The sequence below is a fragment of the Apteryx mantelli genome, chromosome 26, assembly GCF_036417845.1.
Source record: "Apteryx mantelli isolate bAptMan1 chromosome 26, bAptMan1.hap1, whole genome shotgun sequence".
Taxonomy (NCBI): domain Eukaryota; kingdom Metazoa; phylum Chordata; class Aves; order Apterygiformes; family Apterygidae; genus Apteryx; species Apteryx mantelli.
Genome location: NC_090003.1, coordinates 8,636,267 through 8,776,878, shown reverse-complemented (window position 1 = coordinate 8,776,878; position 140,612 = coordinate 8,636,267). Strand labels below are relative to the sequence as shown.

The window sequence follows — 140,612 nt, the reverse complement described above, 5'->3', positions numbered from 1 at the left end:
CATCTGATGTGGGTGCTTCCTGACATGTCAAAAATGTGTCTTCTGGGTGACTCAGTGCTGTCTCTGTCCCGTAATTAATCATCATGCAGCAGCCAAGGTCGGATGTCTGTTATTAGTTGTCTTTGCCTGCTGGTCCTCCTAGGATTTACAGCTTGGGGAAAATACGTGAATCTTACCATGTCGCTTGTAAGTCAGTGAATTAGGACTGTGGTGTGCTCAGAAAGGAAGTGCTGAAGACCCCCCGAAACTTTCACAGCTCTGGTGTCCCTGCTCATCTTAGCTGTGTTGTGGGGGGAAGCTTAACTGGTCCCAAATCATTTAGTGCTTTATAGGTCAAAACCAGCACCTCAAATTCTCTTCTGCTTTTGATAGTCTGAACAGATCCTCCTGCACTGGCGCCCCACCTGCCCTTTTAGAAACTTAGCTGCTGAATTCAGCATTAACTCTGCTTTCTGGATACAAACGAAAGTGTGGCATTGTGGTACCTGATCTGAAGAGTATTCGCACCTCTTTGAGCCCAAAGTTAGGAGACATGTCAGGGAGTCTCTTCTTTCCTTTTCACAATTTCTGGGACTTAGTATTCCTTCCCAAGCTTTTTCTCAAGTGTTTCTGTTTGGACAGTATCTAGACTCTTCAGCTCCAGTGGGGTAACTTGCTGAATTTTGAGAACATGACTTCGGAGTGGGGCTCGTTCTTGCTGTAACCACTTAATTGCGGCATAGTAAATTAGTAGGAGGTGTAAACTGGAAAGTAATGTTAGCTTATTGTTTGTTTCCATCTTGCTACTCGCTGAGCAAAGTGCTAATGGGATCCTTTGTTTCTTCTCTAGCTGGTTCTTGTGAAAACAGCGTGGACCCCAGAGCAAGCCGAGGCCGACAGACTGTAGGAGCCATGGAGCTTCCCAGTTACAGCAAGCAGTTGCTGCAGCAGCTGTACGCTCTCTGCAAAGAGCAGCAGTTTTGTGATTGCACCATCTTCATTGGGACTGTGCATTTTAGAGCGCACAAGGTTGTTCTGGCTGCTGCCAGTCTGCTTTTTAAATCCTTGTTGGATAGCACAGACACCATCTCCATAGATGCTTCGGTGGTGACCCCGGAGGAGTTTGCGCTCTTGCTGGAGATGATGTACACTGGTAAACTCCCGTTGGGGAAACACAACTTCACCAAAGTCATCTCTGTGGCAGATAGTCTGCAAATGTTTGATGTGGCTGTTAGTTGCAAAAAACTCCTCAGAGACCTCATCAGTTGTTCGACTCAGGATCAGGTAGTGAGAGATGTCTCCAGCCAGGCAGCAGACTCATCTGCAAACGATGATAAAGCTAATAATCCACCCCAAGCTGAGAAACCTCCTTCTGAAGTAAAAACAGATACCTTACTCCCTCAGAAAGCTTCCTCTTCTCCTGGCCCTGCAGAGGCAGAAATGGAAGCAGATGTTTCTGGCCAGGAACTTACCACGAATCACACTTTGGTTCATCAGGACATAATGCCAAGTGACTCCAAATCCTTCAGGGAAGAGTCAAGCTCTCATTCAGATCACCATTCCCATGCAGAGCGGGATGGCTGTGTGGAAGAGGAAGTTGCTGAGCCTCTGGAGAAGAGGGGGAGAATTGGTGATTTAGGTGAGGGATTAAAGGTCTGGACACAGCATTGCCTCATAGCGATTTGCAACTGTGTTGACTCTTATTTTCCCGTTTTGGGAGATCTTTTTATGTGGTGTGTGGGTTTTTTTGTTTGTTTTGGGGTGTGTTTATTTTTTTCAAGTCTGTCCTGGGTTGTGAGCAGCACTGAAATCTACTGCTTTTCTGTAAGGGCTTCTTCCCTTGGCACTGTGCGATATCCTCCTTTGGCATTTGGGGTTGTTTCACTCATACCGTTTTACCATACTTTTCTCACCTGTGGATGTGCTTGCATCTGACATACCGTGGAGTCTGCGTTCAGTGCAGAACATGAGGCGAATAAGACTATCTGTATAATAAGTGAACAGAGATGCCTACTAGTGCTACCTTATCCTTTAAACTCCTGTTCAGCATGGGAGGAAAACAGAGGCTGTATTGGGTTTAAAATAAATGTTCCATATATAACTAGTGTTAAAGAAACTGTTGGTTTTCCCTCCAGGCTGCACGATATCTTTAGAAGGGATTTATGAGTCACAGTTTTGCTATTATAGCCAATACACTGGTTACAAACTGATGCCTTTCAATCACATGATGCTTTCTGCGAATCCCTTCAATTAGCGGATAACTCATCTTGTTTCTCTCTCACAGCAGCAGAGAGCAAAAGCTGTAAACTGGATTTCTTTCTTCGGTATGAAAGTGTCTTCTCTGAGGCCCTTTCTGATGTCCAGACTGTGCTGAAAAGACTAGAAGAGTACCAAGAAATTGATGCCTCTCAAAGGGAGGTAGGTGTGTTTACTGGATAAATGATACACCTTTGTGGTTTGGTTTTTTTTTGGTCCACCCTGCTGAGGGCTAGAATAGTTTAGGCCCTGTTTAGAAAATCTTTTTGGGGAAACAGGTGCTCTGGTGCCATCTTTGAAGGGCAACATGTGCTCCCCTGAACAACACCCCAGAGAGAAACATCTGTAAGAGCAAGCTGCTTGTGCGTGTAGGTAAAGAAATGTATGCACATGCGCTGCCCTGAAGACATCTTCATTGCGTTCTAGGGGAGCTTCCACATTGCTTTCTCTCCTCCTGTTTATGGCAAATACTTTAGGAACTGTATCAATTTATAAATGACTGACACATGAGATCCCAAAATAGACTTCCTGAGCCCTCAGCGAAGGCTTGCCGTGGAGCATCTGCTCTGTTCTGCGTATCGCAGACCTCTCCTAAGGAGCATTGGAAGGGGTTGCAGATGCGCGGCGTGCTGGCCCGTCATCCCATGGCGCTTCTTGTGGCAACGTGCCATTTTAAAAGCAGTTGTTGCTGACAAATGCTGCTCAAGTTAATGTTGAGGGATATTTGAAATGGGTGCTTGGTTATTACTGCAGGATATTCTGGGCTTTGAACGATAGTAGCCAGATGCCAGCCATTGTGTCGGCTCAAAGCCACCAAAAAAAACGGTGAGTTACTTCCACAGCAGCACTACTGTCATTACTGGATTTGCATAACGACTGTGCAGTGGCATGAGGAGCCTGAAAATGATTATAGCAGTCCGCAGGTGGACACTTACACTGGCAGCCCTCTGCTTCTTGAACACAGTATCTGGGGAAAGAGCTGTGGCCATTATATGAGCGAATATCGTACCATGATATATATATATAAAAATTTGTTTAACTCATACAGGCTTTGTTTTTAATGGAGCTGCTCTTAGGTCAGACTGTCCAATTGCACGAATTGCCCCATTTACCTTTTCTGCATGTATAAAAACAAAAGCGTGACTATTTTGTTACACTTCAGCAGCTTCACGGTTAGCCGACCTTTCAAACCCTGGAAATCCTGTTTCTTGGGACGCTGGGCTGAAAAGATCTCTCTGTCTCAAAGGCTTGTTGGATGGAAAGCCATGTGGATTTGTCAGCTGGGTGCTATAGTACCAGTTTGACTGTGCAACATGGGTTGTTTTGGTCATGACAACTTTCTGCTTTTGAAAACCCAAGCCAACATCTTTATTAGAAAAAAATATATTACAGTGACAGCAGGGAGGAGAATTCCCTTAAGTTGGGAAATGCAAATTTCTTTTCTGATGAACCTTTGAATGTTTGTGCGAGAGAAGTCCTTGTTCCCTTAACTGCTGTGACCTTCACAAGACTTGTTTGATGGTGCTGAACTTGAAACCCCTGGGGTTCTAGGAAGAAGTAGGTCCTAATTCGTGTTTGCAGTAGAAAGCCCAAGCCTGGCTGGGCTGACAGGCACCTCTGAGTGTTTTTTTCTCAGAATCCACACGTACCCTACAGAAGGATTAGATTTTTGTTTGCTCTCTCATCTTCCTAATTAAAAACTAAGCCAGTTTTAAGGTTTTACCTATTCTGCACCTTGGCAATTGGTCCTGCGACTGGAACAGAGCCTAACAGAGGGTGTTGTGTTAGTGTGATGTGTATGGATGCTGTGCCAGGAGGGATCTGGCAGCTCTACCACACCATGCTGTATACATAACCCATGTGTGCACGCTCTCCTCGCTTGCTTATGTTGCCTCCCACTGTTGCAGGACAGAACAACACATGCAAAATGACAGGCCCTGTGTACCAGGGAGATACACGGGCTTCCTTCTGCTGTGGCTTAATAACTCCATTTTCTTTAATTTTTGTAGTAACGGTTATGTTTCTTGTTTCTTCAACGCCACTAAAGCCCTGGTCCTGCAGATGAGGTTCGTGGGCCAGGCCCTGCCCTTCTGGCTCCCAAACGAGTTGTGGTGGCGGGATCCAAACGGGAAGTTTTAGAGCTCAGAGATAGTTTGGGTATCTGACCGCAGAATGGCACCTGGACAATTTTTCTGTAGCTATAAATAAATGCTGAATAAATGAGAAATGGATTTTCTTTAAGCCTTCCAGAAAAATCACTTCTCGGTTGCGACAAGCATGAAAAGTGTCAGCCCCGAAGGTAATGGGGAGAGGAGGGGGGACTGCAGCCTATTGTAAGCAAGGGCTTAGACGGAAACTCTCAGCTCAGCCAGACCTATCACTTTTTGGGCTCCCCGCTGGGATAAGCAGGATCTGTAGGCACCATCACCAAATCCAGGCTCTGTTTCCAGCAGAGGGAGTAGCTTTTTTCCCCACAGAGGCCTGGAGTTTTCTTTGGGGGAAATGCAGTGGCGCGTTTTCAAGTCGCGCTTAAAGTGCAAGTTCAGCTCGAAAGCCCCCAGCTCGAGATCTGTAATTAAGGCTGAAATTGTGTCAGTGGAAGGAGTCAATGAATTCTTCCCCCCCCCGCCCCCTTTTTTTTCCTCTCCTATTGTATTATTTTACCAGTCATTTGCTTGAAGTCTCTTGGCTGCCTCAGGGCACGTAAAAGTCGGTTTTGAAGCTGGGGAGATGGCCGTAATGAAACCGCGAGCTGCCTTTGTTTCGGAGTAAGTAATTTGGCAGGTAGCGCTTGCCTTGCGGCCGAGGAGAGAGTTCCCATCCCTCGCGCACGTCCTCCTCCTGCTCACGAGGCTTTTGTGGGTAGATTTTTCCGTCCAGGCGAGCGGTATTGTATTTTTGACGACAAAGCCTGGGCAAGGCACGGGACTGCGGCTTGTGGGTGTTTGTGGGGATTTTGCCTGTTAAAGCAGAGGCTGTTCTGGCTTTTGGCCTCCTCGGATTTCAGCGGGAGTTTGCCTTGGACGTAACCCTCCCGTATTCCTATTCCTTTGCTCGTTAGCTTTTTGTGACTTTTCCCCGTCCATGAATAGGTGCCTTGTTCCTTACCGCGGGCGCATGGCCTTGCCGAGGAAGGGCTTATGCTATGCTCCTGTTTTCTCCCCTTGGGCAGTGCTTCCTTATTTCCTGGTACATCCGGCTGAGATTTGTTAGGTCACGGGTTTTTCCCCCGAGGAAAAACGGTGCAGGTTGGCTTTTCTGAAAACCCTTACTTTTCTCTAGGTTTGCTCCTACTTTCTGTTCCCTGGGCTGAAAAATGCAGACGTACCCTTGACGAGTTGGTTTTCTATTTAGGGAGATGTGATTTTTGGAGGGGGGGGGGCTGTTTTTTGCTTAGAATCTTTCTGTGTATCTCACATAAACTATTCCTATCTAATTTGGTTTTGGCCTGGTTGAAACCTGCTTGGAATTGAGAACGAGCCTGAAATTGCAGTAATTTGGGGAAGCATAGAAGAGCTTTGCCTGTGTCAAGTCTTATCTTCCTGGGCTCTCTTAAGAGAAACTCAATTCAAATTATTGCACAGCTCATTTGTTCCCTCCACTACTGGGTTCAGATGAAGTGGAGGAGTGTTGATTCTCCCCTGTAAAATAGATGTCACTGTGCTTGTGGATCATTTCCATTGTATACAGGCCTGTCCAATTATTGTCATCCTTTGTTTGCAGCTGCAGGAATTTCGGGATGCGGCATAAGAAATGAGCCTCCTGTATCTTCTGCATCTTGATTAGGAGCGATAGCTTGCGGGTTTGCTCTTTTTCGTCGTGGCAAAGCTTGGGAGCTTTTCTTCCCCTGTTCAACCAAAACTTCCACGCAAGTATCCTAGGACTTTTGTTCTTGCTGTGCAGAGCAAACCGATGCTTGGAGGCTCCTATCAGTCGTGTACAAATGCAAGTTTGAAAAACCAAAAGGGCTTTCAGGTGTCTGAATGGCAAATGGGAGCATAGTTTTTTTTCCTCTGTGATCACTGTGTGCACAGTGATGCTTGATTAACTTCATGGTTTGGTTATAGCCTAGCAGTTTCTGTGGTCTAGATATGTTGAACCAGTCCCTGTGCTGTCTGGGCCGTGTGGGTAATGGCTCTGCCTGCGCTGGGATGCAAGGCTGTGATGGCTCTTCTACGTGTGCTTCATCTTGTGCACTTCAAAAATGACTCAAGGAAAAAAACAAAAAAACAAACAAAAAACCCAACAACTTCCATTCGCAGCAAACTGATCGTGATGTCTCTGAAACTTTCCTGATGGAGTCGTCCCCTTTATAAACCTCAGGCCTCATGCAATAGCAGACTTCGCTGCTCGCAGAATGGTACGTGCAGCTTTTCTCTGAGAGCTTGTAAATAGGGTTGAATTATTGAAGCAGAATTTCCCTTGTTCAAGGGTGAGTTGTTGTTGTTAACTGAACATGCCTTGGCTTGTGAGAGTGAGGGAAGGGTTTGAGGGGAAACTAGCTTCTGCTTTGACCCTGAATCTTGTGCCTTTCCAGCCTGTACTTTGCAGATCTCTCCCACCAGCCTTTAGGTGTTTGCATTAGCTCTAAAGCTGCTGTTTAAGGGAGATCATGCAATAATAGTTATAAAAGTGGCTTTTTGCTGAGATCTGCTTCTGAGCCAGCAGTTCTCAGACTTGAGACGTGCTCTCACAGTGTGAGCGGGTTTATCGGTGAGACATGAAAAGCCCCAAGATAATTCTGTGCTCATCCGTGTACAGGGAAGACGCAGTGGCTGTTTGGGCTGGTAACCCCACAGACCCAGCTCTGCCCTCCCCTCTCTCCCCTCATCTCTGGAGAAGCTTGTAGATAAATGTGAGATTCAGATCCATGGGAATTCAGTGGCTCAACGCAACACGGTGGGATAATGCAAATCATCTTTGAAGAGTGCAAGTTGCAGGATCATATTCTGGTTGCGGGTTGACCTTGCATGAAAAATGCATGTGATGTTTGATCACAGGACTTGGTCTAAATTTAAAGAACTGCATTAACAATGACATATGCTGTTCCAGTAATGCTTTCAGGAGAGTTTTTACAAACTCTGGGGTGTTTCTTGCGGAAATTCCTGTTGAGAGCTTGCCTCAAGGCTGCAGTGGAAATAGGGAAGTTTGAGATGAACTGGTGCTGAGAGGACTTTCTCGTGGGGTGTGATCGTTGCGATACTGAGCGCGTTTGTGAGCTGTTAGGAGCATCGTGGACACCAGAACTGACACCCTCAGTTAGGACTAGATTTCCCAATGGATGCTGAACACAGCTCAAGTTTAAGCCAGCCCTTGGTGCCTTGGTTTTCCCCCCCGAAAAGCCTGTCACTTGCCTGGAAGCTGAGAGCGTGCTGATGGGTAGGCAGGTTGGGTGAACGCTAGGCTTGAGCAGGATGACTGAGCTGATATGGTGGTATGAACACAGCCAACGGGAGCTGCTGGGTGCCAAATAGTTGCGTGGATTTGTCCGTGAAGGATTTTGCAAGTGCCCCAGCCAGCGAAAGCCTAATGGATCAGGTTGTAATGCTTGTGCAGTGTGGGCCTTAGCTCTTCAAGCCTTTTGCATTGAGAAGGATTCACAACCTTAATTCCAAGTGAAAGGAAGCTGGGATTCCAGCTAACGCCAGTCTTTTTCCCGTTCTTCCAGGATCTTGGGGAATTGTCAGTGGTTCGAAGCAACTCTGAAATGCACCATGCTAAAAGGCTGTTGTTCCCATTGAGCAATGTGTCTGAGGAAAGGTCTTCAGAAAGAGACTATAAATAGCGGAGCCTTTCAGCTTCTGAAAACTCATTTCCATTAACTGAAAGCAGGCACTAAGGAAGGGCTGTTATCTGGAGTTCTGGGTAGCAATGCTGTGCTGCCTTTTTTTTTTCTTTTAATTAAAACAAGATTGCAAAAGTGCAAGTTACGTTTCATCCATATGCGGGAGGGGGGAACCCTATATTTGGCAAGGTGCTGTGAACACCTTTGGGAAGATGAGTCAAAGCATTTTGCGTTTTACAGGATCAGCCCCATCTGGAAGGGGCCAGGCCTGCAAACCTTGAACAAACACGGTCTGGTTATCAAGTCTCATTACAAACTGATGTTTGCATTAAAAAAAAAAAAAAAAACCCTTAAAGTTTGTTCTTCAGCATGTCTGCTGCATCTCTTTTAGTCCTTTATAACGGAGTCCTTCATGTCCGTGTCTCTCTGTTCAGCAGGAAAAACGCCGTTAGCAGGTAAAAGCTGGGACTCCTGCAGCTCTCCCTCTGTGGATACTCTTTGCAATAGGTCATCGTGCTGTCACAGCCCTAATATATGAGCGTTTACACCAGCTAGGAAGAGCAAGTCCACCATCCCCCTGGTGCGGCCTCAAGCAGTTACATTCAGCCTTTTTATCATAGAAATAAAAATGACAATGACAGCAGAAAATGGCCGTTCTCTCTGGAGCTGGGCTAAGCTCTCTACTTCAAAGGTACTTTTATAGCATCCCTGGAGTCTCCAATAAAGGACGCCTGCTCTGAAAGGCTGGCTTCTCTCCTTGAGAGCTAGGGAGCGTGTGTCTTAAGGGGTAATATTTACAGCATTAAAGGGCTCCAGGGAAATGGGAGTAAGAGTTCCAGCTTACTTCTTTTCCTTTTATTTCTCGAACCATGCAGGCATGTTTGCCTCTGGTTGCCATTTTGGGTCACAGGAGTGGATTTTAGCGCTCTTGGCTTGATTGCCAGGCGTGCCAAGAGCTCATGACACCCGGCATTTGTGTGCATCATCTCCAAAGCTTGAGCCGAAAGCTTTCGCTGGGAGGTACGACTCTGTTGCGACTTGAGGACAGACTTTCCTAGATGACACCTATTTAAAATGCTCCACTTCCTATGCAAGTGATTTTTTTTTTGGCAGTATAATCTAATATTCCTTGTCCTAGCCATAGACTTCCAAAATAGCAGCGTTTTAAACATGTTTTATTAGGTCCCTTAAAATTATTGGCACTTGACTCTTGAAGAAGGTCCTGTCTCAAGAGATCTGTTTGGTGCTGGAATAGGGCCATTCACCAGCTGCAGTTTCTCTGACTCACTGTGAAGATAAAAGCTGGCAAATGGGACTCGCTACCATCTTTCCTCGGACGGATGGCTGCAAAACGGAGCGTTTCCTGTGGCTGAGTTCAATGCAAGGTGCCTTGTCTGCCAGTGAGCTTAGTTTCTACACCCACTGCCCCCGAACTAAAAAGCTGAGATTGTGCTTTTAGTGTAAATCTGTACGGTTGACTCTGTTAAACCTTCCCTGCATTTACCCCTTCTCCTGTAGGCACTGGTGGCCTGTTTGGAAGAGGTGGAAGAAGAATCGGTGTTCAAGAAACTGCTGGGCAAAGTGAAGGACGAGCAGAGTCTGGATGCTCAAACCCTTGTGTCTTTCTTGAAGCTGTTTCAAGACACGAATCCCAGGCTAAAAGCAGCGCTCTTGGAGAGGGACCTGGATGGTGGAGAAGCCCTGCAGCACACAGGTAGAGAAGTGGGTACAGCCTCTGGCAAAGCGGGTGTGTAAATGCGTAGGCAAAGCAGGTCTTCCAAAACCTGTTCTTGTCCCCCTGGCAGGCTGCAGTGCTTTAGCGTTTTGTTCAGGCCCTGTATCCTCGTGATATGTAGTAGGCTTATTGCGTGCTTGCCAAGATCCTGGAGCATTTCCATCCCACGGCAGTGGGGTTGTGGGAAGCACGGGGCTCCTGGGAGTGTTCTCTAGCCATCGCTACCAGATCGATGGCTGTGCAGCTGGTGTGGGTCAGAGCGCAGCTGTGCCTCAGGATTGAAAGCTCCTTTCTTGCTCAAGTCTGACACAAAGCAGTGGCCTTGCAAACCTGGTGTTAACCTCCAGCTTGCTTTATGGCTTTGTGCTCTGTTAGATAAATGAGACGTTTTTCTTTCATAGAGTTTAAAGAGAATAGTAAAGTGTTTTTTTTCTCTGCTGCTTGTGCTTGGGATGAGCTTCGCTATTCACTTAGATCTTTCACAAAGTCTCACTCGCTTCAGGAGCCTGTCAGTTCCTTCAAACTGACTTGTTTCTTCTTGTGTTTCTGAATCTTTTTTTCCCCCCAGAGAGCGCACAAGAGAAAAAGACCCTGGCTGCTCTTCTACTGGATTGCAGGGAAGAGCTTATCCAGAGCGTAACACAGCTGAGCCCCATTGTAGAGTTCCTGGAAACAGCAGAAGAGGGATTCCTGACTGCCTTGGAGAAACGGGTAACAAATCTGAAATAAGGAAAGCTCTGTATGTGTGAGGGGTGTGAGTGTGTGTCTGCAAGGCACCTTTTCACCACGTGGTTTGCCAAGCGATGTGCTAGCCTCGCCTGGTGATTGCCTTCTGCCCTTTGCACAGCCCAGACTGCACATGTTAGTTGTTTCGGGTCCTTCTCTTTTGGACTGCGGGAATATTGAAAGCCGAACTGCAAAGGTAACCTCGAGATCAGGATGAGCACCGCCTAGCGTTGTGCCAAATGCTCCTGCTAGCTGAGCCTGGGGCAGAGGAGACGCCTAGCATTCCTTGTAGGATCTGAAAACTGTATTTTTGCGAGTGTCGAGAAGGCGTGGGGCTCTGTGTTACAGCTTAGTTTCCACAGAGCCATTAAAACCTCTGTGCAGCCTGCTGCCTGCCAGGTAGATGGTACAAGCTCAGTCATCGTCTTACCTTTCAGATAACTCTCCGAGGATTTCTTTTCTTTAACTCTGGGCACACGGTTGCCTATAAGCGTACCACATCCACTGACGCTTTTTTTTTTGATGTGTCGAATGCAGCGCTTGGCGGGGGGAACTAATGCTTTCCTGTAAGCAATTGTGTTAGGTATGCTGATTTTTCAGAAGGCATAGAGGACAAAATATTGTGTATCATCCGCTTTCTTTTGTGTTCTGGGGGGGGCTGCCTATGCTGCTGATACTTGCAAGGTGCCCTGGCCTGCTGCTTTCGGTACACAGCTTGCAGACCTTCTGTCCTACTTTGTCATGTCACTTTTTTCCACTGTCCCACCCCCCCCAGCACAAGATTATAGCAAGTGGAAAGTACTGTTGTGCTCAGTGGCATGAATGATGTCTGCTTTCTGTCTGAGTGAGTCTGACTGGAAGCCACGATAGGAGGGCTAAAAAACTCTGCCCTTCTTAGGGCCCTCCTACAATGACAAAGCTTCCAACGTGGAGCAGCTCCGAGTCTGAAAGCAGCTCGTTGTAGGACCCGAGAAGGTGCCACCAGCAGAAGCATCCACCTTGCCCTTATGGGCTGAAGGTGTGACTAGTGTTTGATAAATTTTTTCCCTCTGAAAGAAGAATGACTGAGCCTGGAATGGGAATGTGCGAGGAAAGAGAAGTGTGAATGCAGCAAAGGATTCAGCATCTACTGGGGATATTGCGGCTGTCAGCAGAGATCCATTAGGGGGGTGCCTGGAGCCGAGCTCTTAGCCATGAAAATTGCATCAGCAGTGGAAAGATTAAAATTTTTCATATATGCCTGTTCATGTCGCCGCATGGCCTTTGCTTTTAAAAGCTGAACATTTTCCCTAAACTGTCTTTTTTGTCTTTGTGAAATTAGATATTTAAAATACAGGCCTGTTCTGTCTCCCTTTCTTTTGGAAAAAGGAAAAACAAACAAAACCCTTCTGCCACCATAATTCTGCCTCTTGGGCATAGGATCCAGCCTTTAATTACATGATCATACACTACTGTGTTCATGGGACTCCTGCCTTGTTTGGTAAAGGGGTAGTTATTCAGTATTTCTTTTTATCCTCGTCGGTCGGTGTACGCTCCCGAACTGCGTTTGCTGCAGAGCCTCCAAACCCTGCTCTGAATACAAAATCCTTCTGCTCTCTATGGATTCCCTTCGTGCTCTTTGTCTTAGCACACAGGTACCAGACAAATAAATGAACGTACCTTGGGAACGCTCGGATGAGGCACAGCTCTTCCTCTGCTGTGCACAGGGAGGTGAGGCACAGGAAATTAAGGCTGAAATTGCCAAGAGTAGACTGACCTTGAGCTGCCTTTTTTTTTTTTTTTAAGATTTGGCTTATTTCCCCCACTGATAAGTGGAAAAGTGCTTAATTATTTCAAAGGAGTTAAGCTGATTGAAACGGTGGGCCTGTGGCATACGTGCAGTTGAGATCTTGCTGTCTCGGGTGGAGTGCCAGGAAAATGTACATGGAATTAGCAGCCACTTCTGAAGGTTTCATCTTACCTCATTCATCCAGCATCGCATAAGAATGCTGGGCCAGCAAAGATAGCATCTAGTTCTCCAAGGTTTCTCAAATATGAGACTTTCCTTTTTCTTTTTGTATTCACAGCCTCATTAGCTACATATTTATTCAGCAAGAGAAGCGTGAGTCTTGCAAGTAACAGCCTTTTTTCTAGGCAACTAGAATTTTTCCTGTGCCTGGTCCAAGCTGTGCATGGAGCAAATCTGTTTTTCTGTGGGTGAAAAACAGTATGTGGTGTGTTGTGAAGCCCCTTTGTAAATCTGCGGCTTTGTGGGGGACTCTAATACCTGGAATTCATACGTTTTGGGTGCTTAACTTGGAGGCTTTACTAGTGTTTTTTTAATGTAGAGAGATAGGGTAGAGAATTTGGGGTTGGCTTGGTTTTTTTTTTTCTTCCCCTTAAGTAAGAACTTGCAATCTTGCATAAAATAGAAGAGCATTTGACACCCTCGTGCAGGGTGACCCATGGCTTAGGTCTTTGGCAGAGCTTGGAGCTACCAGGCCACAGTATGTCCCTGGACCCGGAGCTGACAGAGTAGCTGATAAGAACCGCTGACCTTTTCTTCTCTTCAGACCCTCTTCCAGAGGGGGCTTTTTGCCTGACCGCTGGCTGGCTGAGCTATATGCTGACATCTTGGGGCTTTAGAGCATTGGGACTCAGCGATGAACGCTGTTTGAAGTAAGGCAGTGCTCTTAAGTGACTACAGACCTTTCCGCTCTGGTTTCCCAGCCTGTCTCACCCCACCTTTCTATTCCTGCTTTGCAAGGGTAGTTCCCACTTCTCTCTCATGCCCGTCCCTCTATTTCCATGCTTCTGTCCAACTTGCATGCCCCAACTCCTGTTATCTTTCCCTCTTTGCTTTCGTTCCTTTGTCTCCTTCTCCCGGGCTGCCCTCCCCATGTTTTGGCTCCAGTGCCTAGGTGGTTTGATGCTCACATTAAACTGCCTCAGAGGTAGGAAACAGGTTAATGACAGCATGAGCAACACTATCTGCTGTTGCAGGAGGAGCCTGAACCGTACATGCTGGGGGGATGGAGAAGCCCTGCTGCGTGCGGAAGGGGAGATTTTTCCTGATCGTCTCTCCTGGGTGTTGTCAAAATGGCAGTGCTGTATTCCCCCACTGCCTCGCTGCCAGGGCTATCGTTTCTGTGCTTGTCAAAGTGTAGCGCAGAAACTTGCCTGGGAACATTAATAGGTTATATTATAAATTCTCCAGGAGGATGCGGTTCTTGTTGCCCTTTTGTGATATCTTGAAAGGTGACTTCAGATGGAGTGATCAAGAGTCAGTTCAGTGTGAATTAAATGGAAGGATATGCAAACAAGTTCACTAACACAGTTTTGCCTATAAAAGGACAGTTTTAGAAATGAGAGGAACTAATTAATGAGATCAGCTGCTCTGAAGAGCTCAGGAGGAGCTGCTGGATTTTTCTTTTATGTTAAAGGTAGGAGAACTATCTGAAGTTTGCATCCTCAACAAGAGGGGAGAATTTGTAGGAAAGGGTTACCAACTGGAGTGAATGAATAGCTCAAAGAGGAGTATTAGGAATCTATTAGAGAACCTGCAAGGAAAGGATGAAGCGGCTGACGGACAAAGAAACGTATTTCAGAGGTTCAAAAATGCAGGGATGAAGTGAGACTTGCCGCAGGTCAAGCTGTTAGGCAACACAAAATGTATTAAGACACGTAACAAACGCTTATTTGATCAGGTAAAGAAAAAGGGTAATGAAAGAAGAGGACCCACAAACTCAACCAGGGCCTTTTGAGAAGGATGATTGTACAGAGCCCAGGGACAAATCCAGGAGAGCTCTGGCACTGCGACAAGGAAATGGAAATTTGCTGCAGTTGAAGTGAGACCACAACTCAAAAGTGCGAAGGGGGCACTCGCTAATCTCTACCCAGCAAACTGGAAGAGCTGATGCATGTGCTTATGAGACAAACGGCGAGGTTTATTACTGTATTTTTTCAAACTGGGGGCAGCCCCTGCAGTTGGTGAGCAGGGCACATACAGGAAAGGGAAGCGGTGGTCCGGGCAGCTGGGGCTAGGGGTGCACTAGAATATGCTTTGGAACAAGCTGGAAGGTGCATATATTTGAAGCACTGCATGTAAACAAGAAATGGGATAAAATGTAACAAGGGTGTTCAAGCAGATTGTTTCTGCCTGACCTGGTATCTCTATTTGATGAGATAAAAATGGGATTTAGTGCCTCAATCTAGACTTGAGCGAAGCATTTGAATTTCATGTGGGGAAATTGTTAAACTAGAGGAAGCGGTGGTATTAAAAAAAGGTTGTAGCTAATGGGGAGATAACGACAGGTTGTGTTGAAAGCAGGTCTATCAAGTTGGAACAAGGTTGGTAGGGGGATTCACAGTTCTTTGCACTTGTTTAATGTTATCATTAATGTTATTGCCACAGAAATATCAAAACATGCTAGCAAAATTTGCTGAGGAGCAAAACCGGGAGCAATTGTTCACATGGAGGAGGATCTGCTAATGGAAGAAGAATTATATAACTGGACAACTAAAATAGTGAGAACTGAATGATATGGTAGTATAAAGTGAAGGGCATGCATTTAGATACAGTGACAAGAACTAAGAATAAGACTTCATCTGAAATACTGTATTCATTCTAGCCTTGTTCAGAAAAGATGAATTCATACTGAAGTAGAGACAGATTTGCAATAGTAAGATCAGGAGAATGGAGAAACTATTTTACAAGAAAAGCTGCCTTATTTAGACAAGTAAAATGAAGACTGAGAGGGAATATGATCACTCTCTTGTAAAGAAATTGGAGAAGAAGGGTGGGATAAACACCTCAGAGAGTTTAGAAGAGCTTTTTAAGCTGAAAGATAATGTTGGCATAAGAACAAATGGGTATACGCTGGCCATGAATAAATTTAAACTGGAAATTAGAAGAATCAACAGGGGAATGAGACAGTGGAAGAGCTTGCCAATCAGAGGAAAGGGAGCAAAAATGTAACTAGTTTTAGGACAGATCTTAATAATTTTATTAGTGGGATTGTATAGTGTAGTGCCTATGACAGCAGGGAACTGCACCGCCGACCTACAGAGTTTCTGCCAGTCCTACATTTTAAATGCTTGGGAACGCAGTTTTTGCAGAGAGCAGGTCAACCCCTATTTGTGAACTTGTAGGAGCTTCCTGTTTATGTAGGTTTGTTGTTTTGTTTCTGTGGGTTTTTTTGTTTATTTTTAGATGCGCTTTTTTTTTAAATACACTTGAGTGTCTACTTCTGTGACCCCCCCCCCCCCTTAGTCCCTGTGAAGGCTGGATCTCTTTACTGGCTGTGCTGGGGAGGTTTCAAACTGGCATACTAGAGCTTTTCCAACCTACGGTGATTGCATCTCGCATATGAAATGTCTTCTATGTCCAAGTCATAGAAATAATAACTCAATAGGGTGCTCATTTAAATAACAAGATTTTTTTTTCTTTCCACTCCTCTCTTTCTATGACAAGCAGAAAAATGGGGGAGAGGAAGGGAAGAGACTGCCAATTGAAAAGAGTTTATTAAAAATATTAAATGAAAAATTGTTCTGAACCTTGTCTTTAAGTCTTTTTTTGCTTCCTTTGAAAAAAATGTTTTCTGTTTGTCAACTAAGAGGTTGACTTGATGGAAGAACTCGCTAGGGTAGTTTTCAGGGGGACTGATGTCAGATGTATCTGGGACGTGTTTAGATGTTCTAGTAACTAGCACCCCGTAACACCTCCCAGTTTAAATTAATGGAAGCAGTGGGTATGGGTTTACTGCAGTATTGTGCAATATAATACTGTTCCTGTTTCTCTGGGGTAATTCAGGTCTAGGAGTTTGTAGGAAGTTTTCACAGACAGTTTCTTGGCTGTTTCTCTGTGTTGCAGATAGTTCTGGATTGCTGTGAAGGCAGCTCTCACAGGGAAGCCATGGAGAATCTGCTCAAGAAGGTGGATGAAGAGAAAACCCTGAAAGCTGAAAGTTTGGTCAAACTCCTTGGGGCTGTGAAAGGATCATTTCCTGGTCTCCACCTTCTGCTAGACAACTTGGTGGCAAGAGCAACTGTCTCTGATGGCAAAGGTATCTATACACTAAACTCTGGAGATCTAGGGCACTCGGCTCAGAGAATTGCCAGGAAGTTTGGATGCTTGTCCAGATTGCAGTGTGCTCTTGCAATCTTGCTTTCATATAGGGGAATGGGACAGCCATTTTATGCAAACAAAAATGTTCTGGGATCAATGGGATAAGAGAATGCGCCAGCAAGAAGGCCCCTGCTTTGTAATGAAACATGGTGTTGGATGGAAGCCTGTTGGGCTCCTTAATTGAACTGAAACTGATAGTATAGAAACTAGGATGTCCCATGTGGAAAATGGGAGAACTGTTCCCTCCCATGTCAAAGTGCAAGTAGCTGTTCAGTTTTGAGTCCCTTACAAACACACATACTGCTGTGTTTGATAAATAGAACAGGTTTTGCATAATAAACTCTTTACAGGTGAAAACATCTTTCTGAACTTCATTTGATGCATTGGTGATATTAACTCATGGTAGAGATGCTTCCTGGCTTAGGAAACAAATACCTAATACTTCCCAAACTCCCAAATGTCTTGACATTGAATACAGGCATGCCATGCCTCGCTGCTGTCCTTGTGAGTTCCTTTTCGTGACTAAGGGAGATGAAGTGTCTCCCAAGCTTAGCTATATCTTATGAAGATGATTTCTGAGGGCACTTCATCACCATTTTGGCCTCCTATGGGAATTACTAGTGAGGTGAGGAACTCCTTTTTTTCCATTAGCCCCTTGCCCTGTAGTTTCCATTAATGTTAAGTGGTGGGATGTTACCCAGGTGGCTCAGTGGCTTTAATCTGTTCGGTGCCAAGATGATGTCTGGACTGTGCTCTTCTCCTGGATCCAGGCAGCGTTTGTCTGCATCGTGATCTGTTGAGGCTGTTGGTCTCCCCTGTGGACCAGGGTGTGCTGATAGGAGTCCCACACTTAGTGTCCCCTTTAGACATCCTTATCTTGGACAGGTAGTTCACCCCTTATTTCTGGTGGGGTTTTATTGCTTGTTCCCTGCCTCTGATGGCTCAGAGGCTCTGAGTCCCCATCTCTCAATTACGGGACACCATTGCAAGTTTTGGGTGGGCTTAGGCACGCCTCTGAGCAATTCAGGTAGTGGCAATTTTCACCGGCTCTGAAGTTGCTTAAAAATTAAAAACTGGATTAACATGCAGTGAAATGTAAATGAGTGTTTAATAGAAAGCAAAACTGTGCTCATAATGCTGATAACTTCCTCTGTAGCCAACATTCCCGACAGGCAGTTTGCTTTGTCATTTGTTAAGCACGATTGCTTTCTTGAAACACCAGGCTCCCAACATGGTTAATTATCTAGTGGTAATACCCATTCCAAGGAGGAGCATTCCTTAATTACACAGAATTGAATCTCCTTGAATTGAAGCTTGAGTAAACAGAAGCACAAATATTTCTTATCAAAGAAATGAAGAGGGAGGTTAAGATTTGGGCCCCTGACAGCAGCCTCTGCCAGCTGAAGGGCTCTGCCTGTGCCGTAGTGCTAACGGAGAGGAGCGCATCTTGTGCAACAGTGGCGGGCTACGCTGTGGTTGTTGGGCTCACCTTGGTAGGACAGCCATTATAAGAGTGCATTTGTAACAACTGAAATTTGTGCAATGAAATTGGAAATGTTCAAATGGGAAAAGGGGAAAAATATATTCATTTGTAAACTGTCCCCCTGATCTGCGTGGGGCTCATCCAAATCATAGTCTAAACTCTACAGAGCTAAACTGCTTAATGGGGCTCCCTTAATTTCTCCCAGGGACTAGACCCATGTGTCCTCACGAAGTATTTGTCCAGGGAATTTCTTTCATATTTGCTCAAAATCTTCCTTTGATTATTTCATGGACTGCCGTTTACCTCCTTCGCCACCTTGGAGAGCTTTCTCTTATTTGGCACCGTGTGTATTCTAGGTCCCAGGGACTTTATTTTCCTTTAACCAAGCTGTGTGTTTAGCTGCTTTCCTCCTAAGTAGTGCTGTGCGAATAATTGATCTTTCTGTTTGGTGCTGAACCAAAATGATTCAAAGACCTAAGCACACAAATGAAAAATGCACACAGATGTCTTAGATGAACAACAGTTTTGTATTTTGGTTTCTTCTACAAAAGCAAAAAACATAACCTCCCATCTTCTCTTCCAATTTTGTAACTCCAACCCTGAAAAAATATTATTTTTAGATTTGTTTGGCAATTTCCAATTTTATTTATCAACTAATTTGGGGATAAGCAAAATCATATATATTTTTGCTACACAGTGTATTTTCCCAAGTCTCTTCAACACCCTGAATAACACTATTGCTCCTTCTTGAATTAGTCACGCTTCTCATTGTGTTCTGATACTGTGGTGTCTAAAAAGGATTGTGGTGTGACTTTGGATTCATTCTTTCTCAGTTCCACTAGGGCAGACCCAGCTTAGAATTAAATTTGGGAGGGAGGAATGAGGTTAAAGTTGCTGCTTTTCTCTGTGTGAGGGAAAGAAGGTGTTAGTGCCACTTTGCAATCAAAAGTCTGGTTTGTGTTGCCTTAACGTTTTCACAGAAGACAACTCAGCCCCCTCAATTCTTGATTATCTTGGACCATCTGGGTGTTTGTCAAATGTTAGTGCATTTGATAATTATACACTGCTGAGGAAGTGTGTGTTGCAGAGCTCCTTCATAGAGTGTATCAAAGACTCTACCTTATTGACCACGGTCTCTTTTGATGAAACTACAATTTGTAGTCAGTAACAGGGTTTCTTTGCTGCCAGGACGTCAAAAGAGGCTGAAGAACCTCTCAGGGTGCTGTCGTCACAGACAAGACCACACATTTACCTGCCGTCCTTGGCTAAAACCTGAGACTTTCTCCTCCTGGGCTCAGGCTTGGACTGAGACTTTGAAGATATTTGGATTCTCTGAAGGAAGCAAGAGATGTATTTCTGTGGAGACGGAGGATATTCTGTATTGTCTTTATTTGATTAGAATAAGTTTTGAATGAGTGATATTCCTTGGCTCAAAGAGTCTGAAGTGCCTGTGGCACCGTTCTGACTTTGTTACGCAGCCAACCCAGTGCAATACCCACTGTTTCATTCTCCGGGCTCTGCCAACAAAATGCCTTGCCTGACTCCCTATTCTCAGCACAACATTAGTGAGACATCTCACACTTGGTCTGCAGCCTTCTTGCAGCCTCCTCCTCTGAGAAGGCTCTTGTTTGCCTCAGTCTGCAGTAGTTTCATGATCTAGACCAGTGCTGACAAGAACTGGAAAGTATTTGTTGTGCTTACCTGTGCCTGAATGTGAAACCAGGTGTCCTGAGTGTAAGGCTATTTTAGTGAGAACTGGCTGTCATGGCATTTTCAGTTCCCCCTTAGCTCTGAGCAGCAGGAGCCCTTTGGGAAGACATCGCATGTTGAGTTCTTATATTCATTTGCTTTCATTAAGCCAAATGGAGCCTGGAGGATTATGGGGCCAAACTGTTGAGACGATATCAAGAAAACTTTGCCGCGCTTCTCACAGATACTCAGACGCTGCTGCAAGGGATCTCTGCTGCACAGAACCTAGCTCCTGGTGAGAGAGAGGTAAGCAGGGGTGTGTGTGTGTGTGTGTGTGTGTGTGTGTGTTAAAATACTGAGCTCTTATCCCTGATCTGTGAGCACGATGTCCTAGGGACTTGATTTACTAGCTGTCGTGGCAGGGTTTTGGGGCAGTTCTCTCCCACAGGACTCAGGTTAATGACTCCTTAGCATCCTGCAGCAGGAGTAAAGCAAAATAAAGTAACATGCATGAAGCCAAAAATCAGCAAGTAAGAATGGCTGATTTCAGGACGGAGAGAGATCTTCACGTTCTGGAGTGAGCCAAAGAGGTGGCCGATGCATCTCTACAAAGGGCTAGACTTTGAAGTGGTCATCGCTTGAATCATATCGTGAGCTAGGCCTTCGGTGGGGCCAGGAGTTGGGAGAGGTTGGGTCTGAGGTGAGCCAAGGGGTCTTGGCTGGCGTATGGCTGGGCAGATGGATGGAGGTCCCTCATTAGTGCCTTGCTGCTGGTCTTTTGAAGGTAATGGAACAGATTGTGAAGTGCGAGACTGGCTCAGGTGGTTTCGTCTCGCTGGCGTCTGCGGCGCTTGACGAACAGTCTCTGTCAGTGTCTGCCATTTGGCAGCTGCTCTTGGCTGTGCGAGAGGCTGAATTTCCACTGAACGTACTCATGGAGGAGATCCAGAAAGAACCGGGCGCAGACTTTTTCTTCCAAGCAGGTAACTATCTCAGCCTCTGGGCCAGACTGTTTTTGTCCTTGGCGATCTCCCTTCCTGAGCCATCTCCCTTCTCCAAGTGCCATCAAAAGGGTGCTCGCTCATACCTCTTCCTTTCAGCTGTAGATCTTGCAGATCCTTTCATGCTCTCTTCTTTGGCTGCTGGAAATGCTTTCCCCACAGACCCCACCTGGCACTCGTTTCATACTTTATTTTTTCCCCAGTGTATCTCAAAACCTGCATTCCCTGTGAAATGAACAGTTGATCAGACACTGGATAAACACCTTCATCTACAAACGTGGCTGCTTTTTTGAGAGCTCTTTTTGGGGCCCTGTGTTTTACAGGGGTTCTTAAGGTTTTATAATGAGCAAATCTTTTGAGAGCTGGGAGGACACCTGGCTGCTCCTGAACTTTTTTCCTCTGTAGCTGCCATCCTGTTTTTTCTGTGCTAAAATCCAGCTTGAGAGAGTTCTTGAGGCTGAAGACCCATCAGACTGAAAACATGGCTTAAATGGGAGGTCTGTGTGTGCAGCTTTTACCCTGCCGTCCTCAGAGCCTTGACCGGTGGCTGAGTTTCCCTGCCAGCTTTGAGCATTTATAATCACATTTTCCTATTTTGAAACCTAAACTGTCCTTTTCCCTCCCATAATTGTAGAAATCTCACCAAAGAGGGATGCTTGCATTGATGGGCCCTATAGTAAAAGGGATGGAGGCTGTGCAGAAGTCTGTTATACATGTGCTAATCCTGTTGTCTCTGTGTGCTGGGATGCAAAGCTGGGATGCACCTGATTATGTTCAAATACCTGTGGCATAGCTGTCTCTATCCAAATTCTTCTTCTCCATCCTCTCTAGTCAATGCAGGAAAATCACTTCCAGCACACAGTTCATTTGACTGGTGGTTTTTTTATATGGCTGTTGTAGCATGAGGTGAATTGTGCCTAGAAGTGCCTGTTTCTCTGCACATGACTAAGTCAAAATGAGATGTCTGAAGTTGGGGGAGAGAAGAAATCCTGCCCCGGAGGAGTGGGATGGGTCCTGGGAGAATCATACCTGCTTTCTGAAATTGTTAGTGTCTCTTTCAGTAATGTCCTCTGGCAAACCTGATCTTCCCACCCAAAACTGGACAAATATTGCAAAGAGGTCTGCTAGATTTTTACCTGATTTTATGCTGGATGATGTCAGTGCTGCAATTAGTGTAACCAAAACTTGCCCTCAGTTGTCCATCTTTTCCTGTTCCCCAGAGAAGGCACTTCTGTTCAGCTTCAGGAGTGAGCAGACAGAGTAACAAAACTAAGGTCTTTAGGCTTTCCTTGGCTTTTGTGTTTTTTAAATGCCTTTTCTTTTTTTTCCTCCCCTCATTAGTGGCCACCAGTGAAAGCACAGCTATTGAGATCATACTGCGTCACAGCAAGCTGATCTCAGAGGCCATCAAGCAGCGAGCAGACCTGGAAGGCTTGGCTCCAGGGGAAGCAGGACTCACAGAAGCAGTAAAGGAGGTATGAGGGGATGACGCAGTGCATACCCTCAGCTGCCCTCGGGTCTGGTGTGGACTTTCTGTAACTTTTTAAATCCTGAAATACTCTCAGTTCATGCAGTTATAAACTAGCATGTATGTGAATGGAAGGGCATGGACCTGTATAGAATAGGATTTCTTCTCTGGTTTCTCAAAGCAGGTTCCCAGACCTTCCCTACTCTTCAGAGCCCAAGTCCTCTATCATGTGACGCTCTCTTCTTTTTACTTCTCTAGCTGCTGAGTATTTCTGCTCAAAAAGAGAGCTCAGAAGCCTCCTTGAAAGCGGCTCTGAGTACAGTGCAAGAGAAGTCCGTTCCAGCCATCAAGATCTGTCAGCTGCTATGCAACGTTCATGAGTCTTTCCCGGATCTACAGCCAGTGATGCAGGAGCTAGGGCATGTGGGTAAGAAATGCACAGACTTTGATCCTTGCATAAGCTTTTAAATTCGTTTATGGGAGTCTTGGGCAATTTGAGTTGTAGAGGAACTCGGTGTCCTGGAGGTCTGAGATAATCTCACAGAACTGCTCCCTTGCCAGGTGTTTGGGTTGTACTTATGAGAGGATTCACAAGGGTGATCTCTGGGTCCAAGCATTGGATGCTTTTTCTGCTGCTACAATGCACCAGATACAGGTTTGTACATTACAAAGGTCATAGAGACCAAAAATGACCACATACTGGTATTCTTTAACTGTTTTCACGATTCTCCAGCCCAGACTTTGCTCTGGAGATATTTTAACAGCTTAGTCACATAATTTGTATGAATGTTGTCTTATTTTTCAGAATTTAGATCCTTAACATGAGGGGTTTCTTTGTCTCCTCTTGTTTGCATACTTTTGAATCTGCATCAATTTGTACTCATATTATAATCTGACCATATCTATGTGTGTGTGGATACTTCACAGTCTGATTGCAGAAAGCTTACATCTGAGCACGCTTCTCTTGTGGAAAGGTGACAGTCCTGTAGCACAGTGACAGTGCTCTTTGAAGTCCCAGACTATGTTTTGAGTCAACTTTCTCACTGTGCCTTAATTTGGCCTTGCTATATATACACTTTGCAGGGCAAATGGTTCCCTCTGAGGGTCCCACAGCTGTGGGGGAATGTTACATACTGTACCAGTTTGGCAAAGGTATGAGCGAAACAAATGCGGATAGCAATTTGGTGAACTCTAGAAACAAATGCATAGCAATAACCATGTGTGAGACACTGCCCTGAGCTGTGGGATGCTTTCCAGCTGAGCTAAATTGTAGCTCTGCATTTGTCATTTGAAGGAAAGATGCTTAATAGAATTTGGTACTTTAATGAAAAAGATAACGGGGAGCCGGGAAACTATTGGAGGGTTTGCATCCTTTTAAAAAAAGATGCCCACATACACTTGCCCACATACATTTTCATGGCATCCTGTTTCCCAGTATACTCAGGTACAGATTCTTTGGACTGCAGAGTCCACTGGGATGTATGCAGTCGTCTTTTTTTTCCATCAAAGAACAGATACTGGTTCAGCTCAATCCATTCCTATTTGCTCATGGTGCCAAAGCTGCTTAGCTCATGGCAGAGTATGGAAATACTAGCAGATTTTTAGGTAGTCTGAGTAAGCAGCTTGTTATTAATGTCTTGTCTTTTTTTTGAGGGGGTAGGAAGCTTACGTGTTTTGTCCAAAAACTTGGGCCTGGACTATGATCAGTTTTCGTAAATGAGCATAAGCCTTCTGGCTTTGAAACTTGCTGTCATTTCATGTCCTTCAGTTGACAAGCTAAGGAGATATTCCCTGTGTCCTGGGAAGGGACAGAGGGAGTTACTGTTCATTAGTTTGCCTTCATCCTTGAGCAACTGGGAAACAGGTTGGTAGAAGTGATCAGGTTATTCAGAACAACGCATGTTCAGAGGAAACTAAGGATCGGGCTTGTTATTCTAGTTGTAGAGCTTCAAGGGAATAGCACATGCTCTCCTCACCTTTCTTTGACTTTATACATATTATATGGCCTTAATAGTCTCCCTGAGAGATCTTCTATGCTGTAGAGCCAGTATTCACATCCAGTTCAGATCTAGATCCCCTCTTCTAACTGGAGAAGAGGTGCCACCCATCCAAATGGCTCCTTTGGCTGGCCATGGCTCTAATGAGGGTATTCAGACAAAAGGTGATTTCTTCCTTTCTACTATTTCTTCTCTGTCCCCTGGTGAAGCTGCAGTTACCTGCATTTCTTCCCTTGACCCTGTCTGACCATGAGATGTGCCAGAGCTTGTAACACAGAATGGCTGATGCCCTGGGGACTCCAGTGGAAGCAAGGCAGCAAAAATTGTATGGGTTCATGAATGTGTTGCACACCTTAGTTCCTGGACACCTTGCAAGGCTTACCAGCAAGGCACCTGGGGAGTCAGCTAAACTGCTCTGGCAGATGCCTGCTTCTCTGGCACCAATATCAAAGAGAGCAGACTGCTGTTACTAAGTGTCTTTGCAGGGCTTCAAGCCAAAGAGGTGTTGAGACAAAATCAAGCAAGAAACAACATCAAAACCAAGAGCCCTGGAAAACTGTATTTACCTGGCCAAAACATATATTTTGTATGAAGTATATAGAGGAGGGTTGCCAGTGACCAACCCTTTTTTGGCATCCTACAGAGCTTTAAATCAAGCTTCCATATCTTAATTTCTAGGCTAGCCTCAGCTCTGAAATTGCTGCTTACCAGCCCTGAATGTTGCAGGTCGCTTCATGGATCAACAGTCGTGTGGCTCTTGGCGTGAGATATGAATAATAACTGAGGGTCTTTTGAAGAATGTGAGCTTCCCCTTTAAACAGATGAACGCTTGTATTTCTGAAGGATGTATGTGCAACATGGAGGTTCATACTGTTTGCATTTCCAGTGTTTTACATCTCTACAACAGCTAAATAAATAATTATCCAATACCTAATGCAGGTGATCTGAATCACTCAGAAAGCACCAGAACTCCTCATGGAGGAAACTGTCTGCATCTACCCCCACCCATGGTCAGCATCATCAAAGTGATGGGTTGGTTTCTTTGGTGGAAGGTACAAAACCATGTTGATTGGCTCTTCCTCATGTCACTTCTGTAGTTGGAGCACTTTCATTGTTGGCAGCAAGTGTGTGCAATGATGAGGTTTGGCGATTTCCACTATTTCCGCAGCCTCGTCACTAACCGGCTGCTTTCAAAGTCTCTGTAAGGTCTAAGCGCACATGTTGTAGCTAGTTAGGTTCATGAGTCCCTGAAATTGTTAAATTGAAGGGTCTGTAAGCAAAATGCCATCCTTCCCTATGAAGAAGTTTAGTCACAGATGCCTCCACACAGGTTGGCAACTATTTGAATGACCTTCAACACAAGGTAGATGCAAAGGGGTAGCTGGAATTTTCTTCCAGCTTAGAAGCTGAAAAAGTGGGAAACAAGATGGTCATACCTCAAGAGATGTTATGCTGATGGAGTCTAGTATCTACCATGCTTTTCAGTGAGAGTAGGGCAGCCACCAGGATTACAGACTCTGTAGACAGAAGAAAAAGCTCAGTAATATGCCCCATAATTAACAGCAGACTCCCCCCCCCCCCCCCCCCAGTGCTGGATGTCTTTGCCACTAGAGAGCACAAAGTGAAACGGAGTGCCAGAGTCTCAGAGGATCCCATAATCAGGAATTCCCATCTGATGTGTTTCTGGTGTATGTTTACCCTCAGGCTCCATGTGCTCTCAGGAGGCTCAGCCAGGGGCACAGCCAAGGCAGTTCTGTTTCTGTCAGGCTAAGTTCCTGTCTCAAACTTCATGTGCAATCACCTCTTCAGTCAGGTATTATTTCTCTCATGAACACTCAGATCCACCTCCAAGCTTCCTGCATCTCTGAGTACAGGAGCTTACTGGATAAGGTCCCTTGCTAGATGCTGCTCTAACAAGGTACAAAATGTGGTCTTCCCCATAGGAGGAGTTCTGCTTTTCCCAGAGCCATATATTCCAACAAAGCTTTCTCGATTAATTCTTAAAGTATTCTTGATGCGTTTACGGTGTGCTTAAACTGCTGGTAACTGACAGGCAGAGAGGAGGTTGTAGCCTTTTCAACAATGAGATTGTCTTTCTCAGAAACTGGGTTTCTGGACTGGGAAAGAGGCTCTGGGTGCTATGGTTCCTAGTCCTTTAAGCCATGGCTTGAAGGCACATGCGCACTTGGGTCCTATGCATCCTTGCCTTGACAAATAACACTGCAAAAACATTTCCACGTGATTGTTCTGCGCATGTATCCATCGAAGATGGAAGATATCTTGAAGATCCATTTGACTCTAAAGTCACTGTTCTTGTGGTGCTTCAAGCAGCTTTACCCAGCTGTATATTTCTTGTGTTTCTGAACAGTGCTATCGCAGGTGTAAGAGCATGAGGACTGTGTGCGAACTCTTGGCCCGTTGGAGTCCGTGGCAAAACTCCTTTTCACTTCAGCGTGACTCAGATTCTACCCATGTTGCCATGGCAGTTCTTCTGGGCATTTCCTTTCCCAGTTTCCTTGGTGTTCATATCTTCATCCACGTTCATTCCGCCAAGCAAGATGAGTCTTTTCAGAGTTCAACATTTCTGGGAGGTGGTCTTTGTTTAGATCAGAAAAACTTGCAGTGTTGGTTATAGGGATGTGGAGGTGAAAGATGTGAATTAGTATCTCGACAGAGGGCAAACAGGAAAGTAGTCTTTATTACTGTCTATCTTTTCTCCCTTGACATGTTCTGCGGTTGGTGTGTCACCACTTGATATCATAAGGTTTCAAAGTCAGCAGTCTGTTAAAACATGGCAACTGGTTTCTAGTTGTTTGGAAATTCAGAGCAATATCACTCTGCAGGAGGGAGGGCACTTTACTGAGCTCTTCCCAGAGCTAAGAAAGGAGAAATGAAGTTTTGCAAGCACAGGCTGAATTTCCTGTGCCTTGGCAAAAATGAGAAGTCTGCACTGGTTTCCATGGCCACACAATTGCATGGTTCTCATTATAGCAAAGAAGCCAAATATATCTGTTTGTATTTTGATTTCTTCCATACGTGCATTCCCTGTGGGTCTCTTCTGTAGACTGAGCTCCTAGGTGAATTTTCCAGCTTGTGCGTTTTGAGATGATGGCGTTACAGGGACTCAGAAAAGCATTAGACTTTGTAAGAAGTGAAGGTAATGAGCAATTTAAAATACCTCAGGGCCCTAACCAGAAGACTCAAAAGGGTCGTAGCAAGATTATGTGTTCTCTTTGAAAGAGTTTGCGTTTGAAAAGCGTTCCTAAGATTTCTTGTAATTAATGGATGGATATCCACTCTCAGTGGCAGGCTTAGTGAGACTATCATACCTGAGGCCCAGATCTTCAAACATTTAAGCATGGCCATAACTTCACGTGTCTGAGCAGGAGGCAGACACTTGAAAGCGACAGTTCCTTTCATTGCCTAGGTGAGGAGTGAGTTCTCATTGCCTAGGTGCGTTCTTTGGAAGATCTGGCCCTGGCTCTTGTCATATAATCCAGCCCCTGATGCACGTGGGTGCTTTTGATGGAAAAAATTCAAGGCTCACTTTTCCACGCCTTGTACCATGTGTTTCTGTGGCCACTTCCGCACCGTGAGAGCAATGTGCTGCCATTCTGGTGGGACAGTGTGCCCGATGCGTGTCCATCCTCGTGGTGCCGGTAGTGCAATGGGAGGGCTCCCTGTGTAGGAGCATTCAGGAGTTAGGAGACCAGGGAGGCTGGTGACCGATATTCCTGTTCAGCACTGAAAAAGGAGGTCCTTTTTACACAGGGCTCCTGACTGAGGGAAGCGGGGAGAAACCTGGGATCAGGAAGTGGAAGGTGAACAGTGAATCCCAGGTGGAAGCTCTGGACAAAGAGGAGGACAAGGCAGGAGGTGCTGGGGCCAAGGCAGTGAAAGAACCCCAAGAGAAAGCTGCTTCCAAGAAGAGTTTTGTCTGCAAAGCCTGTGATAAGAGCTTCCACTTCTACTGCCGCCTAAAGGTGCACATGAAACGTTGTCGGGTGGCCAGAGGAAAGCAAATCCAGTGTAAAGAGTGCAATGAAGTCAAAACAACAAAGAAGGAGCTCGAGAAGCATCAGCTGGAGGCCCATGGGGCAGTGGGGGCAGCCAAGAAGAAGAAGAAGCGGCTCCCCGTGACATGTGACATCTGTGGCCGAGAGTTTGCTCATGCCTCAGGTAGGGTTAGTGATAGCAGGCTGGGAGCGGGAATGTTTGCTCTAGGATCCTATGGACTTGTGTGTGCGTGTGGGGGGGGGCAGCCAGGACAGTTTATAACATGATGGTCTGAAATCTTGCCCTCCTCCCCGCAGCTCTGTGAGTGCCGTGCATGGGAGAAACACAGCTCAGCTCATTTCTCCTGCCCCACTGAGCACAACCGCTTTCTGATTAGTTCTTCCATAATTGGTTTTCCACATGGCTCATCAAGGAAAAGTGGGGCTACTGGCAAATTTAAAAGCCTCCAAAAATAATCATGCTGCTCCAGTTCTTCTGCTGATTTAGCAGTACCCGTAACAAGAGTCCAGGCCTTCCACCCTATGGCTGGCTCACAGTGCCATAGTGCAGCGCTGCCTAAGGGGGCTCTGGGCTTTCCCTGCTGGGTAAATCTGTCCCCTCTCAACAGGAGGTGCTTTTCTAGCAGGGTCAGGCAGGGCTGGGACTGTGTCCCTGTGCAGGGCATTAATGCCGCGTTGGTGTCCTGCCCGCTCCTCCTCCAGGAATGCAGTACCACAAGCTGACGGAGCACTTCGATGAGAAGCCTTTCTCCTGCGAAGAGTGCGGGGCCAAGTTTGCAGCCAACTCCACGCTGAAGAACCACCTCCGGCTCCACACCGGCGACCGTCCCTTCATGTGCAAGCACTGTCTCATGACCTTCATGCAAGCCTCGGCCCTCGCCTACCACACCAAGAAGAAGCACTCTGAGGGTGAGCCTTCCCTGTGGGCCGGTGGAGCCTGGTGCCGTGGCTAGACAACAGGGCATGGCTTGCTCTGTCCACCCCTTCCTACCCTGCTTTTTTCATCTGTTTCTCTGGCAGCTGACTGCTTTGTCAGCCTTCCCCATCCTTTGCGGGAGCCCTTGGCAGCAGTCTGCTCACAGATTGTCTTAACTTGTATGTTTTCAGCTGCTCTCCTAGCTCATTCCCTGCTCTGCCTCTCCCCCATCCTGCTGCTCCCCCATCCCACCTTTCCAGGTTCTCCCATTAGCCACCCAGTTAGCTTTTTGCTCCCAGTTAAGTGGATCTGCCCCTTTCTCTGCCTTCCTTGTTTGCTTCTTGACTAGCTCCACTCTGTCCCCTCACCTCTAAGCTCTTGCTCTGTGAACAAAGTGCTGCTTCTTTCTTTGGTCAACCTGCTTTCTGATCTCTCCCTCTTGTGGAAACTCTTCTACCTGCCTGGCTGGTCCTTTGCCTACCTTAGTGCTGCTAAGCAGTTTTCACACCAGCCTGCTATTCCCCTGCTCAAGTGCACTGGAGAGCCTGCCTTCCGCTTCCTTAGGAGAAATGCCAAGGGCTTGTTTGTGTGGCAGTGCTCTGCAGCCTGTTCTGCATTTCCCTCTTGCTCTCTGCCCTTCCCCATCCCTGCATTGCCTCTTCTCTGCTGTTGGCACTGTCCCATCAAATGTGCTGCTTTTCACACCTGGAACCACTCTTGCCCATCTGATGCTTATTCTGCCCCAACCTGCTGAAATTAATCTTGATTTTAATGTTGGGAACAATGAAGTGAACTTTTTTATGCCTTTTTCTTTTATTTGAAACCAGTTGTCAGAATTCAGTGTATTTTGCAAAATATGAAATGTGTGATTGATCTACCTATGGGCATCTGAATTGCATGTAGCTTTTCACGTCAGTGCTTCTCTTCGTGTCTCTGCAGTCCTCTCCGTCTGCAGCCAGGGCTTAGGCATGTTTCTTCTGGCTCATGGGAGCAGAGGATGCATCACTATGTTTGTAATAAATACACTGAGGCATGATGGCATTGCGCAGGTGTGATGCAGTAGGAAAACTCGTTTTAACCAGCATTGTAGTACCTCCATATATTTGAGCTCTGTATGCTCCCTGTGCTGGCAAGGTTTTCTCCATCACCTTTAAGACCTTTTTGACCCTGTGTTGACATGATTTCGCTATCCCAGGAAAGCCTGTGCAGTTTGCAGTCTCTACCCGCTCTCCCCAAAACTGGGCTTAGTCCAGCCAGAGCTCCTGTCCCCTGTGTTTGGCGCAGGCTCTCACCTTGGGTGTTGCTGCAGGGAAGATGTACGCCTGTCAGTACTGCGACGCGGTGTTTGCCCAGTCCATCGAGCTGTCACGCCATGTCCGGACTCACACGGGGGACAAGCCGTACGTCTGCAGGGAGTGTGGAAAAGGCTTTCGCCAGGCCAACGGGCTCTCCATCCACCTCCGAACCTTTCACAGTGAGTGTGACCGGCTGCCTACCCTAGCTCTGACAGCCCAGCCTGCAAAGCACGGCTTCTGCAGGGTCGTGGCAGCTCTGCCCATGCCAGAGGGGGGCCTGCGCAGGAGTCACTGGTGCCCATAGACTGGGTGTTTCTGGTGGAATCTTTCCCTCCCCCCCCAAAAATGAGACTGTTTCATGAGTTGGTCCTGTGGGTGGGATTATCCTAAAGATACAGCCAAAGTTGCTTCCAGATGGAGTGTGGGCTGCTGGGAATCCACCACTAGAAGCTATAGGCAAGCAGCAATAAGAACAGCTGTGTGCAAAGCTGAAACTTAAGTGCTAGTTTTTGCCTGAAAAGTAACACTTCTCTCCCCCTTTATCTCCTCCCTCTGTGAAATGTCCTCTTAATTCTTTTCCTTCTTGATTTCTTTGTTCCCCGTTTTTATTATGTCTCTGGGGTCAGATATCGAAGATCCCTATGACTGCAAGAAGTGTCGGATGAGCTTTGCCACCCTGCAGGAGCACCGCAAGCACGTCCACGAAGCGCATTCCCGGGAGTACCACCCCTGCCCGACCTGTGCTAAAGTCTTCAGTGCCCCATCTCTCCTGGAGCGTCACATGGTGACCCATGTCGGAGGAAAGCCTTTTAGCTGTGAGATCTGTGACAAAGCTTACCAGGTGAGCGGGTGCAGCAAGGAATTACTCCCATGTGCCAGAGATTGCTGTTGCCTGCTAATATGCCAGGACATCCACTCCTGGCCTTGCACACTGAGCACAGCAGCATGGTAGTTTGATCGTCAGAGGGAAAAATTGTTCAGGGGAGGCAGAGTTCTGGGGCCTGTAAGGAGAAGGCAGCTCCACTGAGAGAAATGGACCCTGATTGCAAAGGGTTACGTTACCTGCCTTTCTGGACCCCCAGGAATCTCTTTCACATAAGTTTCTGGCTGCCAAGAACTACAGAAATAAAAATATTCACGTTGCAAATGGCACTCCTCAGCAGGAGTGTGTTTGGGAACAAATTCCCCAAGGGAACGGAAATTAAGGCCGAAAGGGGACCAGTGGTGAGTGAGATAAGGATGAGGGACTTAGCAGTGTTGAACTCTTCAGGGATAATGGAATAAATTTCTTTTGCATCTCTGCAGACCTCATCTAAAGTGCTGAGTTTCTGATATAAATGAATTATAAAAACATAAGTGAGGTGTTGGCTGTTGTCCTGTGGGAGGATGAGCTGGTCTGGCTGGGGTTGGCTGGTGTCTCATACCTGCTGAGCACAGCCCCACCATTCCCCCTGCTTTCCATGCACAGCTTCTTGCTGTCATAATGCCTCTGGAATAGCTTTGGATTGTAACCATGCTTTGATCCTTATCATTACAGCAGTTGTCAGGGTTATGGTATCACAACCGGACCCACCATCCTGATGTCTTTGCAGCTCAGAATCACCGTTCCTCCAAGTTCTCCTCCCTGCAATGCAGCTCCTGTGACAAAACCTTCTCTAGCACTACTGCTCACCGAAAACATGTCAAGGAAGAGCACACAGGTAACAGCGCATTCGTTAACAATGAAAACACATGGCAAGTGCTGGGAGACACATAGCAATGACTCTGACAGGACTAGGCTGTGCATCCTGTTTACTTGTGAGCAGAGTAAATTCTATGTATCCTTGTCACACAGTTTCTTTTGGCAAGTCTTATCTCAGTGTCTTGCAGCTGACTCATTGGTGGCCTCTCCTTTTGCTGCCTCACCTTCAAAGGTGCTCCCAGAGGCAGATGTGGTGGTGCTGAATTACTGACAGAGCTGATCCAGAAGTGCTGTCTCTTGTGAAAGGCCTTGGGTACGCACCTTTCTCTCTGTGGTCTTGTTTGCAGATGTGAAGTTCCACGAATGTGAGACGTGCAAGGAGCTCTTCCCCACACTGGCTCTCCTGCAGGTCCACGTGAAGTGCAGGCACTCAGGTCTGTTTAATTTGCTGTTATTCACTTTGCCCCATGGCCCAGGAGTACCCAGCTATGCTCTGCACTGTACAGAGCAAAGACTGCTCCTATCAATGAGCAGATGTCCAAGCTGAAAGCAGTTCAGTGAAGGTGGGTGCAGCAAGGAGGAGACATGAACACAGAGGAACTAGGAACTCCTTGCTGGGAAGATGAGAGAGGGCAGCCAACAGCAGCCTGGAGAGTGAGGAGGGAGAAAACATAGATACAGCTGTGTCCTAAAGGATAGGGACCCTGGGATGGGTAATGGGTTGGCAATGCCTGAAGCAGGGGTGGCAGAAGCCAGACCAGCAAGGAATGGTGATGGAGGGAGCGAGGGAACAGGGGAAAAGCCTCTGCAAGAAGGGTCAGCTTTAGCTAAGGTCAGATACACAAACCTGGTCTCTGAACACCTGAACTGGAAGGACCGAGAGCTGAAAAAGGCCTGAACAGCCATGAGCTGCCTAGTGTGTTTGACAGAGAATGGTGTAGCAGGGAGAAGGGAGATCATCACACATCTGGTCCTGAGTCCTTGGCGGGCTTCAGGCCTGCACACAGTGCACATCCTGGCCATTTTCACCTCTCTGTCCTTCCGTACCTTTTCTCAGCCCTCTTGGGTTGCTCTTGGGCTGTCCTCGCTCTTTCCCAGCCCTGGCCTTCTGTGCTCCAGGCTCAGAGCAGTGCTGTCTCCCCCAGGCTCCCAGCCATTTCGCTGCTTGTACTGCTCAGCCTCCTTCCGCTTCCCAGGGGCCCTGCAGCAGCACGTCACCACGGAGCACTTCAAGCAAACAGAGAGCACCTTCACCTGCGGGCTCTGCGGGGAGCTCTTCACCTCTCAGGGCGAGCTGGAGGGTCACTACAGCGCCGAGCATCCCAAGGTGGTTTTCACGGAAGCCCAAGCCACCACAGCCCAGATTGTGCAGGTAAAGACTGCTCCAGCTGGCACTGCTCACAGGGCTGGCCTGCAGCCCCCAGACTCTTGGAAGAAGGCCCTGGCACTCGGGTATTCATCCATCCTCCCTCTTCCAACCCTCTTGTTCTTCCTCAAATGCACCCTGTGGCTCCTACCACCACTTCTACCCCCGACATTGCCTCTTTGGGCCCTCTGAACCTGGAGTGCTCTGGGATGTGTGTGCTCCCTCTGCAAGTGAGATTGGCTTGCAGGAGGGGAAGCAGCTTGATGCAGATGCTGTAGCACTCAAAGTCTGAGTAGGGTAAGGCAGGGACTCCAGCCCAACTGCATCCATGTCGCTAACATCCCTTCCTTTACTGTTGTACTTTCTTCACAGATGGTGATTCCCATTCACAAACTGGTTGTCAGGAGCTGAGGGGGAGGGACTGACAGTGTTTGCAGAGGTGCCTGCTTATTCAGAAGCTATTAAGACCCCGATGACATCCCCCATGAGATGATAACTATTTTGTCAGAGGCCAAAAGCTAGGCCTGAAGCCCCAGAACTTCTCTTTAATTTCTCAGCCATCAGTGGAGAATAGCTTTTTAGATAAGCCAAGACTCCCTGGGCTGGCATTCCACTAGTGTGTAATCATAGAGTCTTTATTGTCTGCGACTGCTTATGGAGCTAAATTATAGCAATTTTGTGGGGAGAAGTATTTAAATTGCTCTCCTGTCTTCTCTTTTGCATCATCGGAGTGTGTGTGGGGCTTGGAGTTTCCCACTAGGCTCATGCTTATTGTAATTGCCGGCCCCCAGTGTGAAGCTAAATGTTATTACTGGAGCTTGGGCAAGGAAAGATGTGGACAGCAAAGCGATTGCGGGGAAAGCAATGCTATAAGCCTCTGCTTGATTCTCAGGTTGTCTTCCACGCAGGTGATTCAGACGTCGGAGCATGGAGCAGCAGAGCACATCATCTCCTTCGATGAGGCCCAACTTGCTGGCTCCCAAGTCTTTGTGACGTTGCCTGATTCACAAGTAAGCCAAGCTGGCTCGGAGCTGGTGGCAGTGACTATGGAAGACTTGTTTGATGACAAGGTCACTCTAATTTGTGAAGAAACCAAATGAGAGTGAGGAGCAGGTGCCTGTGCGTGGCCTCAGGAATCCATTGGACTGGTACAGGATCTGTACCTGGCCATGCTGCTTCAGCAGTGAGATTCAGGGTTTCCTTGGAAAAGCAATCCCAGATGTGCGACACTGGGAAAAGAAATGACATGCAGCAAACAGCATGGCCAAGGACAGGAGAGGTTTGTAAGCATTCACATTGGCCGGGAAAATCTTCCTTCCCCTGCAGTCAGCAGCTGCTGACTCCGGTGAGCTGGACCAGTCAGCCCTCGCAGCTCAAGAAAAATAAAAAGCAGGAGGAAAGACAGAAGATGGAGTGTGTTGTTGTGTGGCCCTCTGCTACCATGAGTAGAGTGGAAGGGGAGGAGACTAATGCAACCTGGGGCAAAGTTGGGGTGATATGGGGTGGGCAGACAAAATAGCCTTTGAAACCAAAGAAAAAGTTGCCCAGAGAGTTTGGGGTGGATGAGGAGGGGGAGGTGGAGATCTCTGTGGCTGAATCAGCAATGTTCTCGCAGATATCTGCCACTCTGCAGCTTCTGTCAGGACTGCTTTGTTTCTCCTGTTGCTTTCCCTTGTACTGTAGTGCTGCTTGTTGGTCCAGCTTAAAGTCTCCCTGAGCAGAGCCATCGTTTGGACCTCTACTCAAGCAGAGACTTCATGGGAGTTGTGTTAAATGGCTCTGCTAGCCTGACAAAAGGAAACAAGGTTTAGCAGAGGCATAGAGATGAGGTGGTGAGCTGCCGGTATCTATAAACCAAGCAGGTAGAACCAGTCCTTGTTCATGGTGACAGGGTATTGAGTCATCTCGTTTCGCAGATGTATGCTGGCTGTCTTGGGTGTTCAGGAAAATGCCTGCTATGCCATCCTTCTGTCAGGGCTGATACAGGCTCTACTTTAGTCTCTTTTGCTTCCCATCTGTGCTGTACCCAGATCACTGATTGAGAGTTAAATCAAGCTGCCAATATCGACCAGCCCCTTGTGCGTACAGCTGCCTCTGTTACCTGTCTCCTCAGAAGCATGGCAGTACGCTGTGTAGCGCAGGTTTAATACCATCCACATTTGTGCTGTGGCTGTCAGCATAACTGTCCATTGAGAAGAAGGGTCAGAGCGAAGGCAGGACAACCATGTCCTCTTTGTGAGCAGACAACAGCCCCGAGACCTCCTGGCCCTTCGTCTGATGCACCCAGATGCCAAAACTCCCGCATCTGAGGAGAGAGAAACGGCTATTTCTGCATGCCAGGGTCCCTCGTTGCTTGTGTGTTTAATACTGTTATCGATGGATTGGCACTAATGAAGGTATTTCTGTCTGAGCACATAATGACTGCCATGATTGCGCATAGCCGTTCCCTGTGGCAAACAATACATCGCTTTGTAAAGCGCATTCAGATACCTAGTGTAAAGCTCGTTTCCCTGGTGCCAGCACGATGCAACAACTTCATTGCAGCACAATGGCCCCTTTAAGACTAAATTTCATAAAGCATTTTTATCTACAGCTTCCTAAAATATAATCTGATAATTAATGGTTTGCTGAATCCATTATGAAGTGCAATTAGATAGATGCAGGGTTCCTGTGGCTCAGAGCGGACTGGTAGCATTTATCTTCCTTTCCCTCATGCCAAAAGGTTGAACTCTGCCACTGCAATATTTACATACTGAGCAGTGATGCTCTCACCGTATCTCGCAGACCGAGACCCTGTGGTTAGCGGTGCCTGTTTTATCACGCTGCCCAGAGCCACAGGAGTGCAGAAGATGAACAGATTGGAGTTTTGCAGCAGCACCTTCTCCTGACTGTTCACAACCACAAGACAGAGATGGCTGCATATAAATGGACCAAGGTTTTTTGTGCCAGTGAGATAGTTTGTCACTCCTATTACAACTTGGAGAATAGAAACAGTCAAGAGTGCTCCTGCAGTGGGGACGGAGGCTTGGCACATCTAATATTCTGCATGGTATGAATTTTTAGGTGGTGGTGAGTGTATGGCCCTACTGAAATGTTGCACGTGTAGCAAAGTGCTTCCACCTTTCTCTCCCTCAGTTGTAGTTGCGGTTTGTCCCCAAGGCTTTATGGCCACAGCGAAATGGAGGAAGTTTGAGGTTAAATTGCCACTGAATCTAGGAATGACCAGGAGATGGTGCTCAAGGTCTTGAGGATTAGTGTTAATGGCCAGGTGCCTCTACAACTTTGCTGAAGCTCTTAGCCTTCTTCCCCAGCTCTTGGGCTGGCAGGTGTGGAAAGCTCTTGAGCTATTATGAAGCTGAACCAGAAATCCAAGCCTTGGACACTGCTGCTTAAAGAAGAGCCAGAAACTGGGCCATGCCCACCTTTGGAGAGGGTAAAAATACAGCTGTTATTGTGAAGCAGTGCAAAAGCCCAGGACCCCCCTCAGCCAGGAGAAGAGCAGAGAGGGAAATATTGGAGACGGTGTATTTATGCCTTTCTGGATGCAAGGGGGGTGGGAAAAGCTGTGCGCAGTGTTCAGACCAAAGGTAGGGATAATGACTGAACAAATTAACATGTTTTAATGGTCTTAAGGTATAGGTGTGTTGGGAGGTAAGCCTTGGATCTCATCCTGTGGTACAGATTGGGAGAGTTGGAAGGCTGTTCCCTCTTTTCTACAGCAACTCCCAGCCTCCACAGATGCAGAAGTCCTACAAAGGCTCTGTGGAGCAGGGGATGAATTCTCCAGGCTATAACTCATAGCACTGAGCTCCAGTGTCCAGTCCTTCACACTTTTCTCATCTGCCTCCCTTTGCCCATGGTCCCCTCATACAGCTGAGGGTCCCTTGCCAGGCCACCCCATCCAGCAGAGACTCCTTCCGTTTTAGTGTTTGCTGTCTGTGCTGTCCTGCTTCACTGCAGTGCCCTACTTTCCCTTGAGCCTTTGCTCATGCTCAGCATATTTGGTGTGACAATTTTGATGCTGAATCTTCAAAACTGTGATATACTTCATTCCTTCCCAGATATTGGAAAAGCCCTATGGGTGAGAACCTGCTGGAGGGTATAAACTTTGTAGATGTCCTAGCCATCGTTTGGGAGCCAACATTTTCATGGAGCATTAGGAGAAGCTGATCTCCTTTTGTGGCTGAAAAGCTCTGGAGGAAGAGTAAAGGTTTAACAGGGTTTGGTAAGAAGAGTTACCTTATTTTATAGCCCTCTTGTAAAGCAGAAGGAGCTTTGCTTGGGAAGAACACCCGAGTGATGCATTTTGGTTTTGATCCGTTTGGTCCCTGTTGACCAAGTATTGTCACAGTGAAATGGGACAGTATAAATCATGCATGAGGCAAAGTTCAGGCCTCATGTCTCCCGTTTATGGCTGTCTCTCCTGCCTTGTGCCCCAGACTTGAGGACTTTTGTGACCTGATCTCTGGGAACCAGGTACCTGCAGGTGACCTGGTGTTAAATGCAAGCAGAAGCTGAGGTGCAGTACAGGTCTGATGCACCCACAGGGCTTCCAGTTAACTCTGAACACTGTCATAATGTGTGTATCTCTCCCTGCAAGAGCCGGGCTGGATGTATCCTCAGCAGAGTCATACCAGCTGTGCATGCTGAGTGAGTGCTCTGCAACTGTAAAGAGATCATCAAGCATCTCCTGTACCATTTTTAGGAGATGATAACTCGGATCCCTGTTCAAGTTCCTTTTTGACTGATGAAATATGCATGTCAGAGCAAATTGCTGCAATAAGAACACCTATGTCCTACCCAGAAGGAAGATGTGTTTTCCAGGGCACATCCTAGTGTGGTGTAAACAACATGGAAGATACTGGTTACTAGCATTTTCTTATTGTGTTGCATATATTTTTTTCTCTATAAAATAAAACATGGAGAATGAGCTATGTTGCCACACAGTATCATGTGAAACAGGTGATTGAAAGGAAAATCCGTATTTCTCAAAATGTGATTTTTTGAAGGTCTTCCCCCAGGTATTGGGTGACCCATTGGCTTACGGATTCTGTGGTCCTGTGCATCTCTCATCCATGCTGCCGTTCCCTGTAAGTAAGGGAAGAAGCTATTGCCAGGTCAGACTGGAGCATGAGAACATCCTGCCCTTTGCTGTGTCCTCCTGTTGCAGGTACCAGATACTTTTGAAAAAGGACAAAATGTCTGTAACAGAAACCTGCAGAGTAACTTGCCCATAGAAGAAGCTTGCTCTTGAACATGATCCATTAATGATTGGTGTATGCTTGGAATAGGCGGGTTTATAGACTTTCATACATTAATTTGTGCATTTAGGGTGCAGCGTTAAGCTTGTGACTGTTAGGAAATGTCCACTCTCTGTACAATTTCCATTCTCACCTGGCATCTGTTCTGATCACTGAAGGATCTTTTGGAAAATAGTGTGCCACTGTACTGTAACTTGTGTGAGCAACCCTCTCCTGGCGTTTCCCAATGTGAAGTGCAATTTTGCAGCCTCAGGGTGTTGTTTCAACACTGTATGTGCAAATTCTGTCTCCTGGAATTTTTTTGTTTTGTTTTTAAATCCAACCCATCTGCGATTAGGTGCAAAGATATCACTGCCCCGCTTAGTGTGGGATAGAGGTGGTAGGACTACGGAGCAGGTCCTGCGCTTGCAGGGAGCCTGCTCTGACGTTGCTGACACATCTCCATCCTCAGGCACTCTCCCTGGGGAAGAGGAGAAGGGAAGGGGCACCAGCGGTTTGAGAAACCTCGCTGCGACTTGCCTCTCCTGTGGCTGACCCCGCTTGGCTGGCAGGCCCTGGTAGTCCCTGCGCAGCAGCTGATGCTGATGTTTTGGCAGATTTCATTATCGGTCTGGCAGGCTGCCAGCTCATCCCTGATGAATTCAGATCTGAAAAGGGAAACAGCATTTTTAACGGCTTCCAGCTCAGCAAATGCTGAGCAGCATTTCACAGGGCAAAGACAAGACACTTCAATAGCCAGAGGGAATTCCCTCTCCTGAATATCAGCGGTTTGCTGCAAACAATAAGGGCTGAAGAGCTTCCCCAGGAGATGGGCTCAGTAACCTTTTATAATGGAAAGGGTTAGACTGACTAATACAGAGGGCTCCACTGCCTTTCTCATCAGCACGGATATCTCCAGCATCCAGTTAATGCCTCTAATCCCCCAACGCAGTCAGCTGCATGGTGCCTTCTTGCAGTAAGTTACGACGACTCCCAATTTCCTGTGTTAAAACAGTAATTCCTTTTATCAGTTCTCGTAGCCAATCTTTAACATGTGACGAGGAAGCGCAAATAGAAGCGTTCACTTTGCCTTCTCTACGCCATTTATGATTACACAAAGCAGGAAGTCTGTCCAGATTTCTAATCATATTTAAACAAACCTGATTAAAAGTGAGCTAGCTCTTAATCCATTTAATATGAGCTGCATAGATGTTCTGTAGTGCCCGCTGTTAAGTTGCTATATATAACTCTCAGCAATGAATGGGAGTGGGGCTGGGAAACACTCCGAGTCAGATCTTAGCGCCCGCTTCTGTCTGTGACCTGCAAGAAAATACAAAGTCCTTGCCAACAAAGTGCACAGATGACACGGAGGTTGGACGAGCAGTAAAGAGCAGTGGGGGTCCAAATTGCCTAGCATGCAGGCACAGTCGAACTATGTGCATCTTAACATAGCTAAATGTCAGGCTGTGCGTCTTGGAAGAGAAGATGCCTGCCATGTGGAGAGGGCAGGAGATTGCAGTCGGGAAAGAGATGTCTGAAAGCATCCTGAGGACTGTGGTAGTAACTGGATGACAGTGGAACTGTGACAGACATTCGGGGACTTTAGCAGCTGCTTTTGGCAGAAGTCAGGAGGTTTTTACTACTGCCCCCTGCTCTGATCGTCGCTGCAACTAGAGGTCATTCCTATATCCAGCCACTTGCCCACTGCAACACATGACAAGTAGATGACAAACTGGAGACAGTGCAGATGATGATTATCAGCACAAATCAAGGGCTGGAAAATCTGTCTTATTGCATGAAGGAGCTCTAATCGCTCAGCGTGGCTAAGGGGCAATATGGTAGCAACCTTCACCCTGCTATGCTGGGGGAATGTGTCTGTAACCTAGTGGAGGCAAAAGCTCTGAAAGGCACCAGCAGTAGCAAGGATCCCATCTGTTCAGAGCACAAGTGCATGGATATGTATAACTTGCCGCCTTCTCTTGAGCATCCTTGAGATGCCCAGCACTGAGGGCAATCCAGAGAGTGACCTTTTCATTTCTAATGCTAACAGTTGGTCCCTATCTTGTTCTTGGGGACCTTGGGTCAAGATTGCTGGCTTGTTTCCTTCATTTCTTGAATCAAGGATACATAGAGCCCTGGAACACATGGCCAGACATGCGGCTGCTCACCATCTGGGCAGGCTGTCTGCTTGTGTCATTCTTCTCTTTGCTTCCCAGCTCTCCCACCAATCCCAGGCCCTCTTGCAGATGGGGAGGCCTGACTAAGATGTGTCTGTTGGACACAGCCTCACTCAGAGCACAGAGTAGCTGTCAACAAATTGATTTGTACAAATAGATTAGATTTAGTTTGGTGCTGTGTAAAATCCCTCTTAGCCCACAGGTTTTCCAGCCACTGGAGGCTTCCTGCCAGAGATGAAGTTGGGTGTCCTCTTGGCTGTCATAAGGTGAGCAGAGCCCTGTCTCAGTTTCTAAACTGTCTGCGATCAATCCATGTCCTCTCCAGCAGTGTTGAACTTGCCAGTGGGCCTGATGATGCCTTTCCGTGACATGTGAAACCTGGCTTTCTCTGTCCAAAGAGGCAAAACCCATATGCTAGCTATTCCATGGTGTTGGCCTTGGCCAGCATTTTGGTAGGGAAGGGTTGTGCTCCGGACCCTTCCAGCCAGCCACCCTCACCCCTCTGGTCCACTCTGTTTTTTCTGGACAGATTCTCACAACAGATTCACTCCAGCCCTCCACCCGGCTTCACCTGAGCTGTTGTCACTTGAAGGTGAACCACTGTGCATCAAAACTAATGCTGTTTCCTTGTGCTGATTGTCTCTGGGCATTTAATAGCTGTTGTTATTGAGCTGTCCACAGTGATGCACAGGACTGTTTCTGGCTTGGTTGCAGATCATAGTGAATATTTGGCAATATGCAGGAGTAGGTCAAATGATCCCTATGGCGTGCATGAACTTGCATTTATCAACACTACATTTCCCTTGCAGTGACGCTGGTTTCTGTGTTAGCAGTGAAATCCCTCTGCAACTCCTCCCAGCCTCTCTCACTGACTAACCCAGATGTGGCAGATAGCAGAAAATTATCTTGGTAGATCTATTAAACATACACAAGTTCTGGTGCCCTTGTTCATAACTAGGGTAGGCTGCAAGCTTTTCTTAAATCCTCCCAGTGCAAGACACTGTCAAAGATTTCTTTGAAAAGTCCAGATAAGTGAAATCAGTTTTACTCATCCAATTCTCACTTGTAGGAGAGGCCTTTTCTCTTTTTGGAAGTGAGGCAGTGCTGTTCATGTGATACGCTGGTTTGGATTATTGTATCAGCCAGCCGACATGGCAGAAAAAAATGTCTGGCTCTTACTTGGTAGAGCTGACAAATACTAGATATAGCTGGCCAGGAGTTGGTGCAGCTGATGGGACCCTGAGGTCGGTGGTGGGATCTAGCATGCTAGGGGCTTTGTGGTATTGGGGTCGGGTCAGCTTCAGCCCTAGAAAAGGGTGAGGATGAGGAGGACTTGCTTGATGGGTTTGCGGTGACTTACCTTTCACGTTGAAGAAACTAAACTCTCTTTACCTGTATACCCCTGGGATGCACGTGAGCGATGGCTTGCCCACACTGAGCCTAGCAGCCTGGGAGGGAGGGGGAGAGGAATGCGATAGCTGAAAATGCGGGCAGTCACAGGATATGGAGGATGACGGGGCTCACGTTTCTGCCTCCTGCTGACAGTGAGGTGCTCTCTCTTTGACTCTCAGCGATCGGAGCAGCGGGTTGCTGTAGGGGAGGAGAAGGGGATGTGTTAGGCAGCAAAGTGCGTTGCCCACCCCTAAGAGCCAAGATGACTTGTGAGGAGGGCTCCCAACTGGAGTCTGACCCGCTTGGGTGCAGAGATTTCATTCCTCCCCGGCTTACAGGCTGTGTCTTAGGAGGAACGACAGAGCAGACAGCAGCCCAAGAGCCCTGCTGCCAGTATTTCTCATTTCTTGTGTGCCTGTACCTGTCTCCCCCCCACCCCGCTGCCTGTTTCTTGCTGCAAAAGGCTCTACTGCTCCTGCATGCCTAATGCAAACATTGCAGAAGGATGATTCAGCACTTGGCAGAGAAATGCAAACACCCGGGAGATTATTTTGAGCTTCTTGGAGCTGCTCCGGGAAGCGACAGGGAGATCAGGGTCCCTGTGCTCCTCCATGTGTGGGTTGTGTCCCCACGCAGCTGCATGCCCGAGCGGATGCGGTATGTGGCCCTGGGACAACTCAGCTTCCCTGCTGCACTGCCGAATGCTGCTTTTCTGCATTTGCGGCTTGTTTGGCTATTTTTTCCCCCCTACCACCACTCTGTGGTGAGTGTGAGAGGCTTAGCTGCTCCAAGCAGAGATGAGAGCCTCCCCTTTCACCTCCAGGGAGCTCGGAGCTCACCTTGCCAAAGCGATCGAATGCAATTTCCTTTCCTATGTAATGAGCCTGTTCCTGTGGGTCTGTTCACACCAGGTGCTTGCAGGTAGGGGCTGGTAGAGCCTGATTAGACCTATCAGGTCAATCTAGTACCAGGGAGCAATCACTTCCCTGGGGTGGAGGGGGATTGCTCAGACCTGTAATTCGGAAGGGCTAATCGGCATCGGTTTAGATGCAAAAGCAGCCTAGCTCTTGCCTCGATGGGAAGCAGAAAGAATCGGAAAGCAGCAGGGAGCAAAAGCTGCTGGTCATGGGGATGAATGCGGCCCCTTGCCCCCTCCCAGCCTACTTGGTGATGGGCTTCAGCAGGGGCTGTAGGACCTGCCTGGTCCCTTAGGGCTTGGACATCAGCCTCTCCAGCACCCCCCCAGTCTCTGGGAGCCTCTACACTTCATCCAGAGCCTGTCTGTTGACCTGGCCTTGGCTCTTGCTGAGCACATCTTGATACCGATGGACCCTTTTTTTAAAACAGGAAAAGCACCGTTCGTGCTCTGATCTCACATAAGCCTTTTTGGGGGCTGGAGCCTAGCAGCTTAACCTGCAGAAACTGTTTTGCTCGGGAGCAGCATGTTCACCGCTCACTGAGGTTTCCCTCCCTGCGCTGAGGACGTGCATTGCAGGTAGTCCTCCCAATCCTCTCCCTTCAGTTGAGGGACAGGCCCTGATTAGGATGGGCATGCATGGGTGCCTTGATCCAGCCATCTGGTGCTCACACAAGGCTGCCTGGGCTCCCTGGTCTTGTAGGAGGAGCGGTAGCAGTATGGAGCAGTTGTTGCTGGGCAGGATGATGGGAGAAGCGGATTATGACAAACAATTGCCAGGGAGTGCTTTCCGCCTACCTTTTTTTTTTTTTTCTTTTAAGCTCAGATAATGCAGAACACGGCTGCAGAGATTTCATCTCAATTTTGCCCAAAAAACTTTGGTCTGTCATGAAGCCCGAGACACCTCCAGCACAAAGAATTCTTTCTCTCTCTCTTTTTTTGAGTTGTTAACGTCTGAAAAGAGGAGTTTAGGAGAGAATGACCTTCGGTGTCGGTTATAATCTCACTGCACGAGTCTCTAATATCCCTTGCTCACACAAATTCATACGCTGAGCTTCATCCAGAGCATCCCTTTGAGAAAATCAATGAGGAAACAGGATTTGCTATGCCAGAACAAATCACTGGTCCAGTTCACTCAGGGTCTTCTCTTCTGCAATGACTGAAGTCTTGTGCTCCAAAGGTGAAAATCCTCTGCCACCCACACGAATACTTCTGCAATAGCCCAACCGGGAAAGAAATCCCTCCTGGGCACTGCACGTCCTTCCACTTTTAAGTAAATGCTTTGGTTATCCCTGTTGGAGGGCCAAAGCATGACCCTGTTACACTGCTGCAAATCCTATGAATGTTCTCCAGTTTGAAATGAATTTAGCTTCTGGCTGGCAGAACTGGTTCATCTGAAGTCCTAACAGACTGCAAGGTCACCCTGTGTTGAGGGCAGGCCCTGTCAATGCAGAGAGCTGGCCATCCTCGGGGGCCATGCGGGGAGGTGTTGGGGGACACAGTCCTCCAGCTCTGCCCAATGATCGGTTAAACCTGAGCTACTGAGCAGCAGTTCTAAGAAAATGAGATGGAATGGGCACAAACAGCCCAACCTGACTGCATAGACTTCATGGGAGCTGACTCCTGGGAACCTGGAGCTGTAACCTCACAGCCTGACCCCTCATGTATGGTGAAGACCAGGGGACCAGCTCTGGGACATATATTCCGTGGGATACTCTACCTGGGAAATCCCAGCCTGAAACGCAGCTTGAAATGCTAGAGTGCTTTATGCACTTTTTCCAAGTGCTTTATGATGTTGGAAGAAAATAGGCAGGGCAAGGATTTGAGCAGGAGGGTTGGACTAGATGATTTCCAGAGGTCCCTCCCAACCTCAGCTATTCTGTGATTGCAGTTCATTGCAGATCTCTAATTTTCCCCCCCCAAGGATGGAGTGTCTGGCATTGGCAGGGCTTCCTTACTGCAGTGCACAGCTGTGTCAGGTAAACCTCCAACTCAAACCCTGCTTTCTGCTAGAGAGAAAGTGGACCAAACCCGGGAGACCTTCAGTGTGGGCTTAGTGTGATCCTAGTGCTGTGACAGGATGGAGCAGGACAACTCAGGGATGGAAAACTTGTCTCGCCTGACTCTTGGGGGAAGAATATCTGGCTCCCAGATATACCAGGGGATCCAGAAAGACTGGTGTGCAGCATTTTCACCTGCTCTTTCCAGAGCCTGGGGAGTTTTCAGTGGTTCAGGTGCCCATCTGGCAGCTCTGTGCCCACTGCAATAGCCCTAGGGCAGCACTGTTACCACTGCTCCTACCTTTGTGAAGAAATGAAGGGACAGCTTTTGACTTTCTCTATTTCGCATAGGTCTCACCAGCTAAATCTTAGTGTAAATGTAATTCAGACCCAGCTCTGGAGGTACCAAAATGACTGCTCGCTCCGTCCTGGACCACACTGCTCTCTCATCCCGATGATGCTGATCTGACTTTGCAGTTCCCGTGAATACCTGGACATCTGGCTGGAGGGCAGCCTCATCCTGCCAGTATTGCAGTTTTGGGGCATTGGGCTTGCCATCATGGTGCAAGACATTGCAAGGTAACTCTTGTAAGCGGTGGGGCCGTGCACCTGAGCATCGTGCCACTGGTGACCAGCCTAACTTGGGTGGATCTGCAGCAGATAGACATATATCAGTACCTCTCTCTTTGTGTCTAGTCTCCATGCTGGCTGTGGTTATGTTTGCCAGCCTGATGCTGCCCTTCCAGGGGTTTCCTTTCCTTGAGGAAGCTGTTTTTATTCTGTAATGCTTGCTGTCTGTTCCCCTGCCCCCTGGCAGGGCTGACCCTCCTCCCCTCCACGTTGTTGTGCAGCTCCAAGCCGCATGCTCCATCTGTGCCAGGGACACGGCGTCTCTTGCTGCCTGCAGGCGCATCCCAGCGTTTGCAAAGTTGCTTTAACTTTGCCCTTCTGCCTTCTGTTCGCCATCTTCCAGATCTGCCCTTTCAGATTTCCTCCTCACCGTTGTCTCCAGGGCCTCTCCATCTCCAATATGTTGTCTGGCCTCGTTGTACGCAGACTGTTCCCACTCTGGGTTAGCTCCAGCCTGTCATCAGTGGGGATGGAGAAAACTCTTCTCTTCTTGGTACCAAGGCAAGCAGCCTACAAATGCTGATGATAGCTTTGAAAACCCCTCGCTGGTCCAAAATGTAATGTACTCGGGTCACCCCACCGTTGTTTCTACCCCAGGAATGCACCTGGAATCCATACAGTGGATCAGCTTGACTCTATTTCCGTTAGCAGTCACAGTGCTTAAAGAAAAGAAATCACAAAAGAAGCCAGTCCACTGTCCGTCAGAAAAAACAGCCCCTCGTGTCCTGCTACTTCTGTGCCTCCTGCATCGGTGAGCAAATCCGCTCCATTTGCAGGATTTCCTTTCCAGCCAGGGGCACAGAGGCATGCGGATACTTTAATGACAGCTGAGATTTGTGAGTATTGGCTTCATTATTCAGTGATTAAAATATTCCAGCTTCATTGCGACACGGGAGTGCGTTAATGATTTATAGTATTACATTTTGATTCAACACCTTAGCAAACTTTCAAAGCGGCTTATGCTATAGATTTTGCAGAAATTAGATTGCAAAAATCAGTAGTTCATCGGCTTGAGAATGGGCTGGATTCACCATGGAAAAATTCTTAAAAAGCCTTTTAAAAGTGATTGTAACCCAGAGTGGCACACGAATACGCTTGCTGCCCTACGAGGCAGGGCTGGGGTTTGGAGGGGATAGTATCTGACTCCACGCATGACAGGAGCCTGGAGCTTGGCTTGTCTGCTCTGACCCTCTGTCGTTACTCTTGAGGCAGCTTTTGCAGTCTTAAACCTCTTGTAACGTGATGGGACCTTTATCCTTGCTCACAGCTGGGGGCTCATTAAGTTGTAGGAGCCTTTCTGTGCTGTAGGGGCTCCTAACCCAACACATCCCTCCCCTTCCCCATCCCACCTCCAGCTCCCCCGTGGCCATCTCACCCCCAGGAACCTGTCCTAACCCTTTGCCTTGCTCCTCTGTTGTAAAAAGGAGAAAACGAGACGGGCTGGGCAGGTTTTGCTAGCTGAGCAGCTCAGTTCTCATTTGCTGGGAGGCTTTGCTGTCGCTGCAGGTAATTCGGCATCGGCATTGAGCAGCCGTCTCCAGCCTTCGCCTCACCTGCTATTATCAGCAAACGCTTTGAGGCCTCTTTGTGTGAATCTCTTGTACACAGTGGGGTTCCCCATCGATCGCTTTATTTCTTACCTCTGCTCTTAGGAGACCCCTGAGGCTGTGTCTTTTACTCTTGCCTGTGTCTTGAGAAAAGCGGAAAGGACAGCGACGGGGGGAAGAGTGCAATCTGCTCTTGATGTGTCCTATGCAGGGTTTTTAAGAGGTATGAAGGAGGGGAGTTTCGCTCCATCTGCCCTTGAGCTGATGGTTATGGCAATCTCAGCCCTTCACTCCTCGGAGGTGCCCGGACCCCCGCTGGACGCTATCGTCCCCATCCGACTTTTTCCCGCTCCACTTCCAGTGGGGAACTTCCTGCTCCGCTCCCTCCACAGCCCAATTAGCTGTTTGCTTAACGTACTGCAAACCTCAGTTGATAAGTTTGCCTAATTGCTTCACTTAAGTTAATTACTTCTTGGCTGAACAAGAAAGCAACATAATTGATGTCAAGGCATATTTGTCACTTCGATTAATGTCCTGGGAGCGGGGAGCTTCGTGCTCTCCCCGCGCCCTTCCTGCCCGCCACCAGCCCCGGGTACCAGGTCAGGGATCGGATCTGCTGCCTGCGGCTCCCGCGTATTGTGGGAGAGCGGAGGCAGGTGCTGAGCCCCACGACTTAGCCCTGCCAAGTGCGTTTTTCCCTCTTGAAGCACTGGGATAACGCGCGGAGGATTTGCTGGGCTGTGCGAGCGGCAGTGGGACAGGAATGACCGATGGGGAGGCGGTGGGAGATGCGCTGGTGGGGAGCCCACGTCCCTCCGAAAGCCGCAGACGGCTCTCGGCGCGTGCGGAGCCCTTTGCTGGCACTGCCTTGGGTCTTGCCATGTGCTCGCAATCCCAGGGGACCCCGGCAGTGTCTTGTCTCTTTGGGGAGAGGCGATGAAGGACGTGAACAGCCACGTGGGCTTAATAAGAGTCTGTCTTTGAACTAGCCCAAGAAATGCATACAAACCAGACCATTCCCCATGGAAAATCAGGGCTTTGGGGACAAGTGGCTCTGTAGGAGCAGGTTGCAATACTCAGGCAATGCTTCCTCCTTCCCCCTCCCTCCAGCTGGCCCTGGGAGCAGGTAGCAGCTTCCAGACACCCTTGATAAATCCCTTTACGCAGCATTGCCTTCCTTGCTGACGCATGGAGCAGGAGAGGTGACGGCCAAGGTGGTACCCAGTGCCTCAGTAACGCGGGTGATTACCCGTGCTGCGGGCATCGGACACCTCCTGCATTAACCTGTTGATGGGGAAAGAGATACCTGCACGGCTCCAGCCCGGCCTGGATGGAGAGCAGCTGAACGGCATCCCCGGGAGAGTCACCTGCCGGATCCAGATCGTACCCCTGCAAGACTTAAAACGGCCTCCGCTCTGGCTGCACACAAGCTAGCAGGGCTGGGGTCAGGCCACAGTCCTGGGGTGACTTCTCCTAGTCCTGGCTGCCTGCAGCGAGTTAGGGTAGCGGGGGGGAAGGCTTCCTCTCCTTTTAAACGGTGAGGATGCTTGCAGAGGGTTTTTTTCTTTCCCTTTGCATCTGAAAGGAAGCAGCCCGGAGGATTTGAGGCAGCAGGTTAGCTCACAGAAGGCTTTCCCTGGGAACGTCCGCCCGATGGACTTGGGGTGAAGGCCCCAGAGAAAATGACTCCCACTCCAGTGAAATCTTCCTCCCGTGACCTGTGCCGGGAGGTGAACTTTTGTGCGAGAGAAAGATAATCCCCTTTGCTCACCGGGACTGAAGGCTCTGCGATAAAAGCTTTATTCAAGATCAAAGACGTATACATTTTTTTTTCCTTTTTTTTTTTTTTAACTACTACCTTAAACAAAAAGTTTGGTTTATGCTGGGTTGAAGCTCTGAGCAGCGGCAGCTCCGGAGCTCATCTTCAGTGCAGGCGGGACGCAGGCTGGAGCAGGGATACACAAGAGGTTAGAAGAGGGTTCATGGGATCAACTCTGTTTCCTGTGGCACTAAACTGCTGAGGATTCAGGGTCCTTTTCACATGGGAGGATTATCCAGGCAGCTGGGGAAGGCAGAGAGGAGCTTGGGGAATGTATCGCATTTGATCTTACTCAGCAATTTCGGCTGCGTGAGCATCAGGCAAGAGGTTTTGGTCCAAGATGCAGGAAACTGTCGGAGCTGAAGCTGGGGTGATGCAAGGGGTTGTGTGCTTTTCTGTGCAGCGAGCTCTGGGGATGTGTAACTTATGATGTAACTTTGCACTTCAAAAGCCTCCAAAATTGTGAGATCAGCTACAAATTACAAGGCTGTTTCTTCATTATCACACCCCCAGCACTGAGACCCTTTTTGTCACTTTTTGTCCTGTCCCTCCAAACATCCCAGCTGCAGAATTTGCTCTGCAGCCGCCTAGGCTGGTACTTACTAAAATGCAAGCGAAAGCACCGCTTTTCAGGGAGTTGGACAACCTGTGTCTCAGGACCCCAATATTGCAGGACACCCCATATTGCAGGACAGAAGTGCAGCTTTATAGTGAGAAGAGCAGTTGGCAGAACCATGCATTTCAGATGGCGAAGCAAGTCCTGCGTAACCCTGCTTCCACCCTCTTGTATTTTATTTTTGCATTGCAGCTGCATCCTCTTGGGTGCAAAAATGGCAGAGGTTCTCTTGCTTGCTTCCACTGCTACATCCTCTCTGCATTTAGCCCTTTGTAAAATTAGGGATCACAGGTCGAACTGTGTGCTCAGGATAACTCCTCTGAAGCTAATGGACTTATTATAGTCCCTCATTTCAGAGCTAAGCTCAGCAAACCTGGTCTCAGTTCCCCTTGCAGTGGAAAATTTCTCTCCAGGAATGAAATTCACTCTGTTGAGTGCGATGCATTTTGCATGGAGATAAACCTCACTTCTCTGCTTGCCTCCACATGAGCGTGCTTGAGGAACTGCTCTCCTTGGCTGAATGCCTCTTTGGGCGCTACTGGGCAGGTAGCAGACAAGCCCAGCCCTGTCTCTGTTACACCCATGCTTGGAGTGAAGCAGCAGGTCCCCCCGGCATGGAGCGAGGAACTTCAGACGATGCTTGTCAATTTGTTCTAGTAAAAAATCCATTGATGCAAAGGCCTGGGCATTCGGGAAGGATCAATTTGCCTTACATTGCCAGGGAAATAAAACCATTCAGGGCATCTTTCAAATTGCAGCTCCAGCTGTTGAGCTGCAACTCTGAAAATTGTTTGCACCACCTTTTTGTCACCTGATTATACACACGGAAGCACATGTGTGCACAGACTGGTGGGTACTAACTTGCACACATCCAGGTAGACTCTTTGCGTGTGGATGGACACAGATGCACAGAAATCCGTGTGTGCACAGGCTGTTCCCTGCACACTCTTCTCTCTCTGTGCACTATTTATTAATTCTTCTCCCATCTTTTTCCTCCCAGGGCCTGACATGCTGTGAGCATGTTGCAGATGTGTTAGGGTGAGGCTCTGCTCGGGGCAGCAAACAGCTATTGCACCTGATGAGTTTATCTATCAGATGCCCCTCTCACTTCAAGGGCTGGCTCCTGCCGCTTGCTGGTATCTAAGCAGAAGGGAGGTGACACCCAGCCTTGCGTTTGGGAAGCCTCTGTGCATTGACTGCACAGCTTGGGGTCACGGCACATCTTCTCCAGGATGGCTCTGAGACAATCTCTGCTCCCAGAGCCTGGATGTCCTCAAATCTGAACATCACAGTAAGGACTTTTTGGAGACTCCTTGGAGATTACGGTCCCCTTGTTGTGCAGCTGGCCAGGCTGTAATTTTTTTTCCTTTCTTAGCAGGCCATCACTGAGATGTTCCTCAAATGGGCCTGGCAGATAGACTCCAGCCATCTGCAGAGGTAGATACTTTTCTGAGCACCTCTTTCCGATAAAAGTCCCAGGATACCTGTTTTCAGGTACCTGGAAGAGGATCATGCCCAGCAGGACAAGAGCTGGAGTCGGGGGCCAGGAAGGGGGGACAAGCAGCCGTATGGCTGAGAGGAGGTCCCCATCTGCAGTCTGAAATCCTCTTTGCGTTTGTTCCTGCCACACAACTCCTTCTGCACCAACATTTATTAGTGCTGCAACAGCAGACCAGAGGAGGACAAGGACACGAGCCGTGCAGAGCAAGCCAGCGTGCTTCCCGGTGGGGAGAGCTGGGCAGAGGAGAGGTGCAGAGCCCAGACCTCTTCAGAGGGAAATTGTCCTTTCCTTTAGAGTCAAAGTTCCACCATCGAAGGGGGTAATTCTGGACACTGGGGAACCAGCAGCAAGGCAGCTGACGGAAGTACAGTCTCACAGGGTAATCCAAGAGCTCTAATGATCTGCCTTTGATCTCCTATTCAGCAGGGAGATTTATTAGAGCTTTCATTTCAAGTCAGAACTGATGAATTTCAGTGGACCTGTCGAGTGGCTACAATCTGGAGGCATTTATCTTTCAGGAGGAAGAGACAGTCTCCTCTTTTTGTCTCTCTGAAATGATGGAGGGGGGAGACATGGTACCCAGCTGGTAAGGGTCAAAAGATACCTGCTGCCTGGTAGTGGAGGACCAGGGTGCGACTGAAGTGCTGGAGCTACCCAGAGTCATTGAGCAATGGGACAGGCATGGCTCAGAGGGCCTTCCTAGGAGCAACACATGGCCCACCTGGCTGCATCTCTGTGTCTGTGGCAGCTGTGACATTGGTTGGTTATAAGGGGTACGTTGACTTGGGCTCTGCAGCAAGGCAGATTAAGTGAATCTAAATCCAGGGCACTGAGCTAAATCCTTCCCTTGCTCCTGACTGCAGTCCTGCCTTGGTTCCTGGCACTCATCTGAGCTGGTGATGAACTCCTGCCTGGGTTGAGTCTGTCTCCTGGTGATCATCGGACTGCACATGAGCCGTGTGGATGCTGGTGGTATTGTGCCACAAAACCTCTGCCACGTGCCCGGGGCTGCTCAGCCTGCCCAGCTGGGCTGTGGTTTTGGGGAGTCCCACCACACTGTGCAGCATCCAGGGAGCACGTGGTGCCCTGAGGGGCCTTGGGATCGGTATGAAAGACACAGTGCCTCCGGCACATCCCTAAGACACACAAAAACAGGTGCAGAGCTGCATGTATGGGACGCGTGGCCCACTCTCTGTGCCTGTTCCCCGTCCATTTCCAGGCTGCAGCCGTGCAGTACAGTTGCAATTTGTATGTGCGGGTGGTGGGAGTGGGAGGAAGAGCCACCCGTTGTCAATCTGTCCCCTAATCCATCCTGCAGACAAGCGGCTGCCTGCCTGCCTGGCAGATAGTGCTGGGAGGGCTGCTGCTCCCTGCCAGGGACTGCTAAAGAGCAGCCACTGTATTGATTGGCCCTGTCACCGCTTGAAGGATGTATTCTTGAGAACAGCCTCCGGCATTAGCAGTCTGCATGAGTGTTGGCTGCATCGAGGGCCACCAGGGCCTCCATCCCTGGCCCACGCAGCAGGGACAGAGCTATGACTTGAGGCTGCGCTTGGCAATGTCTCCTGGAGAGCCAGATTGTGAGGCTGGCTGAGGGACGCAGCAGTGCAAGAAGGAGAAGGAGCAGACCAAGATGGTTTTGTGGCTGGAGCACTGGCCGGGGATTCAGGAGATGAGGAGATGCTTTGTGAGTATGTCTCTGCTCACGACAGGAGTGCAATGCACCATAGGCACACGATGTGGCTCCTTCCAGCTCCTGGCTTGTGCCTGCCTGTTTTTTTTAGGTTTCAATGTTTTCAGCAGCATTCAGCTGCAGCAAAATGGGATCGAGGCTGTAGGAGGATGACTGGAGCCGGACAGTGGGTTTTTTCATGGAAAATGCTGATTTGCTGAACTCAAAACTATTAGCACAAAATGGCTGGCTTGGGCAAAAAAAGCCTCTTTGGGAAAAAAAAAAGGATTCAGAAGTCTCAGAATTTCTAAAGTGACCCTTTTGGATGCTGTCAAAATGGAAAAGCTTAGGATTTCTTCATTCAGGGCTAGGTTCCACTTCGACATGTGAACAGTGATTCCTTTTCTCCTGGTTGGACGTGAAAAACTTGTTCACAGTCCTTTGTGTGCTTGTGGGAACTGGGAGGTGTTCGCTGGGGCTGTGCTGTATCGATCGCTTTCTTCTGGATTGCTGGCTCTCAAAGGCAAGGAGTGGGGTAAGCTCTATTTGGGGGACACTGTGGGACCTTGTATGCGAGCTGGGGTGTGTAGACACCACCATCAATTTGATTCCCTGATCGGACAGAGAGGGAGATGCAGTGGTTGTGAGCCACGTTTGTCCCCAACTAACTGTGACCTGGGGAAGGTGGTCCTAGAAACGACAGCAGCAGATGCAGGAGCTGGAGGGAACAAATGGGATCGTTCTGCCAACACGAGGGAAAAGGACTAGTGGGAGCGTAGCAGAACTGGCCAACCTGGGGCAAACTGCAGATGGGGAGATCCTGAAACTGGTGGGAGCATTTGGATAGCACATCCTGATATCATTTCTACTTCTGGACCGCTTCTGAAAGGAAAACATTGATCCAGTATATGAGACAAGTTGTTACGTGCTGCACCAGCCTTTGTATACCGCATCAAACCCTGCACCAGCACTTCCAAGCTCTGCTCGCTTCCCTTAGTGGGTTATTTATTTCTCTCTGGAATGGGCAAATAAGATATATGTAGTTTTCTTTTTCCTCTGCCCCATCATTAACATAATGCTGAGCAGGAGAGCAGATCCTAGTGGGACTGTCAGGCTTCATTACAGGAATCCAGCCCAAAGAGACACACGGCTCTGGGAGCTTGCTGAAAGGCCATCCGTCAAGCCAGACCCAACTGTCCCCATACGGATAAAATGTCAGGTCCCCAGCAGAGAGAGGCAAACACGTGATTCCCTCTGCCTAGAGCAGACTGAGCTGTCCTTGCGATTAATCCTTCCGGATAACATGGCTCCCTTCTTGGATAGCATGAAAATGATCTTTGTTTTCTAGTTACATATCTGCATTCACGGTACGGGCACACCACGCAATTTCTGCCTGGGAGTTGCCCCAGCGGGTCCTGGGTTATTCACTGCTGGACACCATGGTTAATGCCAAACTGGAATGGATGATAAAGCTTTTTATGAGCACTGTGAAACCAAATGGCAGGTGTTTGCCTCTCTGACAAATCCTTTGTTTGAGCAAGACATCGAAGGGGTGCTCTCTGCGGCTCGTGTGTGTTGGTTGGCGTGTCCAGCTGCTTTCCAGGCCCCTTTGTGCAGCTGATGGTGAGTCCATGAGAGGGGAATTCAGCTTTACATCCCGTTCTTTCTTCCCCCGTGGATGCAGAGCAGCAACCCCCCAAGAAATTTTTCATGACTTGGGCTTTACCCTTCACATCTCTCCTCCAAACGCCGGCCTCTCTGCCCTGCCCGGGGGAACAGTGTGTGGCAGGAAGAGAGGGGCTTCAAGGGCATAAAAGCTCCTCTTCATGCTAGTCCTGGGAACAACCTCTCCGGAAGTAAGGCAGGCTGTAGCCATAAAGATACCCTAAATGAAGATAGAGAGAAACACAAACGAAGAAATGAGCAGGAATCTGGCCCAAGATCTATGAGAGCTGAAGAAAGGAAGATCCTGAGGTGGGGATCACTCCATAATCACTGTTGACTCCCGAAGGGTACAACAGCCATGTGCAAAAGCCAGTTTGTCATCACCAGTCAAGAGGATCCTAGGAGATAGGATCGTTAATTGACATCCCTTGTCCCCTCTGTCACACACAAGTGATCCTGGCCAGACCACCTGGACACACACGTAGGTGCTGGTGTGTATGGGGGGGGGGGGTGAGGGGATAGGGTCATTTTGGAAAGTATCTTAGATAAAATCCCCTCCCTGTCTCCCACTGAGGTTTGTTTTACATTAATTTCCTACATTTTGAGTGTATGAATAGGGGTTTTGTTAGTAAAAACAAGCAGGTTTCAATGGTGACATCTCAAAACATGTCCTGATGAGCGCCTCATGTGGGGACATTGTGTCCATCACACCAAGCCTTGGACGGACACCATGTCCATGCCCTGGATGTTTGTTCCCCTTCTCTATTCTCCAAGCCATTTCTTGACCCTGTGGCTAGAGAGGGAAGGAGGAACAGCCTGGCTGGGTGATCCCACAGGGAAATGACATCCGTCCTTGCCAAGAGTCACAGAGGAAATGTGCAAAAAAGGGAACAAACGCGTTGGCCAGAGACTCCAACGATGTGCAGGCATCTCTGGGATCAGAAGAGGGTGCTCAGGTCTTGGCGATACCCAGGCTGGAGAGAGGCTTTCAGTTCTTGCAGAGGTTAAATCGCCACGCAGCAGGGCTGAGTTGGAAACCTTCCCCAGTTAGGGCTGGCGATGCAAGGCCAGGGCTGGCCTCCTGCGGCCCGTGTCCCCTGCCAGGGGCTGCTCAGCTGGGCATCGCGGCAAGCGGCTGCCTCTGACTTTGTTGAAACAGAAAATGGTGACATTTAAGCCCTTTCTCCTTAACAGGAAGTGGCAGATGCAATGAAAAGTTAATGAAGGTAACTGTGCCTTGCCGAATCCGGGCTCTTCCCTTCCCTGCCGACCTCTCCGCTCTCCAATTAACATCCTAGCTGGATGGCCGGGCTAGGATGTGTTTGCCCAGATAGGAGGCGGCGGGGTAGGGGTGGATCGGAGGAGACACCAGCTGCTCCTCTCATCGCGCAGAGCAGATGAAAGGAGCAATCTTCCATGTGTTTGATATGGGAACGGAGACCCCCCCCCCCCGCGCCGCTCCCTCCCCTCTCGTTGCAGCGGGCACCTTGGGAACCGAGGACTACAATGGCAATAATAAGGAGCGTGGCTGCTATTGTTATTTATGCCCGTGGTTTTCCTGAGAGCGAGCGACGGAGGTGTCTGTCCGAGCAGCGTGTGTGGAGAGAAGGTGACCTGCCACGGCCAAGGGCTGGCAATGACAGCGCAAGTAAAAAGCGAAGCAATAGGAGCTTGCAGCATCCCGGCAGCTGGCACCATCTTAGCGAGAGGGTAATTAACAGCCAAGAGCTGCAAGAAATTTGCTTCTGGCTTGGCTCCCTGGCTCTCCCATTGCTCCCCCATCCTAAGTGCTGTGGCTTCTGGGGGAATGCAAGGGGAAAAGGTGAGTGTTTGGACACTCAAAACTGGCATCAGAGAGAGCAGGCTGGGTTTGAATCCCCAGAGCACGCAGAACCTTGCCTAAGATGACCAGGGTATGGTACCACCAACTGGAGACCAGCCAGCTGAAAGGGACCGTGGTGGAACCAGTGATTTCTGGACATTGTTTCCCCTCACCCAAATCGGAGGTCACTGATCTTTAGCAGACACAGTGGTTTCTGCTTCAGGGCCCCCTCCTGCCCTGTGGATTGTGAGTTGCGCGGCAGAAATGCATGCCCACAGCCCTGGCACTGGGTTCGCTGCCCGCTGCCGTCACCTGCTCCTCTGCCCTGAAAAATTGAGGTGGTGGCACATGCACAGCACAGTCTGGCTGATCCTCCAGGACGTCCCCATCCAGAAAACCTTGGTGTTGGACCTGGTCAAGGCTGTGAAATGCAGCCAAACACCAAGAACTAACCAGGATGGGGAAAAAAAACCCACTTCTCACTGTGCACCCTGATGTATAATTTTCTGGATCTGTGCCTCCTTGTGCCCCTTTGTCAGAAATCTAGGGCAAATCCTTAGCAAGCAGCTAAACAATTTGGCAACCTTTCTAACAAAACTTGCCTCTAAAACCTCCGTTCAGCAAGTGCCGTGTGTGCTTGCAATGGCGGGAGCTAATACCTCCGTCCGTGTTGGTGCAATTTGCATTAGCCCAGCAAAATGTCACAGGTTACATGCTCTGGGGCAAATTTCACTCCGTGTTCTCCTGCAGTTCAAGGGGGAATTGGCCGCGCTTCCCGTTTCTGACCCTCTCTGAACCTCTCTTAGAGCCATGTGAAATCTGCAGCCAATAGCACAATGCTCTCGGCTCAAAGACATTATGTGTAAAAACGCAGGAGTGTAACTAGTGCCACTCAAAATCCCATCACATCAGCTCAGTAATGAAAGAAACAGCTCTATCCGAAAGCGGCTGACAGCTCAAGGTTTCAGGCTAACAGGGAAACCTCTGCTTAGAGATTCAGGTCAGGCAGAGGAAGCCGGATTCCCTAGGCTAGCGGGGCTGGGGAAAGAGCCAGCAGTGGCTATTTGCCTCCTGAGTGGGCAGCAAAGGGAGGGAGGAGAGTGGTGTGATGCAAAGCTGGGGAGAAATGAGGGCTGGTACTCATCCTCAGGGCCAACATTTCTGGGCAAATGCCTGGATTGGACTGAGTCGCAGCCGGATCTCAACCCAGTTTTGTCCACGTCGAGAAATATTTACTAATGGGAGATGCTACAGCTGTTCTCACGGCCACTGGCCACCACTCCGCTGTGACCAGCCACTGGTTTCCAGTGTCTCAGTGCGCTTTCCTTAGTGCCACCATGTTTTGTTGGCTCATGAAGACCTCGTGGGCCGTGAATCCGTGCAGGCTGTCGATACGTTATGGTATATATATATATATATATGTATGATATACGGATGATAGATGCCAATCCTGGAGACACAAGGCACACAGGGTTCGGTTTAGGAGTCACTGTCAGGACCTTGCCCTCTTTTTCAGACTGGTGTCAAATGTTAAAGCAGAGACAGCCCGCTCTGGGCTCATGCCAGCTCTGCTACAGCTTTCTGAGCCTGGATTCAGAGCCTGAGGGAGTCTTCAGAGCCCTCTGGGGCGGCAGGACGCCGTCTCCAGCCTGATTGCAAGGTGCTCGAAGAAAGCACAAAATGAAAAATTGCATTCAGGGGACCAGATTACGGGGGGAGGAATTGCTTTCACGGCACCGATCCTGCCTCTGCTTTCCCCGCGGAGGGATGTGACATTTGGGTGCTGAGCAGCAGGTGCCTTGGCCTTACCGCAAAGTCCTCAACGTCGCATGGACACCGGGGAACCGCCAGTCCCTGGATCGGGAACGGTGACCGACGGTCCCTTTCGCCTGGTTACCAAGCAGGCTCTGCTAACGAGGCAGCTCCTCATTTGCATGTGCTTACGATGCTGCGGCCTGGAGGTTGGCTCCAAGGGCGCCAACGCCGGGGACGGCACTGACCTATCTGAGTGCCAGCCCGTCCCCGTTAATGGGGAGCTTTGAAATGACTCGTTCATTTATCCTAATGCAATAAGAGCCTGGTTTGAGCGCGTTCTTTGTGCGGGAGCAAACTGTCTCTGCTCCCTGGAAAGGCAGGATTATGCCGCCTCTCGCACTCCAATATGCTAATACGCCAACTCCCTGCAATTTCATTTTCAACAGGGACTAATTTAAAAGAAATGACCAGCCTGCCAGTGGACTTCAAAGATATCTTTTGATGAGTTTTAGCAGCTTCAGCAAAACTCTAATTTGAATTTCAGTGGCTGCCGTGTGATTTTCTCGGTGACAGTTAAGAGAGATGATAGCACTGGCTCCATCTGTCATTGGAGCCTCTTCTCTTCCCTCTTTTCACTGATTTGTTACGGAGGAGCGGGGGGAAGAGAGAGGGGAAAAGTTGAAAGAGAGGGTGGCTAAATTCCGGCGCACCTGCGCACACGTGCGCGGAGGGGGCAACGAAGAGCTGCAAGGCAGGGAGGAGGTGCGGAGGAGACGGGGAGAGGAGAGCGGCGGGCTGGGCGGCGAGCCGGAGCGGGGCGCTGCGGGCAGGGACCGCGGGCAGGGACCGCAGGCAGCAGGCGCTGCCAGCACGCGCAGCTTGCTCGCTCGGCAGCTCCGGGGGGGGGTTTTTTTTGACAAAGCTGCGTAAATGGCTCAGGCAATCTGGGTTAAACCGATAATGGCACGGAAAACGTTTTCACGGGGAAATTAGCAGGCGTTTTCTATCTGAGCTGGCTGCCCAGGCCAGGAGCCTGGAGATGAGCTCTTGCAGCAGGGGGAAAACGCCAGGCAGGTTTCGGGCTTATGTGGCAAAACCGGCCCCCCCCCAACGAGCTCTGCACGGCCCTTGCAAGCCCCCACCCCGGGAGCTGTGATCCCGGACACGGGGACCCTCATCTGGCGTATCCCCGTCTCTCCGCTTGCCACGAGAGGTGCCGGTCCCACAGGCAAGCGGGGAGCCGCGCCGGTTCGTCCTTCACCCCGCCGCCGCCGCGCGCGTTCCCCTTTACGAAGGCTGCGAAGCATCCCAGGTGGACGTGCAGCGCGGCTCCCGCTTCCCCCTTCTCCTGCCTGGAGCTGTTCCTTGCTATGGTTGTCACCGGCAATTTCATGCTCCCGCTTATGTCTTTAGTTTCCCTTGTCAGAGACAGCTTCATTGCCGGCTCCCCTGCGCCTTGGGGAGCCCCGTCGCGCTGAGCCAGCAGCTTTGGGGGCAGAGGCTCCCCGGCCTTTTGTTCCCGCAGACCCGGATTTGCATCCTCCGTCTGATGCCCGCGGATGGAGCCACGGCCTGGGCTGCACGGGGCTGTGCAAAACGCCAGTCCTCAGCGTCAGAGCTTGCCCTCCTCGCGCAGGGAAGCCTTGGCCCGGATGAGGAAAGCCACTTGGGGTTGCTCCAGCCATCTGGGCCTTCGGGGCGGTGGGAGAGTGTCTGTCAATCCTACAGCGAACCCCAGGCAACCTGACCAGGACCTGCTCGCTGGTGGCAAATCTGGGATTAGAGACTGTTTCGGATGCCCCTTGCTCCTGATTACAGCTGTTCCTGGAGACCTACACCAGGCATCATGCTGGCAAAGCCCTGTTTCATGCTTGCTCTCTAGTACCCTGTAGGACTCCTGTGCTGCTAGCCGGTCCCTGGGAATGGGATGTTCCCAGTTCAGGTCTTTTAGAGATGAGCATCCCTCCAGTGTTCCATCCCATGCTGAAGATGGAAGCCAGGATGGGACCCTGCCCTGGCAGAAAAGCCCGGAGAAGGAAAGTGGGCCCATGCGTATGCACCCACCTTGGGAAAGTCCTGCCTGTGCACCCTGGAGCTGTGCGCTCCCAAGCCTCTGGGAGCCCAGCACTGCAGGGATCAGCGCCAGGAGGAGCTGGTGTGGGGCATGCCATATTGCCGAAGGGGGTGGCAGCCCACCCTGCAGGCCCCCAGGAGCTGGAGTTGATGTACTCTGTGGCGCCTGGGTGCAGAAGGTCCTGGAGATGCCATGAGGACCATCCTTGGCTCGGCTCGGCCGCATGGCTCCACCGCCAGCTTTGCTGCGATCTTTGCACCATCTTGGAAGACAACAAGGCAAAGAAGTCCTCCCTGAGAAAGGAGCAACCAGGAAACCCTGCAAAAAAGACACGGAGAGCAGGCAGGTGAGAGCGTCCTGGAAGGCAGCTGCGAGCAAAAGATAGGTTGGAAGTGAATCCACAGGGCCCTGAAGTTGCTGGGGTCAAGGCTGCCACGAGTGATGGTAGAGGGAATGACACTGCCCTCTGCTTCCAAGCACGCCCCTCATTTCAGGTTAGCAGCATTAATCTTACTACTAACGACATGCTCCCCCATCCCACCTCAGCTCTCCCGCGCTCTCCGTGCTGGCTCCGTACGCTAATAAATACGGCCTGGCGACCCCCCCCGCGAGGTAGGCGACGGGAATGCAGATTCCCTGCTGCTTTTCTCGTCTCCCGCGGCACAGAGCCGGGGTCAGGCGTCGTCTAAGCCCGTCTGACAGCGTCGCTGAGACTCCGCAGGCGGAGACCTAAGCTCCCGGAGTCAGCCCGTCGCTCTGAGATCCGCCGTGAAATCACTCCGACGTTAGGCACTTCCTAATAAAGCTGTCACGGACACCCCCATTATCTCGCGGCTCAGCCCCCTGCCCTCTGTTTAACCAGATAATCTGCTTTTTAAAAATACATTTTCCTCCGGCTCAGTGAGAGCTCAGGTCTGTCCCAGTTCCTTGTCACCGAGGCGCATTGAGGAATTATCAGCGTGCAGGCCTTTTTTATTTTTCTTTGTCATTGTGTGATACTGAAAAGTCTATTTTGTGGCTAATTATACTGGCATCTGTGTGCCTCCCTCAGAGCGTATTTGAGTTTGTCCCCGCTGCGGTGGAACAGCCTGTGCGGGGAGGCATCTCTTTCCATTAGACATGGAGAGCTCAGCCCTAAAATTTGCCCTGGCCCTGTGCACAATGCTGATGTCCCCGTTCCCTGTCCATCCTTTTGTCCCCGACCCTGGGAAATTCCCACTTCTCTACCGGGGCCCCGGGGAAGGAGCAGGGTTTTCTTTCCAGCGGGAAAGTCTCCTGCCAGACTGCGGCTTGTGGGATGTGCCGGGGTTTGAGAAGGATGCTAATGTGGATGTCACCGCCTTGTCACACTCATCCTGGTGACCACAGCTTGCGTCTGTCCCAGGGTATGGCTCACCTTCTCCGTCGTGCCTAGCCCAGGTGTGATGAGTGATGCTTGCAGGCTGAGGGACCGGGGGGCAAGCAGCCCGGCCGTCTGGGTTGTTTCCATCATGTGGAGATGTGGGGCATGTGTTAGGTCCATCTACCACCGGTAAGTGCCAAAAAGGACCTCCCTGCGGGATCTTGTCCTTTGCAAAGGCTCCTTGAGCCTGGCAGACCTTCAGGCAGAACAGCATCTCCCTGCACTGCCCTCAAGGCCAGCACTTCCTCCCTGCTTTGGCCGGCTAACGAGGATGCTCTCGTTACCCGACCTGGCTCTGTGGGGGGGGGGACCTGGGTGTAAAAGGTTAATCCCACGCTTTCATTCTTCTCCGGTTTTGCCCAGCAGCAGCAAAGGTGCGGAGCCTCTGCGAGCTCCACCGTCTCTGGGCTCTCCTGGTGGTGCTGAGCGGGATTGGGGCGAAACGTGGTCACCACCTGGAGAGCAACTTCAATAATCGGCCGACCACGAACCGGAAGACCCCCAAAGACCAGTTGCAATTGCTAATGCTTTGGTTAGTCAAAGGGGAAATGTGATGCAAAGCTTTGCACCATGCTCTAGGGGTCATGTGAAAAAGGTGACATTTCAGCCTAGAGAAAAGGCTGATTTATATTCCATGACTGAGCTTCCATCTCATGGGAGGATGATGTATCTAATCCCACTAACCTTGCTGAGACAGAGCACCTGTAACACCTACAGACCTTGCAGAGCTAAACTCAGCTCTGGATATAATTACCTGAGTTCACACCAATGTGTCTGGGGTTAAATTACTGCTTTGGAGAACTACTGGAGCAACACTGCGGATTCATGTCAGATAAGAAGTGTGACATTGTTTTGCAGAATAAAAAAGAGCCTTATCAGGAATATGCCAGTCTGAGTGTTTGTTCAGCTCTGCAAGCAGCTGACTCTACAAATGGTCAGGCTGGACGCAGCTGGAGAAAGCCACCCGCTATATCACACATGAGAAAGATGCTGCCTTGGAGCGGAGACGGCTCCAAACACGGCTCCACTGAGTGTGACGGAGAGTCTGATCCAAGCAGCGTGAGCCTGGCCTGAAGAAAGTGTTATTCCTGGCGTGGCGCTGACCGAGATGAAGCCCACACTGTGCATCACCCACAAAAGGAAACGCTTGTGAGCTGCTGCTCTGATGAATTTTGAGAGCCGGGAGAGAGTTTGTGGGGAACTGTGGAGAGGCACATGGTGTATCTTCCTTTTCTAGCACGGGAGGATGCAAAGACAGAAATTAAAGAGGGCGCTGCAGGGCTGAGCAGAGGATCATCTGAGGCCAGGAACAAGACCCCTGCAATCTGTTCCCTCAGTGCTGGAGAGAAATGTCCCTGTATCAGCTCAGGGCCTGGGAACCGCAACGGAGAGCTTTTGCAGGGGAATGGCATCTCCATTAAAAGGGAGGAAATGAGTTTTTCCACATGCATTAAGACAAGACACACCAGCGTGAAGGAAAGATGTGCCACGTGCCCAGAGATGCACGGGGAACAGCCGCGTTCTGGAGTCTCGTCACAGAGGACACAAGCAAAAAGTGAAATCATGGAAATGATAATGGGTGGGGAAGGATTTCCACATGAGGAGAGAGAAGAAAGAAGTTATTTAGTCTGAGAGGGGTGAATGAGAGCGAACACAGTGCAATGGAGATAATAATGAATGAGACAGGGCAGACGCATCCACCCTTCGCCTTTGCTGGAGCAAGAGGTGCGTGGGGAACTGAAAATGCCATTCTTGCAAAAGGATGCCAGAAAGGACTTTCTAGCAGAGCGATTCAGGTGACCCATCTGTGGGACTCAAGGCTGCAGGAAGCAGAGAGGCCAAATTGCCATCTCTTTTCTGCTGCAGTAGTCTGCATCTGTCTCCATCTCCCTCCACCTTCACTGCGGCATTGAGCGAGGCAGGATCTGATCTACTCTGTTTGCTGCCCCCGCAGCTTATCTCGGTGTTTTCCTCCAACAAATGGGTCATGGCACATGGTGGACGCAGTCAGGGCTGGTAGCCACGGGGATCGGCGTGCTCCCACCCCAGCTTCAACAAGCTGCAAATTCCCATCCATCCACATCACCACCGAGATGCACCCCTGGGCAGTGAATCCAAGCTGGATTGTGCTCAGATGAGTTCCTCTGCAGGCCCCACTTGAGCACTGGTAACTCGGTGCACATGTGACTGGGCAAAGGGCTCCGGAAAGAGGCAAATCCTGCTCGAGAAGTTGTTGGGTGCTCTAAATCAAAGGTGCTGGGTGGCCACAGAGCTGGCTGCTGAGGAGCTGAGTTGCACAGGTGCTCAGGCAAGGGTGTGCTGCAGGCAGAAATACTCAGATCATACCCGTGGGATTTAGGAATGATCAGAAATGAGGTATCCACCCAAAACGAATGAGAGAGAAAAAAAAAAAAAAAAAGGACTATTAAGACCATCTCTTTGCACGTCCCCGCTGTCACCTTTCCCCAGCATTAGAAGATGATGTGGCTCCCTGGAGCCCTTGAGGCTTCAAGACGTGGTCTGTCCTGCCCCGGGGGAGTGGGAAGATGTCAGGGCTCTGTGCCAGGCGCACTGGGCAGACTGGAAGCCGATAGCAGGCTGCTGGAGGAACTGGTCCCCGGCCCTGTCCCCCCGCAGCCCCCTCCTGAAGCTGCACGTTTGTGCTGATAACTCAGTGAATTGCAGTGATTTTCCCCTGCCCGGCCGTTCGTGGCGATGCTTTTAGTGGTTTTGTGGTTTGCAAGCAATGCGCGCTGCACCCGCAGAGCTTAATTAGGATTTTTTTTTCCCCAAGACTGCTAGCGTGATGATCCGAAGGGTTCTCGTGCTGCCGGGGAGGTGTTTTGTGTGGTATTTCCATCACAATTCGTGTCCCCCACTGGGGAGCACCGTCACCCTGGCCTCACCGTTCCCGCATTTGGACCAGACGGAGCAGGTGGGGATGGAAAAGACCTCAGGGCTGCTCCTCCTCCCTGCATCCCCTGAGCATTCCCTAAGGTTTTCCCAGCCATGCTCCGCTAAAAAATACCGCCTTGTTGTCTTGGCCCGGCGTGAAGCATCTTCTCTGCCCCGCTGCCCTGCGCTGTCCCGGTCAGGGCAGCAGCAATGGGGTCAGGCCGGCTGCGTGCCGCCTTCTCCCCGCCGGCACATCTCCAGGTCGGGTCCACTCCGGCAACCTGCCTCCTTAGAAGAGCGATGCTTGAGGAAAGCTCGGGGCGAGTTTTGGGGAAGTGTCACCGACTGCTGGCGTGACAGATTCAAAGATGCGTCTCCCTGGGATGTGATGGATGAGTCGGAGTTTGGCTTTTCTGCCAGTTCCGAAAATGGTGCTTTTAAATGAACATCTGAGATCAGTCCAGAATAATGGTGGCTTTTTTTTCCCCCCTCCAATATTTCCCACAGATTAAAAAAGTCACAAAGAAATCAGCTTGGGGTGAAGTGAATTATTTTTGGGCTTCAGCATCTTTTAAAGCTCAGGCGCCACAGGAAAGAAGGTACAAGAGCAGCGAGCAGCTCAGGTGGGGTTGAGTTTTAACAGCTGTGGACTCTGCAGGTGCCCTGCATGGGGGAAGCAGCACGTATATCTCCAGCAAGATTCATGCAGCAGGTGATGCAAGGTGATGCATTTCATTAGCTAGCCAGCCACAGCTGCTGCACATCATCTCTTCAACCAAGGAGCTCTGCACCGGCTGCCCTCTTCCGTGACTCCCTGAGTGCTCTTCCAGATCCACTGCTGCGCTGGGGGTTGGCCAGGACGGAGCATGGAGGACTCTTGCCGGCTGGTTAGATGCATCGATTGGGAGGACAAGACTCAGCAGCCCAGCTCATCCCCGTGCTTTCCGGCCAGGAGTGCCTCCACGTCCCGACACTGACGAGGTAATTGCAATATTGTCAGGACATGCAGAAGATCAAAGGCTGGGTGCAGGGGAGGTGGCAGTGGCGGTAAGAGTGACATGCAGTTTGCATTTAGAAAGCACTTAAGAAGCAATTATCCGGTGCTGGGAGCCCTGGCCAGAGAGTGCGGCTCATGTATTTTAATGTGTATTTCAAAGAGATGAAGATTGGTGCCCAGCGGGAGGCCTGGCAGTCACGGAGCAGCTGTGTGCAGTTCGCTCGGGGCCGGGCTGCGCTGCGGTGGCCTCACGCAAAGCTGTGGGTAGCCCTTCGGCCCTCGCTCTGCCATGGCATGCCCAAGTTGGGTGCCAACCACCTCAGCGGAGGGCCTGCATCGCAGTCTCTCCTGTCTGCAAGCCCCAAAGCGGCTACCGATCCCTCTGCAATGAAATCCCGCCTGCGGAGGTGCCTCTCGTGCGCCCCTCTGATGTTGCACGCGGGGAGACCATGAGGATGGCTCCTTGGATGAAACCAGGCTCCTGCTCTCCCCAGACCATCGGCATTGCAACGCTAGGCTGCAGGAGAGGGCAACGGTCCTGCAGCCTCCTTTCCTGCTTAGAAGGGGGCATTGCTAACGGAAAAGCCTCTTTGGGAGAAGAGACCACCTTGGAGAGGCAGCCTGGTCCTTGTTTTCTAATTAGAGGCAGGCTTAGACAGACTAAACGGGTTAAAGAAGCCTGTAATGAATTAATTATGGCTAGCAGTTATCTTCTCCAACGCTGACTGGAGCAGCAAAAAGCACAGGGGAGTGATAACTCCGTAACCTGAGCTACAGACCAGCCCTCTTCAAAGGGAGCACCCCAGGGAGACTTCCCGCAAGGGCTGTAGCTCCCGGGATGCCCCTGGGGCTGGGGTGAGCTGGCAGCTGGCAACACCCCGGGCAAACCCACCTATGGATTGATGCTGAGTCGAAGCATCAGATATCTGCATGTGAGGAGGACAGTGAGAAGGCAAGTGGGTGCCTTGAACCACGGAGCAGGTGGGGTTGGAAGATTTGCAAGGCAGCAGGGTTCACAATCACGTCGCAGGACCTTTGGGTGCACCCCTCTCCTGGTCGTGCTCTGTACCCTATCCTCTCTGCAGATCCAGGAGGACCTTGTCTTGCTGTTAGCACGCACATGGTCAGATCGGGCTGGCTGGTGTTGCCCCCAGTCCACCCTCCCACCCCCGCGCTCTGCCTTGACAAGATGCTGACAGCCCATAGCAGGTCCTCCCCGGCCTCATGACGGGCAAGGGCAGCGCTTGCAGCCCCCAACGCAGCCCTGGTGCATGCGTTGGGGGGGGGGTCTGGCCAGTGCATCAGCTCCGGACCCTGTCTGTCAGGCTGTCCCCAGGGAGCTAACCACCCCCATCTGCCGCCGGAGCCTGCTGTGTCTGCCAAGCTGTGATCTTTCCAACGAAGACCTGACAGCCTGTTTCATGACAAAGGGGACATGGGGGGGTTAGGACATCCTACTGCTTGAAATGCTCGTCCACGTCTCGCTTGGGCCCAGGACCTGCTGCCTTGCTGGGTCAGTGCGCGCAGGGAGGTTGTAAGTTGAGCTCAGCACCCGAGGCAGGACTCTGCTTACCATGAGCCAACTCTCAGCAAAGCCAGCCTGCCGGATGTGCTGCTTTCTCCTCCCAACATCAGCCTCCTGTGCTTGCCGAGGGTCCAGGTTTTCCAAAAATGCTTTGCTCTGAGCCGTGCTTCCAACATCCAAGTTTCCTGGTGATTGTAAAAGCAAGGAAGCATCTCCAAAGGATCACAGCAGTCCCTGCTCCTCAGGGAGCCCTGTCCTTGCCCCCCCTCCAGAGCAGGGGATACCTTCAGTGAAAAGGTCATCGAATTTATGCTGAAGTGAGGCTGGATGAGATAATCCCAGAACTTCAGGGATATTCATACTGATCCCAAATTTCAATTCTGACTTCTGTCTAAAGCTGGCTGGTTTTTTTGCTGTCCCCAAGCACGATAACACCTGTTGCAGTGCTTTTGTGCTACCTGGGATGACAGTGGTGGGGAAATGTTGGTATCCCTTCTGCTGGAGGGAAGGAAGCTGTGATTAGTGATGGATCCATCTGGCCAATGGAGATCTTTCCTGGCCCAGTCCTTGACTTCACCCATTGACTTCTAAGCCTTTCCCTGATGATGTGCACCTCTGATCTGTACTCGCTAAATGATTTAGACAGGAGAAAAGTTTCCTTTGTAGGTTTAAGGCTTATCTCCTCAAGGGAGAGCATAACCATTCAGGAGATTCTCCTGCATGGTAGGTCCTGGTGTAATTTCTTCTGTGCCAGGTTTGAGCCCAGGCTGTAGGAGATTTACCACTCCTGGAAGTGGAATGTCCTCAGCTCCTCTCTTCTGCTGCGTGTAAAATACTTGCAAAGTCTTTGGGAGCAGATAGCATGACTCTCCAACCCTGTGGTCAGGTCAGATCCCTTCCTGTTTGGTGCACTTGGTCCTTCCATCCTTTTTTAAGTTCCTGGAGCCGCAGCATTTTCTGCTGGCTGGAGGAGGAAAAAATGGTTTGGAAATCCCCAGGCTGGGACATGTTATAGGGATCTCTGCTGTTAAAGACTGAGCATCCCATGTAAGCAGAGAGATGTAACTTTTAGTTGGCTGGTTGGAGCTTGTTAGACTTCACTTTCAAGCACCTCAGCCGTGTAGACACACATCCTCAAAGGGGTTTTGTCCCTGCAATACCAGCTCAGTTTGTGCAATCCACTTCCCCGGTCCATGGCTCATGGTATAATGCACAGAGAGCAGCTGGAGTCTTCTGGAGCTTGGGAAAAGCTGCGGAGCCAAAATTTCCACCCTCTCTAAGGTTGGGGTGCACCTTCTGGGTACAATCCCAGATCCAGGCCCTGCTCCTGAGTTTGGTATCCATGCCCAACCTCTCATGGACCTCACCAGGGTAAAATTTGCCTTTCTAAGCCCTGCATGTGGCTGTGCAGCTGCAACAGGCTTTGTGTTCAGGGATCTGACCTAATCTCTCCGGCTAATGGTTAGGGCACACTCTGGTGAGGCAAAATGCTGGATTTTAATCCTCTAAGGTAGGGGAAGGTGTGGTGCTCATATCCCACATGCCAGGTGAGTTTGCTAGCCACTGGCACCTCTGTATAACAGAAGGAGTTCTTTTCATCTTGCCTTGATGCTACTGCTGAATATGAGCAGGCTGGTCCATCGGAGGATGCTAAAAGCTCCTCCAGAGTTGGACTTCTCCTGCATGGTGAAGGAAGTTCAAGCAGCTTTTCTCACTACACCTGTAAGCAATGGGTTGCAGTAAAAAGGAAGGTGTTAAGGAAGTAGCCTTATTTTTGACAATGGTCAGTTTTGAAGCATTTGATTTGATTTCTGTAATAGTTTTCAGTTGACTCAGGCTGAGGAAGCTAATTACAAAAATACAGCATAGAAATCTGAGGTACATGGGATCACCACGGGAAAAATGGAACATATAAAAGACCTGCTTTTAATCAGAGTGTATTGAAAGAAAGAGAAATCGCGGAAGAGCTTGTGACTGATCTGTGGCTGGAGAAGAGGCAACGGAGAGAGAAAGAGAGCAAGAGAGAGCAAGTTCTGGTCGCAGAGTTAGCTCTAGGCAATGCAATTAGAATTTGCCAAGCAGGAGAAGTCGCCCTGTCTAAAGTGATGACTTTGAAGAGTGGGTAGTGCGTAGCCTTCACAGATGCGATTGAAAACACTTGACACCACCAGAGTGACCCACGGCAGAGATGAGAGCAGATCTGAAAGCAGGAATGAAGCCAAAACAGCACCTGGAAGCTGCAGGTACTGTGATAAGCGGTGAAATCAGAGCGAGCCCTGCGTATTGGAGAAACGCAGGAAATGCAGGAGTTTGCAAGCGCCAGCAGATGCACGGGATGGATAAAGAAGAAGGTGACCATGCTATTAACTCAGACGAACTCTTCAAAGGAGTGAAGGACAGTGCTGCAGCAGAAGGCAAATGGTCTCTGAATCTCAAGGCCAAGGGAATATGCTTTATTTTGAGCATGTATATTTGAGAGTGAGCTGGAAAGTACCTCTACAAAAGGAGCCACATCTGACAGCGTTGAACAGACTTCTCTTTGCTACATGTGGATGTGAGCTGAGTGTGCCATTGACCAGAGGAGACCCTGCTTGTACTAGCACCATCACCCAGTCAAGCATCCCAAGATGTGAGTGCTGTACTTGGGGGAACCAAAGGAGGTGAAGACATTAGAGGATGTCCTCCTAGGTGGCCAGATGAGATGGTCAAGGTGCATGGAGTCTGCTGCTCCACCTGCAAAGGCTTCAGTGATCAGACTGGGATGACAGACCCTCAGGGCATGGCACAGTCAGGACAAGTGGACCTGGCAGCAGAATTTCCTTCAAAGGCAGCCCTAGTGCTCAAACCCTGTCTTGGGGCACCTTGAGACCCAGGTCATGCTTTTAGGGGCCTGAATGATTAGCTTTGTTAGAAGGATTTGTAAAGATGGCTTGGAAAGGAAGATGTGATCCTAGAGGAGGTGCCTCAAAGGGCTGAGATGCCCAAGCAGGAGAAAGCCATGTGGTCAGACCAAAACCTTGGCTTGTCTCTTGCTGGCACCTGGTGCCCCATGTGAACTTGGAAAATACAAGAGAGCCTACTTGGGGGCCGATAGCCATGGTTGAGGAGTTTTACTGTAATGTCTTCAGGACAGGATACTAGGGAGAAGGACAACCCATGGGGATGCTGGAGTGACTCGGCTCCCTTTGGAACTGTTCTGATTTTGCCTCAGAGGAGAGACTGTTTCCAAAGACAGAGTGGAAAAAACATTGTCAGAAATGAATGTATCCGAAAATCGGAGACAGCTTGCTGTCAGAGCAAGAAGACGACCATCACAGCTGACCTGCTGCCCTGCCAATTCCCAGGCACTTCTCTCAGGCCTTGTAGTATCAGGGTTTTGCTGAAGCTCCATTCTGAAGTCATGGGACTTCTATTCATCCCAAAGACCCCAAACCAGAGAACAAAGAAGTGTCACCCATGTCAAGGACTCCAAAAATCTCATGATGTTTGAAAATGTGGTGAGGGGGGAAAAAGATGCCAGGATCTGGCAGTGCAACTTCTTTCTCCTGACCTGCCTGCTGATGAACACTGTTGTCGAATGAACAAGCAGCATCGGTAACACATTTTGGGAGATTCCCGTGTGGAGGTCTGTGTGGGAGCAAGTGCTTGAAGACTTGCCAGGAGGGAGGCTGGGGGAGAAGCTGAAAACCAAACCCTGAGCTGTGTGATGCTTGAGCAGCGCTGTGGCTGGTTTAACTAACGAGTCCATGGGTTGGCACCTAGAGCAACCCAATTATGTTGTATGCTGCCAGCGTTGGCATCTCTATAGGTCAGTAACCATGTTAAACAGCTCCTTGCTCCTCTGTGCAGTTTGGGCTTTCTTGCATTGACTTTTGGGAACAGCAAAGAGCTTTGAGCTGACCCTGTGTGCTAGGTGGGCTCTGGGAGAAGGAACCGGCTTCTCCAATGCCTCTGGCTGCAGCAACAGCATGGTAACGCAACGGTCCTTCCCAGAGCACTGCCCCAGCTCTGGGCTGCGTTTTTGGATTTTGTCTATGGCTGATTCCTGGATCTGAGCCCTTCTTTCCATGTGAAATATATAGTATGTCCTCTCTGACCCTTCGCCATTTACCCTTGAAACATAAGTTACGTTTCTGACAATTTCCAAGTGAATCTGTTAATTAGCTCCTGAGACAGCATTAATTAAATATAAGCCCTTTACAAAATTTCGGTTTGTTTGTTCGTCTTCTGCTGACCTTTGAACTCATGAAGGGCTTTTCGCTGAGCCCTCACGCTTCACAGGGAGTTAAATCTCAGTGAAATAAGGTGGAGAAGTGGCTGTTTGAGGAAATTAGCCTGCAATTCTACAAGGTTACCCAAGGTAACCAAGTTATATATAACTTTGTTTTATAGCCAGAGCTGGGTCTGTGGCTCCATCTCTCCTTAAATAGTCCTACATGTAGCATCCCACACAAAGGAATACAGCTCCCAGGCGGGACGTCAGCTCCAAACCGCTCACACAGAGGCCTGTGCTGTGTGATAACCAGTTCCAGCTGGTGGCATGGTCCCTCGTATTACTGAACTTCATCAGCGGAAAGAGCAAATATTAAAGCTAAGAGTGCAGCTGGGGATCCCAGGGCATGCAACCCAAACTGGAGGAGGAAAATCTTGGCTTGGGACTGTCCTTTGTCATTGCCAGTCCTGCCTTTGCATGTCGGTGGCCTGCTCCCAAATTTCCTAAGGCAACAGGAGACAGACACCTGTCCCAATCCTGTCGGACTGTGTTCCAGACAAGCGAGATCTGGGTACCTCTGGCAAGGAGCAGTTGCAGGAGCAGCTCATCCTCACCCAGTGCCCCTCGTCGCAGAGGGTCAACCCTGGCTGAGCTCCGAAGTGGCTGTGGGTGTTCCCGTTTGTTTAGCCATTGTTCCCTGATCGCTCACCCAATTTTAAATGGAGCTTTGTTTGGTATTTTGCGGCGTCACAATTAATTTTGGAGCGCGTCTCATTGTAAGCTTTCAAAAGGATTATGCCTGCGTCTGCCCGGCTCTATAATTAAGTCTCTTTGAGATTTCCACTTCCAGCAGAAACAAAGCACTTGAAATAAAGCCGACCGTTTAGGCAGCTATCAGTGCATTTTGTCTGTAACGTGAAGGATGCCTAAGACGGGCGCTGGAGCTTTTTCCTGCCTATCTCACGGCTGAGCCATTGGCACCAGGGTTTTCGGGCCAAGCGGAGAGCTTTTGTTTGGGATAGCAGAGGTGGGGCATGGCTGAGGGTGGTGAGACTCGCTGTAAGGTGCTTCGGAGAGAGGCTGGAGGTGGCTGGTTCGGTTTATTCTGCTTTGCTTTCCATCTCACCTCTGGTACCCAGACAGAGGCTTTGACTTTTGGCCTGGGAGCCCTGAGAAGAAATAGCCATGGAGGTGCCCCTTCCGATCCTACGGAGGATTTGTGCCCCATGACACAGCTCACAGGGTTTTTGGATGCTTCGGACAGCATTTGACTGGTTGCTACCTGAGAGGACCTATGGTGCAGGCAGGGATAAGATGAGGCTGGTGTCACGTAATGAACTGCGGTTGCTCTAGACCCAGTGGTGTCTAAACGCCGGCTGGTTTCAGATGAGGCAGCAGGTCTCGTCCTCCTTCTGCGAGCTGAGGAGGCTGAGACAGAATAAGGCACAGCTGAAAAGGAGTCACCTAACTGCAGATACTCAAAACCAGACTGTGTACCTAAATTAAAGTGTTCGGGGGGGGGCGGAAACGGTGACCTACTGTGAAATGGCTGCAAACAGAGGAGAAGGCGACGGGTGGCAGGGGACGGGGACGGAGGTACCATCACCATCTGGCAGAAACGAAACGGCTCATCTATCCATGCGGGGTAAAACCCGGGAGATGGGAGAGTACAAGTCGTGGAGGAGAAAGGGAGGGAAAAAAAAGCCAAGGACGGAGGGGTGAGGAGGAAAGAAGCACAAGCTGAGTTTGGGAGACACAAGGGAAGCCTCGGAGCAGGAGGGCGCCAGGGTCCCATGAACGGAGGGGTTGTGAATTTGGTTGCGGGCTGAGCTGTCCTGTAGGGTCCCTGTGGTTTCGGGAAGCCGACGCATTTCGAACCACCTGCTTAGCCCACAAAGCTGTTCCCTCCGGCAGTATCGGAGCCGCTGCGCTCTGGAGACTGGGATTAAATACACGCTGCGCTGCCTGGGCTGGTTGCAGCCCCCGTTTTATTAGCTCCAGCTAATTTTTGCTTGTTTTGTATCGGCCTTTCCCGGGAGAGCGCCGGGGCTGTCCCTGTGTCCCTTTCGTTGCCGAATGCATGCACTTCGGATGGGGGGGGGGGGAGAGGGGACTTCAGCCAGCTGGTCACGTCCACTGCTTGGTGTGGTCTTCCTCCGTGGCTGCTGACACTCACAATACCATGGGCAGCCTTGTGATATTTTTGGATGCTTTCAAGCCCCGGCTCCTGGAGGCATATGATTATAGCAGCAAAGCCCTTGGCCTCTGTAGCTGTGCGGAACAGAGCCACGTGCACACCGAGGTTAAAGAAACGGAAGGCAAAGGAGACTTATTAAGAGCAGCAAGGAATATTTGCGGCGCTCGTGTCATTTTAGCACCCGGTTTGTGTGTTTTGCTTTTTTTTGGCGAGTCTTTGAAGTGCTTGGGCTTGACTGTGTTGCATCTTGGCTTCCTCAGCTAGTAAAGCATCATCGTTTGGGCTGTCTGCAAAGCAATGCAGGGGAGGCTGCCGCAGCCTTTCTCCTGGTGTCGGAGCTGTGAGCACGGGCCAGCCGCTGCCATGCGTCCCTGTGTGCCCGTGCTGTGGTGCGAGGTGCTGCAGTGATTTTTCTCCGGTGCTTCCCGGAACGGTGGCCTCATTTGGGAAGCTAAGGGATGATCCTTGAGATTAGCAGAGCCCTGGAGACAGAGGCAGGCTTCAGAGAAATGTATGGATGCGTTTTTCTCTGTACCTGGAGGTACCTGTGGCTGCTCGGATCTTACTGCTGTGCCCATTTCAAAGGGGCAGTTCGTCCCACACTGTCTCTTGGGATGAGGGCTCTGCTAGGCTATTCCCACACCTGCAGGCAATGCTTCCAGCCTGGGCCTGCAGCACTTTCACTGGGGCTTTGCCTCCCTTCTGATGACACGGTGAACCTCTTCTGTCTGTCCATCCCCTCTTCCTTCCTTCTACCCTTTCCTCCTTCCTCATCTAAAACCTTATGCCCATCCCTGCCTCCCTACACGAGGTCTCCCTTTCCCAGTGCTTGTCTGCTCCATCCCTTTCTGGCGTGTGGTGCCCAAATCGTTCCCCATCCCGGCGCAGCTCCCACGTGCTGCCTGAGGACATGCCCTCTGCTCAGCTGAGTCCTTGCAGCCTCTCCCCTCGGTGGTGGTGATGTGGAGAGAGGGTTAAACACGTGTGCATGGGGATTAGCCCTTGCCCATCTGCTCAGTGCGATACCCAAGTGGCAGATTGCCGTTTGCTCCAGTAGGACTTCTCAGGGCCGTGTCGCCCCGTCGAGGCATGAACGTGCAGGTCCTTTTGGGCAGCAGGGAGATGCTAGGGCTTGGAGGTGCCGGTACCAAAAAAACGGCCTCTAGGAGGCCCTTGCTTTGCATTGCCATAAAACCCCTGTCTCCAAGAGCTTTGTAGCGATGATGCGCCCGCCTTAGGGAGCAGGAACTTAGTTCCACTTTAGCAAGACAGAAAAGAGGCAAGAAGGCAAGCACAACCCAGGCATTCTTGGATAAAAGAACATTAATACCATTAATATCCAGCAATCAGAATTTCTTAGAGAGAGAACAGTACTGCATCCCCTTCCCTCCTGCTCATCCTCGGCTTGTTTAATGAAAATCAGAGACAGCCATTAAAGAGCTGTTTAGCATTTCAATACGTTTAATATCCTCACTGATAAGGGAACGATGGGTATTACCAAAAGGCCTTTCTTAAACTCTCCCCTTTTGCAGCCAGCGCTCCTGGCTTATGTTTGTCTGAATTCCAGTTCCAAACAGTCTCCTTCAATGAGGCAAAATTATGATAAGATTATTATTTTTTTAATATAAAGGATATTAATACACAGCATTTCTGATAATGACAAGGAAGAAAAGCTCCCCCAGGCCTCCCCAGCCCTGACCTGAATTAATTGGGTACCGATTGCTCAGCTGGCCACGGGCCTGGAGAGAGGCCTCCCGCAGTCGTGCCCTGTAACGATGGATGCCAAGGGGCTGACCACTCTCCGGTGGCGTTCGTGGAAGGAGCAGGGTACCCGCGTGGTGTAATCAAAAAGGAAGTGATGGCTTCAGCCTCACCATGGTGAGGAGCTGGGTGAGATTTTTTTTCAGTCACGGCGCACTGTGAAATATGCTGGCTTCACCATGCGCAAGGGTGCTAAGCATGGTACGTCCAGGAGGGGAAAACCACAGAGCACTCTGTAGGGAAAAGAGACCGGTGAAGGTGCCTGAGGAGGTAGGAAGGCAGTGAGACACCTTCCCTGTGGTGTTTGACTTCATCGCAGAGCAAGAAGTGCAAGCATTTGGGGTCTGGGGGCAAAAATTTCATTTCTCCAGCTGCAAAACAAGATGATTTTGGTCCCAAATGCTTGGACGCTACAGCTTTGGCTCCCCAGGAAGGTGGGAACACTAACGTGAGGCTTTGGGATACCGAGCTATGAGGGAACAGGAGGCTTTCAGGGAGAGAGAGTCCCCAGGACCACGATTATAAGCATTTTGGGATACCTCCCAGCTAGCATTTATACGCACATCCTGGGCTGGAGAAGGGTAGCTTCAGGTTGCTCACATGGCAAAGGGTAGCTTCAAGGTGTCTCATCCTGCAATCTGTCCCAGGCCTGATACAACACGGGGACTTTCAGTGATTTTTTGATACAGCAGAGGTATTGCTCTAGATGAAGCGTCGCGTAGATGCGGATAAGTTGTCAGCGTGTTTACGTAGTAGATACTGCTTTAAAGGGCTTGCCGCATGCGTGGTGACTCGAGTTACATGGGGCCTGCTGAAGTTGACCAGGAATTACTGCTAAGGACTCGGGCAGAGGGACCAAATGCAAGTTTTGCTGGGGACGTGGGATGTGCCACCACATGGGGTGGCAGGGTCCGGCATCCTGCATCCTGTCCGGCTACAGGCTGGCGTTTTGCTGGGGAGGCCACGGCAGAAGGGTGCAGGCAGAGGGGGGTGAAGGCAGTAGGAGCCAGCAGCCCTGCACCAGCTTGTTCAATCAACCCCAGTTATAAAATATTCTCCGGTTTGGGAGTGTTGGCTGTGCAAGAGCTGGAGGGGACATTGTGTGCGAGACGGGTGTGCACTGAGCTTTGTGGGGCCGTCTGGGCTCAGGAGAGGTGCCTGCACCCCATCATCTCCCAGTGCTCCTCCTCCCAGGGAAGGGATGTACGGCAGGGGACAGACTGACAGGCAAGTGTTACAGGGGTCTAGAGACCTGCAGGCTGTCTCTGCTCCCGGCCCTGAGCATCCCCTTTTTTGGGGGAGAGGGGAGTCCTGGCTCTGCTGGTGGCCCAGTGCCGAGGTCCTGAAGGTCCTGAAGATGGTGCTGTTCACCTAACGCCTCCGCTACCCGCTCTGCCTCCACCAGCACCAGTTCTGGAGATGCCCAGCCCTGCAAATGCTACAGGAGAGCAGAAGTGTGTGGACATTGCTTTCCTGATCCAAAATGGGTCCCAAAGGAGCAGAAACACAGGGAGGGAGGCAGAGCTGCTCTCCCTGCTGGACCAGGTGCCCAGAGAGGGCAGATCTGCTCTTGCGGGCCCTGCCAGGGTGTGACGGGCACGAAGCTGGGTGCAAAGGGCGATGCCCGCTCGTGTCTGGGCTGCCGTCCCCTGGGGGTTAGCGATTCCCACCAGGGAGGGCGCACGGTGCGGGGAGCACCACCAGGAGATGGTGATCTCCCTGGTAAACGCATGGGCAGTTCAGCCTAGCCTGAGTCTTGCTGAAGGGGGGGGGGATATAGCCCGGCTCGGCTCCCCCATCCTGTTGGTGCATCCCCTTTTCTCCGTTTCAGCTGCGTTTTCCTCCCTCCGCAGCATCTATAAATATCCTCCCCATCTCCGTGACAGCCAGGTGCGGGGCCATGTCTAAGGGACCTGGCAGTGACAAGAGACTTGCCGAGGAGCAAGCGGCGTGCGGTGAGACGGGGGGGGGGGGGAAACGTGATTAGGAGCAGGGAGGAGGGATGCAGGCGGGGAGAAGGGCCTGGGATCCTGGCGCGATGCCTTGCCTGGTGTCTGGTACGTGGGCTGCGTGGCCCGTGCTCCGGCTTGGGCTTCTCAGCTGTCGCCCACGTGCATCCAAGCCCTCGTCGGTGGGTGAGATGCCAGCCAGGGAATATGACTTGCCCGGAGCTGAGGAAGGGATGGGGGCCAGAGCAGGCAGAAAACACACGCTTTCTACCCCGAGTCCTTGCTCAGAGGTTCCCCAAGGATGCCTCTGGACTGTGTCACAGCTTCATGTGGACCTCCTGTTCTCCTGATGGGGTAAGAGTCTGCATTTTCAGGTAAGAGCATCAGTGGCTCCTTGCACATGTATTCACACCTTGCATCGACACGTGCAACCCCTGACAGTGCCCAGCATCCAGGCACACACGCGAATTACGCGCACTGAGCCCACCCAGAATGCAAAAGCAAAGGTCTGGTGGAAAAAGGGCTGGCAGCCTGGGAGGAATCTTGAGCGTAGTTCTGGGGTCACCGAGTCCTAGCTCCTGCAAAGCTCCTCTTCATTTTATAATGGGGCCCAAGCACAGCAGCTTTTTTTTAGGATCCCAGGTCATGGCAAGGCCAAAAGCCATGTGCAAGTGCAATAAGTAGTAACCCCAGACACCTTTGCAAGAGCTACTTGGAGGAGCCGCTTTCCTGGAACACCTGGGGCTGGGATAACCTGTGCATGTGCCTGGCTGCCTGCTCCGGGCCTCAAGATCCGCTGGCGCCTGGAGCACCGTTAGGCAGCCGCTAGGACACGGTTCCTTCCCCGAGCCGTGTCGTCTCAATGCCCGGAGTCGCTCTGAAAGCCCATCCCACGATACCGCTGATGACAGGATCTCTCCAGTGCCGTCTCCAGACGGACGGCTTCCCAGGCAGGCAGAGAGCAAAAAAAAGCTGGAGCGACCCGATACCCTGGGCCGTTCCCAGGTCCTGGTGATGAGTGCTGTGGAAATGCCCCTGCACACACGATCCTCGGCCGCTCTGAATGGGGAATTGTTGCCACCGCGAGCTGTGAGACGGGCAGGTACCTCCTTGGCAGGGAGCCCTTCTCTCTTGGGTTCATAGGAAGCCACTGGCAGCACCGGGCTTTGCTGCCGTGGGGTGTCCAGAGTGAGATGCAGCACCTCCAAGGAGCAGGACAGGATCTAGGGTGGGATGAGCCTGGCCCAGCAGGAATTACATGGATGGATGCAGGATGCATGTCTCCCCCCAAGACCCCTCCATCCCCGCAGCCAGCTCAGGCAAAAACCTACAGATATGGGGTGAGCTTTTATTCCAGGGATCTGCCAGACCTGGCCCCACACTCAACAGCGAGAGAGGTCTGCGCTCCCACGAGCATCTTGCCTGGGATGAGTTGCGGGGGGCAGCGGATGGCTGCTGTTGCATATCCATCCTCTTATCGCGAGCGCGTTAGCGAATAAAATCAACACAAACGGCATAGGCAGGAGTCAGCATCCGTGGTGATCGCAGGTAAGTATTAGAGATCGTTCGGCGCTTAGATGGGGAAACAGTGGTGGCAGCTGCCCGGGGTCTGTCGACAGATGCCGAGCGTTTAATGCTGAGCAAGGTGCTCACCCCGATCGGCAATATTGGCAGCTGCAGGCAAGGAGGGCGCAGAGGCCTCCGCGCAGAGCGGTGGGGTGGATGCTCGGTGCTCTGGAGACGGTCCAGTCCTCCCATCCTGGAGCCCTTTGGCGCAGCGTCTGGTCTTGCCTCGCCATGAGAACCACCTCAGGTCCATGCCCTTGCGCGTGTTGCTTTTGGACGGGCCAGCACCTAGCTCAGATGGCCCAATGCAGCTGTAGACCAGCCGAGACAGGCTGGGTGCTGTCAGCCCCAGCCGTGTTATCCCCTGCTCCCACTGGTCCAGCTCAGGGGCGAGCGGAGGAGGATGTCCACCCTGGGACAAGGTGGCACGGAAGGCCCCGAGGTGGCGTTTGCTGGCTGCCTCCTTTGGCCCCAGACACGCAAGGAGAACACGCGCAAGGGGTTTTTCCTAACAAATCCTCCTCCGCGTGCACCGGGATGGGAGCATTGCTGCAGGAGACCAGTGCACGCTGAAGGGCAAACCCATCTCCCTTCGTGCCTGGCCCTGACCGAGCTCGCTGTCCGTCGGCCAGCAGAGAAACCTCAGAGCTTTTCCTCCTCTCCAGCTCCTCCGTTGCTGTCCAGAAGAGGATGCCCACGGGAGGAGGCCTGGGAGAAGAAGCTGAGGATGCCTCTTCCACCTCTTCCCGAAGGCCCTGCTGGGACAGGGAGCGCCACCGCAGCCTCCAGGACACGGTGTCGGAGGTTGGGGCTGGAAGTTTGGCTTTCGTAGCAGCCTGACGAGAGCCTTAGCGCGAAGAGGGATAGGGAGCGAAAGAAGCTGCGGGGATAGTTTAACCGGCAGCAAAGCAGCACCGGAGGGGGGATGCTAATGGGGGGGGGGGGGGGAGAGCGGGAGCCCGCGGTCCGGATGCTCCGGCTGGGTACAGCGTGCGTGTGTGGAGCGGGAAGGGGGGCTCGCTGCGGAGCCCGCCGATCCAATTGGCTCGCGAGCGATGACGGGCGGGCTGCTCCCTCCCCGCCGTGCCGCTCGCCTGTGTGGATGCGAGCAATGCGCGCAAAAGTGCCTTTGCATTAGCCGGCGCGCGCCGTAGCTCCGGGCGCTCGCTCGCAAAGGTGCTGGCACGAGCGGGGCGAGCCCGTCCCGCTCCTGGCAGCCCGTCCCGACCATGGCATGGGCACGGGGGGATCTGACGTCCTCGCTCTCCATCATCGTCGCCTTGGCTGCCTGCGTTTCCGCCACCACCAGCGAAGGTAGGAGCCCGGCTGGCCCCGGCGTGACGGGGCGATGTTGGGGGGACCGGCGGGATCGGTTTGGCTGGCTAGTTCGGATGCGTCTGCATGGGCTTACTGGCAAGTGATGATCTCCCCGATGGGCTTGACTTCTCCCCGCTCTCAGGGGAACGCAGCCCTGGGCTCCTGCCTGACCGAATTTGCTGATCCTGGAGCTCTTGCACCTTGGCTAAACTTCAGAGCTGGGCAGGAGGACTTGGTCTCTGCAACAGCACCTGCCAGCTCTGCCCAGCATCCCCCTGCAAGGACTATGCTGCAGCATGCCGGGGACGGGCACAGCGGGGACTGGGACGCAGGTACTGGCTCAGCTGTGGCCATCTCCACCACCGGAGCTGGAGATAGCCGAGGACAGCGCGTGCCAGCAGGGCAGCGTGGGCTGCGACGGAGCGAGCAGATGGGTTCGGGAGGGCCGTGCAGAAGGTGCAGGGAGCAGGCTGCAGCAGGCGGAAGGGCGCTCGGATGGGGAAACTTATCAAGTGGGAAGGGGCTGGAAACTTCTGAAGCGGGAAGCAGGGATGCAGCCAGGGACCCTCTCCCGATGGCTCGATGTCAGCAGCGTCAGGCCTGCTCCGGCTGCCCAGGCCGCTCCACCCCGCTCCCGGCCGTGCTCAGCCCTGGCCCCTGTCGGCAGTGAAATCCTGCTCCTGCAGCTCGGGCCCCCCTCGGCTCCGGCAGCGCCGTTCCCGCTGCCTGTCACCCATTTGCTTGTCTCTTTTCCACGCTGGCAGCGGTGTGACTGCTTCCCGGGTCTGCTGATCTTCGTCACCCGGAGATGTGGCGTTCCTGCTCCCGAGCTTGTCGTTGGCGCCGGCAGCAGCATCCTTCCTCCGTCTGCTGTGCCTGATGCTATCCCCGGCCAGCGCTGCACAGCCCTCCTCGGCGCGCCCCGGTGCCCGTGTCCCTACCCCGTCACGGCGGTGGCATCCCTCTCATCTCCTGCCCTGCTGTCCTCCCGTCGTGCCGAGGCCCGCGGGCTGGCAGCGGGCTGCCTCGTGCCCTTTGCAGCACCCTGCGGGGCCGCATCCCTGCTCCAGCTGCCGTCTTCCGGCACGCATCCCTACCTTCCCTCCTTCCCAGCCTGTCTTCCTCATCTGTATTGCTCATCTCCGGCTATTTGCTGGTCCTACCCTCGTTTTCTGCCAGCTCCTCACTGTCCAGCTCCTGGCATTCCTCCTGCGCCTTTCTCCATCGGCTTTCCTGCCCTTGCCGGGGCTGCATCAGCCTCTTGTTGCTGGAGATGGGGTGTGGGGGGACAGGAAGGGACCTCGCCACCCTCACACCCCTGAGTGCTTGCTCTCCCTCCGCTCCACAGAGCACTAGCTGCCCTGAGCCCAGGGCTGACTTGTGGTACCCCGTTGAGCTGTTTTCTGCATGCCCCATGGCATGGGGAGCTGCGGCATTATGAAGCAGGACAGCCCAACCGGGACTCGGCTGACCCTAGTCGTGGGCAGAGCAAATCGCACTGCTAGCGGCTGCTGGCTCCTTGGTCTCCTCTGGGCTCCTTAGGTGGCGAATGGAGCAGAGAGGGGAGCTGGAAATTCAGCTTTCTCTAGGACGTAGTAGCCAGGAGACAGTGATGCAGAGGAGGAGAGCGGGTTGTCCAGGGTACGGCCTCCTGGAGACTGCCCTGGGTAGACGGGGCTGGCCATCGGCATGACGGTGCCATGGGGACCATCCGCTCTGACTGCAGTCCCTGCTTTTGTCCCCAGAACAGGGGTAAAAACCCAAACCTGCGGGATGGCAAAGCACAGGCTCCACGGTGGGACTGCATGGCTCAGCTCGGGTCAGCAGGCTTGGGGAAGGGGGGGGATGGTCCTTCCCATAATACCCACAGTCTGGAGCTCCTGCATGTCAGGCAAGGCCCCATGGAGATCGCTGGCTGCTGGAGTGGCTTTTGCAGCATCTGCAGGGACAGCTGGGCCCTGGACTGCTCTCCGCGTGCCCCTGGCCGGGAAAGATCTGGGTTTCTTGCAAGACATTTTGGAAAGGAAAGCTGGTCTCAGTGACAGCTCTGAGCAGGGGCAGCGGGGATGTACGAGGCATGGAGTGGGGAAGACCTGACAGGTTGGATCTGGGGTGATGGGGTAGGACCATGCAGAAAGTGCTGGCTGGTGTCAGGACCGTGTGTGGGACTTCGGAGAAAGCCGATGGTGCTCTGTCCGCTGTCCCCAAGGATGCCAGAGCCTCCACAAGCTCTGCTGTGGTGCAAAGGTAGTGGAGCTAGGGAATGACCGCGTACTCGGGGACGGGTCGGTGACAGTGTCTGTGCAGGGGCTGTGCTGACCATGCCCAGGTGTCATGAGCGTCTGAAGGGCCAGCGACGCAGCCGCAAGATTGTCTGGGTTTGATGTTGGTTGTGGAGAGTCCTGGCACTGGGCTGGGACTAGAGAGATGGGGAGAAGCTGCAAAGCGCAGCACAGCGATGGAGTCTCCTGGACTTCGGTTATGCCAGGTTTTGCTACCCGGTTTCTACAGTGCTTAGTGTGTGCTGACATGGTGTGAAGGTGTAGCAGTGATGTGCGATGGTGCCACGCTGCTGTTGACCGTGATGTTTCCCTGCTGTCACAGCCATGGTGGGCAGGGCGTGCTTCTTGCCACAGCTTGCCCCGGCCAGGGGCCCTGCAGGCAAGCCGGAGGACAGACGTGTCCACGGGGCTGCAGCGATGTTGTGGGACACACCTTGGCATGGGACAGATCCTAGCAGGAACAGGGTATGAACCTCCCATCCTTCTGGGCAGGGTCACCCACACAAGCGCGCCCACAGTAGCAGGTTGCAAGGGCCAACTGACTCCTCTGTTGTCACCTCCACCTGTGCCGTCCCCAACCAGGTTCCCAAATCCGGGATGCGAAGAATAGGGCCGGGGCTCCATGCGCAACATCTTGGAGATGGGGAGGGAGGGATTCACAGTCCAGCCTGCAGCCACGGTCCCAGCCCCATGGTGATGGTCCCAGCCCCACGGAGACCTCCCCACCGCTTTAGTCTTCACGCTGGCCTCATGGAGACGACCCGGGAGGTATCGCACAGGCGATACTGTCCAGCACACATGGCACAAGCTGTCAATTCTGCACTTGCCAGGCATCACCGATTTTATTTGGGGGGGTTGAAGACCTGCAGGGTAGAAAATTACAGCTACAAAGTGAATTTAAGGCTGGGTTGTGTTGCACTCCGTGTGCGCGTATCGGGAGGTAATTGGTCCGTAAAGATGTGTATTAATCCTAAGAATCTGCCTCAATCTGGTTATCTATCCGAAAAGATTTGTTCCAAGCAATTTTGAGTTTATTTTTATTTCTCTTCAGCCCACTGTGCAATGGATGCCCTGGAAATGGGAGCTGGTAGGAAAATAGAATTGCCATTTCATGGGAAAATCCCCACATTTCAACGTGGCAGCCATTGCAAAATGCATCGGAAGCCAAAACCGAGATGTTTCCTGTAGGCGAAAAATCTGCAGGATCTAAAATATTTTCATTGAAGGAGCACTGGAAATTTTTCAGTTTGAAATTGTTAAATTGATTTGGAGCAGGGAGATTAAAAAAAAAAAAAAGTTCTTTTTGATAATACGAAATAGTGTGGTAGAGAAAAATATTAACGCTATTGTACGAGTGGCATAGGTGACTATAATTACGTGAATATTTTATGTGATATCTTGACGTAAATTTAAATAATAAAATATGAAATATCTTTGCTGTATTGAAGCAAAACCAGAAGAGTAGAAATTACCATGTTTTAGGGCTGGCGGTGACAAAACTGTTTTTTCCTTCCGGAAAAACAGCACTTTAAACCCCGCCGCTGGGCCGGGGTCTGCTTCCAGGTAATAGGGGCAGCTCTGCTCCGCGCTCCCTCCGGAAGGCGGGACACCTTCCTCCTCCTCGCAGCTGGCATAGATGGGGATTGATTTGTCCCGGAGAGATGTAGCTCGGAACAGGAGGAGACGGATGCGCGCCGGGCTCGCCGTAACCCGCGCACGCTTCCCTCGGATGCCGCGGCCTGCTGCGAAAGGGGAATCGGATGCGAAGGAGCGCCGGGCGCTCCGGCTCCTCGGGAAAACCCAGCCGCTCGCTTTGCTGCCGAAAACGGGGGCTTAGCACGGACCGCAGCCTAACACGGAGAGGGTTTTGCGGCCATCTCCCCCGCTAATCTCTCGGTTGTAATCTCATTAATTGCCCCTGTGCTCAAACAGGGAAAAAAAAGAGGTAAAAACTCATCTACGTATTTATTTAACGGTACTTTGCTACCCCGTTTCCAGCAACGTTGGAGTTGGGGGCTGCTGGCTAAGCAAAGCTCTGGAAAGAGAGAGGAAATAGCTTTTTTTTTTTCAGTTGTAAAAAGGATGCCATGTTCTTTAATAAGAATAGGAAATTAGGGGTTTTGGGCGAACAGACTTTGGGGAATGAGAGAATAGAGAAGCATTCGTTTAAAACGGGCGGTTGATTTGCAGTGTGTTAGCCAAAAAAAAAACCAAAAAAAGTCATTTTTGGGGGGTGTTATTTTTTCTGATTGCCCTCAAAATGCAGGAATACAAAGCAAATACTTGCGTGACTGTAGGAGGCTGGTGCATGAGGGATGTGTTTCTGCTCTCACCTTCATTTTTGTCCTTCCGGTATTAATAGCTTATAAAACTTCTGGAAAAACCCCAACCAAAACATTTGCAGGAAAATAATGCAACCGGGCTCAGCGCGGACCTACTTTTTGAGCTCTTTTTCATCCTCCTCAAATTCTTGTTTCCTGAAATCCTGAAGGGTTTATTTGCAGTGGCGGGGAGGGGGAAAAAAGGTGAGGAGTGGAAATAGGTGTGATGAATCCAGATTTAAGCACGCCTGAAAACCCGGCTGATTGCTAAAGGCACAAAGGCGCTCCCAAATTTTGATAGCTGGAAAAATGGCGAGGAGAGGGGGGGAAAAAAAAAAAAAAATTGTACCTACAGGAAAAACGAACTAACAAGCGAACAACAACGACAAAAATCCCCAAAGCCCTTCAGGCGGAGCGGGAGGAAGAGCTGCTCTTCCCCCTTGTCCTTTTGGGAGAGGCTGGTCCCGTGTCCCCGGCAGGCAGGATTCCCGCTCTCCCGCACTGGGAAGCCCGGATTTTATTGAGACGTCCTGACACCTCCATTCTTTGTTCGAGTCGGGTCCCCCGTTTAATACATCCCTGCTCGCCTAGCTGGCAGCCTTCGGTGTTCCCTTTATCTCCGGAGGCAAATCCATTCATACGATAACTCTATTCACACGCTGACAGTTTTTGATAGTTCATTCCCCTAACCCAGGCGTGTTAGCATGACCAACGCTCGAAATTATCCCCCTGTCCCAGAGAAACGATTAACCCCTTCAGCCCTCCTGGTTCAAAAGTGATCGCGCAGGCGTATTTCCATCAAAAAACAAACAGGAAAAAAATTCCACCTACTGCATATGTAGATTTATGTTACTTAAGGTCAGAAATAACCACATAAAAGGCATAAATCCTTTATGGATCAGGTCCAGTCACACCAATAAAGCCTAATTAAATGTATTTGGTCAAGGCATACCTACCAGAAAGGTGTTCAATATTTATTTGAAGACATCAGCAAAGGCAGAATCCATCACTTCTTTTAATAATTTGTTCCAATGGCTTATCAGCCTCGATGTTAAAAAAATTGGACCTTTTTGGTTCCCTAATTTGAATTTGTCTGGCTTCACCTTCCAGCCATTTGTTCTTGTTATGCTTTCCTTCCTAGATTAAAGAGCCCTTCGCATCCCGTATTTTCTCCCCATGAAAGCACGCGGAGTGTTACCAGGGTGCCTCGCACCCTTCTTTTCGACAAGCCGCGGAGACTGAGCACTGCAGGTTTCTCACTCCAAGGCGTTTCCTCCAGCCCTGTTATTGTGGTCGTGGCTCTTTTCTGCTACAGCTCCAGTTTTTCACATGAAAAGTTCTGGATGCTCTAAGGGTAACGGCAAGTCCTGCCAGTGCTGATCACAGCTGGAGAAATCAGCTCTGTCCCAGCATCAAGGGCACCCAAAAATCATTGGGTCTGTCCACGATGCAGGTACTCAGGCCACGATTGCTGGTCCGTAGGCAACCACCAATTTCTAGCCCAGTGATTAATTCACCTTTATAATGAGGTTTAATATAGAGATTTTTCCTTAGATGTGGTATCTTTTGTGCTAGGAAATTCTCCTGTATAACTTTAAAGACTCCCACGATATTTCATTGCTGGTGGCATGAGGTATTCAGCATGTCTCCTCAAATGTTTTTAGTATTGGTATTTTTGTCCATGAAAAAGTTCAATTTTAAAAAGCTATTTTTAAGAGAGCAAAGTAATTGCCGTTAAAAGAAATTAACTTCCTTGAAAAATGTCACTGGGGTACAAAGAGCTCAGCATGATTTAGGGTGGCCAACTGCTGCGAGCGTAAAAGACGTCCTCAGAGAAATTAGTGAAGAAGCACCTGATAGCCTACGGTACTGTCATCTAAAGCCCCTTCATATAGCCCAGATAAGTGAGCACATTTGCAAAAATCCATATTTTCTTAGCGGAATCCTCCAGAGAAGATAAAACTCAAATCTTTGCTTCAGACAGCTGCAGGACTGTGAAGGGCATGAAAGCCAATACCGGGGGAATCCCGATTTTGGGCAAGCAATCCGGATGCTGCAAAACCCCAAACAGGCTGGAGATATCAGCGCGAGCACGTGGTGCTGTGTGTATAGATTGGGAACGAAGGTGCTGAGCTGCGCTGGGATAAGGACCTGAACGGAGTGGGATGGGATGGCAGCTCCTGGTTGCTTGGTGCAAGTTGCGACTCCCCAAAACCTTGGCAGGTGCCTGCGTGCGAAATCTCAGCTGCACCCAGCACTGCCGGTGCTCAAAGTTTGTTATATCTAAATGCAGTGAGAAATGAGAAGGTAGATGCAAACCGATGTGATGACCAGCCCAGAGGAGCCCCAAGGAGTTACCAGCACAAACCCTGCTAGAGATGGCTTCTGTTGGCCCCAGTCAGTGGGTACCACGCAGATTTTGCTTACAGCAAGTGGGAAAGGCATGTCATGGGCATTGCTGCCTGGTTAAAAACGGAAAGTCCTAGTCTGAGGGAAGATCAATAATCTGTTCTTCAAGTTGCTGGATTTAGGGAGGTTGGTCAGGCAAAGATGCAAGGTGCTGCCCCTTGAGGGAGCGTTGATGGGGAGATTGCATGTGTGTACGTGCAGGATGAGGCCTCTCACCTTGGCAGGAGATGGTGCGCACGGCAGAGTTGAACGTTAACGTTAGGAGCGCTCCGGCGAAACAGGCTGCCGAAGGGCGGTTGCGTTGTGTTGTGCAGCCTCCCTTCTGCCCAGCTGCAGCGCGGGCTGAGAGAGGGACCGTGATGTTGTCCGTAGGCTGTGGACATTATGGTGGAAATGACCCGCGAAACTGAACGGCTAAATCCAAATCGCGGGACATCGGGTTGGCAGAGCCCTGTTCCTTCAAGAGTTACGGAGCAGACCTGGAAGTACGAACCCCTTTTGCTATGGTGTGGCTCTTCGGGGACATCCGTGCCCTGGCTGTACTGTTTTTCTCTCCATGGGGAGCTCCTATACCGAGGGTGCTGGATGCCCTGGGGAGGAGATGGATGCTAGGGGCTCCCTGCAGCCCCACAGCCTTGGGGATGTGTCTGGCTCCGCGGGGACCTTTCGGCTCCCTGCGGCTCTCCTCTCCTCAGTGCCTGGCCTCTCCCAAGCCTTGCCATGGTCCGGCTCCTTCCGCTCACTCGCGTTCCCAGCCCTTGAATGTTTCCATGGAGTTTCTTGCCTCCCTGACCTTTCTCACCCCCCTCCTGTCCCTAGAGTCTTCCCACCTCCTCCTCGGTCTTCTGCCCTGAATTACAACGAGCCCAGCCACCCCTTCAGCCTAAAATAGTCCCTTCCCCAGCCCAGCATGACTCCACGGCAAAGCTCTTGGACCGGGGAGCAGGGAAGCAAGAGGAGATGTGTCCTCACCCCTCGCTCCGGGTCTCGGCTCAGGATCGTGCCCCCGATCATCCCACCCTTGAGCTTGGGGACATCGCGGTTCTTTGAGTGTTTCCAGCCGGTTATTTACGTCCAGCTCTATCCACGCACCATTTGCTCTGCTGCTGCACCAAAACCTTTACGTGCAATTAGGCCGGGGTACGTCGGTACCGTAACACCGTGCCCGGCAGTGGGTAGACACGCGTGCTTTAATTTGGATCGCCTAAGCCAACATGCCCATTCCGCCCTGGCTGTCCCACCATGCAAAGAACATCAAGAGAGTCTCAAACTGAGTAGGAAAGATCAATGTTTTATGTCTGTATTTTCTCATCTGTATTTTTGAGAGCGAGGGGCTTTTTTGTTGTTTTGCTTTGGATGCTTTTTTCTAGGGGGAAAAAAAACCTGCCTTGGAATTTCAAGGTTTTTTTGCCTCGGAAATATTTTATACTCGGAGTATTTTGTTTTGTTTTTACATTATTTCATGGCATTTCAGTCTTACCACAGGTTATGCACTTACACTCCGTGTTATCTTACATGATATCATGCAGGGTCTGGAAGGATCAGGTTGATCATTTTATTTTTAAAACCCGAAGTGCGGCTTTTTGTTAGCGCTGATTGAACAAACAAGCTTTCTTCCTGCATCAAAGTATCTCCTGCTCCTGGTAGGCTGAAAAGGGGTGACCCTCTGGGCAGTCCTTAAGGGCGTTACTGCTCCCGATGCATTACAAAACGCTATAAAATTAAAGAATATGGAAAGTTCACGGTGACAATCTGGAGGTTCTGAGAAGAAAAAAAAAAGAAATGGCAATTAGGACACGTCCAAAGCTGGCGCTGGGTTTCCACAGGAATTGTCTGAAAACGTTTCTTTGTCGTTCTTATCTTGCGGCCTGATTCCGGCATTTCCCAAAATGCGGAAATCCTCCATGCCTGCTGGATTTGGTCGTATGCTTTATTTTTATTGGCAATTCTTTCCTAAATTTCTTGTCTGGGCAGTAAGATGCCAACGGGTCCCGGCGCGAGCGCTCTGCCTGCCGGCTCCTTGGTGCATCCAGCTCCGTGAACGAGCAGCTGTTCGGCGAAACCTCCCCGGATCCGGCCACCGCGGCGGCAGATCCCAGACGGAGCGTGTACCCCGCGGTAGCTCCCCGCGGCCAAAATCCGCGGGGCGGCTGCGCTTTGTGCACAGCCCCCGGACGGGAAATACCAAAGCGTCCTCCCAGCTCGATGCTTTTTGCCTCGAAGCCCCAACCGTGGGGGTCGCAAGAATAAGCATCTATTTTTCCTTGCTTTAAAAGATAAACATCCTCCCGGGGAGGAGGAGGAGGAGGAGGAGGAGGCTGAAAGCCAAGCGTCCTTCCCCCGGATGCTTGGGGGCCAGCGAAACGCAGCTTTGTTGTGCCGGTTTTTGCCTCCCGAATCCGGAAAGGTCGCGGCCGGCTATTCAGCACGGCCCGTGGATTAAACGGTGGGATGCAAATAGTTGACCCATCCCGGCCCCACCAGCCCCTTCAAAGTCCTGCCTCGGATTATGGGAAATGAATCCCGCTTGCTCTTGTTCCCCTCCTCTCGGGGAGCCTCTCCCGGTGCCTTTCCCATAGCCCTGACGCTTTCTTTCCGCCGCGGTTAAACCTCTTCGGTGTTATTCCCCCCGCCGATCGCGGTCGGGCGGCGGAGCCGGACCGAGCGGACCCGGGCGGGTGTTCGGCGTTGAATTATCGATGCAAAAGGCGTCGTTGCGGGGAAGGAGCCGCGCCGCGAGTCTTGGGGAGGCCTCTGAAGTTGCGATGGGGAGGAATCGAAGCCCGCGGGAACGGGGCTGCTCCCGCCGACCCTTCCTCCCCGTGCGCGCCCTGCAAAGCCCCGCTGCCTCGGAGGGAGACGGCGGAGTAATTAGAGCGAGGACCGCGGTGGATTAACGATTAGCGAAGGGGCTCAGAGCCCCACCACCACCCCCACCTTGGCCCCCGACCGCTTTTCTGGAGGTTGGGGCATCCCCTGGCGTGCTACCCTGGTCCGGTCCCACCGCCCTGCCGTGCAATGCCGCCTGGCTGAGGGTTCAGAGATCCCCTCGGTTGGGTCATGGTGGCTCCCGTAAACACAATTCCCGGGTGCTGACTGCTTGGAAGTGGGACCCCCCACGACACCACGGCCTCTATTTGCATGGATAAAGCCTTGCAGGATCTGTGATCTCCAGCGCAAGCGTGCGCGGGCGTTGGGAAGGATTTCTAAGCAATAATTCTTTATTTTAAGCAACACAAAAGGTATATGGATCCAGGCAAAAAAAATCACCTAGATACCATCCCACCTCACCCATCTCAAGTACTGTTTAGAGTTTGGTAGCTAGATAAACATAAATACCTCGTCATCTCTGACTCCTGGTTGATCCGCGTGTATGAGATTGTAATGCGCGCTACTCACGCAACATTACGTGATGCAACTTTATAAAGAAGCAAACAAGTCTCCCCTGAGCGAGACACCGGGCTCAAAAAAGCTAGTTTGCACCAGGGAAGCGACCTGCTCGCTGCTAGGAGCTTCCATTTGAATGGACAATCAGGCTTGACAGCTTTTGCATCGGTGCAAGAATTCCTCCTGACACCTCCTGGTGTTTTGGCTCAATACGCCGAGTCAAGGCCAAGGCACAGAACAGTGAAAAATCAAAATGGTGCTCAGGAAAACAAAATGGAGCTTGTCGTTTGAGACTGATACGTGCAGACAGTCCGTAACATCAAACAAAATTACCCGGCTGTAGATAGAGAGGTCTCCCCAACCATCACGTTTGCTGAGAAACGTTTCGGCTGAAAGGGGTCCTTTGTGGGGGTCTCGTTCACCCTCCTGCATCCAGGGCAGGCTGTTCCGGAGGGTCTGTCAGCCGGAGGGATGATACAGTGGGGGAAATCACCTGCAAAACGGTGGCCGGGGCAGTTGCATGCAAAGCAGTGGGCTCCTTCCAGTAACTTAAATGCAAGGGAATGCCTTTCTACTTGTCCAGTTTCCACTGCAGTGGGCTTAACAGGTAGGACTCCGGTGCACTCGGTCGAAACACTTACTAAATAATAATAGAAGAAATATCTTAGCTTTCCTCCTGCACGAAGGCATGGATAATCTGCTCCATGGGAGTGTTGCAAGGGATGCACGCTAGCGTGGCGATCTGTGCACCAGAACAGCTGGAAGAAGACAGCTCCTTGCTCTATATGAGGTGTGAGCGACACCCGTATCATCTACCTGGTGGGATGGGGTGTAGCAAGCTGGTTCCACAACTGGGAGCGGGAGAGCCGGGCCTGTGCGGATCCGTCACCGGACTAGCTACCCCAGGGCTTGTTAGCTCCCATGCAGTACTGTGGGGAAGAGTTTGCAAAACTTTGGGGACCAGAAGAGTGTCTTCAAGTGGGGCTGCAAGCTCTGATGTGGCCTGGGGAAGATCACTGCGTTGTTGTCCATGGTGTGATGGAGCCATGCTCCAGTTGACCCCTGGGTGTGTGCAGGCTCCTCAAGCCGCCTGGAAAGCCTGTTCTGCAGCAAGATGCAGCCGTGTCCATCTCTGAATGTCTCAGCGTGGGAAAGAGGGTGCAGAAACCGTGGGGAGGGGAGAAAAGGTCTGCGGGAGCGGTCCCCCTCCCTGCTGCCTGCCTGCTGAGGAGGTTGCCCTGCATGGTGGAGGGTCACCGGGACCAGGCTCCCACACTACGAGCAGGGAAACTCCTGAGCCCCGGCTCCTGCTGGGTGAATTACTCAGGGAAAATAGGCAGAAAATCTTCAGATTAACAATAACAAATAAAAATGGATTTGAGATCTCCGAGGTAATTACTCCGTGCTGAGGGCAAGGGGCCTCTTTAGCACTCGGAGCAGCGCCTTGCGGGGAGTAGAGGGGCTCAGCCCGCTGTTGGGCCGATGAAGTCACACTAGAAACCCTGGAAATTCTTTCAAATTGTTCTGCTAACATTAATAAATGCCTCAAAAGCTCCTAATCTGCTCTGTCAGTAGCATGACGTCCGGGCGTTTCACAGCCAGCTCACGTCCCTGCTTCTTTCTCCCCCCCCCTTCTCTTTCCCTGCCTGGTAAAAGTAAACGAAAGCGGCACCCATTCCTCCAGCTGCCCAGACCTGCATCACGCTGAGTCCCAGCCCTTGCTCTGGCTGGAGCCTGCTGTCCTGACAAGCCACATCTGCCCTGCGACAAGCCTTGCGCTGAGAGCAAGTTTGCTTCAGACCCTGGAGGTCCAGCCGAGGGCTGGTGCTGGGACAGACACGCTGCATAAAGATGGCCTGAGGTCCAGGTTAATGCACTGCTTGACCTTTAGGAAAAGCAACCAGGAAGGACCAAGAATCCTGTATGGATTTGGCCTTACCATGGCGAGAGGGTGGTTGCAGGGCAAAGATCGCTGGGAAAAGCACTGGGAAAAGCTGGAGGCATTGCCAGGCTCTGCAGGAACCTGGTGATGGGCAAGGGTTGACAAGACATGGACTCAGTGGGTGTCTATGCCTGTTGGACTCGCTTCCAGGTGTCAGTACTTCTCACCTGAACCTGCTCACTGAGCCTCTGGATCTGGACCCCGTTGGTCCAGGCAAGGGACAACATCTGAGCCCCTGTGCCACTGCAAACCTGGAGCCTGTGCGCCTTCCCCGCGGTGCTGAGTAAGGTGGGATGTCATGTGAGATGTCAAGGCTTGGTGGGACTCCTGCATGAGACACTGTGAGCTGCTTGGGGGAGCAGGAAGGGGCCAGTTGTAGTGTGACCACATCCAGTGGGAGGAAACACAGGCCAGATTTGGGTCTGGCCCTGACACCATGAGCCCCCAGTGGAGCGTGACCCTACAGAGGAAGCAGAGCCCATCAGCAGCCTGAGCTCATGCTGGGGGGCTAGCTGCCAGGCCAGGAGGGTAAAGGCACATGGATGGTACAGCAGGGCGATACCAGAGGAGGCCATGGGGCCTGTTCTGGTCCTGGTGGTCCACCGTGCCCCTGCAGAAGAGTCCAGGAGCCCATAATCATCTGGTGAGCTCCATCCACCCAAGCATCCTCAGAGAATGGAGCAAGTTCAGAGTGTTACCAGGCAGCGATAAGGCTCCCCCCTGCCTAACACCACCAAGAGCTGGGTCTGGGGCTAACGGGCAGCACATGAAGCGGATTATAGCTGCAGGCGGCTCACCCTGTGCGTGCGGCAATGCCACTGCTTCCCGTTGTCCCCCGCCAACACCGCGCTGGTTTCAACAGAAAGTTCTTGAGTGTGTTCAAAGGTGTCCTCGTCCCCCTGCCTAAACAGCTTCCCTCTTCTCGCCTTGATTTGCCCATGTCTCCTCGTTAAGCTGGGCTCCTGGTGGTGGCAGGGCTTTTGAAAGGGGTCGCTTTGATGGGCCTCCTCGTGCAGTCTCTTCCCTGCAGTCTGGTCTCTCTCCGGCGTGGTGTTAGCCAGGATTGCGGGGGGTCACTTTGTGCCGGAGCCGGGTGCTGCAGTGCATAATTATAGCAGCTTTTGGAGTGCAGATTTCAAACTGCCATGAGTGAAGCGAGCCTGAAGGGCTTGGAGGAGCCTCTGGAAGAGGATTATGCTGGCCCGGTTGTGTCGGTTCGGGCTGGGCAGGACCAGCGGAGAACCTGATCCTCAGCGCTCGTTTCTCTGGCTCCCCTCCTGCTCTGCATCCCCTCCGACCCACAGCCTGCATCCCCCTCTTCTCCAAAAGGACGCAGTGCTCCCGGTCATCTGCTCTATCCTCTGCCCGCAGATCTGGGGGAGCAGCATTTGCTGCCAGCTCCTCGCTTCCTATCCACCTTGGCCGCAGGCAAACAAGCCCTTGGCGTGAATGAGAAGGTGACTCGGATTTATAGGGGCTGAGTGTAACGCTGTTATCTCTTCCTTCTGCCCTGTGTCCGTACGTGCTGTGCTGGAGCAGGGCAATGCCACGTGCGGGCGTTCGTTCCCGTTAGCGGACACGACGCCTCTTCCCCTCGATGGGCCAAGGCTTGGGGCACTCGGCAGAGGGGACGTCACAGCCTCCTGGGGTGACGGACGCAGGGGATGAGCGTGCCACGCTCACGGGGTGCCTAGTGGGTGTGCAAGGAGGGGGTTTGCTGGCGGTGGGTTGGCGCCTTGCTCCTCGGGGATGGGGAACAAGCTTTCTAACGCAATGTTTTGCTCCTGTGTTTTCCAGTGAACTTGCTAGACACATCGACAATCCCGGGGGACTGGGGCTGGCTCACTTACCCTTCGCACGGGGTAAGTATGAGGTGGCTGTCGGCACTTTGGGGACTCCAGAGGGGCAGGCCACCGCTGGCCCATGCGGGCAGGGCGAGTGGACATCTCCTCAGTCCTGGGCTGGTGGCTTCATCAGCGCTGATGGGGCAGAGAGGACCTCATCCGTTGGGAAAATGCCATGCCGGAAAGGCTGGTAGTGGAATACGGCCTATTAGGAAAAGTCATTTCACACTGCTCCTAGCCCACTGGGAGGGTGGAGAGAAACAGGTTTGCTCAATTTTCACCGAGTCCTGAGCTTTGAGATAGTCGCTGTCTCCAAGGAATTCAACATCTGGGTTACCCCATGGGCACTGAGGCTGAAGAGCATCTTATTCCTCCCTTACAAGGGAGAGCGACAGAGCAGGAACAGCTCAAAATGAGCGAACCATCTGTAACCAGGGGGACACGTTATGGGAACCAGGCAAACAGCGCATGCAGGAATCCACAGCAGCTGACTTTCTGGGGTAATGGAGATGTAAACGCACAGCCCTGCGGTGTGGCCAGGAAGGATGGAGGGCTGGTGACCCGCTGACTAGGTGGGGTGAGCATGTCCTCTCTGCTGTTTGGATCTTATCCGCACGGTTCCTTCACATGCATTTCCACAGCCAGGTTTTCCTGCCGCAGAAGCTTTCTGCAAATGAAAAATTGTAAGTGTGAATTTTTGATGATAACGGCAACCTGGCCCTAAGAATTTTGTTCATCCATTTAGTGAACAGAAAAAAATCCCGTAAGACACATGGGACAAAATGAAAAGCTCAGCGTGGTTTGCTGCATACAAAAAAGGTGCAAGATCGGGGTGCCTAGCTAGCTTTTGCTGTTGCGTTGATTTTTCATGTCCACTTCTTTTCAGCCCCCTTCTGAACTAAATGGTCCTAATCTTTTCAATTCCATCACCTACAGAAATCTTTCCAGGCCTCTAATCATTTTCATTGATCTGTTGCCTGAGACTTTCAGTTCCTGCACTATCTATTCGAGAAGAAGTGATCAGAATTGTGAATTCATAATCATAACAATGATGAGATTTATATCAATTATTGTCATACATGTATATATATTAAATTATTAACTCGGCTCTAATTTTAGCACTTAGCTATTGCAGTGATGACTGTCCTGGAAATATTCACATATACGAGGTCAGAGACAACCATGGAGCTAATGTGATGTGATCTCCTGCATAAATACAGGCCAGCAGACCTGTCAGTTAGCTTGCATTTGATAAAAACAGAGCTTTTTTAGAAAAAAAATTCTCGATTTCAAAATTGCTCTGGGAGAGGGACTGAGTTTGCCCAGCACCATCTCAGCTGCAGTCAGGAGAGATCGTGACTCACTTGTGGTATCCCTCAGACCTGTTGTCCTTGGGAACTGCCGCGTCCCCTGCCCACTGTGGCAGCTTGCTGGGATGCAAGGTCTGGGTAGAGCCTGATTGCTGGTGGTGTTGAGGAGAAGGAGCACTGTGAAGCTGGATTTTATTGGGGATCCCTTAATTTTTTGCTACCATGTCCTGAATTCAGCTAATCCTGCAGGAAAAAAAGGTGGCAATGGTCCCCCCATCCTGCTTTTCCTTGCTGGCTGCCTTGCCTGAGCTGCAGCTGGAGCGTGTCTGGGACGCTCAAGGATGCACGGCTCCTCGACTTCGGGGATGTCCCTGCAGTGCGTCTGCTCAGCGTGAAATATAACCCGTGGACAGACAAATCCATCACAGTCTCCTCCCGATGAGAGACGGCATTGCTGACCCTGGACCGCTGTTTGTGCTTTGCCCACCTCTCTTCCCAATTTCCATTCCTCCGCTATGTGTGAGCCCTGGGCCGGAGCCTTGGTGAAAATGGGGATGCGGGTAACCGTCTGGGTCTTCACTTGGTGCTAAAAGAGCACAAAGCTCCAGCCCCAGGACTGTGGCGCTTGGGAAGGTGTCCCTGCGCCAGATGATAGCCCCGTTTCTAACACCTGGTGGCTTGCTGTGAAAAGCCGCTTCCCACTTTCCTTTTCACTCCGAGTTTCCCCACCCCTGCAGGTCCCATCCCCTCCTTCCTGGGGCTCCTCGGGATGTCACAGGAAAAAAAAACACAGGCTCAGAGGTTTTTTCTCTTCTGATCTGGGAGATCCCAGAGCCCACCTGTACAGCCAGGGCAACGGTCCGAGGCGGCTGGAAAGCATCAACAGTGCAAAGCTGGAAGGACGCTGCAGCTAAGCCTCACCGCGATCGCTTGCAAAGCCCTGACGTTTTCATCACACCCGTGGACAGGGTGATCTTGCCTTGCGGCAAACTGTTTCCTCTCTGGGTCTGCTGTGGCCAGCAAGGACAGAGGAGCGCTGGGAGCAGCGGGGTCAGCAGCGCTTTGGTCCTGGGGAGAGTCGAGCCATCAGGGAGGCATGAGCGGCCTGTTTTGACATTTCCTCCCACTGGATAATTAACTGAGGGGGTAATTGGCCGTAATAGCTGCTCTGGGTTTTAATTGCGTGCCCCTCACCTCCACCCCTGCGACGCGTGCAGGAAGCGGAAGGGTCACCGGGAGCATCCCCGTCCCGCGGGCTCCGGCTTCTCTCAGTTATGACTTCAAAGAGCTCCCGGGAGCTTTGCAGCCGGCTCCATCCCCGGAACAACTCCCTTTGCATCGATAATTAAACTCTTATCAGCCCTGTCAAAGAGGCTGCCCCTTCCCCTTGTGTGCCTCCCGTTTGCCAGCCCTCTCCACCAAAACGCCCCGGTGCCCTTCTCTCCCCCTCTCCTTGCCTGGCACATGACCTGCTGGATCAGAGGGAACCTGATCGGCCCCCCCTTGCAAATTGCTTTTCTACTGACTAATTAAAACGGCGATGAAATAAGTCGACATATTATTAATGATTATTGTATCGTCTACTTTGATTTACAAAGTCAAACAGGAAATGATTTTGCTCAGACACGGGGTATCCAAGGAGCTCGAACGATGCCCTGCAACCTTAACTATGATGGGAGCACCCTGAGCGCTGGGAAATGACCCTCCCGTGCCTCCTGCGACCTCCCTGGCCACCTCCTGCCAGGACCTCCGCGATCTGGCCCCTCAGCTGTAAGGGCCGGTTGGGGTCAGCCTGGAGAGCTGGTGGGCATCCGTCACCCAGGCAGGTGCCCCTTTCCCTGGCATGCTCGGTTTTAGCTCCAGGAGCGTGGGGAAAGACCTTTGAGGCGATTCCTGCACATCCCCTTCTCTGCTCCTCTCCTGTCCTGCCGAAAGGTGGTGTCCTGAGGTCCCTGAACACAGTTAGCTGAGATGCTATTTCCTCATTCTGCAGCAACTCAGAGGGGGAAAAAAAAAAAAAGAAAAAGAAAAAAAGGCAGAAAAGCACCAGATTTGCTTAAACAACCAGCTGAGAGTACAGACGGCACATTTCTGCCCATAGGACGGTCTCTCAGCAGCGTTTGCACGCTGCGGATGGGAATTTCATGCTACTGCGAACGCCCTGGGACTGAGCTGTTTGCAGAGCAAACCATAGGCAGAAGGGGACATTTTGGAAGGTGAGGCCTTGGTTTGGCTGCTAAAATATCTACGAATAGAGCCTGACTTCGGCCCTGCAGCCAGCAACCGGTTCACGACTTGGAAGGAAATCTGACTTGCTCGCTCTGCCGTGGTGCTTGGAGCTGGCTCTTCCTTTGCCCTGAGCTCACCCTGCGAAAACCGTGGCTCCAGCCTGAGTTGTGCTGTGTGCTTGCCGTTTGGACACCGGCTTTGAGGTCCCAGCTGCCTTCTTGAAGCGCCAGAAGATATCAGGGCTCTCCTGTCTGCCTGGGGCCATGCTTTCTGTCATCCATCACTCTGGTGTCCTTGGTGTCATCTCCTTGGGCTTCTCTTCCAAACAGAGCCCCTCTGCCTAGGAGAATACCAGCATGTTACAGAGCAAGCTGCGGCAAAACTCGTTTTCATTAAAAAATGGATCAGTGGGAACGGAACATTGGAAAATAAAGATTTAAACTAGTAATTGAGATAAAAGCTCATCCCCTAGAGCTTGTTCAGTAAATGCTGTGTTATTGCTAATTCCCCAGATGCTGGTCACTACCAGGAGTTAATCACCTGCAGTAAAGCTCAGGGTAGTTAACTGCCTAACAAATCCCTCGTTAGCCATTGCAGTGACTGATTTTATGGGGATTACCTCTATTAAACGCTCCCCCCCCTTCCCATCTAATGATTTATAGCTGCAATAATGTCTTTTCTTTTCCCTCTCCCAGTGACAGCGGTGTGAGGGACCAGGCAGCTTCTGGGGAGGAACCACAGCTCGGTGCTTGCTCTCAGGAAAGTACTGGATGTCCCAGGAGCAGTAAAAGCTTTGCCGTGCCAGACGGACACTGCAACCCTCCCAGAAGCCATCCCAGGGCCGGGAAGGCCTGGTCCCTCATCTCCCTTTGGCTGGGGAGAGGCGCTTGTCCTGCAAAGTAAAGAGGCTGAGAGCCTTCCTCGGAGGAAAGTAGTTTCTCCTTGTGCATTCGTTCCCCTCCACTTCTCCTCCTCCTCCCCTCTATGTTGCACCGCACAGGCCCTGGGAGACTTTTAAGACCTTGCTCAGCTGCCCAGATATCTGGTATTTGCATCTTTTGCCTTTCATAATCTGGCAACTTTTTTTTTTTTTTATATATAACTTGTGTTGACTTTAATTTAAGCCATTAGACAAGTCCCTGAATACAGATGAAAACCTGCCCCCCCCCTCCTCCCCGCCCCACACATACACGCGTGCTCGCCACGTTAATTATGATGTCCTCGTTTCCATCTCGCTAGGGGATCTTATCGCAACGACAGGGGCCGAGCTGAGCTTCGTTTAATAAAAGCCACTTCAAGCCAGCAGCCAAGAGCAGGCTGATGCGAGCAGGGCCGGGAGGCCAGGTGCATGCACAGCGCTCGCGTTCTTGAACTGATCGTATCGCCAGCCCCGAACCGTTCAAAGTCAAAGCTGCAGATGGTCAGAGACTCCCCTTCCCCGGGAAGGAGCTCGCCGTAAGAGTCTGTAATTAAGGTGAAACAGAAAAACCCTTCAAGTCACGGCGGTTCCTAAAGTGGGTCCCCTGGTACCGAATGGGACGGTCTCCAGCGCCGCTGTTTGGGGAACTGGGACCCGAATGGAGGTGATGGGACCTGAGGTCCCTTGTTGCCAGGGCTTTTCACCTGGTCACGCTGTTGGCTACCCGCCAGCCTGATCCTTCTCAGCGGGCAAATGTGCCTGCGGCATCTGAGCCACCAGCCCGTGTGGCCTTCACGCCTTTCCACCGATGGTACGGCACTTGTCCTGTAGGCTAACTATATGGTATCAAGGCCGGTCACCGACTGGGAGACCACGACGCTGCATGACCTGGAGGAAGAACTGATGGTCCGGGTGCTCTGCACTAAAATGCAAAGTTTGAAAAAGAAATGCTCCAAGTGCAAACCCTCCAAACTCTTCCTTGAGCTTGATGTTGATCATTGCTAGTGCTTGGAGATGAGCATTTAAACCCCTGCTCTCAGCCAGCGGGGAGGACGGTTCCAGCTTTGACAGCGTCACATGGATAAAGGAGATGCTGTGGTCACGAGCACTATTCCCTTTGTCAGATTTGGGGTAGAAATGAATGTTTCCGGGTGCAGGAGAACCACAGCAGACCAAACCAGCCATACACCAAGGTATTTCCGTCCACACCGTAAGCACTTTGTGGCTTGTCGGAGAGCCCCGAGCCCACAGCCCTTGCAGCGGGGGCCTGGCTGTGCTGCTGAGGGAGCATCCCTGCCTGCCACTCTCCGCTCTGCCATCGTGCCGCGTGTCTCTCCCAGCGCGTGGTTCCGCCTCATTTCTCAGGGGGATCCAGCAGGGAAAAGGCAGAAAGCAGATGTTGTGTTAATTTGTGCTCAATTAATTGTGACGATGACTTCCACACCCTCCGCAGCGTCCGTGCAGGAGCTGGAGGCTGGAGGCTGGAGGCCGGAGGCTCAGGGCATAACTGGAGGGGAACTGCTGTTCACGGGCACAGCTCTTCCCAGAGATTGTGGATTTCCACATCTTCTGCCTGATCGCTGGGGTCCAGAGCAGGTCCTGTGGAGTGATACACAGTCCCTGGTCCAGGCAGTGCTGGGACAAGCCCAGGCATTCTGGATTCCATTTTTTTTCCCCCAAGAATCAGAAACGATTTTTTTTCTCTTGCAAGCGGCTTAACTTTCCTGCTGCACGCTGAATGTGCTTCCCCTGCGGACTGCACCTGGAGCCGCTGCCTTTTCCAAGCTTCTACGAGCTCTTTAAGAGTGAGAAGCAGGGGTTTCTCCTAAAGGTGAAACGCCAGGGGAGTTTCGAAGATACACATCGCCGAAATAGCTGCTCTGATCACCGTAACATTTGCAGAAGGTGTAGGAACGCTTCCTCCGCAGGATCCTGCAATTCATGGGAGTTAAACGAGGGAGGACCTTTTTAGCTGAAGGGGAAGAAGGTAGTAGCCTGTCTCACTGGTAGCACTGATAAACCCTCCAATAACGCTTATGCTCTGGGGCTGCAACGCTCTCCCCTAGTCGTGTCCTGTCCCTGCAGCGCTCGCGGCCACGTAGCAAGGCTTCTGGGTGCCTGTTGGTGGCGGATCTGTATTCCTCGCTTGCTGTCGTGGACGCCGGGGTAAAGTCTTTGGGCTTGCCCTTCTCTGCGCTGAGAATCAGGCCGGCTGTCTCGGGGCTGCTGTTGGTTTTGCGTCTATAATGAACTGCGCGTCGCCACTGGAATGAGAAACATGGTTCACGCCACGTCAGAACAAGCCTGGGGCTTTATTTTAATGTACTTGCGAGGCTGCTAAAGAGATTTGTTTTCCTGCTCCGTGTCCCCCGACGGAGCATTCATCGGCTGCGGTGGGGGGGCGGCTTGGTAGCTGGGGACACGGCGCAGGACCCCTTGCAGACACCAGCTCGCCCGCGCAGTGGTCCCGTGCCACGTGCACATGCCGGAGGCAGGCAGGGCATGAACAGCATGGTGAAAGTGGGGGGGACGCCCCCCCCTTTCACCTTCACGGTGGCAGGGCTGGCAGCCCGAGGAAGGCGAGCGGTACCTCCAGGCAGGGAGGGTCCGCTCCGTTAATTATTTTCCTATGGCCAACGCTAGCAACCATCTCACGTTCAGCCGCAGCTCCTGGGGCGCTGGGAGTTTGTCGCTGGGTGGATGACGGCACGTACTCACGCATGCCCTGTGCTCGCCACGGTTTTTTGAGGGCACCTGGAATGACCTGTTCTCTCTCTGTTCCGCAGTGGGATTCGATCAACGAAATGGATGAATTTTTCAGCCCTATCCACACCTACCAGGTCTGTAACGTCATGAGCCCCAACCAGAACAACTGGCTGCGGACCAACTGGGTTCAACGGGACGGTGCCCGGCGGGTCTACGCGGAGATTAAGTTCACGCTGCGGGACTGCAATAGCATGCCGGGTGTGCTGGGCACCTGCAAGGAGACTTTCAACCTCTACTACCTGGAGTCGGACCGTGACCTGGGTGCCAGCACCCGGGAGAGCCATTTTATGAAGATTGACACCATTGCAGCTGATGAGAGCTTCACCAGCGTGGACCTGGGTGTCAGGCGGCTGAAGCTGAACACGGAGGTGCGGGGTGTGGGGCCCTTGAGCAAGAGGGGTTTCTACTTGGCCTTCCAGGACATAGGCGCTTGCATCGCAATTGTTTCGGTGCGGGTGTACTACAAGAAGTGTCCCGCAATGGTGAGGAATTTGGCATCCTTCTCCGAGGCTGTGACTGGGGCTGACTCATCCTCCTTGGTGGAAGTGCGGGGAGAGTGCGTAGGCCATTCGGAGGAGAGGGACACCCCCAAAATGTACTGCAGCGCGGAGGGGGAATGGTTGGTGCCCATTGGGAAGTGCGTGTGCAGCGCTGGCTACGAAGAGCAGCGGGATTCCTGCGTGGGTGAGTCCCCACTTCTTGCTAAGGGTGTCTGCAAGGGGAGGGCTGGCTGCAGGGAGGATCTTGGCCTTTTGGGGGGGAAAGGTGGAGGACAGAGGCTTGCTTGCAAGAACTTGGAGAAAGAGCTTTGCAGAATGAGCTGGTGGGACCATGGCGGAGACCGGTACTGTTTCTTTGGCCTGTTGAGGCTAAGGGTTGCCCAAGCCTTTGCTTGCTTGCTCATATGTCTCCTGCTAGCAAAGAGGTCCCTGATAGCATCTGTAAGCTCTTTGTGGACCTGACGGTGACAGTGCCTGGCGCACAGAGCATGGCTTTGGGACGGGGGCCTGGCTTTGGGATGAGGGCTGCCTTGGGTGCAGGGAGACATTCTACCCTACTGCGATGCGCGTGGTCCCGAGGTGCCAGCCGTGTCCCCGCAGCAGCTGCGATGCTGTGATTCATGCTGGCGCGCTCCAGAGAAAACCCACTTGGGCTCTCCGACGTCCTCCATCGCTTGCTTCTCTTTCGCAGAGAGCTTGACAGCAAGGAAAACAAAAAGAGAGAAACTGAGCTTTATAAAACAAGGTTATCGCATTCATCCATCACCCCCTTCTTCCCCGGGGTTGCCGCAGTGCCTTCCCATCCGGAGGTGTGGAGAGCCTCCCCTGAGATCCTCAGTGCCGCAGGACAGACTTCAGGCTGCCAACTGTACAAACTGCGATAAGGAAGCGGGGTGACCAGCAGCAGCTGTGTACCGGGCTCTGTTGCTGGCAAGGGGTTGGATGTGTACAGAGCTTGGTGCTCTGGGATCCCTGGGAGACCCCCTCCACACAGATTTGTTTGCTTTTGGTTTCTTCGTAGAAGGTATTTAGGGGAGCAGCGTTCTGCCTCTGCAAATAAGCGTGTGGGGCCTTTGTTTGAATTTCGTAGAAATGTTAAGTGAAGCATTTGTCTTAGGGAGACTCGATGCAAGGTTAAAACGTCCGACGTTGGGCTGGAACAGATCCAGGTGCCGCTGGGACCGGCGCCGGCCCCGGCCCCAGAGAGTCCTGAGCTACACAGAGCTGGAAGGACAGGCAGAATAAATGCTTCTACCTGAAATTCCTCCTGCCTGTGACCTTTGATTTTAAAGTCATCCCGGAACAGACGTGCTAATTCAGGATATTTCTTTCTCTCCCGCATTAAAGGGTAGATGTGAAGCGTGCATGGGGCCAGGCGTGTGCCACCTAGAAAGAGGGTGCTGGAGCAGGCCACCTGAACGATTCAGTCCCAGCCCCAGGACTGCAAGGAGCTGTGGGTTAGAGGTTTGGTTCAGAAGTGCCGAACAAGCCCTCCGCACATCCCCCCTCCTGCAGCCCTGTACAGGAGACTTTGCCCGGTGGGATCAGCACCGCAACGCGCTGCAGGCAGGGAGCAGAGGGCAGCCCCAGGGTCTGTGTTGCAACACGTCCGTCTGTGTCCCAGAGAGCAAAGCTGTAGGAAAGCTCCTTCTCCACCCTCCTGGTGACCTTTCCAGTGGCTGCCCTGACTTTTGGGATCGTTGCCCCTCAATGCACGGCCCCTGACCCATAGGCACAGCAGGGAGGAGACGTGGTTCAGCCTGCCCCGAATGGGGTGGACACAGGTGGAGGCTGGTCCTAGTGCACTTAAATGGACTCAGACCTGCGCTGTTCAACCAGTCGTGCTCTTGCATGAGGCTTCCCAAAGCTTTTTGAGCCAGAAACCAGGCAGAAATGTCACTGGCCTTTCTTTGACCTCGGAGGGAAAGGTTCAGGGTCACCTCTTCCTCGTGTCTTCCCTGCCCCATTTATCCTCAGCGGCTCCTAATGGAGGAGCAAGGGGAGTTTGATAGCCCAGCATCAAGCGAGCAGAGGCAACACCTTCTTACTAGCATCTCCTTCAGCAGGTGGGTGTGGAGCCGGAGTATATATATTTACACACAAAAGCAAACAGATACAAATCTCTGATCTAAGCTTCTTGTGCTTGATTGGGGCAGAGTTCATTTTTCATGGTGAAAAGTGCCTTTCTGGAATGATTTATAACCCTGGTGGATCTGTCGGAATTGGAAATTAGCTGTTTTAATTGTCAGGCGGACAAAAGCAGGATTCCAGTGGCTGTCGCCCCAGTAATTTTTCATTCTCCGTCACTGGGACGAGATGATATAAATCACTTCTTGTGGCCCTAATAATCTTTCTATAAATATCAGGGAAATTCATTTTTTTTCTTGGGGGAAAAAAAATTAAAGAGAAGATACTTTGCCTTTATGGCCATGTTTAAAATGTGATTCCAAATTAATTTCCTTTTGCCTTTCACAGCCGGACGCCTTATTTGTCAAAGCTAAAGATGTTTGAACAGTGGAGGTTTCTCCCCCTCCTTTTTAATGTTCATTTTTCTAAGGACCTGCCAGAGTGATGGAAGACAGCTCAGGAAACCAGATCGTGGCCAAAGTTGTTCCAAACCCTCCGAAGGAGAAGGAAGGCTGTGCCACAGAGCTAGGATGCTGGGATGAGATTGGATGTGGTGGAGGATACGCGGGTACCCCGTGGACTGCTTGGCCTCTCATCCCCTTTACTCTTGGCGGTCACTTGGACGTCTCTTTGCTTGGGCTGCAGGGTGGTGGCTGGGATCTCTGACCCCTTGCACTTGCCCTGGTGGGATCCACGCGTTTTACCTTGCTGCAATGTCCCGATGCTTGCCATAAGGACATGAAGGGGGCTTTCCACAGGCTTAGAGGGTGCCGGATCTCAGCCTTTCTGTCACCCAGGGGCACCGGGAGCAGGACCACGCTAAGGCTGCCAGCCAGCCTGGCGTCGGGTGCGTCACACCTGGCACCACACAAGCCACCTGTGCCCTGTATCTATGCCTTGTGCATCTCCCTGGCTCATCTTTAGGGACACGGGAGCCCTTTTCCAGCTGTGGCTTGGGGTGGGGTGGTGCAGGTGCTGCAGTGCGTTGCTGGACAGAAACCAGGTTTGAGCACGATTTGTCACTGCTGGTGGCAAGGAAGGGGAGGTCATTCACAGCACAGCCTTCCTCCTCCTTGAAACGTATCGGTCCAGAGCAGGAAAAGAGCATGGTAGTATGTCTTACACACAGCAGATAGATAGCAACTACCCTGCCTAAATAGCCTAATAATAGTAGAATAAGTAGCACAAAGTGAAAAGGATTTGACCCAGTGATTTATCAGGTAAGAAGACAATCAGCATAATTCTTCTTATTTATATATAGCCACAGTGCAGGCTGAATAGAGACATATTTCAATGTGATCAGAGCAATTAGCTAAATGAAAAAAGGGGAGCATTTAACCCAAAGACAAACCCCCTGATTCTGCTTCTGTGGGAGCAAAGAAACCTGCAAGTCACCTCCAAAAATGTACGTGCGGCTGAGAGCCGGGACACATGTACCACATCCTTTGGAGATGGAGAGGGAGACTCAGCAGTCCCAGAGGCAGGCGAGGATGGTGACTCTTGAATTTGCTGTGGGACCCCAAGGCGCGGGGGCTTTGGGGGGTCTCTGCCCTCGCAGTGGGGGTCAGCCGTTCAGTGCGGCTTTAAATCCTTCCTTTGGCTGGACCACATCGTGTTTGGGGCCATCTCAGACACTAGCCACTGGGGCTGTTTTTTCTGCTGTGTTCGTCACCAGCTATCGGCGAGCAGCGCTGGACAGCTGGGTTGAAATCTGTGTCGCTGATAGTGAGTTATATATGTACAGATAGTCAGTTTGGACCATCGGGAATAGTGTCACAGCCACAGATCACAAGCGTTGCTGTCTAGGAGCTGACACAAATCCATTCATCCAGACAGCAAGGAGATGTCCAGGACTGCAGAATCTCCCAGGAAGCACTTTCTTTAATGAATAAATAAAAAAGGGTAAAACAGGAGTGATAGCCCCCCCCTTCCCCACGATCAGAGCAGGTTGATCGGTCTTTGGCAGAAATGCCACTCGCAACGAGCCTTTGCTCCTTATCCATGACTTTTTGGAGCTGGACTTGCTGTTCAGACATTTTTCTCAAAGGTTTGGGACCAGGCTCTTTAGTCTTTGGATGTCCTGATCGCTGCTTGCCCTCTGCGGTGCTTGGGGGCTTCACGGGGATGTTGCCTTTGGCTGGAGAACGCTGATGAGGGAGCAGCTCCTCTGGACAAGGAGAGGGGAGGGAGGTTGTGGTTTGCAGGACTCTTTCACCTCCAGCTCCCCAAATTAAGGAGATAAGGAGGAGCGGGACAGTTGGACCCTCATAGACTAACTCCCAGGCATCTCTGCTACTGGTTTCTCTCATGCCTCCCGTGACACATGGCTGGCGTAAATGGATCTGGAAAGTCTGGTTAACAATCTGGAAGCCAGTTAATTTTTTCCAGTTGGTGGGATTCATGCTGATGAACCAATCAGCAAATTTAATGTACCTTAAACCTTCCTTGTGGGCAACTTTAATCGAGCAATTAAAGCACCACAGCATTGCTAATTAAGAGGAGAAAATACCCGACTTGGTAATTATGTGCCTGTGAATACAGTTTTGCATCCATAGACATTTATGAAGAAAGTCAGTAGAGAGGAATCATCACTCCGTCCAAATGGCAGGGCAGAGGGGGAGCAGCGCTCACAGCGCGGAAGGAGAGGAAAGACCATCCGCTGCTCCGGAGGAGGCAGCGCCACGCTGGCGGGCACAGCGCCGGCCGTGTCGAGACCCGGTGAGCCTTAGAAACACCAGGGGACGAAACGACACGGGCCAAACCGTCAGCGGTGGAAAGCACGCCAGAGACGCGGACTTCCGCCGTGCTGGGCCAGGCGAAGACCCGCTTCTGCAGCAGCAAAATTTTGCAGCTGTGTGCACCAGGGTTGGGCTAGCTGCTGCTGTTGGAAGGGCTCTGCACCACTTCGGGGGGAACAGGGATGGTCACATCAGGGAAGGGGAAGGACGAGGCGAAGGTACCTGAGATGTTCTTGTTAGGTTTGAGGGGACTGACTGATCTGTGCAAGGCGCTGCGGGTGCGGATGTCGCTATTCCCTGGACATGTAGCCAAGGAGACCACGCTCTGTGTGCTCCCTCCCTTCCTTCAGCACAGGAGGGATGGAAAAGGGTGCAAGGAGGAGGAGAGATGTGCCGGTGGATTAAGGGAGCCCCTGAGAGCCATGCACCATTCCCTTCTCTCCCCAAATTCCTTATCGCCTTTCAATTCAGAGATGCTCTGTGCTGACAGAGCCTGATGTTTCTCTTTCTGTCCTAACACTAATTTTTTTCCTATACTTGTAAGAGCATCACAACAGCAACTGCCAGCTCCTTATGTTGTGTTTTCATGTGAAACAACCTATATAGGCTGCTCTGCTGGAAACAGGACACTGGTCTTGGCAGGCTGATTCCAAGGAAAACCCCCTTTCCCAGCTCTGTATGAGCCGCATGGGTCCCCCCATCACTTTGAGCGGGAGTCACGCATGCCTCTGTCGATCAGCAGGGATCGAAGCTGGGATTTCGGGGTGCCCATCACCAGGCTATTTTGCACAGGGCTCCCCCTCCCCTGTGTCCCCACCTAGAAGCATATGTACCAGCATATGTGCATCACGATACCCTGTCATTGCAAGTCCAGACAAGCGTGTTATAACACGTTTAGCATTTCTTTGAAAACCTGTCTGGATTTCAAGGGTTTTTTTTCCGTGCAGATCCCAGCATACGCATGCCAGCTCTGAGCTGGAGGCTCGGTGGCTGTGTTGCACCTCAGTGATGCCTGCTCCAAGCCTGGCAGAGAGCCAGGCTGCCCTACCCAGAGCTAGACTGCACCAACACCCTGGGCACCTACCACGGAGACCTTCTGCAGTGAGTGATCCAAACTGAACCTTCCAAGGGCAGGAGCAGTGACAGTTTTGAAGACATGCTATGGGAATTATGCAAACGTCCTCTCCGTGATGCCAGGCAAGAAAAATCAAAGAAACTTAGTGACTCACGAGATTCTGGCTGTTGGCTTGCAATCTAGTCAGCAGCTTTGTAAAATACAGGCAGTAGCAGCTGGTAAGATTATATTGCCTTCTGTTTATCCCATACAAAGCCCCACATCCTAAAAAAAAGAATAATAATAATAAAAAAGAACAGTTTGTTTTCCAAACCACAGAAACTCGACTGTTCAGGTAGCAGAGTTAAGATGGGAACAGACTGCAAAGAGGATATGTCAGAGCCATGAATTGCTTGGGAGGCTCAGGCTGGACATCAGGAAAAACTTCTTTCCCAGGCAGATGATGGAGCTCTGGGATAGGCCACTGGAAAGGTGGGAGGATCTCCATCCTTGGGGATTTCCAGGACTCGGCTAGACAGAGCCGTGACCACCCTGATCTAGTGTTGGGGACAATCCCACCACTATCAGGAGGCTGAACCAGGCTCTGGAGGACCCTTCCACCAGCCCTGCCAGGATCCTGGGATTCATATGTCTCTGGTATCACAGGTTCCAGTTTATAGTCCCAGAATGAACTGCAAATTAGTCAGTTCGGATCCCAGGTTTGCTGCGCTGTGCATGCACAGCTAACTTAGATCAGCGAGCGTCCTGGAGAAAGCAAGGTAAAGGACAAGATTGTCTCAGCATGTCCAGGACTTTCACTCTCTCCTCTAAAATTCAAGGAAGTGGCTTGTTGCATTTACTGGGGAAAAGAAAAAAAACAAAAACAAAAACCCCAAAGCCAACAGCATAACACTATCTCTTTATTTTTCTGGTTAGGATCAAATGAAAAGGATAGAGATTGCAAAGCTGCCCTTTACCCACAAATAGAACAATGTATTTTTTTGTCCCTAGCTGAATATATTTTACTGTTTGCCACTTTTCCTCTGGGTTTCCTGTGTTTAGCCACAGACGCAGATGAAGGGTGAGTCTGACGCTCGGCTGGAGTTCAACATATTGATGGTGATGAAACAAAATTTCCTTTATGGAAAGGTCTCTGTAGTCCTCATAAAAAAGTGCCAAAGAGCCATTGGACCATTGTAGATAGATCTGGCAGCATTCAAAGACCTTCACCGGTTCTGGAATACCTGTTTTTGGTTTGAATACTTCTTTTCTGCCAAATTTAGCCGGGTCCTGGTCATGACTGCAGGTTATTACTCTCCATTACCAGTGTGCAGTTGCCTGGGAAAGCCGTTTTGGGGGCGAGATTAGGAGCAGGCAGTCTCAGGGAAAGACGTGGCATTTTGCACCAGCAGTTACGGTGGAGATGGTGCAAGCGCAATGGGAGGTTGGGGATCCTGAATTCACTCCTACCATGCTCAGAGGCTTAGCGCCGTCTCCCTGCATGGGGAAGATGTTCCTCCTTCCCACAGAGCAGCAGGACCATGCTGAAAACTTGTCCGGCACCTGGCATGAGATCCAGATGGTGAGAGGGCTCACATCCCCCTCCAAAGGTGCATGCTGGTTCCAGCAGGACCTGGGATTAAGCTCTTGTTGTTTCAAACATCCTTTCTCCATTTGTATCTCATGCATCTTTGCTCCCCTAAGCCTTGAAGGAGGGATCCAGAATTACCTCCAATACATTCGTCTGCATGGAGTAGCTCCCATTTGGCCCCGTTGAGCGCAACCTTTTCTGGTTTTGTTTTTGGTTCTTATTTCTATCTCTATCTCTTCCCAGCAATGCTGCAGGGAGATCAGATGAAATCGGTGAAATCTGGGTGTAGCCCACCTGAAACAGTAAAGCAGTTAACAAGACCCACAGGCACAACCCGAAAGGTGTTGCAGCCCCTTACAGCATGCCTGGAGACACTGGGGTCCCTCCGGCACCCTGGATTCCTGGCCTTTCCCAGCTTTGAGGAATTTGGGTTGGAGGGCTGCGTACAGCCCGGGTCCCGGTGGTTTTGCCGAGCTCTGAGCCTGCCTGGCTCACTTCCATCTCTTCCTAGCTGCTTCATCTGACACGGCCAGGAGGAGAGGAGGGGAGCCGGCATTTGGTGCTGTTGGGGGGTGTGGGAATGAGCTCAGCACTAGATTTAGTCCCTAGTGCCATGCTAATCCCTGGAAGACCTGCCTCCCAGGATGGCTGCCCAGCCTGGCAGCTGGTGTTGCCCTGCCTCTCCTGGGTACCTAGAGACAGCACATATTTGCTTTTCTGGTGATAGCTGATGTCCAGCTTTAGCTGCTTCGTTGCAGGACCAGAGAAGGGAGCATGGCATCATCTCCAGGGAGTCAGGGCTGCCCCATGGCGGTGTCACCTGCAACCTCGCAGCCGTGCCCTCCGCCCTGCCTATGTCTCCTGGGATGCAGCGGGGCTGAGGATGGAGCCTCAAGACGTGAGTGGCATGGGGGACAACGCTCTCGTTTGCAGCTCCGTTGATGCAGCCCTTGGTGCTCCTGCCGGGCCCATCTGAAGAGCGCTAGCCCCGCACCACGACTCGGACTCAGCAGAGTGGCTCGTTCCTGGCTAGCATGTCCTCGACAGGTTCATCTATCATTTCCTGAGCACTGCCAACTTATTAGCAGATGTTGTCCCGTCCCCAGAGAACGGAGAAGGAGGGAAACAAATGGACCGAGCTACAGATGGCTGGCAGAGCCCTCCCCACACTCGCTGTTTTTTGACAAGCCTGCTGCTCCACAGCCTCTTGGGCAGGCGATGCCTGCAAAGATGGGGCTGATGGGCTGTGAAAAGAAGGCAAGATGTGTTGTGCATTAAGGGACCCAAGGAGCATCAACACCAAAAGGTGTTGGGGACCCACCTGGGCAACAGAGCCCTGCACAGTTGGAGATGTGCTATGCCAAGCCCCAGTTTAGCGTTGCCCTTTGTAGGCCCTGTTTGTGACACTGGGACTGGCCAGGTCTAGGCATGGGGGTGGCAACCATGAGCCCAAAGTAAATGTGCAAGCCGCTTCTTGAGCTGGGCTGCCGGGTGCAGGTCTGCTGCTCTCCCGTGTGCATTGCAAGACCACACCATGAGATGAAGCTCCAAGGCGAGGCAGCCTTGGCTGGGTGTTGGGGGCAAAATAGTCTCAACTGTTTTGTGGGAACTGCACTTAATTTAACTTGATGCCAATTAACATAAACTTTTGACTGCCGATTCAGGTGTTGAGAAACAAAGAAGACAATTAAACAAACACTTCAGGAAAACATCTCTCCTCCCCTTTTCCCAGGATCACCTTCATTCGGTCCAGACACCTCTCCCCTCTTCCTAGTCTCAGCTTCCCTTTTTTTTTTTACTGCCATTGCACTCAGTCCCCGCCACTCCCTTGCTTCTTACTCATTTCCTCTGCACCAGCATGAGTCCTCCATGGGTTGCTGTCGCTCAGAGGCGTACCTCCTCTGGCACGAGCACCTCTGTCTAAGACTGTACCTCCAGCTGTGTCCCCAACAGTGTCCCCTTCCACGTGTCTCTGTTTCGTTTCTCTAAATGCACATCTTCATGTTTCTCCCCACATGTCCCCTTTTGTGTCTCCTGCCCCTAGCAGCTACCAAACTTTCTTAAATAGGTTTGAGCAGAAGCACCACCTGCTCCTGATCAGCTGAAGTTTCGGCATGCAGTGGGCTGTTTTCATCCATTTCAGAACTGTCTGTGACCGGCACAGGACAGTGCATGACCTCCTCCCACACAGGACACCCTTCAGCCCCCTGCTACCAAAACACTGCCATTTATGCCCAATACACTGGGTTTTGCAAGAAGATTGTCATGGGAAAAGAAGGAAGAGGTGCGTTGTAGGACTTCTGGCTGCTGGTCATTCCTGGTCCACATGGAGGCAGGACACAACTGTTTGCCTGAGCTCCTCAGGCACAGGGCAGGGGTGTTAAATGCCTAAAATAAAAAAGAAATCCTTGTCTTCTGAATGGCTCCTGCTAGGGCATTTCTGTCAGGTGGAAGTACCTGGCTGCAATGAAGACAGTAGGACAACAGCCCTGCACATCCCTGGTGGGTGGCTTCAGCTCTCTGTGAGTAGGACCATTCTGCAACAGGTTCAGTGTGTACTATAGCCATGGCAGATGGCCCTGTAGCTTTTAGACCTGGCATGTTTGACTGAATTTTTCTTTCTGGCCAATTCTCTGCTGGTTTGCTCTTCCCAGAGCTAACCCGAGAGGTCCTGGTCTTCCACATGTCATTACCCTAGCAAGATAGAGCTCAAAGAGGAGCAGGACATGCCTGTCATCATGTATGGTGTGGATTTAATATCCTGTGCAATTTCCAAGGCAAGTTCACAGCTCAGCCCAGACCTCCTAGCCCGTGGGCTCCAACCTGGTGCCCTGTCCCCTGCCTGCCAAATGCCTTGAACATATGTCCCGTTTTCATCTCTAGTAAGCACTGACACACACAGAGGTGCACGATCCTATCCAGAGCAGGGACTGGCCTGGCCCCAGCCCTGCTCTGACCCAGCTATTCTCCAGGCCTCCTTGCATACTTGTGCCACGCAGGTGCTGGGAGGTGGCTCCAAACAGCTCTGCCCTGGTGCACGAATTCCCCCGTAATTCATCATTTAGCATAATTTTCTCCTTGACTGCATCTGAAATAATTGTGAATCATTGCTACAGGTAATTAACGTTTCTTTACAACATTAAATGCTAAATGATTACAACTGCTCAGTGAAAATCTGCTGGGCTCCATGCTCCCATCCTTCCTGCCAGCCCGTCTCTCTCAAGCAGATAAACAGGAGCCACGTCTGGTGCAGCACTGATTTCTCTGCCCTTAATTAAATACCGGTGGGGTGATCAGCTCCAGTGCCTCTTGAGTTAAAAGTCCCTAGTCCCTGCAGTGGTAGAGATGATGGTGGTTTGCAGGGCCAAGGGTGTTCACACTGTGGTGCTGAGCTGAAGAAGGCAAATCCTGGCCTGCATACTGCCTAGCTTGAAAGGTCGGGACTGTGGATGGCTTGAAAATCAGGACTGTGGGGCCTTTTGGAGGAGCAGAGATTCAGGAACAGGCTCCAGAGCTGCTGCCTGTTGCTTTTTCCCATGCTGTTATCATGCGGGATGTGCATCCCGTTGGAATCGGTGCCCTGCCTTTAAAGCGGCGTTCGCTGCAAAAATGCCACGGAAATCGGGGACAGAGTTTGAAGGGGGACCAGCAGGTCAGGATGGCTGGAGTGCAGCCTGCAGCTGCCGTTGCTGGAAGTAGCTTGGTTATAAAGAGGCTGTTGCGTTATCATCCAGCGTGCAATACGTGAAACACTTTGGCAGCAACCAGTCTAGGGAGATCCCCAGCAAGGAAGGGAGTGTTATTGGTAAGAAAACAAATCAGCACCTAGAAACAGAACAAACAGACAACACGGAGGCAACAAAAATTGAGGCTGTGTGCAGTGCTGGCCACTGGGGGTAAAAGCAGGAAAATGAAGGTATTACTACCTCAGTAGTACATGTTCCCATACGTGCATACTCCCACTGCACGGCCCCGGGACTGGGCAGCGACAGAGTGACCGAGCGTGGGTCCTGCCCACAGCATTTCCAGTGCTAGTAGGTTTGATCTTTGCAGTAGTCCCTCCTTGGGGCTAGGCAGTGGCTGCAGCAAGGAGGTCCCCACGCGGGCTGCAGGAACCCGGGGGCAGAAAAGAGGAGCAGGCACAGGTGCAAGGAGAACACCTCAAGCTTTGCAAGCAGCTGGCTGCTCATGAAAAAGCTGAGACACCTGAGTCTGCCTGCAAAACAGTGGGGAAAGCGGCCCTGGGACAGCAGTAAATACGATTGGGGGAGAAAGCTACAAAAGCAGCTTTTGCAGAGCCTGGTTTCTAGCTGGAAGGGGAGGTGGACTCACCCAGGTGTCAAGGTGAAGGTGGGACACTAGCTAGCCTTGCTACTCAGGGTAGAGGGTTTGCAGCACACCAGGATGGGTAGAGAGGGGAGATTAGAGCTCTTCTCTGTGCTGGGGGGGGTTTACTAAGCCATGGGGTGCTCCTCTTCCAGGCATGTCCCTCTGACCTCTGCCCGTTCCCTCCTCTGCAGCCTGTGAGCTGGGATTTTACAAGTCGGCCCCTGGGGACCAGCTGTGCGCAAAGTGCCCCTCGCACAGCCACTCGGAGAGCCGGGCAGCCCGCGTGTGCCGCTGTGACAGCAGCTTCTACCGGGCAGTGCAGGACCCCCCCTCGGCCGCCTGCACGCGTAAGTACCCCTGCTGCCTGCCCACCTTGCATCGGGGCTGGATGCACGTGCGATGCGCGTTCCTGAGGACACGTTGGTGCACCCTGTTCCCCTTTGCTCTGCTCCTTCCCCGCTGGCAAGCGTGCTTGCTTGCGGGCCAGCTGGCTGTTTTTAAGCTCTAGCTTCATTCCCAGAAATGCCCAGGGTGGCCAGACCCTTGGAAGGCTGCGGGGCAGTACGAGTGCTGCTGTGCTCTCCCCTATCGTGGGTGGAGATCGGACCTGGGGCTTGGCATGTGGTTTCACCCCACTTGTCTGAAAGAGGGTGCTTTGAGGGTCCTGGTGCTGCTAAGGGGGATAAAAGCATCCCAGAAGGAGTTGTCCTCTCTGCAGTTGGTCCAGGAGGGCAGAGAGGTGCAGGGCTGCTAGCTGAAGCCAGGTTGAAAGGCAGGTCAGCAACATCTGGCTTATGTTTCTCTAGGGTTCCAAAATATCCACTCCAAAATGTTTATCTCCCCAGGAAGCACGTGTTTCCCTTTCCCTTTAGATTAGTCAGTCCTGCTCTCCCTCCTCCTGTCCCCACCTTGGCTGTTCCCTTCAAAGCTTCCTGCATCCCTGTTGCTTCCTGCTTCCCCCAGGACAAATATTAGTTCTTCCCTGCCTGGCGCATGGTATCCTGATCGAAAGCATCTTTCCTCCGAGCCTGGTCTGACATAGCATGTCACCCCAAGACCTCCGTGTCTTTGAGGTCCTCTGTTTGCAGCACTTGCCTCTCTGGGCAGCTTTATCTTCACCGAAGCTTTGTTTGTACATGCAGGGCTATCGGCTGTGGATCTCCCACAGAACAAGGTGCCCAAGATGCCTCTCTCCGCTGGTCCTATTCCCCCCAGGGCCCTGCTCCGCCAGTCCCAACACGCTGCAGTGTCTCCCGCTCCGCCTGAACCTCTGCTTCTTTTCCAGGGCCCCCCTCTGCTCCTGTGAACCTGATCTCCAGTGTGAATGGCACCTCGGTGACACTGGAGTGGGGCCCACCCCTGGACAAGGGGGGACGCACTGACATCATGTACAACGTGATCTGCAGGCGCTGCACGGGGGACGCTGGCCGGTGCGAGACGTGCGGCAGCGGGATCCGCTTCGTTCCCCAGCAGATGAGCTTGGTGCAGGGAGCGCTCACGGTGACCAACCTCCTGGCCCACACCAACTACTCCTTCTGGGTGGAGGCCATCAACGGAGTGTCCGACCTCAGCCTCGAGTCCAGAAGAGCTGCGGTTGCCAACATCACGACAAACCAGGCAGGTAGGAGGAGCAGACACCATCCCTGAGGGTTTGCCTGTGTGAGCTGATGCTGATGTTGCTCCAGGACAAGGCTTGACCATTCCCTAGCTGGTATCTGTCAGAGCCAGACCCTGCACCGGGAGTGGGAGTCAGCAGCAGTGCTGCCCTTGGGAGCCAAGGGATGGTTCGGTGGTGACCAGGAAAGCCCCAGGAGACATAAGGAGTGACCCCTATCCTCTCCGCTGCTGGAGATGTTTTCAGGCAGCCGGGATGGATGCCTTCAGGGCTGCTGCCCAAGGCAACTGTTATTTTCCTCTGGTTCTTGGTATCCTTTCTCGTCTCCCTTTTCCTTCGCTTCAGCCTGCAGCCACTGGTGGAGGCTCCTTTTCTGAAGGAGACAGGGGGCATGGAGAACACTTGTTTATTGACAGGAACACTAAGTGGAGCATGAATCTTTCGGATTACTCCTCCAGCCTTCTCGTCCCTTCCCAAAGGGCCAAGCAGAAGTTCATGCGCCGTGTAGTGCACCGCTCTTAGCTCACACCAATGCCAACCCCTGGCAGGTGACAGCGACATTTGCTGGGGAAAGTCTCTCTTATGCATGTCTCATCTTTGCAAACCCCCTGCTGTGAAATGCGCTTTCCCCAGGAAATACTTCTGTGCAATCTCCTGGCTCAGCCAAGCCAAGACCTTGCTCCAGGGCCACCTAGGCATCTCCTCAGGGCAAAGCCCAGCTAAGCCCCTCTTCGAGGAGCAGGGACAGGGTACAGGGCAGGGACTGACCCTCCTCGTTAATCCTCCCGGTTGGAAACGAGCCCTCAGGAGCTTCCTGTGACGCTGAGCCCCTTCTGCTCTCGTTGTAGCAGTGCCAACGGGGAACTGCCCGGGAGAAACCCAGGGAGCCTCGCCTGGTCAGCTCACAGCCGGCCAGCAAATAAGGCGCTTTTGTTACTAATTCCTGCCTGCAGCGCTTCCTCATCCCTCTGCCGGGCCTCATGGAAATGCCTCATTTCTGCCGGCTCCCTCCAAGCACTGACGAGCGGCATCAGCCTGACGCCTCGGAGAGGGATGCTCTTGGGAGGCGTCTGGTGGCCAGCTCCGGAGAGAGGCGCCGAGCATTCCCATTCCGGCTTCTCTGCTAGAAAGTGGCCGTTGAACAGGTGCGGAGAAGCCAGCAGGGTTGGGAATTGGGTAGGAATTGAAGTTTTAGCCGCTGTGCCCACGTGTGAGGCTGCAGCTGCCGCGCTCCGCGGCGGGGAAGGCACGTAATCTCCGCGCTGCACCGCGCGGGGGGCAGCTCACCCGCTCTAATCGCTGATGACGGGCTGTGCCGCATAGGCAGCTCTCGTCCCCGCAGCCCCCGGAGGCAGAGATGGGCAGGAACGGATGCAGAGGAGAGGTCCCAGGGCTTCCTGAGGAGATCGTGCACGCAGCATCCAGCAGACCTCCTCCATCCTGCTCTGCCCCAGCTCTCTGGGATCTTGTGTCCTGGCAGTGATTTTTTTTTTGCTCCTCAGATAAGCCAGCCCAAAGGCAAACCAAGCTCTAACTGCCACCTTTTGGGCTTTCTGTGCTGCCTTATCTGTGTCTGACCCCCTGAAGGTTAGAGATAATCCTGGGTGTCTGGGCTGGGTGCCCAGGTCTGGTGCATGGCCGGTGGGGTGACATATGGACTTGGCCCCCCATTTGAGAGCTGTGCAGTGCTTCCCAGGCCTGGGTCTGCTTCTGGCCGCGGTATGGTGGAGACGGCCCATGCCAGCGCTCCCCAGGTGCTCCCACCGGCTGTGCAGCCTCTCTTGGTCACCGTGTTGCTCCAGCAGCTGTAGCAGATGGCAGCACCGTCTTCCCCAGAGCTGCCATCTCCTCTCTGCCGTCCTGTAATTAGGGTCACAAGGGGGTGTCTGACCTCTTTTCTTGAGCTGGACTCAAAGACCATCACAGCACCCTGACCACAGTCTCTGGCTTCACAGAGGTTCTTCCAGGGAGGTTTAGGGAGACTTTATTTTCCCAGGTGTCAGCAGGAAAAGAGGCAGCTGGAGCGAACATAAGCCCCCATGCTAGTCCTTTCTCCCATCCTTCAGAGCACTCGCCTCCACATGGCTTTAACCAAAGCAGAAACATGGTTTAAACTGTTTCCACGGGGCCTGCAAAGGGCTCCGGTTCTACCCCTCGTTGCTGCCGTGTCCTGCTGCCCACGGCCCAGGCAGGGCTTGCACCCAGCAGCCACCTAACACCCTGCTGCCTTCATTCCCAGCCCCGTCCCAGGTGGTGGCGGTTCGCCAGGAGAGCACGGGCCAGAACAGCGTCACCTTGCTGTGGCAAGAGCCAGACCAGCCCAACGGCATCATCCTGGAATACGAGATCAAGTACTATGAGAAGGTAATGCTGAATTTGCCGCCACAGCCTGGTCCCCGCATGGTGGATTAAGACAGGGACATGGCTTGGTTTAAATCTTGCTGGTGCAATTGCTGCTATCAGCCAGGCTTACACAAAGGACTATTTTGGGAGGATTTGTTCTTTTTCCCTGGCTGCTGCGCTGACTCAGCAAAGTTTTTGGTATTGCTTTTCCGCAGGACAAAGAAATGCAGAGTTATTCAACTCTGAAATCCAAAGACACCACTGCCACTATCTCTGGGCTCAAGCCCGCAACCCGCTACATCTTCCAGGTTCGGGCCCGCACCTCCGCTGGCTGCGGGAGGTTCAGCCAGACGGTGGAGGTGGAGACGGGGAAGCCAGGTAAATGCATGAGATTAAGAGATGTGGGAAGTGTGGACCAGGGGTTGTGGGGGAGCATGGGTTACGGTGACTGTTGTCCACAGCAGTTGTGCCTCTGCTGCCCTGGTGTCTATCTGCAGGACTTGCTTGGGGTAGCCTTCATGAGATGTTCTCATATATTTGAAAAGGACAGGAGGAAGGTCTGAGGACTGCCTGTGTTCCCTTGTAGTCTGTGTGCCTGCGATCCCGCTTCTCCCTCACGTCAGCAGGATGGATGAGCTCTCACTGGGGCAGACTCTCAGGCCCATAGCGTAGTGGGGACGTAGCCACCTCCGAAAGCATAACTCCTAGTTATCCCATAACTCATAGGGTTGGACTGCGTATTGCTGGCCCCTGGGATGCTGCTGCAGTGAACTCGTGACATATTGCTCTCCATCACAGTTACAAAGTCTGGCGCTCTCCTCCTGTTTCCCAAAGCGCTCTCCTTCCAGGCTTGGCTCTGACACCGGTACGCCTGACTTACACCTCTGTAAATGAGCGTGGACTCCTGCGGTCATGCTCTTGCTGAGTTTTTTTTGTGGTATAAAAGCATCTTTGTAACCTGCCAAGCAGAGGGGACAAATTGTTTGGGCTTTTCAGCTATAGCTGGTATGGCAGGGAAGCCCTGGTGAGATCCCAAGGCTCCAGACTCCTCTCTGCCCAGGTCTGCTGTATCAGAATAGCTTTCCAAGATCTGTGCTTGGTTTCCCCATGTGTAAGTGGCCCCTGCATACTGTGAGAGCCCCGAAACTGGGGCTGGAGGGGAGAAATGGTGCTTTTATCATTGAAGGTGGTGTCACTCCATGGAATAGGTGAGTTTCTGCTCTCAGCAGAGTGCTCCTGGCATCCCCACTCCAGCTCACCCCCTTCCTGCTTTGTCTTTTCCAGTGTCTCTCCGGTATGACACAATGACCATAGTCTGGATCTGCCTGACCCTCATCACTGGCCTCGTCACACTGCTGGTGGTCCTAATCTGCAAGAAGAGGTGGGTGCTTTTCTGAAGGTCAATGCAGCTTGTCACGAGGTGGGATGAGAGGGCTTGGGCAAAACCTTTATCCTGTCGGCTCAGGCCAGAGTGGCCATGTGTCAGGGGACAGAAAGCAACCAGGAGAGTTCATTTAGAGACACTGTCTCCACCTTCCCTGAGACACAGCCAGCCTCCAGGCCTTTCCCTTATGCTGGTGGGCTAATACCAATGGACAAGAGCTTGGTGGCTGTGCTGGGGGTAGGTCAGGAGCAGAAAGTGCTCTTTTCCAGCAAGAACATCCAAGAGGGACTATGTGCTGCCGTGTCTTAGCATGGTGGAACCAGGCAAGTAAAGCAGGCATGCCAACATGCTGAGGAGAAAAAAGGGCTGCAGAGCTCTGGTCCTAGCACTGCTGAGCCTTGGAGAGCACACGGAAAGTGCCCTGTTCCAGGCCAAAGTGTCAGTCAAGCAAAATGTAGTGATGCAAGTGACAGGACAGAGTGTAGCTTTGTCCTGTCAGCTGTCCAGCTCCTGGCACCCACCCTGCTCTCCTCTGCCTTTGGGCTGTTTGTGGGACCAAAGAACAGGAGCATCCCTTCTGACCCTTATGTCTCCACGACAGGCACTGTGGGTACAGCAAAGCTTTCCAGGACTCTGATGAGGAGAAGATGCATTATCAGAATGGGCAAGGTAGGACCCTCCTTGCTCCCGCCCATGGCAGGTGAAGGGCTTCAGCCTTGTGGATGGGTAGGGACCTGAGCCACTGCTGTGGTTTCCAGGTTGGAGGATTTCAACCACCACTTGCTCCTGGGGATGTGTCTAAGACAGCTGAGCCAGGGGCTCTAATCCCATAGGCATAGTGGTAATCAGGTTGAAGGCCTGCACAACGTGAAATGGGGCTGCTGCAGGTACATCTCACACAGCAGCAGGCCAGAAGAGTGTAAAACTCACTGAAGACCCACAGGAAGGGGGAGCTGGTGGAAGGGGGAGGAGAAACACATGGAGGTGATCTGGTGGCCAGGTCTTGGACTGCCCTGAGGATATTGCCATGCCAAAGAAAGCCTTAGATTATTTGGGTCTGCAACTCCTGTGTCTCCTCAGCTTGTCACTCCAAGGAGTCCTGCCCTTGCCCATCCGTGCTTTTGGCTCCTGGATGCCTACCTTGTGGCAGGGCTACTTGGAAGAGCTTCTCTCTTCTCTCCCCTTTGAAATCTAACAGTGAAGTTCCCCGAGTCGAAGTTCTACGTCGACCCCCACACGTACGAGGACCCCTGCCAAGCCGTGCATGAGTTCACCCGTGAAATTGAGGCTTCCCGAATCAAGATTGAGAAGGTCATTGGGTCTGGTGAGTCCCCGGTCCTGGACCGCCTGTTTGCATCACATGTGCTTAGGGAATTCAGTGTCCGAGGAATTACCATTTCCATGGCCTGCTGGGGCCACAGCAGGCTGCATGGCACTGTTAAAATGCTCATTCAGGGCTTCATCGGCTCCTTATTTTTCCAAGCTCAGAATCAATGGGTAGGATTTTTTTTTTTTTTTAGTGCATGAAATAAACTCCTCTGAGCCATCCTGGTGCAAATAGGAGCTGTTCAGCCACTGTGGCACTGACGGCTCAGGCTGACATCAGCAGATGGCTCAGCCCGTCCTGCGTGGGTGCTCGAACGCAGCCACTCAACTTTCAAACCTTGGAGCAAGCATCTGGGGTGACAAGATGCAAGCAAAATCACAAGCAAAATGGTAGATTTTCAGAAAAAAGGATATTTGTCTAGGAAAAGGGGCTTGCAAGGTAGCACAGGGCAGAGCCAGAGCTATAGCTTCACCAGCAATGCCCCATGGGCATATTGAAGCTTGTCCCTGTGTGCTGAGGGACAGCACAGAGCAAGTCAAACAGAGCAGCAGTAGGAAGCCCAGATGAGACATGCCTACTGCTGTAACAGACCCCCAAATTTATTCACTAAAAGAGGTAAAGCAAGTGCCAGTCCCACTGTAATCACTACTCTTGGCCCATAGCCTTGGCTAAAAGGTATCTGTTAGAGAGGTGTTTTCTGGTATTTCTGCCCAGTTCCCAGAGGTGTCACTAAAAGCCAGAGATGTGCAATCCTGTCTGCACAGTGACTCAGACTGACAGGCTGCAGCGTGCCGCAAGCACGCCAGCAAACCGGTTAATCTGGGGTGCTTGCGGGACCGTGCAGGGAGCTGAGGAGCACCCCATGCCCTCGCCTTTCCTCGCTTTGCAGGGGAGTCTGGAGAGGTGTGCTACGGCCGCCTGAAGCTGCCGGGGAAGAGAGAGATTCCCGTGGCCATCAAGGCTCTGAAAGCAGGCTACACGGAGAAGCAGAGACGGGACTTCCTGAGCGAAGCTAGCATCATGGCGCAGTTTGACCACCCCAACGTCATCCACCTGGAGGGGGTGGTGACCAGGAGTACGTGGCGGGCGGGGATGGGACTCCCCAGGGGGGGCAGAGGGATCTCCCTGCGGGCATCCTCAGAAACCTCGCTTTGGGTGTACTCTGAGATCCAGCCCTTGGGTGCCTCACTTGCCAAAAGTACATTTGTCTTGGGGTCCTCTGCATCTGGAGCACATTTCATGGTGTGCTGCTACTGCAGGAAAGTCCAGGGCAGCAAAGGGATGTCCTGTGCCTAGGGACTTCTGTGGGGATTGGGGAGGAAGGTGACAATAAAAAACATGACTACAAGAGCTCCCTTTGGGGACTGAAGCCACCTCCCCATGCGGTGGTACCAGGGAGTTTGGCAGGGAGCAGTCTGGCTGTTTGCAGAGGAATGGGAACCCTTTTTGACCCCCTCTGACTGTCTCTTTGCCTGCTGATTCCCAGGAGCCGTATCTAAATGGGCTGCTTTCTTCTGGTCTGAAGCAAGGCCCCGGGTGAAAGTTTCAGGCTTGGGCACGTGTTTCTTGCTGGGCAGCTTTCTCTCCTCCTTGACATTCCCCATTAACATCTTCAGAGGGAGACAGGTTGTCTCCAGCAGCCCTGCTGCTTTCCTCCTTCCCCTTCGAACTCCATTAGAGAAATGAACTGCTTAATCCTGGCTGCAGCCCAAAGCCCTGGCAGCACCACAGTGGTCAGGGGTGGTGGTGGTGGGGTTAACCCTTCCTCTGAAGGAGATGAAACAAGACTGTCCCCATCGTCTTTTGTTACAGGACAAACTTTGCATGCGGCAGTTGCCCACGTTGCTCCGCAATGCGCCCCGGTGCCCCAGATCAGGGTTATTGGATTAGGAGAAGTCCTACCCATTAGCGTTTGTTTTAAAAGCTGCCTGTATTGAATCATAATTTGAAGTCTTCGTTCAGAAAAGGCACCTTGTGATGCAAAGCATTATGCTAATGACATGCAAATTTCAGTGGGATAACGAAGCTGACCTAGCCACATCAATAGCACCTGAAGGGAGGGGTAAGTGTCTGGGTTATTGCCACATCCACACTGTTGCACAGTTCCTGCACAGCACCGGGGTGAGACTCCATGGGATTGCAGGAAATCCATGGGCCTGCATTTATTTTGCCCCCAGTAAAAAGCCTGGCACTGGGCTTCCCAGAGGAAGGTGACTTCTCCGTTAACTTGACCTCCCTTGTCTTCTGCAGGCAAATTGGTAATGATTGTTACTGAATACATGGAGAATGGCTCACTAGACACCTTTCTCAGGGTAAGGAGCTCTTTCATATCTTTATTCATTGCACATTCGTCCGGGCTGAGGGACTGAAGAAGAGGCTGATTCACAATCCTCAGCCTCATGACCACTGTGACCTCCATGTAAGAGCTGCGGGCTCTGGGCTGTCACCTCTCCAGAAGATGTTGGTTCCCCAGAGGAGCAACACTGCAGGAGGCAGGTGCACCTGCCAGAGCTGCATGTCAGAGGAGCTGGGAGGGTGGATGGTGCAGTTCCTCCTGCCTGGGGCCGAGAGAAAATTGCACTGAGACACACTGGGGCTATAGGAGCATGGAAGGGAAGTACTAATTCAAAGATGAAAGCTTAGAGGGGGTTAGTTTAATGAGGACAGTGTCAATGGGAATGCTGGAAAACACCATGAGTGTTGTTTTCTCTCCAGAAACATGATGGGCAGTTCACCATCATCCAGCTGGTGGGCATGTTGCGGGGCATCGGTGCAGGCATGAGATACCTTTCTGACCTGGGCTATGTGCACCGGGACCTTGCTGCCCGCAACATCCTGGTGAACAGCAACCTGGTCTGCAAAGTGTCTGACTTTGGTCTCTCACGTATCCTGGAGGATGACCCTGATGCCGCATACACCACCACGGTGCGTTCTGGGCTGGGGAGGTGCGTGGTTCCTGGTATTGCATTTTTTTTCCCTGATCCTTACAGGCAGTCATTGCTCTGGACTACCATCAGGTGGAAAAGTTAGACACTCTGAAGTCAAGATAAATAGGACAGGAGTGGAGATCCTCCCCCCTCAGATTTGCTTCCCAGACCAGGGGCATGAACTCAAAGCGCATCCAACCCTTAATGCATTGCATGAAAAAAGCCTCCTTCATACAGAGCCATCCCAGGAGTAAGGTGTGCAGTGAACAAAGAGAAGCAATGTAGGAGAGCAAGCAGCTGATCAAACCTCCCCAGCCAGCTGCTTCTATGGTGCATGCTTTAGATCCTGGTCCCTTTCTGTTATCAAGGTGGAATAATAGATGTCTCTTCCTCTGTACTTAGCCCAATGCTAATTTAGCTCCTGCTGTTTGGCTGTACAATTCTTTGCAATAGCACTTGCTGCCTCAATTCTGTATGCATGGCCTGGTGCACAGGGATACACCTGTGCACCTTTCTGGGTCCTTCCTTAGATCATATAGCTCCATCCTTTCCTTCAGTCTGTCCTAGAGTCATAGGTCAGTTGGTATGTGTTATGGAACAGTCTTTAGTAACATGGTCACTTGCTTTTCCAGTGACCCTGACCGGTTCAAGGGTGCAGAAAGGATTAGAATTAAAGATTCTGATGTTCTTTAACTTGCAAGCACTTGGCTTTGCAACCTACATAATTTTGTTTTAATGTAGGATACTTTTGTCTGTGATTCTATTTTGAGATCCTCTGGGTAACCTGACAGCTCTGGAGCTTTATGTGCTCCTCTACCAGAGGTCATCAGAGGGGAAATAAAATACATTGAGGGAATGTTCTGTTTCTGCTTTTGTCTGTCCATGAAAGGAATTAGTGTGCCCCTGGGGCTCAGCTCTGGTTGGGCAAATGCAGTGGAGAGACAGTTTTTCCTCCATTTGGGCTTGATATGGACCAGTGGAGGAGCTGCAACTAGGACTCTGAGCAGCCCTTTTTTGGGAGAACCAGGACTGGAGAAGCAGAAAGAGCTTCAGGTTAGTTTGAGGTAGCTCAGGGCACTGCTGAGCATGACCAAAACCAGATGTAGCTTTCAGGAGTGAGTGCACAGAGGCCCAGCCTCGAGAACGTGGCCTTCCCTTCGGGCTTCATCTCAGTGGAGGTGTGAGCCAGGCTATCTCCCATGTGTGTCTCTGCATTCAGCTATCCCATTTGACGTCTCAAGAAACAATCTGATATTCCAGATCCTTTAATTTTGGGGCCTGTATGGGACTCTCCCATAGGACACATCATTCACCTTCAGTCCCCATCAAGGAGTGTGCCAGAGCAGACAGGGATCAGATGGACTAGGGCAACCCTACCCAGAGAGGTACACCTAAAAGGGGTTCTCATGCCCCATCACGCCTGCCCCAGCTGCTGTGGGAAACCCACCGCGCATTTTCCATGCGCCACAACTTTCCTCCTTGGATATCTGGCAACCACATTTCCAGCTTAAAAGTATTCTTTGCCCATTTACTGCTTTTATCTTTATGCCAGCACGATCCTTTAATTCAACAAGTTCTCCTCTTCAGCACTTCCCTCCCAAGAACTAACAGACAGGGAGCACATGCCATCACACTCTTTGTCAGACTGAAAATGTCAGGCTCCCTGCCTGCGCCCACTGTCAGCTCTCATGTTCTTGCGTTCTTATGCTCCTGATTGCTTTGAATTCCTCTCTGCTGAGCGCTGAGGACTAGAATTGCACACAGAATTTCAAAGAAGACCTTGAAAAATAGCACAACTCTTTCCTTGCTCTGCTGGAAATACCGTGATGGATACACCCTAGAATCAAAATCAAGTAGAGTTTTATGGTTATCCTGTGGAAGTCTCATCCTCAGTCCCTTCCAGGGGATGTCCTCCCAGCCTATCATCTGTCTCATGCAGCTGGCCTAGCTGCAGAATGAGGGGATGGCCTGAACCCTGCATTTTCTGAGCCGTTGCTCCCACAGCTGAGCGGTGGGAGGTGCAGACAGGGCCCGGTTGCAGGCTGGACTCAGGAGTGGACCCTGCTGACATTGCTGCAGGGTCAAAGGAGCTGCTCGTGTTTTCCAGTCAGAGACAAGTCCCAGGGAAATGAAAGCCATGTGCTGGTGCCCTACGTACCTGGGACAACCCGGCAGGTTTGAGGTGAATAGGACGGGTGTGCGCGGAAGTGTAAAGGATGTGGTCAGACCTGGAGCATCATGATGTACAAACCTCTATGCATTACGGGACTTTGGCATCAGAGTCTGGCATGTGCAGAGAACATCTGACACACAGAAATGAGACGTAACGTCTGCCCTGGGTGCCAAAGCTGCTCCCTGCTCCAAAGTAGCAAGGCCCAGCCTGGTCCCCCAGCACTGATCTGGTATATGAGTGTTTTCCTCCTTGCGAGCCTTTAGGATTGATGTCCTGGGTGTTTGCTGTTTCAGGGTGGGAAGATCCCCATTCGCTGGACGGCCCCGGAGGCCATCACATACCGCAAGTTCTCCTCGGCCAGCGACGTGTGGAGCTACGGCATCGTCATGTGGGAAGTGCTGGCCTTCGGCGAGCGCCCGTACTGGAACATGACCAACCGTGACGTAAGTGAACGTGGGTCAGCGTGAGGGCCAGCCTGCTTCTCCCAGGTCAGCTTAGCAGGGGTCCCTGGGGAAAAGGGACCCCCTGGGCAGCCCTTACCTCTCCTCACATCCCCACTGGGCTGTGCACGATATCTGTCCCCCTGTCCCGCAAGGAGGGTAGTATTGTATTGTGTAGACCGGTCATTTCTCCTCCAAGCACTGCACAGCTGTATCTACCTCTCCCTTTGCAGCATGGTGGCTCCTGGTTGTGTCTGTTTGCATGCACTGTGGGACTCCCTGTCCCTGTCTGCTCTGCGTAAGCCTTTCTGCTGGCTGGAGAGCCTCCGTGCATGGTGTCACCTCTTTCCCACTCCCCAAAGGAGTGAGGGTTTCCTCAGGTTCACTGCAACCCCATGGCGTTAACCTGCCAGTTGTTCCTGCAACCGGTGCTGGAGCTCCGTCGCTTCCACTGCCCATACGAGGCTCCTGAGAGCCCCAGATTTGCCCCACTTAACGGCAGGCTTTGGGCTTGTCAGAGTTATGGGGAGACGCTCTTAAATCAAGACTAGCATAAAAACTGTAGCAAAATGGAGGTTACGCTCCTGACTACAATCTGGGAGCAAAATTTCCAACAGGAGACAATAAAATGAAGTTTCTGGCTGTACAGAACCACCAGATTCCTTTTTTACCTATAGGGACTACCAACCTATCTGCCTGCTCCCCGTTCTTTCAACCTGCATGTCCCTTCTCTCGCTAGTGCTTTTATTATGTCGGAAAGTGGCTTTGGTGACAACAGAGCTTCATCCCAGGCATGGCTGCAATGACTTGCACAACTTCCTCTCCCCAGTTCCTTCACACAGGGCTTCTTCCAGCCTTGTTGAATGGTAACGAGTCCTGGTTGTAGAGCAACTGAATGTGAACGAAGCTCTCATGGCTTATCTGCTGGAGGGAAATGGCAATATTTTAAGCCTGTTGTAACACTTAATAAATCTGCCATCGTAACAGTCATTTCCAGTGTACATATGGTATCCAGCATGCTTTTAGCCCCATATAGGGACTGCATGCAACTTGCCGGCAATAAACTTCTCATTTAGCATGAATCTTTTGTACAGCCCCCTCCCTTTCTGATGGCCTTGAGAGCTCAAGCACCAGGGATCTTTCCTGTGCATCCTGGTCGGGGGTGCTCAGAGTCAGACTGGGAGAGCAGTTCCCCTTCAACATATGGCTTTCTTTCAGGTAATTAACTCGGTGGAGGAAGGCTACCGCCTGCCTGCTCCTATGGGCTGTCCCACAGCCCTGCACCAGCTCATGCTGGATTGCTGGCAGAAGGACCGCAATGAGAGGCCTCGCTTCTCCCAGATTGTCAGCATCCTGGACAAGCTCATCCGCAACCCCGAGAACCTGAAGTGCACTGCCACTGTGAATCGGTAAGGGCTGTCTTGGACAGCTGTGATGAACAGCTGCCGAGCCACAGTCAATGCTGAGCAGAGCGTGTCGGACGCAATGTGTAAGGGAGATTTCTGGCCAGCTCCACCAGCGGTGGCTTCCCCTCAGCTAGAGGTGGCGTCCCAGTGACCACAGGCATATATAGGACCCACGAGCACAGGCTGGTTGTGGTGGGTAATAGCGGAGCGAGAAACAGCCTGCATTTCACTGGCCTGCACCTGCTGTGCCATTCCCATGATTAAGACCTAAACAAGTGTGTGCAGCACTGCCCACAAAACGGTTGGTCTCCCTTTACCAGCCTCTTAGGCCATGCAGGGCTCTCTGTCCTTCCCTCACCTGCAAGGTCACAGGCTTTTCCAAGTCAATATCACAGCCTAGCCATGTAGGACCATCATCGTCCCATCCCCAGCTCCTGGGCTAACCCCCTTCCTCCATCCTCCCAGGTTCACCCAGACGCCCTTTGACAGGGGTGTCTTTGACTTCACCAGCTGTCTCACAGTGGAGGACTGGCTGGACTCCATCAGGCTGGGGCACTACCGGGACAACTTCGCCATGGCAGGGTACTCCTCCCTGGGCATGGTGATGCGAATGAACGTCGAGTGAGTACCAAAGGAGAAATAGCACAGATGGGATTGCCCTGTACTGTCCCACTAGCCCCTAAGCAATGGCCGTCCTTTGCAAGAGCTGGTTGGCTTCCCTAGAGGGGGATGCCAGAGACACCCCTGAGGACACTGGGTCTGACCCATCCCAGGTTCATGCTGAGACCTGAGACAACATCCGAAGCAGCACTGAGCTTTGAGAGGAGGCATGAAAGTCATACTAGAAAGGGTATGTGGGTACTGAGTCACCACTGGTGCTCCATGGTGGGTATCTGATGCAGCTCCACTGTCATCATAGGATCACAGGGTAATTCGGGTTGTAAGGGACCTCAGGAGGTCATCTAGCCCAACCTCCTGCTCAAAGCAGGGTCAGCTATAAGGTCACTGTCTCCCTGCATTTCCAATCTTTGTTTCCCCTCCAAAAGGCATGCCCAGGCCAGAGTGTGGCTGGGTCACACCGCACAGCTTTTCTGCTTGGAGGGTGCTGCCAAACGATAGGAACTGTGACTCAGGACGTGACAGTGCAAGCCGTGGTCAAGGTGGGGCAGGTAGACAGGGAGCCAGTGAAAGGGAAGATGGAGAGGTGCTGGCATGTCCGTGTCAGTCTGAGGCTGTATGTGGGGGGCCTTGCTGTGGGACTCGGTTGATGCTGATCCATTTTCCTGAGGTTCATCAGGGAAGCTTCTAAGTGGGGGAGGCTCATCATCGGTGTGTCTGTCGGCTGGGTTATCTGAGGGCACCTTGCTAAAGCTGAACCCAATTTCAGAGCACTGATCTTGTCAGCTATTAGCCTGTCAGGAGTGATCCCCCCCTCTACTCCTGCTTCCCCTGGCTGTCACGAGAGCCCTGTCACAAGGTTGTGCCATGGGGAATGACAGCCTGCCCTTTCCTGGGAGGATGCCCATGGCTCCTCAGGCCACAGCGACCTTGTGCTGATGGGTGAGGAGAGAAGAGCCAGGCAAGGGGTCCTGGGCAGTTCCACGGGGTGTGTGCATGAGGAGGAGCAGTGTGTCTCCAGGGCCTGACATGAGGCCAAACTGCAGAGTTTCTGACAGGGTCCTTGTTCTCCAGGGACGTTCGGAGCCTGGGCATCACCATGATGGGCCACCAGAAGAAGATCTTGAACAGCATCCAGGTCATGCGGTCCCAGCTGCTGAACACGAATGGTCCCAGGAGGCATCTCTGATCACCAGCTTTGCAGACCCACATCGGGCATTCCTTAACACTTACCCTGGCAAAGGGGCAGCAGGGTGGTGAGCAGGGAGAGGGGTGCCAGATCAAGACCTGGAGCCCCTCCAGCATCTCTTTGATTTGAGCTCCAGTGGAAACATGGCTTTCCAGATACCTCGACAATCCTGCTGTCTCCTTCCCCCGTCTGAAGTGGGGAGCAGCCTTCCAAGCAGGCTAGGGATAGGCCACTCCTCTCTCCATACTCTACCACATTGCTGTGGGAACCGGGGGTCCCGAGACAACTCTGCGGGACAGGTGGTAACCTCCTCACACAGAGGGATGCCTCCAGCTGCACCTGCAGATGGAGGGGTAGCCGATGCAACAGCAATACCAGGAGCAGTAGGACTTGGCTTGTCATGCTCCACGGCTCCTTTGGATCAGACAGCTGATCCTGCCTTGTGTTTCCAGCGAGTTTGTTGGATCTCTGAACTGAAGAGGCCCCCCACATGATGCCACATGGCAGAGAGAACCTTGTTCCTAGTACCTTGCAATGCCACTGTACTCCAACCTGGACCTCCAGAGCTGCTCTGGCCTGCAAATGACTTCAAGGTCCACCTCCACCAAGCCCATGAGGGCAGGTGATGGAGTACTGGGCAAGCCAGCAATGCTAGGAACTGATGGCAGGACTGCAGGCTGGCTCTGCATGCAGAGGAGACTTCCCCAGCATGGGAGGAGAGGTGGGCAGGAGCTGCTATCAAGAGACTCAGGAAGCCCCAGGGTGCCATGGAGAGTCCCCGCTTCTTGAACCCACCAGCACTGCTCCTCTACAGATCCAGCCCAGGCACATTTTCTAGGGCTCCAAGCTCAGGTTTCTCCCATGGCAGAACTATCCCTCCTGTCCTGTGGCCTCCTCTAAAGCTGTACTAGAGCAGAGAAGAGTTGGAGAATTTGCTCACCTCTCACATGATTTGGGGTCAGAGAGATTTCTGCCAAACTCTAATTTGTTCTTTTATTGCCCTAGAGAAACCCAAGAGCTTCCTGTTACCAAGTTGCCTGCCTATGCCCAGGGCTGCCACGTTTTCCGTGCAGGAGGGGTCTTGAGCACCATTTCCAGCTGCAACCACACAGCCCCCCAGCTGGGGAAAGGGGCTCTGCTCAGCTGATGCTGCATGTCAGGCAAGGCTCATGAGATCTTCAGCATCACCGAGCTGATGAGCCCGATGATTAAGAGGCAGTTTGGCCTTTCTGCTACGGCTCTCCTCTCTCCTCCATGGGGAGCATCTCTCTTAACGAGCTTGCCTGGCATGGAGCAGTGGCCTCCAGAGGCACGTGGAGTTGGCCTGAGGGGCTGAGTGGGCTGCAGAGATGGGGACGTGCCAGGGAAGGTGAGCAGGCCATGGGCTGGGGAGGCTTCTCTGGGGTGTAAATACAATTTTCTATGGGGTTAGGAACTGTTTTGCTAATGTCTGATGTTAAGTACGCAAAAATGGTCTCAAAGCACAGAAGCCTTGGTCACGAGGCTGAACTCACTGCAAAAAAAACTCTGCTGGAAGGTGGGCTGGGGAGATGCTGCTGGAGATGGTCTCTCTGGGCACTGGAGGGGAGCCACATTGACTGTCAGAAACCAGCATGACCCCCAGGATCCTGCCCTTAGCACTGTAAAACTGACATCACTCCAATGTAAGTGCTGGCAGGATCTGGCCTGAGGTCTGCTCCTCCCAGTGCTGGCGGCTGTTTGGGCGCAAGGCAGGAGGGTTAAAGCCATTTTCCAGCTGCAATAATCCTGGCTAAACTGGCCTTTCTGAGGCTGGCTTAGTTTTCTATCCAGGGCACCTACGTCCTGCTGGATTTTGTGACTTTGGCGGGCACTCTACTTCTTCCTATGGAAGCTCTTTGTAACGGGGGACAGATGCAATGTGTTGTTTAATTTATATTGCACCCTGCATCCTGCACTCAGACCTGTCACACACACACCCCCTGCAGTCAGTGTAATGATTGAGGTCAGTCCAAGCCCTGCAGCACGGGACGCTGGGCACTGGCTGTGTCCTGTCTTCTCAGCGCGTGGGACTCCTTGGTGGGGGAGTCCTGCGTGAACAAACCATCCCTGCACCCATGGGAGAGCTGAGGTCGGGCCAGTGCCAGACAGAACTGTGTCCTTGGGCTCATGGGGGCTGTACAGTCACAGTCCCCAGGGCCATGGGATTTTCTGGGCAGTCCTGGGAAGGGAGGCTATGGGATCTGAGCCCATGGTTTGCCAGATGGCCCCTGTCCCTGATTCTGGAGGTTGGGGTAGTTGGACTGCTCCTTGGACGAGCTTTAGTCCCTGGGCCACACGGGCTCTGGCCACGGGGACAGCTGGGCAGGGTTTGCCTTTTACATTCTGCACATCTTCCTGGACAATAAAACTCTTCCTTCACACAGGGCATCTCATGGCCTATTATTAGCTCTGTGCCTCACACAGGTGCTTCACAGCTGGTGGAATTCATACAGGCCTTCGCAGCTGCTTCACAGGCATGGAGATGCCCAGGTAGCCACCTGCATCTGCTCTAGAAAGCCTCTCCCATGTGATGGATGCTTCCTTAGGGAGCAGGAGCATCTGTAGGATGAGTGCTTATGACTGGACCTGTGTGCACAGGGAATGGCCAAGACACTAATCAATGTAGACTTCCTGTGTGGGTATTGCTGTGTTGTGGGTTGGGAGGAGGCCTCCCCTCAAACACAAGGCCATTCCTACATAGGGTCATGTAAGCATGTGAGATCATGTGTGTAATGCTCTTCTGAGCTCCAGTGATGACTCCATTGTGGACTTGCTGTAAGCTGTGACCAAAGCACACTGGAGATGAAACACTGAGGACACAGGTTTTTGCAATAGCACAAACCAGTGTTGCCTGGAACAGCCCCAACAACAGACACAGGAACAGAAACCTGAGATTCTTCCTATTCCCCCAAGTCCAACTTTAAGTATCAGCCCTCATAGATCCCTTGCAGGTTTTTCCAGATCCGGGCTTACCCTCTCCTGGAAATTCAGGAACTGTTAAACAAAAAAACCCAACTCCCCAGCCTGAGCTAAAGCATCTTGTAGGCATTTGGCTGTGATCCCAGCTACCCTCCAATGAAAGACTTGCCAGCATCTGAGCTGCAGGGACAAAGGCCTTTACAGAAAAGAAGGATATTTTTCTTGCTAGAAAAAGACAAAAGGGCTGGAAGGCCTGTTTGAGGCTGGATGCACCCCAGTGCAAGGCAGGATTGGCTCCATCCATGTCACTGCAGGCACACGTGGCTCCTCTGCCCCTACAGCCTTTCAGAGGTGGAGGTGACTTCTCCCCGGGCAATCCAGCCTTGCTCCACTGCCTGCACTGCAGGAAAAGACCAGCCTTGCTCTCCAGCGATTCCATGTAACCAACACATGCCCTCTGTTCTCCCAGGACATTCTCTGTCTCCACCACCACATTCATCCTTCCTATCACCTACATCATGACTGGAGGACGCCCATTGCTGTTCCTGTGCTCATGTCCCTGACCTGTCCTGTCCCTGACCCTTCTCTTTTCCCCATCACCTCCCAAACACATCCTTAGGCATCATGTTCCAATTTTTTGGTTTCCTGGAGCCTTTGTTTGCCATAGAATCATCGAAATGTGCTTGGAAGGGACCTCTGGAGGTCGCCTCATCCAGTCTCCTCCACACACAGCTGTGTGGGTTTTGCTTAGACCCTCTCTCTATTGCGCAGGTATGGACAGCAAGTGGACACCTCACTCACAACTCACTGCTGGCGCTGGGCACACAGGACAGCTAGGAAATGCTGGGAGATGTTAGTGTTCATTGAGGACCTACATTTTGCTGATTTATTACACTTAAGAATAAAGCCAGCATTCACATATACGAACCAAGTTTCTTAAATCCCTCAATTCCAAAGCAAACACTTGATCCAGGGAGGGATGGCTGATACTGATGCCACCCCAGGTAAAGTCAGGGACAGATACACTCAGCTAGGCAGGTGTGCATTGCTCTGCGTGGTTAGGGGCCCATACTCAGAGCTGCTGCACAGACACTTTAGGATCAGCTTATGAACGATTGTGAGGAAAATGCCCAGGACACCATCCCTTTGGGAGCTGGACCACTACATCCACAACCCCTGCTGATCCAAGCAGGAAGATGAAACAAGACTGTGTCATTTTTCACATGTCATTTCTCCCCCTTCTGGAAGAAATTGCCATGAGCAATGCAAGCCCAGGAAGGGCCAGTCATTCGAGGCTCCTCTGCAGGACGCAGAGCTACATTTCCAGGCTCCTGTGCACCGCTCCATGTCCCTGTGGTTGTGTCCTGCTGCAGCCAGTGACTGCCAGGGCTGGCTAGGCCAGGGACAGGGCTGGCACACAGGGTTCCTGATGGCTGAGAAAGGAACCAGCTTGGGAGCCAACCCCTTACGGAGGGCACATGGGGAACATGTCCAGGGGAAGGAGCTGATCGGATAGACAAACTCCCCCACCTGAGGAGAGAGGCTATGGAAACTCTAGCCTATGTACGGCAGCTAATAAAACCCCTCATGTATGAAAACAGCCAGCAGGACTTTCACACTTTCTTAAATGTCCCCAGGGAGACTTTTATTCTTACAGCTTGCACCGCTGAGAGCTGCTCTTTCCCTGATAAAACAGCCTCCCTTCTCTAGTCACATCTCACTCCCAGCTACTGCTAAGTCATCTCTGAAGCATTTCATTTATAGCTGTCTAAGTCAAATTTGTCTGTATCATTAATAAGTGAGGTTCTGCTGGCTTTGAGTGCCTGGAGGTAGCAGCCTGGACTTGCAGAGCACCTGCAGAGCCCCGTGTGAAGTCACCCATCTTAGGTTTGCACCCACGCTCATTTACGTCAGCTTTATGCAAGCTCGCAGGGGTCAAATACACTCCGTGGACTGTGTTAACAGATGGTGAACTCTGCTTCGTATTTACTGATGTGATTCCTGTCTGATCACATACCAGCTTAGTCTGCCAAGGAATGCTGTATTCCCACATCACCTTCTCTCTTTGCTTTTAGCACAGCCATTTAGCATCATGTCCTAGTAAATTACTCGGGATAACCCGATGGAGGATAGAAGCATCATCCACAGCTGAAAGGGTTAAAACTAAGTTCTACATGGGTTGTGAAACACCCTTTAGGTCATGTCTGGGTTGAAAACCACCACTGCAGAGTGAGTTAGCTGCATGTTTCCTCCCAGGATGGATCCATCCAGAGATTCAAGGAAGCACCGGTGCTACAAACAGAGCAGGCTCTACCCACCCCAAGTGAGCTGGGCTCAGGAGGGGTTGAGTCAGGACTGCAGCAACCCCAACTTGTCTTACAGCGTTTGGGAACATGGGCTGGGATTCAATGCACAAACATAGGTCTGAGAGTTAGAGGTCTCCATTTGAGTGGTTGCCTGTTAGACTAAGTGGGAAAAGGAGGAAATGGGGGACAGTTTCTCTACCTCTTGCTATGTGAAGTTGCCTTTCTCTTTCCACTGTGTATAAGAGGGAACCCAAGGTGACTGCCTTGACCTCCACACCTCTATTTACACGATATTGATCCCACCTCTGTATCCAGCTGTAGCGGCCTAAAGGGCAGCGCTTCTCCATGCATACCTGTGGTTTAATGATGATCTCGACATAGGAGAAGCAGGACCAACTCTCTGCACTCCCCATGCACCTCCCTTCCTAGATCACCCTGGCACTCAGAACACGTTTCCAATAGCATTAGGAATTGGACTTAAAGAAAAACCAGATGGACTTTGGACCAACGCAGATTGAAGGGGAATTGTAGACTTTGTGCAGAAAAGTCTACTGGGTCCCTAATGGGAAGCAAGGCCTGGTGCTGCATTTCTGCCCTCTCTCATTACCCATGACCATTTGGGGTGCTTCTTGTCTCCCAGCTCTGGATGACCGGCCCCCTGACTCCAAACTGGGACAGGGCCCAGGCTGACTCCTCTTGCACGCTGGGACAGATCCCCAAAACATGGTCCTACCCGTCCGTGGGACGTAACCCAAAGCAACCCACTCAGAGTGCAGTGCTGAGGTATCCCCGGGCAGGAACATGTGCACACAAACTGCCCAACTCCTCAGGGACTTGTGGCCAAACCCAGCGTCGTGTACGTGGCCTGGGATGTGCAGATTTCTGTGCAGCACATGAACAGGATGCCCAGCGCTCTGCATTCCCACTAGCTTAGGGATCCCTTATCCAACAATTACAGGTACAATTACATCTGCTCTTTTGAGCAGGCTGTCAAATTTCCACGATATCCGGACAAAAAAACAGAGCCCATCAAATTTCCTGGATGAAGCATCCTGGTGGGTGTTTTCTGGGAAATACCAATGCACAGCTGCTTTTAGCTGTCCTGCGTATGCTGGTCCATTCAGGATGGGAATTGCAGATCACCTGCAGGTGCCGAGGAGATTTCTGTGCGCAAAGCTGGCAACGCTTCCCTTACACAATGTACCATTTATGCTTGGAGGTAAAAACCAAGACAGCTATTCACCGAGTTAAAAAAGACTGTGGGGCTACACAACACACAGAAAACTTGTGAAAAGGGTGAAGGCCTAGTAACCTGTTGATCTAGGCTCCCAGGCATGGCACATTAGAGCCGTTCACTTTGCTGATGCTGAAGAAGGTTAATTATTATGTGTGGACAGGTGTTGTGGATGGTGGAGGCGCTTGGGTGGACGTGCTTCGGTGCGCTCACATAAGCGTGGGCTTGAGGACAGAATGCGCTGCAACGTGCACCCGGGATGCGCTCAAAAGAGCGTGCAAGCTTACAAGTCTCCATGTAGGCTTGAAAAATGGGAGCCTGGAAGTACTTGGCAGTGCGTAGGGTGTAAGAGCACGCACACCCATAAATGCACCCTGCGTGTGTGAGCAGGCAGCATCCCTGTGCACACCCCCCAGGGAAGGAACAGGAGGACCGGGCGCTCACGAGTCCATGCAAGCATGCACCACAGGACCAACAGACATGCATTTCCATGCCTGGTGGGACTGGCTCCATCCCACACAAGCTGTATCCCACATGGATACAGAGCAGGGAGGGGGCGAAGCCCCTTTTAGTGCTGGGCTCCTCTAAATCCGTTATCGAAAGATGAGGTTCCTCATTATAATTCTTTTATTTCTCTCACATTCAGAGCTGCCAGGGAAGGGTCAGCAGCACTTATGAAATTTTCAATTCTCGTAGGTTTTGAATTTACATGTTTTTTCTGTGTCTGAGCTGGAAGAAGATTATGAATAAAAGATTAAAATTGGAGGTCTCCAATCATTTAAGAGCAATGCGACGAACGTTTATTCTGGGAACGAGTGCGAGCCAAACACTGCTGCATGAATACCAAAAATTAGCAGCGAACTTCAAACGGGGCCTAAACAAAAGGCTGTGCTCTTTGATGTGACTCTCTGCTGGGGTGCGGGGAGGAGCAAACCTGGGGAGCTGGCAAGCTCTGGGCTCTGCAGAGTCTCTGGGAGCAGAGCTACAGTCTCCCGGCACCGTCTGGAGCTCTGCGCTTGACTCGAGATGCTCCAGAGAAGAGTGGAGTCCTGCCAGCTCCGTCTCTGTCCTGGCTGGTGCTGGTGGGGAGCACTTCCATCACCGAGTCCTGCTGCAAAGCATTAGCTCTGTACCCTCGCTGGGTGCTGCACTTTTGCTGCTCTCTGGGAACTCTTCCTCCACCTCCAAGACAGTTGTGCTGAGGAGGGCAATCATGAAACGCTGCTTTCCTGGTTCATTAAGATGAATGCTTGTCAGCACCGAGGAGGTTGTGTTCAGCTCGCAGAGTGCTGGAGCAGTCCTTGAACAGACAGCTCTGGCGACGGACACGAGAGGCAGGGCTTTCGGAGGCAGGAGGGACGGGGAGGTGGGAAAAGAAGGGTGGATACAAGGGATTTTAATGAACGACAACACGGCTGGGGAGTATGGGAAGAACTGACACGATCAGAGAGAGGAAGGGGAGCTGCAATGAGCTGAGAGCACAGGGGAGCCAAGGTGGGAGCTGAGTGGGAAGGATTTGAAATAAGAGGCCTCGGCAAGCCATGCCTGGTGTGGAAAAGGACTTTTCATAACTCGAGGCAATGGCTTCTTGAACAAAACCTTTGCAGTGCCTGCTTCTCTGTTTGGAAAGATGAAAACAGGATGGGACCCACTCGTGCATGGCATAGCCATCGCCAGTCATGGGCATGTTCTCACTGCGTTTCCTGAACCAAGGTGATAGCAAGAAACCCCATCCCACGCTCCTATTGATACCTGGCTTTCCTCCCTGCATCCTTACTCAGCTGGGCGCACTGATTTCCAGTTCCCTTCTTTAGCAAGCCTATGAAAGCTGAGGGAATAGGCACACACTTGCCTTGTGGTTTCCAGCACAGTTTCTCTCATGCTTTGCCAAGATAAGAGATATCTAGAGCCAGGCAAAGCGTTAGTCTCCTCAAGTCTCTTCCCTGCCTCAGTTTCCCTTGTCCTTTTAGAGTCTTGGTCCCACTCCTGGAGCCAGGGGTTCAGCTTCTCACCCCTACAGCCCCCAGGTCCTTTTTCACGCAGTGTCTGTGTCTGGACTGCTACACATCTGTGTGTGCAACAGCCTGGAGATTACTTGTTCACAGAGCCCCCGCGGCTGGTGCTGCTGCAAGGAGTGCAGCAGAAGGGTCTGTGCTCTGGAGGTGCCTGTAGCACCCCCCAGCCATGCACAGCACGGACATGTCCATGTCCCAGGAGGGATCTGAAGGTAATATGGTGCTGTGGGACAATCCGTGATCTAGCATGGGCTACGGCCCAGCTGCAAGCAGGAGGCTGGACCAGAAAACCCAGAGGTCTCTTCCAGCAGCCTGGCTGGATCCTGTGAAATATTTCTAAGCAACAGATCTTATCAATAAGAGCTGCACATAAAGCACTAAAATGTTTTGATCCCACTTTCTTAGATATTTCATTACCTTTCACCTCTTCTACTCTGCCCTGGACTTTTAAAGGCTAACAAGTGTTTGACGATGAAGTGGTAGATGGTGTTCCCCCACCGTGTGCGTGCCCGTACCTGTCGCGTGTCGCTCTTCCCCTCTCTTGGAGCGGTGGTGGATTTTAGCCAAACGTGTCAGAGGACAGCGAGTACAGAGGGGAGCATGTTTCTGCAAGCTGTACGGAAATAAATGACAGTCGGAGAAAGAGCGTGCGATGTAGCAGTGCCCCCACAGACAAGACGGTGGCAGCCTCAGCTTGCATCTACATATGTCCAGAGGGAGGCATGAAAAAGGGACCTACGGCAGGTCTCTGTAGGCAGAGCTTTGCTCCAGCCTCGCAGTGAGCACTGAGACACCTTCCTGAAAGAAAGCGCCACTAAGACTTCTTGCAGCCCGTGTGCTCTGTTTTTCCATACTTTATCCTGTGCTTTGTTGCCTGCTCTGCTGACAAACCACCTTGAAGGCACCCCACCGCCTCTCCTCACCCTCTTTCCAGGCTAGGTTGCCCAGCCCTGAGCTCCTGCAGCCTGGAGAGTGAGGGCAACAGGCAGCGTTGTGGGGCATCCCTCTGGATGGTGGTGAGGGGGTCTAGTGGTGCTCTCTTGCAGGTGGCCCTGCCGTATCCCTGCCCAGGGGCTTGCTCTCCATCAGCCCTGGGTCATAGAAAAAGGCTCCCCTGGGCCACGCTATCACCTGGAGGCTGCCAAAACAACCCACTGGGGATGCTGGGTTTTACCTCCCTGCCCGTGTCCTGGGGCAGCACCCAAGGAGGACAGTTGTGATGGGGACGCTACGCTTCCCGTGAGAGGACGGCAAGATCGGGAGCAGAGCTCCTTCCCTGACAAGAGCGGGGAGTCGCGCTGTTTGAAATTCACGGCACACGCATCGCGGGAAGGCAGGAGGGGAACCGATCTGGGGAGCTCGGGTTTTTGTTTTCCCTCTGCAGAGCGCCTGTCAGAGACGCCCGCCTCTGGGAGGACAGGATGGACGGATGGACGTGGCTGACGCTGAGAGATGCTCACGGTGGATTGCACAGAGCTCCCTGCGTTTTGATAAGTCCTTCGGCGCCGGTGCTGACAGCCGCTGCTGCTGACTCCCTTGCCCTCGCGAAGCAGCGCCTTCACTTTGATCTTCTCCCAGGACTGCTCCCATCACTGACAAAAATCCCTTCCTCAGCTTTTATCCTCTCCCGCATGTTCCTTCTAGCAGCCGTGCCCCAGACATCACTCCTCTGGCCATGGGACTCACCTCCCTTTGGAGCAGAGCCCTTTCTGCACCTGGAGAGCCAGGGCCAAGGCCTGGTGAGACAGGATGCTGCTGACTTTGCTCTCTTTAATTGTCCCCAGACTGCTGGTCCTGCTCCGTTCCAGGGCTTCAGTGGCAGTCTGGCAAAAAAACTTTGCTCCCTTAGCACCTATTTTGGGGAGAATGGCTTCGTGTCACGAGGCCCAAAGACACACAGCAGACAGCTGTGGGTGGTGAGCAAGCTTTCAGTGACGAAGTGATGCGGTGTGAGGATGAACTGCTCCTGCTTCACCCCTCATTCTCCACTGGCCTGGTGAAACCCCCCCCCCCTCCTTGGAAACAAGTGGTCCTGTACCGGCTGTATCTCTCCCTTGTCCCACATCCCCTTGTTCTCATGCTATCTGCCAAGACATCTTTATCACGTCTATATTCATGTTTCCTTTTCAAACCTCTCTAAAATCCAAGCGCATTGCACAAACCAAGATGGGGAATTTAGGAGTATTTGATGTAAGAAGGGAAGTATGGTGCAGACCACTTCAGATATGCAGGGCTGGCATCTGGGACTAGTTTTTGAGGGCCAGTATTACAGTCCCCAGATTTTTAAAGATGCTTGGTGTCCACGGGATGCCTCTGTGGTGACCACCCAAAGCTCTTGCTTCTGCCAAGTGGCTGGTCCCTCCCTGTGACTGTATTTTTGTGTAGGTGCTGACGCAGAGGACAAGAGAGCAGATCCAGGCAGACATGTAGTGAGTCCGCGGACTTGACTGCAAATGGATGGGGGAAAGGCTCTATGTGGTGATGCTGTGCAGGAAAACGCTCCCAGACTTTCTTGGTTTGTGCCAGAGTCTCCATGCCTGCTTGTTTGCATCAGACACCGACGCTTGTGAGGCTGCCTGGAGGCAGGCTGAACCTTGCTAGTCTGGACAGCATCTTGTCTTCCCATCTGGGCTTGTCCTTTCCAAGCTACATAAACCAGTTTGCTTCTCTGAGGCTTTGCTACCATTTTTTACTTGTTTGCTCTAAACCCTCTTCTCCGTGGTGAGGTTTCAGCATTTCTCCACATGGTGGGGGGGAAGCAGGTCTGTGGCTGATGGGGGTCAAGACCGTTAAACACTGC

The 140,612-nt window shown here is 51.6% G+C and overlaps 2 protein-coding genes across 7 annotated transcripts in view; both read left to right on the top strand.

The window, feature by feature from the left end:
• The window catches only part of ZBTB40 (zinc finger and BTB domain containing 40), a 41,833-nt gene extending 6,927 nt beyond the window's left edge, over positions 1-34,906 (top strand). Inside the window, exons 2-18 of one of the 6 annotated variants that reach the window (XM_067311095.1) lie at positions 830-1,618; positions 2,267-2,397; positions 9,539-9,734; positions 10,324-10,466; positions 16,333-16,525; positions 19,929-20,065; positions 20,544-20,742; positions 22,102-22,235; positions 22,487-22,655; positions 27,997-28,404; positions 28,944-29,150; positions 30,467-30,631; positions 31,079-31,293; positions 31,990-32,152; positions 32,481-32,567; positions 33,279-33,505; positions 34,408-34,906. In XM_067311095.1, the coding sequence (XP_067167196.1) occupies positions 892-1,618; positions 2,267-2,397; positions 9,539-9,734; positions 10,324-10,466; positions 16,333-16,525; positions 19,929-20,065; positions 20,544-20,742; positions 22,102-22,235; positions 22,487-22,655; positions 27,997-28,404; positions 28,944-29,150; positions 30,467-30,631; positions 31,079-31,293; positions 31,990-32,152; positions 32,481-32,567; positions 33,279-33,505; positions 34,408-34,599 (3,693 nt within the window). In that variant the 5' untranslated portion in view covers positions 830-891 and the 3' untranslated portion in view covers positions 34,600-34,906. Of the gene's footprint in view, positions 1-829; positions 1,619-2,263; positions 2,398-9,538; positions 9,735-10,323; positions 10,467-16,332; positions 16,526-19,928; positions 20,066-20,543; positions 20,743-22,101; positions 22,236-22,486; positions 22,656-27,996; positions 28,405-28,943; positions 29,151-30,466; positions 30,632-31,078; positions 31,294-31,989; positions 32,153-32,480; positions 32,568-33,278; positions 33,506-34,391 lie in introns of those variants that run through there. The other 5 variants (XM_067311096.1, XM_067311094.1, XM_067311098.1 and 2 more) reach the window with 5 other exon arrangements.
• Positions 34,907-80,059: 45,153 nt separating this feature from the next.
• EPHA8 (EPH receptor A8) lies at positions 80,060-129,317 on the top strand. Its single transcript, XM_067311222.1, has 17 exons — positions 80,060-80,144; positions 94,286-94,350; positions 101,577-102,240; positions 114,087-114,242; positions 115,181-115,516; positions 117,750-117,874; positions 118,069-118,231; positions 119,138-119,234; positions 119,839-119,906; positions 120,436-120,561; positions 121,454-121,639; positions 122,815-122,876; positions 123,280-123,489; positions 125,958-126,107; positions 127,323-127,513; positions 127,976-128,131; positions 129,203-129,317. Exons 1-17 carry the CDS (start codon positions 80,060-80,062, stop codon positions 129,315-129,317), a joined length of 2,955 nt encoding a protein of 984 aa, XP_067167323.1.
• Positions 129,318-140,612: the final 11,295 nt, after the last annotated feature.

Excerpts from the sequence above, each read along its gene's own strand:
- EPHA8 (XM_067311222.1), top strand. The coding sequence starts at position 80,060 with ATGGCATGGGCACGGGGGGATCTGACGTCCTCGCTCTCCATCATCGTC. Across the intron at positions 126,108-127,322 it reads GGAACATGACCAACCGTGAC|GTAATTAACTCGGTGGAGGA; the intron begins GTAAGTGAACGT and ends GCTTTCTTTCAG. Across the intron at positions 127,514-127,975 it reads TGCACTGCCACTGTGAATCG|GTTCACCCAGACGCCCTTTG; the intron begins GTAAGGGCTGTC and ends CCATCCTCCCAG.